General features: G+C 34.8%; 1 protein-coding gene, 1 long non-coding RNA gene and 1 pseudogene across 5 annotated transcripts; 1 reads left to right on the forward strand and 2 right to left on the reverse strand.

Moving 5' to 3' along the window:
* Positions 1 to 3,841: 3,841 nt before the first annotated feature.
* On the reverse strand, positions 3,842 to 7,358 carry LOC116668928. The gene is made up of 2 exons (XR_004326222.1): positions 5,035 to 7,358; positions 3,842 to 4,436 (listed from the first exon to the last, which is right to left on the reverse strand). It is a non-coding gene; the product is annotated as an uncharacterized LOC116668928 (long non-coding RNA).
* A 7,604-nt stretch (positions 7,359 to 14,962) lies between these two features.
* On the reverse strand, positions 14,963 to 120,104 carry MEMO1 (mediator of cell motility 1). Of its 4 annotated transcripts, XM_032497314.1 has the most exons (9): positions 119,662 to 120,104; positions 75,421 to 75,502; positions 64,874 to 64,942; positions 56,255 to 56,367; positions 53,661 to 53,772; positions 34,271 to 34,413; positions 26,112 to 26,188; positions 17,007 to 17,111; positions 14,963 to 15,639 (listed from the first exon to the last, which is right to left on the reverse strand). In XM_032497314.1, the coding sequence occupies exons 1-9, from the start codon at positions 119,720 to 119,722 to the stop codon at positions 15,508 to 15,510; spliced, it is 894 nt and encodes a 297-aa protein (XP_032353205.1). In that variant the 5' UTR covers positions 119,723 to 120,104; the 3' UTR covers positions 14,963 to 15,507. The 4 variants fall into 4 exon arrangements, with proteins under 4 accessions (XP_032353205.1, XP_032353207.1, XP_032353208.1 ...); XM_032497316.1 differs by lacking the exon at positions 34,271 to 34,413 and having other exon boundaries at positions 119,662 to 119,794; XM_032497317.1 differs by lacking the exons at positions 53,661 to 53,772; positions 56,255 to 56,367 and having other exon boundaries at positions 119,662 to 120,102.
* LOC102504666 lies at positions 110,553 to 112,135 on the forward strand (annotated as a pseudogene).
* Positions 120,105 to 121,896: the final 1,792 nt, after the last annotated feature.

The raw sequence follows: 121,896 nt of genomic DNA on the forward strand, positions 1-121,896 counted from the left end.
TAAATTTTAATGAGGTAAAAGTTAAGATTTTTCTATATCAAAATCACTAACTCAGATTTCCCCAAATTTCAAAGTGGTTCTAAGGGATTATGTTTAAGGAAAAAAACAAAACAAAAAACTTTAAACTTTTGCATTTTCAAAAACTGTATTTTTACATCACTTACCAATTTCCACTGAAATGTCTGGAGTTTCACACACATAATCTCTAGTATTTGAATAATTTGTATTACATTACATGGCCTAAAGGCCATCTGCCAAGTTAAAATCTATCCTGCTTATAGAAATGAACTTAAGGTAAAGCAATGGTTCAAAAACTCTTCTTTTGAGGTATATTCTTTCATGCTTTCCTCCCATTCCACACCCACAACATACACCACACTAAAGGGCTTGTGGTATTACCCTTAATAATGAATTCAACAATCTCACCGGGAGCTAATCTTTGAAACTCTTTGGGCAGAATCTTACCTAAACCATTCTTGATGAAGTTACATCCCCTCTTCTTCACCAAAACTTCCCGTGACTGTGTGCTCAGCTCCTAAAGCTGCACAAGTTAGATTTTCTTAATTCTTCCTCCAAATCCTATTTCCTCAAATCATCATTCATGTGTGCCGCTTACTCTTAATGTTTTTCTCCTTTTTTCATGTATGGAGTCTAAAATCAAGCACAAAACTCTTACAAACTTTTAAACAATATGGAAGGACTCTGCAAAACACTGTTAGGATGGACATTTTTCTCCCATTGTACATATGATGCTGTAAGTGGACGCTAATAAGCAGTTTCTATTTCCAAGAGTTACTTATTGCTCCTCTTTTTGAAAACTCAGTGGTTTTCATGAATGACAGTATATCACAGAGATGACCATGCCATCATTAGTTTGTCATTAGTTTAGTAAATGCTCTTGGTCAACCAGTCTAGAGAACCAATTCATCAAAAAATAATATTTAAAAATCAATGAGAGGTAATTCAAAATCCTGAACTCACCCCCTCCCATGAATACAATGAATCCATAGCTACATAAGGAACAATTTCCTCTGAAAAAGACCAAAAACAAACAAAAAACAACGAAAAAAACCCCCAAAACTAGCTAAGCAATTCCTTTACAACAGGTAAACAAGAAAAAGGCCACATGGACATGGGCAGGAGACACTGAGACCCAGTGTAACAATAAAACCCATCCCCAAAGCAGCAACCCACAACTAGGAAGGAATTCACAAGCCCAGAGCTTCTCCCTGAAGAGTGAAGGGTTCATATTCCACACAGGGAACCCAAACTTTTAAAACCTGTACCTGAGAGACAAACCCCCAGAACATCTAGCTTTGGGAATCAGTGGAGCTCCATTCACAAAACCAAAGGGCTATAGCAAACTGAGAAGTGGCTCTTACTTGGCCCACATGCAGACTCACTCACTCCTCCCAGGGCCTGGAGCAGAAACAGCCTTTTAAAAGGGCCAGCCTTCATGTGGTCATTTTAAAGCACTGGCTGTAGGGGAGGGGCCTGCTGGGAAACTCAGCTGGACGGAGGCTGGCAAGCACCACCTTCGTGCTCTCCCTCTGCCACGCTCCACAGCGCCAGCATCTCCAGAGGTACCCATCTAGTGCCCTAGTTTTCGTGGCTGCTGCCCAGGGAATACCCTCTGGTCACCTGGCTCTGGTGGACCCAAGGGCTTGTATTCCTAGGTCCCTTGGGACTGAAACAATCAGAGAGACAATTCTTAGTAGACTGCCACCCACAGGGCACTGAGAGGACAGCAGACTGAAAAACACACTCATCTTTCTGGGGAAGAGGCCTATTCGCTTGTCCTAGAACTTTAGCCTGAGGGGCAAGCTTCTGGTTTAGCACACATCTAGAGAATACAGAGGTGCTCTCAGGGAACAGAAGCCAGGGGATGCCATCTTTACACTCTCCCTCTGCCTTGCTACAGCTCACTGCTACCTCCCAGAAAGGAGCCACTTATACACTCATCTGCAGCACAGATTTGTGCAACTGTTGCCTAGAGGACACCTCCAGATTGCCTGGATCTGGTGGCCAACCAGGCTTATACTTGTGGTCCCACAGGACTTCATATGTTTACATATTTTAAAAGCTGCTGCATAAGGGTTTAGCTCCCAATCAGCCTGCATCTAGGTGTTAAATGAGATACTCCCCTTTGGGACACTGACTGGTCTTGGCATACCCTCATATACTGGGAGTTATTAAAAATAAAATAAGCTGCATGAACTGTCACAAAGACTTGAGAGACAAGCAAGAGCTAAGGCAGGGTTGAATGATAAGGTTTATCTCCTAAATGAGGTCACTCCTTTAAGACTGGAAGAGGGGGTTGTTTTACCCAATGCATAGAAGCCAGCACAGAAATGAAACTCCACCACTATCTTACACCATACACAAAATTTAACTCAAAATGGATTAAAACTTAACAGTAAGACCTGATACCATAAAACTCCTAGAAGAAAACACAGGTGTTCATTGACTTCAGTCTTAGCAATGACTTTTTGGATCTGACTCCAAAAGCAATGGCAACAAAAGCAAAAATAAATAAGGTGGGCTACAACAAACTAAAAAACTTCTGCACAGCAAAGGAAATCAACAAAATGAAAAGGCAACCTAGTAAGTGGGAAAAAAAATTTTCAAACCACATATCTAATAAAGCAGCTAATAATCAAAATATATAAGGAATGCATACAACTTAGTAGGAGAAAGACAATCCAATTTAAAAATGGAATCTGAATGGACATTCTTCCAAAGAAGACATACACATGGCCAAGAGGTAAGTGAAAAGATGTTCAACATCACTAATCATCAGGGAGATGTAAATCAAAACCACAATGAGGTATCACCTCACATTGGTTAGAATGGTTATTATCAAAAAGACAATAAAAGTGTTGGCGAAGACTTGGAGAGAAGGGAACCCCTGTGCATTATTGAAGGGAATATGAACTGATACAGCTATTATGTAAACCTGTATAGAGGTTCCTCAAAAAATTAAAAATAGAACTACCATTATGATCCAGCAATTTCACTTCTGGGTATTTATCTAAAGAAAATGAAAACTAACTCAAAAAGATATGTGTACCTCATGTTCAAAGCAGCATTATTTGCAATGACGAAGATATGGAAACAATTTAAGTGTCCATCAATGGATAAAGATACACATACACACACACAATATTATTCAGTCATTTTGAAAAGTATAAAATATTGCCATTTGCAGCAACATAGATAGACTTTGAGGACATTATGCTAAGTGAAATAAGTCAGAGAAAGACAAATACCATATGATCTCATTTATATGTGTAATCTAAAACAAAAAAACAAAACCAAGCTCACAGATAAAAGAGAACAGATTGATGGTTGTCAGAAGCAGGCAATGTTGGGTGGGGAAATGAGTCAAAAGGTACAAAATTCTGGATATAAAATACTAAATAGTAATACTTACTAAGTCATAGGGATGTAATATACAGCACAATGATTATAGTTAATAATACTGTATTGCAAAAAAAAAAACTACTGCATATTTAAAAGTTAAGAGAATAGATCTCAAATGACCTCATCACAAGGGAAAAAATTGTAATTGTATGGTGACATGTTAACTAGACTTATTGTGGTAATCATTTTGCAATATACACTAATATAATTTTATATGTCAATTATGCCTCAGTTTAAAAAAAAGAAAAATAATTACTCTTTCTTAGGTAAAGGGGGGAAAAGGCAATGGATGAAAAATGACAACAAAAAAGAAAAAGCTGTGTCCTTTCTGATGTCATGTGATATAAGAAACTCAGATTTAAGTGTTTTAGGCTTGCAGAATTTATCCTAATATACACAAAGTAACCCCATTCAAGAAGAAACTAAAAAGCCACTTTTATTAATGATTTTTGGAGGTAAAGAAAACAAGATATTTACATACATGTTTACAAACATTTGCATTAAATTTTTTCTTTCCTTTTAAAAGATTTTTTTCACTTGGAAAAGGATTAAAACATTATTTATCATAAGCAATGAAATCCAGCAACTTTACAAATGGTCATTTCTTCCCTTCACTCTTTTCCTTATATTCAGTACACTTAAGGGCTACCTAAATGAAGGACAACGAGCTCAAGCTGTATGACTAATGTTAAGACTGTTCTGTTAGGAGATAATACTAGTTATAAGAGCTAATTAAGAATATGAAACGCAGTAATTGCATACTTACAGGGTCCTATTTTCCTTGATGTATTTCAACGAAGGAAGAGGGAGAAACGGAAAAGGAGAGAGTGAGAGGGTAAAAGGTCAAGAAGGAGGTTGCTGCTGGTGGGGTGTTTTCTTTGGGGAGGAACATAAAAAAGCACCCAAACCACCACCTCCATGGGGGAACATAGCCAACACCATTCCTGCACGCACACATGGGGCTGATGGGTATTATTATCTCCGGAGCTCCAGTCTTCGTTAAAAAGTCACGGCTAGAGATATAAAAGAATGAACAGATTACCTACTACTAACAGCCGCAGTTTTTGAGCTACTTGAAAAAGTTTCTCCCGGGTAAAAGCAGCCTCTTCAGGACTATAAAAGTAGGCCGTTGTTGTTTTTAATATACAGGGGGAAATACAATAAAGAGGAAATGCGGATGGACACAGATCAGTATCTTTCATCTTCATATCAGCATCTTTTTATCTTAGAGGCAACAATGTCTTTTTAAATGTGAGGAAATAATAAGCATTCTAGAATTAGACCAGTAATACTACTGAATTACTTGTGTCAATTAACTACAAGGGGGTAGAGAAACAGATAAATCTTGGCATTTAATGCTTTAGCTCCCAAACACATAAAAAACAACTGAAACATACAGTACCCTCTTTTCTAGGAATAACCAATTTAGTTTGACTTCAATAGAGTTTAGATTCTTTTTAAAATATTTTGACTTTTCATATTACTTTTTGTCTTGTATTTTCCATTTATAAACCTCATTATCTTTATTTGAAAGACTATTATTCTTCAGTAAACATGACAAAATCCCCACGCTCAAAAATCTCAGTATTTCTATTTTGCTACACAACCCACCTGTTGCTTTCTTGAGGGTGTTCCTAGGCTGGTCTGCAAATGAGCATAAAACTTGATAAAGGTTTATTCTTTAAGAACATTAAGCGCTGCAAACTCTGTTACAAGAGAGGGAAGTAAAGTATATCCCCTTATCACAGTACTGTTCATCTTGAACAGAAAAGACTAAAATTCGGTGAAAATAACTCCACTTTCAAATATCTAGTTTTTCTAAAATTATAGAGAAGGTAGTGGCAATGTACACACTTAAAAAGGGGGGAGAGAGGAGATAACAGGTTAGAAACTAATAAGAAAAGTTAAAGATTCTCACCAGAAAGTGTTTTGTTATCATATAGCATTGCAGTTACTATAAAATTTCTGCTAAAATTTTTTTTCTAATTCATTTTATATCAAGAGTAACTCCAATTATATATAAGTTGGTCACAGAAACCTGAAGTTATTATGGACAGACATTACTTCAGTTAAAGAGGTAAAATTTCAAGGAAAAACAAGGGAACACGTAGTTATAATATAAAAGCTATTATCACACACTGAACTTTTTAAGTAATAAACTAGTAATGATTTAAATACTGCATATTTACCTAAATTTCTATTATCTAAAAAATGTTTAATCTCCATTTTAAAAATAAGCATAAATGAAAGAGGAAATTTAAAACAACACTTCCTAATAATGCAGAATCTCTAAATTATACTTAAAATGTAAATCACAATCAAGTAATTTTGAATCTAATATTAATTCTAATGTAAATACCTGAGTGGAAACTGATATCCTTTAGATAAATCAATCACAAACTCCAGGCAAAACACCAGACCTAAATTTCAGCCTGTTTTGGTACTAACAGTTCATTCAACTTTCCTCATTCAATAGCATAAACATTTAGTTAAAATTACTTTTGTTAACAGATAATAAACGTGAAGATTTTCAAACAGCAAGAAATGTAAATCAAGTACTGCAAGGTACAATATTTTCCTGACACAGAAACAATTACAAGAACCAGAAATTACAAAATTATCCCTGCCAACTACGGAGACAGTTTTAAAATAGAAATTTTAAAAATATTTTAACTGTTAAAGCATGCATCATTGTTTCATCCAAGTTAATTGTCTCTGACAACTGTACCAAATAGAACTTTCAGGAATAGACTAATCCTGTATGATTAATCAAATTAACAAACATCCAGAAATAGAACATTGCTAAATACAAGTACTCAACATTAATGTAGACAGGGAGCACTTTTTAAATCTTAAAAAGGCAAGGTTGTACTTCAATACTTAGTACAGAGGTACTGCATAAAGTGGCCTACTGGTGATGGTTAAATACGTAAACTTTTGAAAAGAGACAACTTTTCAAGCTTGTTTTACATCAGTTTATCATGAGATTATTCACACCTAGCATAAGGAATCAACTTCTAGCAAAGACTTTAAAAAGATATTCCATATTTTTAATGTAATATTCCTTATAGAAAGTATTTAGTGCTCAGGAAAATTGGACACCCTTCTTGACACATTTAAAAAATCATCTCTGATTCTTACTCCTGATTTTCAATCTACCATACAGAGATATTTGAAATACCAAAAGCCTTGATTGGATCTGATAATAAAATTAGGAAGCTGCTGGGATGTAACACATCTAAAAAGTAACAATATTAATTTTTTTGAAATAACAGAACTTATAGTTACAAATGAATAGTAATTTTAATAGACTATAAGCTTATTCCAATATACCACTGCAGAGATTCTGAGGAGAGGGCTTCCACTTTAGAGTAGTTTGATGTGTCCCAGGAGAAAGTCAGACTTATTCCTTTGTAATTAACATATTTCCCCCCAAGCCACATTATCCAATTTAACCACTCAGCTGACCTTTGAACATTTCTAACAGACAATTGCAGGCTCAAAGTTCAATAAATTCCCTGCCATATATTCAAAAGAACATGGTACCACAAGGCAACTACATTGAGGGAAAATATTCTGCATTCACTCTGGTATATATGCTTAAAAAACTACAGATGTTTAAAGCTGTTACTTTACAATAAGGATAACTAAGTAAAATATAATCTTTAAATGTTTTGTTTGTCCTATAAGAAGATATTTGTGCATGCTAATCTTAGGATGCCCTATAAACAGAACTATCAACTTGGTTAAATTCATGCATAAACCAAATCAACAGAGAATACATTTCAGACATGCAACACAATTTTTACATGGGAAAAAAAGACTGATAATTAACATGTTCCTAAAATGAATACAAATTTTCCACATCAATTTAAAAAAACACATACAAATCAGTACTAACTTTTTTAAAAAAGGTATCAAAGAACTATAAAAGATATACTTACAATACACTGAATTTAATGTAGAGCTTATTCAATTAGACAACTCCGTATTTCTTAATCCTTAATAAGAGCACAAAAAGTTTTGACTTAATAAAGATCACAGAACAATCTTTGGGGAAATTAGCCACGAACTAAATTTACCCTTATAATCAATGTTAGGCAAGGCTAATCCTGGTCCCCGATTGTGAATAAGCAGGTCCTGATAAGAGATGAGAAAGTTGGATCCAAGCAGAAAATAATCTATAATTTTGGTGTATCAAATTCCATGTTAATTCAATTTCTAACAAAATAGATAACCCATTGTGTCCTTCTAAAGCATTTGGATAATCAGGCTACAATTTTTTTTTAGAAGAAAAGGACAAACAGATCTGGTAGAAAGATTTCCATATAAGATATTTACCTTGAATTTTTACTTGATAGAAAGATTTCCACATAAAATATTTACCTTGAATTTTTACTTAAGTGTTTTTTACCTTGAATCTTTGTTATGAAATGAAAGTAAGGAAATTAAATTGAACATGGATGTGATTATGAGACTAAAAGAGTCAGTATATTAAAATACTTGTTTTAGATCTTGCCCCAAATAATTCTTAAAAAAAAAAAACTTTATATCTAACAAGAACACAGGTAATGACTTATTTCCTGAATCAAACATGTTTTAGTTTATCCCAGAAACACATTCTGCGACCAGATTCAAAGACAAGAATTTCCTTTAGGAGGTAATGCCAGGAAACGCTGATAAAGGAATGGGAAGTGAGACAGAGAAGAAGAGGGGAAAAAATGAAGAATATATATTTAACAGTTTCCTGTTGTAGGCAATGAGCAGTCCTACCGGAAACTCCAGGAAATAGTATGAAACATACCTCAGAGTATTACCAGAAGGGCAAGGAAACTGGAATAATTATCCCCAATTCCCATCTCACTGGTTGAGAGATGCTTCCAGGGCATTGTCTTCCTGGCATTTCCAATCTGCCCTGTGTGCAGGTGAGAAAATCCAAGGCAGAGTCACTGGTGCTTGCAGGACAATTTAATGCAAGTGGTGAGAGTCAAGTGTCTGCTATAAAGTCTCACCATCAGAAAGTCTCACATACAAGTAACTTAAATTTCATTTCTGTCACTGTCTCATTACAAAGAAGTAGTGCATTTTGATGATGCTAGCAATAGAACAGAACTGGGATGTCTAAAAGTAAACCTCTCAACAAAGCAATTAGAAGTCTGCTGAGTTATTAGAAGTATTTTAATCCACCAAAAGAAATTTATTTTTGCCTGATTAATCGAAATAGATGTTTACATGAACGATTCCCATTTTTACTGAAATTGCAAAACCCCATTACTATTTGAATATGGTACCTCAAAGAGCCAGCACCAAATACAAAATATAGAATAGTAACATGATATAGCCTTTATAACACACAGGACTGAAAACCAGAAGAACTGAGTTCTTGTCCTAGCTCTTGATACTAACTAGCCATGCAGACTTACATAGGTCATGTTATTTGCATGGGACTCGCATTCTCCATCAGTAAAAATACAGTAGTAATGTCTGGCCTACTTATTGTTGAGATTAAGAGGAAAGAAAAAGTTGTGAAATATATTTTTTAAATTGAAAGTACAATATATTAAGTAATAAGGTGTTTTCACTATTGTCATAAAAAGTCAAAGGTGGAAAGGCCCTTAGGGGTCATACTATACAATTCTAACACACGTAAATAAGAAATAAACTCCACTTGAGGAAAGGGCAATGATTTGTTCCAGCAAACCAGTAGCAAGTCACTGACGAAGCTGAAAACAGATTCCAGTGGAATGCGTCTAGCATCTCCACAGTATCTTTCTACTTTGTTGGCTGGACATGTCATTGGGCAAACAGCTAAATAATATTTTAATTAATTGCTTTAAAAACTCTGTAACACTTTAAAATAACAGTAAATACCATAGGATATTGCAAAATATGAGCTAAGAATTGTGGGCCAATTGTTTCAAATTTACCAGATCCCTTACATTACCATTTATGCCATTTGGCATTATACAGAGTCTAGGAATATTAAATTCTATAATCTTTTAAAATTAAATTGATTTCCATAATCAAAAACTGAAAATATAAAAAGCCAATTAAAATTTGTTTCCTACTGAAAGATTTATGCTTTCCTGTCCTTTAAAAAACACTTCATAATGAAGATTGCCTTTTGACCTTCTTGCTTTAAAATTCAATTTATCAAAGTTGAACAAACGCCAACTGAAGTCTATTATGTGCTAGATTCAAATGGATAAATTTTAAATGGAAATAAAAACTTCTTAGAAAAAAACTTCCATTTATAAAATTGTTAAGGTAAAATATTTTTATTAAATCTAGTTCAAGAGCCTAAGTATTTACTTTAAAAGCTCACAAAATTCAGTCTGTCATTTATGTCATTCACATATCATTCTAGTTTTGTCAGTTTTCATCTTGTTTGAATATTTTCTCCTTAAATGTATATAACATCACATTCAGTAAGTAATTCAGAGACTATCGTGGTCAGAAAAATTAAAATATTGTCCAAAGTTTACATTGGCAGATTTAAAGACCAGAACTCAGGTCTTACTCATAGCTGAATACACTTGGCCTTCAGTAGCTTCTTTGGTTTCCTTATTAGCATGACAGGAAAAAAATAGGACTACATCTAGCAAAGTTAGAAATCTCACTTTACAAAGTATGAAATATGCATTTGAATATAATTTACAATTTATAATGGAAAACCAATTGCATATTATGGCTTTCAAAATCAGGGGAACTGCCTTTAATTTTCTTCCATTATTTTTATAGTGTGATGGCCAAAACCTTGCATTAGAATTAAACACATATAAACACTGTAAACGTGATACACCCTAGGTACAAACCACTCTGGGACCACTGGAGAATCCTTGAACAAATAAATGACAATCAGAAACTCTAAGGTTCTTCGGAGTACCCACAGACAGAGCGTACCCAGCATTCACAATAGGCGAACAAATCCCATCCACAGCAGTGACTTTACAAAGGCAAAGGTCCCAGTTACTAGTAGTACTTCTACCAGACATACGGTCAGTGTGATAACTGTGCCATGCCACTCAGTTTTACGCGGCAGGAAAACAGGGAGAGGACAGAGGAAACTTATCTGTCAGCTGTTCTTGGCTCCCCTCCCAATGTTATTTTGACATTAACAGGTATAAATAGAGCAAGCTCCCTCAATATCCTTTCCTGCTATTGCTATGGCTGTTTTGGATCTAAGAAGCACCTCTGTTTAGAAAAGCTACGTCACTCCCACTAACAATTAGGTAACAATCATCAACTTATAATTTCTTTGTTGAAAGTTAGTGTTAAATGATCAAAATCGGTTTTCATTTTAAAAACGATTTCCCTTGGAGGGGAGGGTACAGCTCAGTGGTAGACTACTTAGTGTATACAAGGTCCTGGGTTCGATCCCCAGTACCTCCATTAAAAAATAAACCTAATTACCTCCCCCCCCAAAAAAGATGATTTCCCTTAACAGTTTTATACAAATGAAGTAATCTGTACTGATTCCATTAGCTTTTTTCAGCTTGCTGATCTATAATTTTAGGTCTACACAGGTAACATACCCAGGTGATGCTGTGCTGGTCTAGGGATCTGACTTTGAGAACCACTTTGAGGACAGAGTTGATTTTCATTTAGAAATTCTCATACAGAACATTAAATATGGAAGCAGAAACTTACATTTCTTACAATTAACTTTTCCATCCAGAATATAGAACAATTCTATTCCTTCTCACATGTGGCAGTCACTCAAATATCTGAAGAAAACTCCCTCTTTAAACTTATTTTCTCCAAAGTAACTATCACCAATTTCTTTGCATCCTACTCTCCGCAGCACTCAGGCCTTTCAGCATCCTAGCTGACTCCCTATGAACACTAATAGTTCATAATGTCCCTCTTGATATGTAGCACTTGCAATTTAACACAATAATATAAAGTTGTACTCTGAATATCAGAGTGCATGTGGTTTATTACATCCCCTAATGAATAATAATTTTTATAACATTAGGTCTGTCAGCAACTGTATCATGGCACTTCTCCAACTCTAGTCAGTCTATGGATCAATACTGCTCCTTAATGATGTTTTCAGTGATTCAAAGTAAATGAGAAAAAAAAATAGTGATTTTCACATCCAGTTTAAAGTTATTCAAATTAAAGAACTCTCTTTTATTCTGAGCTTTTGTCCTTCCTAAATATTGGGCCAGTTTGAGAGGGTCTTAAAGCAATGGTGATCGTAGATGGTAGTTTTTTTCCCCAAAAGTCTTTCTTTATATGGCAAAATAAAGTCTCACATTTCACAATCTTTCTTAAGTTTGGTCTAGCATCCTAGGGTACTCAGGTAAAAAGGCTTTCATCTGTTTCATCCTCTATTACCATCTAAGTAGCCAAGTGTTTAGAATAATTTATATAGTTTTTGGTAACCAATCACAAACTCCACTCATCACTTTTTCGATTAATTTCTGGCAGCAAAGCCAACCTCCTAATGGGCTCCAGCAAATAAAAGAGCTTCAGAGTGCCTTAACACTAGTTCCTAAGAGTTCCTAGTTTCCCTTACCCACTTCTTACTTACCTTTATAATCCTAAATAACACTCAAACCCAACTAACCAGACTGTATCAAATTAAGAGAGACCTGGAATGGCAGAAACTTACAACCATTTGTTGCAGTCACTAGCCAGTAATTTGAACTACAAGTGAACTATAGGACAAGGGACAACAAATAATGGCCTGTGGACCAAATCCAATTCACCATCATTTTGTGTAAATAAAGTCTGAGAGAAACACAGCCACACTCACTCATTTATACATTGTCTACGGCTGCTTTTATGTTACAATAGCAAAGGTGTATAGTTGGGAAGAGACCATATGGCCTGCAAAACCCAAAATATTTACTATGTGGCCCTTTACACAAAAACACTAATCTAGGGTAATGAACCAAAGAAAAATTTGAGATTTGCAACAATAACCATTAACTAACTCAGGACACCTACTGTCTCTATTGGAATAGCTAAATATAAACACTGGAATCTGAATGTCCTTTACCCTATTCTGTATAAAGATTTATTGCCCACCCAAGACAGAGAGCATTTACTTACCTGCTCACTGAGCTAACTTTTACATACATTTCCCAAGGACTCATTAGTAGAACAGTGAAGAATCCATGAATATACTGCTCTGCACACTCTAAGGCTTAAAAAAAGTGCTGTAAATAACTCAAAAGTATATAATAAAAAAGAAACTGTATAGAACTACACAAAAATTTCCTTTACATTTTATATTTCAAATAAAAACACTTTTAAAGGCACTTAAAGTAGGAAAGCTTAAGTTCAACAATTTAGGTAATATTAACTGCATTAAGTAACGCAAATTAACTTCCCTTTTGTGTTAAAAAAAAGTACGTTCATTTTCATGTATGTAGAGTCGAAATTAAAAGATAATACTTCTAATTCAATCACACAGTTTTCAAACATAAGTGACATCAGAATCTTTAAAGAGCAAAGTCACAACATTGAAGTTCTCTGAAACTGCAAAGTGCTTAAGAGATCACCTCCATATCTTACAGTTAAAAGTTTCAATACAACATGAAATGTGTGTGGTGAGACAGCTAATTAGTGGCAGAGGCAGAAACAGAACCCAACACCTAACTATCAGTTTGGAATTCTTTCTATTTTATGACTGAGTTTGAAAGATATGCTCAAACTCCAGGAAAGGGTGGAGTGATGTTGAAATATTTTAGTTTTAAATGTACAGTAAACATACTCAAAGGGCTACAGCCCTCCCTCAACCTAAGCAAACCTCTTGTATTTTTTATTAATCAATCAACTATAAAATTACAGAAGGGAAAAAATATATATATAATTGATTGTAAAGCCACTCTTATTAGAATGATCAAAAGAACAACCAATTATTTGCTTAACAAATTGTCAAAGATTAGAAAAAATGATACTCAGTGGTAGAGACGGGGCAGTATAATGAGTACTCATATATTGCTAATTTGGTACAATCTTTCTGAAGGGTAACTTGGTCATTTTGTAAGGAGCTTAAAAAGGTCTCTTCACCTAAACCAATTATCCCATTCCCATGAATATATCCTAAAGAACTAGTCTAATATAGAATTCAAATTTCACATACAAAGATGTCCATCCCACTATTACTTATAATTATGAAATATTAGAAACAATCTAATATCCGAAGAGAGAACTGGTTCAATTATAGTATATTCATACAATAGAATATTAGGCAGCCATTTTTTTAAAATCACATTTTCAAAGACATGGAGAAATACTTATGACGGTAAGTTATAAAAGTAGGGTATACAACTATAAGGTCAGTATAATCTCAACTTTGTCATTATGCACACACACAAACACATATACACATTCATACATATAAACAGCATAGACAAAAGTTGAAAGAAAATACAAAAAATATTAACAGTGTTATCTCTGGATAGTGAGATTGCAGATTTTTCTTTCTCTTCTTTATACTTTTCGGTATTCTCTAAATTTTCTATAGTAATCATGTATTAGTTTTCTATCCAGAAAACATTAAAAATTCACTCTGTAGTCAATTTTGAAATTTTTATAGTCTATATAATAAATAAGGAATAAATATTTACAGTACTCAAAAGTATATCTGAATTATGGGAAATAAATCACTAATACGTAAGAATATAATTTCCACACATGTATAGGTGGGTAATTCTGAATCCAAAAGATTACATTATTTTATCTCAATTCTTGAGTATAGAAAGTTGGTATTTAGTAAATAAGAAATGTAACTCTTTAAATAAATTTGGTGCAAGGCATCTAAAAATTGTGCTATTCTGGCATAACACTGAAGATATAAAAGCTCTCCAATGTAATATAAATACCCAGTGTTAGATTAAATAGGTATAATCTAGTACATACATGATGGCCAATAATCAGCTAACTGAATTACCTTTTGTTTTTGGTTTTTTTTTTTTTTTTACAAAAATGCCTAGAACTGATCCAAGCTAAAGAAAGAAATACAACACCATACCATTATTTTAGTTGGAAGAGCCGCACCAGAAATCATGACAAAAAAATTGTAGAACTATAAGAAAATCCAGTGGTTTTTTTTGTTGTTAATGATTTCTTGCTAAAAATTCAAGTAAGAGAGTCAAATTGCTTGAAGCACTAAAAAAGCATAGCAGCAGTGTATGGTCTGCAATGATTTGAAAAACACTAAGAATATTCTTTAATGTTTCCTCATTTGCAGACTACTGCCTATCAAACACAATCTCTGAATTATAGAAGTACATCTATGTTCTTTTACCAATCTTGAATTTATATTGTATTATAATGTAGTAATGACACAAAGTGATGTCACACACAAAAAGGCAAACTATGTAATATTATAAGCTAACTTTAAAATGAATCTAATAACTGTGATAAAAAAATCACATAAATATGTAAAATACAAAATACATCCTAACATATTTTTACATAAGAACTTAAGTTTACCACTTTTAACATAAAAATTCTGAAATGGAATTAATAAAAAACAATTTTCATATGTACCACAGAGCAATAAGTTTAAATCAGACTATTTTGAGTTGTGTAGCCCTTTATTAGCAACTAAAATAGAAGGTATCTGTTGTACAACACGGGTAGTAATTGACTATAACTGGAGATTTATTATATTCTAATACAGATCATTTATAAATGCAATTTCTTTATTAAAAAGCTTCCACCCTTTTTGTTTGTGTACAATTTGCAAAACTATTCTGAAAGCGGAATATATGTGCACAAGTCTGCAAAGAGTGCAAATTTAGAATATGGTAAATGCTTTACAAGTTACTTTCAAAAAACTGACTGCCACAACTGGGCGTTTACATTGCCTTTTTTTTGTTTTTTTTTGATCAAAATATTTTGATGCCAGCCTTCCTTCCACTGCTCTAAACTATAAAGCATTTTTTAATGAGTTGAAATTAAGGAAGGACTACACCTACTAGAAAAGAAGAGAAGAAAGTTCTATTAGTTTGAGGTTTCAGAATCCCTCCCAAACCAGGACCAGTGTCTTGGTAAGGGTTAGGCTGGGACCCTGGACAGAGTATGAGTATGTGCAGGTGGCATCCCTGAGGATTCAGAGCTTCAGTGAACCGTGAGTGCTCCAGCTGCATAACTCACTGAACTGTCTTGCCAGTTTCTACACTGGCTTGACTGGGCATAATTCAAAAAGGAAAAGCTCATATTCATTCCATTCTTCTGCAGCTCTGTGATAGCCTAAAAAAAGAAAAATTTGGTTATGACAGATAACATATAAAAAAGTGAGCACTCTTTGAATGTGTTGGTTGCTTAACTTTGTCCACTTCACAGATGAAGCCTAGATCTCTCACTCTCCTTTTGTTTCTTGAATTTCGTGTCACCTCATATAAAATAGGAAAAAGAGAGAATTTTTTATCTCATTCTCTCAAAGAACTTCTCCTACTCTAGCTTCTTGATAAATATGAGTCATCTTCCACTCTACCTTTCCCTGTAATTTAGTAAGGCTACTTTAATAAATCAACAAATAAAATTTAAAAATAAAAATATAGTATCTTTCTCTCTATTCTCTAAACCAAATCTTCTGTCTTAAGATGTTGGAGTCTTCTCTTTGCATGATTTTGACTAAATTTGAAACATATATAAATTAAGTTCCAAATCTAAGAGGTATATCAGGATTTTTACTTTATGAACTGGTTTATCACTTATTTTACAAAAATTTTATTTGATACAATTCAAACTTTAGTAAAGTTGTATAGCTTACTCTAAATTTCAGAAATAAGTTTGAGTCCTTAACAGGTTTTTCTTCCAATCAGTCAATACTGCTTAAGAGAAAATATTTCCTAAAAATCCACTATGTACTATATTTCAAATCACATTCAAGTAATACTGGACACTTTAGGTTCCTACCCTAGACTACCTTAGACTACATTACCATCTCCATTATTTCTCTGCCTCTCCAAACAATGAGCCCATTAATACTTCCTCCCCCTATTTCCCTGAATGTACACTTTCTTCTTTTTTAATGAGTCATACATTTTCTTTCAATTTTTGGGTTTTGTATTGGGGGGGGGAAATTAATGTTATCTCTTTCAAAAATCCACTTAACCAAAACTTCTGCCCCTTTACGGGTTTTTTAATAAAATATTATTGTTTTTGTTGTAAGGAGAAAAACATATACATGTCATCTGTCTTGCCTAAATTATGAATTTATAAAATTCAAGAGCAGAATCTTCCACTTATTTTTTAGAGTCTAGAACATTAAATAAAACCAAAAAACTAGTAAGACCATATCTCTTAAAAGGTTACTTTGGTTTATATCTGTAAAGAGCATACTGGAATTGGATGAGAGTCAAGAGAAAAAAACGGACTTCTAAATAACTTTCTTAATTTAAAAGAAAGTACTGGCTTGTTTTACAGTGATAAGTAACCGTATTTAAGTAACCAAGATAATAGAAATTTAAATTATCTTAAAGGTACTAGAAAGAAAACTGACCATATATACTTAAAACCAGTGCTAATAAGGTAACACAGATGATAACAATTATGATATTTTGAAACATCACAGGATCCAATGTTAAAAATTAAGGCTTCCTAAGGATACTTACATTTAACAACACCCCAATGGGATGTCTTCCACATATAGTATTATGGTATTTCTTCAAATAATTGCTAAAAGATACAGGGTCTAATTGTTCTATAATACTCATACCCTAAAAAAAAAAAAAGAGAGAGAGAGAGAGAGAAAAGAAAATGAAAGAAAAAGAAAAAAGGACAATTTATTATTTCCTAATTACATTTTAAAACTATTACTTACAGCTGATGATTTTCAATTAAGGAGAAGGAAAGAAAATACATTAAACTTTGTGAAATATCAAACTCATTAATCAAAAATAATCTCATTATAGTCAACTCTCAATAATATATATACTTTATAAACAGAAACGTTTAATCCCCAGTTTAGTTTCCTCTGACCTCCTGGTATGTTTCTGTACCACTTTCCACAGCTGTCACTTAGCTCACAATCCTCAAACATTTCAGGACTTTATACTTTTCTCACATGTATGCATGTGTGAGTGCATGTGTATGTCTGTGCGTGTATTTACAACAGTAAACTTGTGAAAATTTTCATACAAAATCTAAAATTAAGTTTGATATATGGCTGTTTTTCCCATATCCACTATATTTCTCCTACCAATGGCATAAATAATGAAGAGCTGATTACAATTTAACTATTTCCATAACATATACTTAAATAGCAACAGTTTGCAAGGCATTTTGAATTATCAGTAATTATTGAGGTATGTGATAAAAAGATATCACAAACTAAGAAAATAATGTATTTTTAATCAACCTTAAGCTCATAAAAGACTGATAAAGCTTAAGCAAAATAGGTCTTTACAAACAAGTTTAAAAAAGAAAGGCTTTTTATCCCTTTAAACTAGAATGCTTTATTTTCAAGATTTTAATTGACAATCAAAATTTTTAGAGTACTATTAAAACAACCACTATGACCTGGACACTTTTTACACTTAACTCTGTACTCCACAAATGCATTCGAATAATGTATTCATAACACATTAATATAGAGCAACTATAACTCATCCAAATCAAGCAAATAAATCAGTGATTCTAACTCATTCACCAACTATCTTACCTTGTTTTCTTATTCAGGTAAAATACCTTACAATTTGTGTTCAATAAACTGGATTAATATCCTTTGGGAGAAATGTAAATGGTAGTTTAACTACGGAATTAACTGATATATTTTGTGTGTATTTTTAAATTCTATTTCAACATGTTTTAACAAGCGTGGTACAAAAGCACCTACAGTTTTCAGATGAACACCCATCTGAAAAATAACAGCAATCAGTAGGTGACAGTACAAATAGTGCAGTTGCAGCATCAAAATTTAATTTTATAAAGAAACTTTTTTCAGAACACCCAAGTCCTTCATAAACATTATCATTTTTTTCTACAAAATATCTAAAAGATAAGCATATGTGTGTATAGTCAACTCGCAACTGCTTGCACATCAATTAGCTACTCTCATATTTATCCACAATCAAGTGTTTAAAGCTAAGTTGGTTTTCCCTTGCCAATTAGGAGGCTTCCAGGTCAACACTATATACTGATACTCAGTACAAATTCACAGAAATATGAACTAATTCAAAAGTTAAACCTAAGATAAACAATTAGTATCATAATTCTGATAAAAAGAAAATCACTCATTGTCTTACTCTGCTTCATATAGTGTAACAAGAGACATACTAAAAATTCTTAAATATTTTCAATAGCTACAATTAGTATACATAGTATAAGAGAAGTTTTAATGCTCCTAGATGAAGTCTAAGACAGCTTACCTTACATAGAATGCCACTCATTAATAAATTATGTAACAATGAGGTTCCAATGCATTTTTAATATTAAAATCTCAAAGCACATTGTGAATAAGCTTATCACATTTATATACTGACATGAGTAATTCAAAGAGAAGAAAACTAATGATCACATTTGTAGAAGACAAAAAATTCAAACTGGCCAAGAAATTTCATACAGAAAATATGTTAAAAATGTACAGAAGACACTACTAAATAAAGTGTTCCAAATGAAGATTTAATGGTTAAATTACAACATGAAAATTAAAACCTGAGGTGATGGAAGTTAAGGGATTAAATTAAAAATTTTAATTCCCTCAAGTGTGTTATGTACCTACCAGGGCAAGAATCAATTCCATTACACTCAATTCTCTGACAAATGTGATAGTTAAGAGATATGCCTTTTTATATAGGAGGGACTGAGAGGAAAAATTAAGGTGCTTCTCATGAGTGAAACTCTCCAACTGGAAAATTCATGAAGTATGCCAGTAACAGCAATAATGATCAGTAAAACTGGAAAATGAAACATTCATTAACTAATACAGAACACTAGCAAATATGCTTTTGTATATATTTATGTTTTCATGCTATTTTGAAATTATATTACCAAAATTCCAAGAAGATGAAAATGCTAGTTTTGTACTACTGCCAAAATTCTAAGAAGATGAAAAATAAAGTGCTTCCCAAATACATCTAAATAACTTTTCTATTCCTTAAAACACTGGAAGATATGATCAATAAATCTACAGTCCCAGTGACGGAAAGCTTGCCTAGGGCTTGGTATACAGAGAATTTGTTCACATCAACTTCATTTAATATGAAGCAGTGAAGTGGGTTAATCACTATCCATTCACCTCTAAGCTACAAAGCAGACATTATAAACACCAAAAGCCTATCCATCACAATCTGGGTTTCTGAAAAATTTAACAGCTTCAGCATGAAATCCGCAGACTGAAAGCTAACTCCCTACCTTGAGGAGAACAAGGGCGGAAGGAATCTATCTTTGTGCTGACTCTCCAAGTAATGCGTGAAAGCTCGTAATGTCAAATCCTAAGTGACAATCCTAAACTGAACAGGCAGTTTTAACTGGCAGAGCTGCAAATTCAGGACTCTAATAAGACAACAAAGGTCTTCTCTTTTTAAAAGTTTATAAACATATAATAAATTATTCATTTAAATTTTATTTAATTTTAAATACTATTACCTAGAAGTAATCTCCCTCTAAAGCAACAAACATAAAAAAATAGTGAAACATTTTTAGAAGCCTTTGAGAAATAAGAACTAGAATTATGTCTTTTAATTATGAACACATACATAATAGTATCAAATCATTAGGACTGTGGCCTCGTTTTCTAAAGTAAGGGTATACATTTATATTGGAGACACAGGTAGACAGTTAGGGAGATGAGGAAGGAAAAGGAAATACTCTAGTTTCTTTAAGAGGTATCAAGATAAAGTCTTACAATGAAAAAATTTTATAGGAAAAAAAGTCACCCTAGCAGTACTAAGAATCAATGTACTAATAAATAGCTATCTTAAAGATGATGTTGTGAAACCTACTGAAGACCACTAAAGAAACTACTGGCCTAAGTTCAAGAAAAAGAAGTACAAATGGACAAATACAAACAATTACATCCTTCAAAAGAATAAAAGAAAATTAGTTGAAGTTCAAGGTAAATGAAGTGGCTACTAATAAATCTGGAAGCAAAAGAAGTCATAAAGATGACTACAATGAAATTTTCAGATTCTGTCTGCCAAATCATACATAATATGCCAATGTCTACAAGGAAACACTGATCTATATTGAAAGTGGTACAGGAAAAATAACCTAAGATCATGTAATGTATATAAAATATGTTTAATATGGCTATTGTTTCCAGTATGTCATTTAAAAGGTTCACAGTAAGACTTTCAGAATCTACATCTCCTATAAGTAGTTACTTTTTCTAACCAACTACAATACTTGGAACACCTAGTTTCTTTTCCTATATATTTTTCTTTCTTTATGTGGTTTTTCACATAATTGATATTCAGGTGCTAGAGATATAAAAATTTTTCAAAAAAATAATTAGTCATTTTTCTTTTGCTTTTGGAACCTAAAAACATTTTTTTCTAGCATTTTAATAACTACATTTAATGAGACTTTTCTGCTATCAAAAAAGGATCAAAACTTAACACAATTGAAAAAATTAAATCTAAAATTTTATACTTAAAATTAATCTTTTCACTCTATAAAACTTTCCAAATGTGTAATTATTACAATTCAGAATTGCTAACATTTTTGCAATACTTGTACAGAAAAGCATCCTACTATATTTTGCTTTGAAAAGATTGCATATAGAAACTAAGATATTAATTCTGAAATGAAAGAAATTATTCACAACATAAAATGACATCTTAGAAAAGAAATATACAGTGGGTTATTCACCATTAGGTTATATAAACCAATCAAAAAAACACATTGTATAAGAGTCTGCCTAACAGTGAGCATACATACATAGATATATGTATAAAATCATACATACATGAGTATATGTACAGAGCTAACCATTCTTATTATTTTAATCCATTTATTCTAACTCCCAGAACTGACTTATAACTTGAATTAACAGCATGCTAATAAAAGGACAGAACACTTCGGAGTCATTTAAAAATTCTATATATATAAACAGAAATTTTTCAATAAATGGACCTCAAAAATCAAGTCTAAGTCAAATATTATACCAAATATTAAATTCAAGCATATTAATATGAAACAAATAGCAAATACTCAGTATTTATTCCAAAATTGAATTCCAAGCTTTTTAAATACAATTTTTAAAGTCAAGCTCTGGTATTTTTGGACATCTAAAGTGAGGTAAATCAGATGCAGATTTAGAAGCCAATCTAAAGCTTATTGGTTCTACTTAAGAGTTTTTGAACAAAAATTCTTACTTTCAAAGCCTTAGAATTGAGCAGAAAAGGCAAAAATTTCATAAAGTATGAGAACAATGCCAACGGGTAAATGTTAATTCTTTCTGCTCTCCCTCAAAGTAAAAACCAAAGTCTATCCTTCCAAGTGATCATATACCTCAAGAAAGACAAATAAAGGTTTAATAAAACCTAACAACATAGTTAGAAGAAAGGCTAAAGAATTATTTAAAGTATGATGTTTATACATAATACGCAGGATACCATATAATATTATTTAAATGTGTCCACAATTCTAGCGAGGTCCAAAGGATGCTAGTATGTTCAGTAACTTCAGAGTACCAGGTAAACCAAAGTTTCAGGGAAAACATTTCGTAATGTATTAAAAGCATCAATTCACTGACTTACAAATTCTTATATTTGCAAAATTAAATGTTGCCTGATTAAAGTTCACAAATGATTTAAAGAGCTGAAGAGAAAACAAAGGGAAAGAAGATTAACAGGAAATTTTGTTGTACTTCAACATATCAGGGGCCATAGTAGGCCAGTTCAAACTCAGCTATTTTAGGAATAAAATTGTTGGGACTCTTTCCATGTTACTGAAAGGGGAATCCTAGGGGTGTGTATGGGCAAGTCTATTTTGAAAAAGATCCACAGGTGCTTTCAGTTGTAAGGAGGGGGTTGAGGATTACTACAGTAGATAATCTCATCTCTGCCCTGCCTTTGATTACCATCTACGTGTTGAGAATTCCCAAACTTAACTCTCTGAACTCCAAACCCAGTATAGTCAACCCATTAGCAAAGTCCTGTTGACGACAGTATCTAAAATGTACGAACTTCTTCCCATCTCCACTATTACCACCCCAGTTCAAACTACTATCATCTCTCCCCCAAAGTCCTGCCAATGCCCACTGTTACTATTCCTGACCCTCTTTTAAAATCCATTCTGTACACAAATGCCAGAGTGACCTTTCAAATAATGTAAGTTACATCATTTCACTTCCCACTGTATTCAAATAAAGTTCTTACCCTGGAACATAAAGCCCTACATTATCTGATCCCTGCCTGCTTCTCTTACCACAGATGTATATCACTCTTACCCCTATCTACTATACTCCTACAACACTTGCATTTTTTTCTTTCTTCTAACACACTAGTCTCTTTCCCCTCATGGGGATTTTTGCAATGGCAGTTCTTTCTGTCTAGAATGCTCTTCCCTCTGATCTTTACTTGATTTGCTCCTCTTACATTTACATCTCAGTTTAATAATCTTCCTCAGAAAGTCTTTCTCCAATCACTCAGTCTAAAGCAGACTAGAATTATTTACTATTTCAAAAAACCCTTTTATTATTTTCTGCACAGCACACAACACTATTAGAAACTAACTTTTATACTATATTCTTCACTTAAAAAAAAAAGTGTATCTCCTGTTAGAACAAAATTTCTATGCAAGCAAGTCGGTTTATTTACTGCCATATCTCCACCAGTGCCTAGGACTATAACTGTATGTTTAAAAATAACTGGTGAAATGAAAATCCAAATGCCTACCTGGCTGACATTTCCACTTGAACACCTTTAAGGCAACAGCAAATATAATATATCCTTAATATGGTTTATGATCTCCCTACTTCCTAAAAATCTAGCCGTATCTTGTGCTTCCAATCTAAGTGAACACAACCAAGAACCAACCAGCAGCCTAAGCCAGATATTTAGAAACCGTCCTTGATACTTTCTCCCCGTTCAAGTTCAATCGATCACCAAGTCCTGTCATCAATTTGTCTCTAAAATATACTGGATACATCCACTCTGTTCCTCTCTTTGACCATCACCACCCCATCCATTGTCTAAATTACCATTTCTCATCTGGATCAGCAAACTGGTCTACTCATTTTTCCTCTGGCCTTCCTCCAACCTATTTGTTGCACTGCACCTCTATAATCTACTCAAACACAATCTGATTTTATCCTTTCCTATTTAATATCCTTTAACCAGCCTGTTCTAGATTCTCTAGCCTCATTTCTCACCACTCCCCCATCCATTCATCCACTGATTCAATAAATATGTACGCCGAGCACCGACAGGCTTATCATCTAGTCGGGGACGTTATCATCAACAAATCAACAAATAGTAAGTCACACGGTAGTAAGTACTAAGAAAAAAAAAATAAACTAGGGAAAGTCATAGAATAACTGTTCACCACAGGGGTGTAATGGAAAAAATTGTGGGCACATTTTTGAGTTGTCCCAATAGTCAGAAGATGCTGTTGAGGGATTTAGTGAGTGGGGTCCAGGGATAGTTCCACACAAAGAACTGTTCTCTTCCCATAACATTTCACATGTCCATGTATGTGAAAAACCTGCTTACAGTTACCTACACCCTAACTCCATTTTACATACAAACACAAAGAAGTTTTGCATGATTTTAATATACAGTAGATTTCCTGGGAAAAGAACTATCACATAAAGAAAGGGAAGACTGTACTTTGTTTAGTTTACAACTTTACTAATAAAATTGTTCACCATTTTGGAAAATCAAGTTACCCAGCAATGTAACTTAGTGATGTGAGTAATAAATGTTAAACAGCTGTTTAAGTTTGTATGCAGCTGTTATGTTAATGACACTATACGTAAGCATCAACTACTTCATTGTCTCTTCTAATACTTGGTGCCTAGGTATTTACACTATTAAACACATATTAATTTATTATAAATTATTTTCCTTTTGTTTCTTTCTCAGATTACAATTTGTGTATTCATTTAATTCAATTATGTATGTAGGAAGATTATATTCACTAGTTCATTAATTTGAAAAGTATTTTTTGAGCACCTACTTAGATTCCAATTGCTATTTTAAGCACTTTGGATATATTAGTGAACAAAACAAATATCCTTATGTAAAAAATAAAGTGGAACATCGTAAGGAGGATTGGGAATGCCGAAAGGGTGGAGTGTAGGATGTAAAATTAAATTGGGTCGTCAGTAGGTCTCACTGGGAAGATGAAAACTGAGCAAAGTCATAAAGTGAGACACTCAAAAATGTAAAAAAGGACAAAAGCCCTAAGCTAGGCACATCTACGCATTATTAGTAAGGATGCCAGTGTGTCCACAATGCCTCCTAAACCTCTGACATCTCTTGTATTTTAGTAGCTTCTTTCTAAGTCCGTTCGATAACTAGACTGTAAGATCCATTAAATCAGAGAGCATGTTTTCTCTTCTTAGCAGCTTCAACACTTCACATAGTGCCAGACACACAGTAGACATTCATTAACCATTTGCCATATGAAGAAAATAAATAATATAGAACCAGAAAAGTTTTCTGAGGCAACTGAGAACTAAACCTCAGAAAAATAAATTAGAAAGAGTAGCCAGAAAAGAATCACCTAAAATGACAACATAATAAAGCTTTAGGAAAAGTCAGTGAATTAAAATCCAAACAAAATTCCAAAGGTTAAAGTATTAGGCCATAATTGAATTTTAAGTAACAAGACAAATTTAAATATGATAAAATCTCTGAGGTAACTAAATTTGCATTTATTCCATTTGGCTTTTAATAAAATACATTGCTCAACATAATCTACCTATAGTTTCAAATCCAATTCCTTACTTACTAAAACATTGTATCTACTTTAGACTAAATATTCTTGTACTAAAAGATATACGTAAGACTTTTTACACACTAGTAAAGTTGATTTTAACAGATCACAGACTTAAAGGCTGATAGAGTTTAAAGACAATTTAGAGACCAAGTCTCTCATTTTAGAGATGGCAAACTGACTACAAAATGGAAATGATCTTTCGAAGGTGCTAGATCTAATACTCTGTTTATGAGTAGATGCCAAAATGATTTCTATGACTTAAATATTAAATATTACTTGGAACATTAAATAATAAATATTAAAACAAGTACTATGACTCCGATACTACCTGAAGGAAAATTCAACAAGGTCAATGGCTACTGTACTCCTGGGCTAGAAAAAAATATAATCATATTTTTAAATTCTGTATTTAAAACAAACTCAGGTTTCATTTAAGAAAAATCTAAATGGCCAAAAAATAGAATTAGATAATAAAATAAACTAAGAATTTGCTACAGTTGTTTCTGCTTAACAATAAATAACAGCACTAGTACCCTGCTATCCCTAAATTTGAGACACTCGCCCAAATAATACCTAAAAGCTATATCTAATTATTCAAAGTATAATTAATCAAATAAAATTAAGCTGAAGGAAGTTGCTACTAATCGAACAGGGATTATTTTTACACTCAATATTCACATGATTACAAAATTTATTTTGCACATTTAGTTAAAGATAGGGAAATAATTATTAGCCCATTGCATATTTCAACATATTAAGTCTTGAATCACTAATCTGAAGTTAAAGAAAAAAATCTTACAGCATTAAAACCCCACACCTGAAGGACTTACCATTTTATCTAGATGTTCAATGGATCTATAAATCTCCCCCTGGGATTCATCATAGTAACTGTAACGGAACCTTTGACCTTGAAACAAATATCATGTACAAAATAAAATAGGGAAAAATTAGAAGCTAAAAAGAAAGCAAGCGCTTACCAAATAATTTCAGTTCTCATCGAAGGCAAAGCCCAGCTTAAGCCTCTGAGAGAATCATTCCCAAGAGCCCTTGTACATAAAAATAAAAGGCATATTTGGGAAGGTAGTAAAGAAATGATACAGCACCAGTGTTTTATGATGTTAAAAACTATTTCAAACTGTAAAACCTTAAAGTCACGAGCAATACAAAACACTAAGGAAACAAAACAGCTTAAAAGTTAGAAGCATTGTTAAACATATTATATCAGTCTATAATGGAAAGTAAACCCAAAGAATATGATTCAAGAAAATTTGGCCCAAAGAAACTATCTCAATGTAACAAATCAATGAAAGCTTAGCTTTTGCTGCACAAATGCAACGATTTGATCTCTATTTCCGAAAAAAAGAACGTAGGTCAGAGATATATGCATATGTAGTTTGTGTGATGGTTATGACCTCGACAAAACAATTTCTGATTTTTGCAAAACTTTCTACTTGGAAAAGGATCAATGCAAGTTCCTTAAAGTGACGGATACACAAAATTGTAAATATAACAAATAGTCCTACTCTGATAACAAAATCTCAACAAGGAAGGGTATAAGCACATAACATTCAACGTTAGGTATTCTCCAAAGGACAGAAAGGGTTAAATAGAAAAAGTTTAAAAAGAAGGCAGAAAACCAAAGGCTCAGGTGATAAATTCTGCTATAGTCATATGAAAGCCAGAAGTGAAACATATTCATAATTAATTGCAGATTACTACTCAACTGATTGTTACATTTCAGATATATCTAAACCTATTTTCCATCATTACTTTAATGTTCCTTATTTTTAAAGATTCACCAAAATGCAACTGTAAAGGTATTAGAGTACCCTAACCATGTACACACACACTATGTGCCTTGTGCTTCAGTTTCAGAGCAAAGTTCACATATCCAATTATTATCCTTGCATCTGAGGAGATGGGTTTCTTTGGCTGGATAATTATGATTTTTAAGTTTTCTGTTTATCTTACTAAAAAAAGTCTTATAAATAATCAGCCATGCAAAATTATAAAACTCTTTTGATGTCATTTTTCAGAAAAACCACACATCGCAGTTCTTAACATTTCTTTAATTTGTTGACGTTGATCATCTTTGATGGTCACCTTTCTACAATATGCCATATTCCTTTAACTTTCACATATTAACTTTTCACATACATTAACATGTACAACTACTCAATGTGGCAGTTCTTATTTTCCCCTAAGAGCCATTTCTACATCAATATTGCATCTTACAATTCATGATATCCCAAAATCAAGCCATCAAGGGTTCTGAGACAATTATCTGCATTCTGAATATAACAATCTTTTTTTGTAAACACTGAAGATTACTGCATGTTGCCATAACTATATAATCCATTACAGTCGTTGCACTAAAAAAATTCTTAAAACACTGACAATTCATCACTCAAAGCCCCTACATTAAATAACTCATCAGACATTTCCTTCAAAATTTTGAGTTAGGTATAGCTTTGTTTTTCTTTAAAGAATGTATGTACTTTCTTCTATCTAACAATGAGAACTATATAATTCACCCTATTTTTCCTATTTGCCAGACGGCTGTCAGAAAGCTCAAAGCCAAATCTAAAGTTTGTCACAGTAACTTAGTGATTCAACTCAATGGCACTAGATTTCTACTTCTATTTCAAAGTTCCAAAATCTTTTGTTAAAATGAGTAAACAATTAAAAAACTAATCTTAGACCAGACAATTCTAACTCACTAACACTAGTGTAAGAGTAATACCCTTGGAAGAAATCAAGATGAATATTCTTTGAACCTAAACTGCTTCAAGTTTATATTAACACATTCTCTTTTTCTTGCTTCTGGTGATAACTGTTAGTTTTAGTTGTCAATAATCCCTGTGACCTGAACATGATTGTCTTATCTGAAGACTGCTACTCTCAAGTACAAAGAAAATTCATGTACTTTATGATAGACATTTGCTACTCAAAAGTCTTTTCTGCTTACTTCCAAGTTCAAAGCTGCTGCTTCAAATAGGTGAAGTTGGTCAAAACGGCCTTAATCATAAGTCAAAAGTATAATTATATTTTAAAATGCTGCCTTGTTCATATGAACCATTTTCAACATAACTTTCACTTAAAAACTACTTCTGAAGTAAGAGAGTACACAGAATGTTTAAAATACTAAATCAACATGATTTAATAATGATAAAGTACAGAGAATATCAATAAGCAAATGTTTAATACTTTACTATCTACTTTTTACTACTCTTTAGTTGTCACTTGGCATTTAGTAAGTGAAGAACTGAGCAGAAATATTTGATAAGCTCTGTAGAATTTATCAGTTAAGAAGCTAAATCCACACTCACGTAACTACTAAACTGAAAAAATATCTTACTTATAACAGTTCAAACTGTCTCATGATAATATTTTTAACTATTCGAATATTTCAAAATTACTTGAGTAATTCATTCTGGTCGATATACTTAAAGAAAGCATCTAATCTGAAGTAAAGAGCTGCCATCATCTAAGCCTAAAGGTATATATGTACATCTGAATGAACATATGTGTGTGCATGCACAAACACACAACTTCAGTTAAACAATACTTTGAATTTGTTTTCAAAATTTCTTTTCTTTGTCTCTAATTATTAAAAAATAAAGTTTATCAAGATTTTGTTTAATAAGAAATAAAAGAAATGACAACACTAGCACAATATATTGCTCAAAAATGCATCTTTAAATATTGTTGATTTAAAATATATATGGTTTCATGTACCTCATTAGCAGACATACATTGTTTTACATTATTTCTAACATTCAGTAAAGCTTATGCCTCTAAACTGACAAATACAGTTGCCTATGTACCTGGAGAACTGGACTTGCGAACTTTCATAAGTATGAATAAAGCATATCACATAGTAAGAGAAAATTACTTACCTGAAACTTATCCTTTCAGAAGGTACACTGGGAAAATGGATTCTTTGAGCCCCTGTTTCAACTCCAAGTATGAGCTTTCTAGCTTTAAGAGCCATTGACACTGCCCCTAGGGGCAGCACAAGCTTTGGAACTCCCCTATTGAGTATGTCAGTAGTTTCTTCAGGTGCCTTCCCTCAGTTCTTTTCAAATTCAAAAGATGAGAGGAAAAATAACCCAAGAAAAAAATCCTGTAAAGCAGAAACCTTACTCTTTGAGGGAAGGAAGGTAGCTCATTTGTGAATCCATTCCAGAGCACGCTTTCTGAGAAAAAGAAATACAGGTAAGTAATTTTCCCATCTCCAAAGGTGACTGGTGATTAATGAGTGGATTCACAGAGTGTGGAGAATAAGCTCCAGGGATGTCTGTTTAACACACAACAATCAACTAATGAGGACAAACATAACAATGAATGATACAAGAACCAAAGCTACTTTTGAAATACCTCAAAACAAAAGGTAAAAAAGTATTAAATACCTCAATGTTAAGCTATACACTAGATTGCAGAAATAAACAATGAGTTTAGAAAGTTGTTCTATAAAGTTCTCAAAAGATCAGTCAGTAAGACAGACTTTCAGACATATGTCCAGTAAAAACTATACTGTTACACATTTACTTAATCACTTTATATATTAAAACTTTTTCAAATAGTACAGTTAAACCTCACAACAACCTGTGAGATAAGATTATTAGGCCATTTTATACTAAGGACCTAAACTGGGGGCATTCATAATTAAAATCACTGCCAAAGAAAAACATGTATTTTATAAAGAAAATATTATCTAAGTAGCATCAAGTAAGGTAATTTTTATAAGCAAAATACTATAATCCTTTCATTCTGGATTCTTAGTTATAATGCAAAAGTACTGGCTTTCTCTCAAACTTGCAAAAGATCAAAGACCTAAATATGTGAAATCAGTATGTACAAATATTTGAGAAGACAAATATGAAAGCTTGAATAAGATACATCTCAGGAATTAGCTAACTTGCACTCAAACCAATTTAAATATTTAGAAAATAGTAATACCCTCACATCCAAGAGACTAACAGGAGGGAAGAAGCGTATGCATGAATAATCACCTGTTAATATACATAAAACCAGAAATCTGAATAAAGATATAAACTTCATAAATAGTGAAGGAGAATGCCATTTTTAATAAGTGGCACATATTTATAAAAAAGAAATTATATAAACCTAGACAAATGTAAGTTTATAGATAAAAGTACCAAATTACTGAAGTGACTGTAGAATAAACTTTATTCACATTTTAACAAAGTAATATAACTTATCACTAATATTTACCAAATAAATTTATTGAAATTGATTTGAACTTAAAACCACCATAAAAGGAAAATTAAATAGAAGCATAAATCTGCTTTTAAAGAATCAATTTCTGTTAGATCCAGTTTCATTTAGAAACTTCTTAGAAGTTAACTGAGAGTTATGTTAATGAAAGGTGTCAATAATTGGAATTTGGAAATATAAAGTTCAGGGAGATCAAGAAAACACAAATACTAACAGTCTACATGGAGAAGAGCAAAAATGAAACTTAGGAAAATAGAATAAAAATTCTACTAATTAAAAAAACTAAAAAAGGTCCAAACAAAAATTCTCTTTATGAAGCCATCCTATAGGATGTGGAACTTGGTAAGTACACAAATTATGGGGACATTACTTAACCATGGTAATAGTGAAATACTAAAAGCAAATGTCCTTTCACTTAATCCACTCTTCCTGATAGTAGCAGGAAAGGTGAAAAGAAGTATAATCAAATATTACCAGGGGAAACATCATCATATTGGGCTGACTAATTATAAAATAAAAGGTAGGAACTGAGATGCAGGAGATGGGGGCGGAGGGTAGGATTCAAATGAAGAGACAGAGAAGGCACAATAAAATCTAGGTTCCCAACTCTCCCTTTGCGTGTCTCACCCAAAAAGAAAACTTGAGAGTATTTTAATCTTTCTACTTTTTATCTAACATCTCTTTCAAGTCTAAGTAAGAGCTAAACGAGATCTTAAAGATAAACAGTCTTTAAAGCAAAACACCCTGTCAAGGAAAAAAAAAAAAAAAAGAAGTCGTCTGGTAATGGACATTGGCTAATAAATAAGGCTGACAAGGCAAACCCTTTTAATTATACACATGTGGGTCTCCCAACTGTCTCTATCACCAATTTTCTCACTTTATTTTTCACAGAAGCTGGACATTACATAAAAAGAAATGCCCACTAGAAATGAAAAATGTCACCATTACCAGTACTCTACCATATTATTCAATAAAAACAAGAACAAAAAACTCCACTACATATATGAGTAATATGTCAACCGTACCATAATCAATTAAGTTATTTTTCTTCAAAAATCAGCTATTTAGAAATTTGGAATGCGTTAAGAATCCTAACTCAATGAAACTTTTAAGATCTCTGAGTACTTGAGGAAATGAATCCTTCCTGTGAAATGATTTAGAGTTCAGTGTTATCATTACTTTGGTGTGGTAAAATCAACTTGTACAGCACCTTTGAAAAGAGAAGTATTATCTTTGTGAGAAAAAGCTAGATTTTTGAGATGGAAATACAGAACTCATTAATTTAGGAAAGATGACCAATGCCCTTACAGCATGAATTTGAAAAATATGAAACTTAATTTCTAAGTAAAGACAGTTTAACCCATAACTAGCCAATGATTCCTATTATTTCAATAGGCATGTAGAACAGAACATGAAGCTTACTTTACAAGAAAGACAGTTACTATTGTAGAAAGGAGTCTACCAAGTTTGGAATAGTGTCCACCTAACACTTTCCACCTACTCCCAAACCTCCATCAAATTTCCTAACAAGAATTATCACAGTGCTTTCTGTAAGTACAAACAAAGCACTTAATGAGTATTGTTAGTGATAGTGATACTAAAAAAAAAAAAAAAAACCTTGGAAAAGTTCTATTACTTAACCAGCAAATGTAAACACAAATATGTTTTAGTCTCTACATGATTCCCATAAGCTAACATTATCAACCTTTGGAAACTCTGAGTTCTATCTTGCAATTTAAATTCCAAGATTTTCAAGAAATAAGGAGATCAAACGGCCTAAATTACTTTTTTGAGGATTTAGGTAGAATATACAACAAAATTTTTTTTCTCTCTCAACATTGTACTTAAATATAGTAGTAGACTAGAATTTGTTTGCTTTCTCATCATCAGTGGGGTAAAAAGTCTACATAAAAGAGCAATATTAAAACATCTACTCATATTTTATATGGATTTATGTTATGGTTGCACATGATGCCAACCTAGAGGGAGAGCCTGGTCGCTGAAGAACAGTATCAGGGGAACAAACTATTTAAATCATAGACTGATTTAAAATGATTCATTAGAGCCTTAAAAATGAAGAAGGTACGGGCACATGCTTCAAGAATTTTTAACTTCTAAAACATATGGACATACTTCATTATCAGCACAAATTCATACCACTAAGAAAATGAGTCCTTTTTTCAATAACAATACTCTCTAGTTATATTACTAAACTTCAAAAATCCCAAGAAAAGAACTCTTTTCAAGTATCAACCTACTCAGGTCTAACTAATATACTTATAACCATAAAAACAAAACAAAACAAAACAAACAAACAAAAAAAAAACTTCTGCCAAAGGGAGCAAACAAAATAGGTAATAGAATTTGTTATTAAAGAACCCTGAGAGCCTTTTAAGGAGTTTGGCAAAGCAGCACAGGTACCTGCATACCCTGAACCAGGGCTTCCGAACCTAAGCACCACTGACATTCAGGGCAGGATAACTCTTTGATGTGGGGGACTGTCCTGTGCATTGCAGGATATTTATTTAACAGCTTTCCTGGACTCTACTCATTAGAAGCCAACAGCATCCCCACCTCAGCTGTAATGATCAAAAATGTCTCCAGGCATTTTCACATGTCTCCTGAGGGGGTAATCAGCCTCAGCTAAGAAATCAGTGCCTCAAACAGAAACACTTTTCTATACCATTAGGGAGACGTTCTCCTGAACTGAAATCTCAAAGCCACTCACAGCATAGCAAGAGGTAAGAGAAGAAACCAGCCTAACCAGGCCCATTAAATGTTGAATCGACTTTAGCAATTAATGGGTAAGACAGGTAAAAGCCAGGGCTCCCTGTATTTCCTGTATCTCATGAAGGATGTTTTCCTGGCCATTTTAGCACTGTATCTTGAAATTTATGGTCTTGAGCCTCATGTTTTCGCCAAAATCAAAGAAATAACTGAAGAATGAACAAATATTGGCACCCTTAAACCGTAAATAAATATATCAAAGAGTATTCCTAAAAGGAATAGGACTCAGAAATATTCTACAACAGTAATGGATAAATGAGAGTAAAATGTATGCAAAGAATTCAAAAAACAAAATTTCCTAAAAGAGGCATCCATAAACGTCTCACTTGATGATCGATTCACTGTGAAGCTTCCATATTCTTTTAATTCACAATAGTAACAACAATCTCTCAGGAGTCCCTACCCTTATGAACCATTACTAACGAAGACCAGAGCGCTGACAGCTAGCATGTTGCAATCTCTGGAGGGTAGCTCTAAACTCATGGCAACTATGGGCAAAAATTAAGCACCAAAGGGGAAAAGGAAAGGAAAAAAGACTAATTACAAAAAAGGAAATGTGGAAAAGGACTGGCATAGCACACAGTGCTCTTCTATATTCTACAGAACATTTGTTTTATCCACCAGAAAACTAACTTCAGAGAATCTACCACACAACTCTACCTGGAAATGGGGTTAAAAGAACTTAACTTCCACTAATCTAAGTGTCTAAGCAAGGATGCCCTCACAGTGTGAATCCAATTATACCAGTCGCCTTTGGAAATGTGTCCATAATTCCCTATTACAATCTCATCCTTTTTGAATGACCAAAAGACTTTTTTATTCACCTTTGAACATCGTTGCTAAAAGTAAAACTATTCAAGGAAAGTGATAAAGAACTGAAAATCAGAGTTTAGAAAGAAAAGATAAACTTTAACCTCAAGTATATAATAACTACCATGATATGTTAAAATCTAGAACTTACCCCAATGGCAGAAATCAGAAGAAACCACAAAGAGATTACTAGGATCCGCTAGATATTTACTGAAGAGTTTTCCGAATTCCTGTTCTTTTGACTCACTCAGAGCTCCAACCAGTACAGGAATAATGGTAAACTCATCCTTATGGCTTAAAGAAAACAGAAAAAAAAAAAAAAAAGTCATTTAAGAAGTCTAAGAATAAAAATAGTTTTCCAATGTGTTGGCACTAAAAAGTGGAACATTTATTAATAGTGGAAAGGATAATATACATAATAGCGTTGATCTCTTAAAATCTATAAATTGATGTTTAAAAGACCGTTTAAAAAGATGAGAGGTACAGAATACTAAACATATCTCTTTAAATTACAGAAATGTACAGTATGCTTTATTAGATAAACAAAGCTATTTTACTACGAGGTATAAAGATATCCTCACACGTAAGAATAAGTCCATCAGACCATCACCAAGTCAAGTCTTCTCAACTACCCATAAAAGCTACGATCATCTGCCCAATGCTTCCACAATTTTAAAAGAGAATAAAATTCTTCCTTACTTATTTTAACTCTATTCTAATATAAACACCACCATTTCTGGCACTTGTTCTATAAACCTGCTAAGTGACATCTACAAAATTTATCTGGGCTCCCGGAAGATTCACCAACTGCACTTTACACCTATACTAATAAACAGGTACAGCACAGTCTGAAGACACACTCGAATTTCACTGGCATCTAGGGTGGACACAGAATTCAAGGAAGCAGATACTAACTTCTAGCAGCAGGAAAAACACCACGCCCATCCACAATGTTTATGGCATATCCACAAGTCCCTTTTTCACTCTACAGATTGAAAGATTTATGGAAAAGGAACAGAGCAGATTAATTACAAATAACTGTGACGGGCTACAGAAACAGATCTTTTAAGTATTTCAATGTGCTGAAATTTTCCTTCCTTCCATATATTCAATATTATTTATATTCTATATGGTCCCAGATTTGGAATTTGAGGAGCATGGATCATATGTTTGTTGGACTTGTTCTGAAAAGGACTTTCTTTTAAAAAATCACCATTATAATAAAAGCTCTTAAATATGATAATCTGGCACTTAATTGATGTAGGACAAACAGAATTCATTAAAAGGGTCTTTAAAAATACTAAGTTTAAGTATTATTAAAATAAATGTTAGCCCAGCTTCATAAAGCTAAATTCAGGGCACCCAAGCGCCTCCCCCAAAAAGGCCCCCTTACCCTTGTCAATTGCGAAATAAACAGATCATACAGATCTCCAGTCCCTCTGCAATGCAGGGGCTTCTTGGGCAGAATCTGCATCTATGGAGTAAGAAAAAAAGAGGAAGCTGGCAGAGGAAGCTGCCATGGAATATCTCTTTCTCTGACTCTTACCAGTTTGCATAACAACTGCATGAATGAGTAGGGGCTCTTAAGTAACTTAAGAGTGATTATCATTTGGAAGAAAAGAATCTGAGCTCTAGTAAAAATTCAAGAAGAGGGTTATGAACTGTTCTTACTTCAAGTACTATGTACATAAATAAATACACTAAGATCACTGAAGAGTCTGTCAGTTGTTATGGCACAGTAGGGAAGCAGGTATATAGAATATAAAAAAACAAGAAGCCAGAAGAAAGGGGCTCAAGTACTGCCTCCATCACATACAAATAAACGGTGAGAGCACAGGTAAGTCACTAACCTAAAAAATCTACTTCCTTATTTATAAAATGATCGTAATTACAATACCTATTTCATAAAACTGCTACAAAGTTGAGGAATACTATGAGAAAAGTACTTTGTCAATATTATGTGGCTCACTTGGAAGAAATAACATGTCAACTCTCCACAAGAGCCACCACACCATTCAATTAACCTGAGTTTGAGCTACCTATACAGAGGTGAGTCTCATGCCACTTAGAAATCTAAGCTTTGAGTCAAGATTCAACCATCCACCCTTTGTCACTTCTCTTTTTTAAAAAATTACCTATTATTCTCTATCCCCACAGAACATGGATTAGAGAAAAGAGCATTTGACTTTGAAATGTAACATTCTTAGGTTTTAGAATACAAGTTGTGAAGCTGGTCTTTCCTGATGAAGGAGTATAAGATCTCACCCTCAAAAAATAATTACAAAATTGGATAAAACTACCACCAAAAAAAAAAAAAAAGGAGTGTTCTAGAAATCAACCAAAGGCCAAAATACAATGAGAAGAGTTGCCTCATGAAAGATAAATGGAACTTCATGGGAAGAACACTGGAAGTCTGGCATCTTACCAGGAACTGCCCCTAGCCCCTCCCCTGCTCCACCAACATTATGGTGCAAGCAAGGTTGAGGCTGGCTGTGAAAACCAGCAGCTGCACTGCTGAAGGGGGCTGACTGTGATTTGGAGAAGAGCACAGAGCACAATACCCATACACAGCAGGAAACAGACAAACCTGCAGCCATTTTGTAGCCTGAGATTACCGTACCAATTGAGGCAAGCCACAAACCTGAGGACTACCTAGAAATTTAACAGGGAGATTCCAGAAAAGAGAGAGTCACAGAGGGACTTGATAAATTCACATATTCTGAGGAGAGAACTGATGCCCTCCACACAACCTGGCTGACTAGGAGGTAACACACGTGTGTCAATACGGCCCTAAGCTCCTCCAAAATACCAAGTAATTGGGAAGGAGAAAGCATGCACAAGGGAAAGTGGAGACCCAAAAGAGACCAAGCACAAGACTCACACACCTCTGGCTGACCAGAAACCTGCACGCATGTGCAGGGAGACAAGAGAAGACCCAGCAGAAAGTAAAGAAGGCAAACTTGAAAAAAGCCTGAACTTCAAATGTGTTCCCCAAAACACACAAAACCCACAAAGGGTAAAAGCCATACTGGCTTATGGTGTTTAAGCACAATCTTCCAACAAGGACTAGCTAAGCACTAAGCAATGCAAACACAGGGGCTGAATTCTAGAAAGACAGGATGAAAAACATAAATAAGAATTTTTTAAAAGCTGAGGAGACACGTAAGTAGTCAAACCCTGTGGGAAAGACAGATTGTGCAGATAGAGTCCATGAAAGTTAACTTTAAAAAAATGAATTAACAAAACAACCACAACTACCACTACTACTGCCTGCAGAAAAAATAAAGTCAGAATAAAGTTGCTATTTTACTATGTAAAAAGTCCAGTTTCAAGAAAAAATTGTAAGCCAAAGAAAAAGGAAAGCCAATTTTCAGGAGAGGAAAAAAAAAAGAGAGAGAGAGAGAGCCAATAGCAGCTGTATCCAAGTGGGACCAGATATTAAACTTAGCAAAGATTTTAAAAGTTATTATAAATATGTTCAAAGAATCAAAGGAAACTACTATGCTTAAATAAGTTTAATGTATACATACATATATAATAACAATGACTAAATAAATAGCAAAATCAACAAAGAAATGCAAACAATTAAAAAGAATCACATGGAAATTTTAGAATTGAAAAGTATAACAAGTGAAATGAAAAATTCACTAGATGGTCTGAAGAGGAGATTTAATATTACAAAAAGAATCAGTAAAGTTAAACATAAAATAAATTATCCAATCTGAAGAAGAGAGAAAAAAAGATTGAAGAAAAATGTACAAAACATTGGAGACTTGTAGACAACATCAAACTTACAAGGATGCACCCAATGGGAGTCCCAGAAAAGGTACAGTAAAAATAGAGAAAAAATAATGGCTGAAAACTTTCCAAATTTTATGAAAAACATTAATCTACAGATAAAAAAAAAATCAATAACCCAAAGTAAGATAAGTGAAAAGAAATTCTCAACCTAGATAAACCTTAATGAAACTGATAAAAAACAAAGACAAAGAGAAAAATCTTAAAACCATCAAAAGGAAGATGAGTCATTACTTACAGGATAGCTTTTTCAACAAATGGTACTGGGACAATTGCATATGAAAAAAGTGAACTCAGACCTTTACCTCATACCATACACAAAAATTCACTCAAACTAGATCACAGACACAACCATAAACTAAAATTGTAACACTTCTAGAACAGGGCTCAGCAAACATCTTTTGAAATGGGCCATAAAGTAAATATTTCAGGTTTTCTGGGCCATACACTTCTGTAGCAACTACTCAACTGTCACTGTTAAGAGAAAGCAGCCACAGACAATAAGCAAATGAGTGGGTGTGGCTATATTCCCGTAAAACATTACAATAACAAGCTGTGGGACAGCCATGACCTCCAGGCTGTTGTCCTTTGCTGATCCTGTTCAAGAAGAGAAAAAGTTTGTGGCCTTGGGTTAGGCAAAGATCTTTTAAATATGATACCAAAAGCAGAAGCCATACAAGAAAAAAAAAGATAAACTTAAAATGTTTGCTCTTCACATATCTAGGGTCAATTAATCTTTGACAAACAAGGCAAGAATATACAATAGAGAAAAGACAGTCTCTTCAGTAAAGTGGTGCTGGAAAACATGGACAGTTACATGTAAATCAATGAAGATAGAACACTCCCTTACTCCATACACAAAAATAAACTGAAAATGGCTTAAAGACTTAAACATAAGACAGGACACCATAAATCTTCTAGAAGAGAACATAAGCAAAACATACTCTGACATAAATTGTAGCAATGTTTTCCTAGGTCAGTCTCCCAAGGCAATAGAAAGAAAAAATAAACATATGGGACCTAATCAAACTTATAAACCTTTGTGCAGCAAAGGAAATCATAAACAAAACAAAAAGACAACCGACGGACTGGGAGAAAATATTTGCAAACAATACAACTGACAAGAGCTTAACTTCCAGAATATTAAAACAGCTTATACAACGCAACAACAACAAAAACCAAACAACCCAGTCACAAAATGGGCAGAAGACCTAAACAGACATTTCTCCAATGAAGACACACAGCCAGCCAATAGGCACATGAAAAGATACTCAATATCGCTAATTATCAGAGAAATGCAAATCAAAACTACCATGAGGTATCACCTCAGACCAGTCAGAATGGTCAACATTAAAAAGTCCACAAACAATAAATGTTGGAAAGAGTGTGGAGAAGAGAGAACCCTCCTAGACTGTTGGTGGGAATGCAATCTGGTGCAGCCATCATGGTAAACAGTATGGAGATTCCCAAAAAACTATAAATAGACTTATCATATAATCCAGCAATCCCACTCCTGGCATATATCAGAGAAAACATAATTTGAAAAGATATACACACCCCAGTGTTCACAGCAGCACTATTTACAATAGCCTAGACATGGAAACAATCTAACTGTCCATCAACAGATGACTGGATAAAGATGTGCTGTACACACACACACAGAGGAATAGTACTCAGACATAAAAAAGAATGGAATGCCATTTACAGCAATATGGATGGACCTAGATATTATCATACTAAGTGAAGTAAGCCAGAAAGAGAAAGAAAACTACCATATGATATCACTTACACGTGGAATCTAAAAAAATGACACAAATGAACTTATTTATAAAATAGAAACAGACTCAAAAGACATAGAAAACAAACTTACAGTTACCAAAGGGGAAGTCGGGGGGGGGGATAAATTAGGAGTTTGGGATTAGCAGATACAAACCACTAGATATAAAATAAACAAGAAGGTCCTACAGGATAGCACAGGGAACTATAGTCAATATCTTGTAATAACCTATAATGAAAAAGAATGTTTGTGTGTGTGTATATATATGACTGAATCACTAAGCTGTACAGTAGACACTAACACAACATTGTAAATCAACTATACTTCAATTTAAAAAAAAGTTTCTTCTTCAACAGACACCATTAAAAAAATAAAAGACAAGTCATATACAATGGGAGAAAATCTTTGCAAATCATATATATGAACAAAGAACTTGTATCCAGAATACACAAAATCTTTTACAATTCAGTAAAAGGATAAATTATCAAATTAAAACTATGGCAAAACTAGGGCAAAATATATGAATAGGCATTTCACAAAAGAAGATACACAAATGACTAATATGAAAAATTGCTCAACTTCATGAGTCACTGGAGAGATGCAAATTTAACACCATAATGAGGTTACACTACACATCTGTCAGAATGGTTGTAATAAAAAAGAATGACAATAACAGGTACTGGCCAGAATGTGGAGAAACCCTAACACACTGCTCCTGTAATATAAAATGGTGCTGCCACTTTGAAAAATAGTTGGGCAGTTTCTAAGAGTTAAAACACAGACTTATCCTACAACCCAGCAATTCCATTCCCAAGTATCTATTCAAGAGAAATGAAAACATATGTTCACATGAAGACATGTACAAGAATGTTTATAACATTATTCCTAATAATCAAAAATGGAAATGATCCAAATATCTACCACCTGGTAAACGGCTAAACAAAATTGGTATATTCATATAACTGAATAGCTATTTGGCAATAATAAGGAATCTATTACTGATACATGCTACAACATGGATGATCTCGAAAACAGTACACTAAATGAAAAAAGCACAGACATGAAAGACTACGTTTTGTATGATTCTATTTAAATAAAATTTGCAAAAAATACAAATCTACAGATACATAAAGCAAATAAATGGTTACCTGAGGCTGAGAATGGGAGCAAAAGAACTGCTCTCAAATGGACACAAGGTTTCTTTTTCAGGTGATAAAAATGTTGTTTTTAAACTAGATTGCAAGAGTGTCTATACAACTCAATAAATTTACTAGAAATCATTGAGCTGTATTATTAAGTGCATGAATTTTACAGGATATAAATCATACTTCAAACTTTAATAAAACTGTTAAAAAAGAAGAAAATCTATCTTTGCCACTTGCAAACTGTGCTACCTGTAGCAAGGTACTTAAACTATCCTGAGCTTCAACTGTCAGAAAAAAAAAAGAATTACTAATACCTACCTTACAAAACTCTTGTGGGCACTTGAGTGATGCAGAGGAAAGTTTCAGCCCATCTGTTTCTGTTCTATACCCTAACCCATGCTTCAGAAAATTACTATATCCAAGATATGTAACAGACTAAAAAGAATTTAAGTCCCAGAACCAATAATGAAACACTCTCTTCAAAAACAGTATCACTGTATCACCAATGTTCTTAGTGGCACAGAGCACAAAAAGTCTAAATTCCAAGCAAAAATTCTAATATAAAAATATGAATTCTGTAGCTAATATTGTTCTATAGTTAATAATGCTGTATTGTATATTTGTAAGTTGCTAAGAGTAGATCTTAAAAGTCCTCATCACAAGAAATAAAAATGTGAATTCTAATATAAATGTTCTAATTGATAAGAAAACATAATTGGTGGTGTGGCAGTGGTATATAAATAACTGAAGCTTTAAAATTGATGAAATTTTAAACTAGAAGAAATACTGTATACAAATAGTTACTTGCTTATTCTGTGGCATTAGTTTGAATAATTTCTCCCCTGAATAACATTGATGAGAATTTTCTTTTCTATACAAATTCTTCCAATACCCCAACGATTTTAGAAGCCGTCCAGAGCTTCTCAGGTGAGAATTAAACAAATTATAAACAAGCCAGTCCAAAGAAAAATTATCCTTATCCCTGAGGTGCTGAAGCTATTGCCACAACAATATTAGTACATAATTTACTCTCCTCTCCTCTTTTTAGATAGAAAATATTTACAGGAAAAAAAAAGAGGACAAAACATGTGTAGATAAATATAAAAAAATCTTTACTCTGATAAAAATGAAATGCATCCCAATCTTCCCAAATGTCTTATGCTACCTCTTGCTCAACCGTTTCATGGTTATAGAAACTAAAATTGTTCCATTACAACCAACAAAGAACTTTTACTTATTATTACCGAAATACTCCATGTTCTGTAATTCTAAAAAATGCTCTCTTCCTGAAGTATAGGTAATACTCAGAAGGAATCAATGTTCATGGAAAAGGGAAACTCAAATATATAAAGAAAGACAATGTTTGCTCTAAAATCTCAATAAATGACAACAAAAAAGACAAGACATATGCAGGAATACACAAATAACCGGGAGTATAAAAGTCACACAATAAGAACACATTTGAAAATAGCACTGCTCTTATGGCTGTCACGTAAGCTGGACAGGGGTAGAAAATTTCAATTTTCTTTTTATCTCCACAGACAAGCCATTCCAATCTGTTAAAGAATAACTACACAAAAACATACCTTACTTTTCTGTGATCATTTCTAATATCTGAAGACCTGGACTGAAGCCACAATCAGAAAGAAAAGGAAAATTTTAAGATCTAGTACAAACCTAAGCTGTAACAAAGGTTAAGATGGCATTTAAAGCAAGTCCAAAAGTCAGAAAGTTCGAAATGGCAATATGGCACCCTGGAATTTGGAAAACAGAATGGGAATTTTGCAAGAGAGTTAACACAGAAGATCTGTTGCTGCAGTCTTTAGAATGGCCTGCTTGTAAGACTGGCCCTTCGCCTACACCTAGGAACTTGGCTTTTGCCAACATTCCTTATGTTGATTAACGTTGTTTTACCCTCTTGGGACACTGTACCAGCTTATCTAGACTATTTATAAATTATGTGATTATGGTAAACACCTGCTTTCCTTCCGGGAGTCTGGAATTTCAGTAGCTGTGACTAGTCACACAGGCAGAAAGTGCCTACATGACTTGCCCCCAGTAAAAATGCTGGCTTTTGAATATTAAAGCAGGATTCCCTGGCTAAACACTGTACATGTGTTAACAGTGCTGGAGGATCCACATTCTATTCAACACACCCCTATGGGAGGGAGAATGTTGGAAGCATGCACTTGGATTCTGCCAGATTCTGCCCGACACGTCTTTTTTCCCTTGCCAGTCCTGCTGTGCATCATATCTTTTCCACTAAACCACAGTCATGAATACAACTGTTGAGTCCTTCTAGTGAGTTTGCAAACATTAGGCTGCTTGTAGAACCTTTGAAACAGGCGTTAAAGGCATGGTGACATAAAGGAATCATAATTGCAGAGTTTTAGAGAGCCCTATAAGGAAGAATTTCTCTCATCTTTTCCTCTTAATCAGATCCACCTTCAACAACAGGGACATGCACATTTATATTTTATGCAGAATATTCTGACTGTGAGAAAGAATAAACGAAAAAGATCTAGAAAACATCAACTAGAGCCAAAGCACTGAGAAAGGGGAAGAAGAAAGGTCAAAGGAAGAAGGTAAACCAGATGTCAATGACAACTAAAATTAACACTTAAGTCATTATAAATCTTTACTGTTTGCTCAGTTAAGTGAATCTAATGAGATTATCAAAATTAATTTTTAAAGTTATACCTTTCTGAGTTTCTATGCTGGCAGGAATACTGATAAGAAAGGTTTTACAAAGGCAAGTATATTTCAGAAATTAGAGAGGCATACTAAATAAACTTTATTAAAGAAAACTCAACCATTTGAAGCAAAATAGTCCTATGATAAATTGACCACATTTGCTCTCAGAATTATAAAGAAATTCCAATTTTTTGATAGAAACAAGTTGACATTTCCATGCCCTATGTCTCCTAAAATTACACCTAGCTTACATCTAAAATTTACAGCTTTATCCTCTCTGATAATGGCATACTATTGTCAAAAATTTTGCACTGTCTTAAAATTACCTACTCTCCCACAAAGAAACATTTACCAAGTTCTATTTATTCTAACCTTTGAACGCCTCCTATAATCTGCTCAGTTTGGTACCCTATGCACCACTACCTTAGTTCAAATCACCCCATGATTTCTAAACTATTTCTATCAATCTCTTTCAACTCTAATCCATCCTTCACAGTACCATCATGCCATTAAGTGCAATATTCTTACAGTCAAGTTGTAATCATCTCCTCCTTTTGCTGAGGACCTCTCAGTAGCTCCATACCAATCATGGAATAAAATACAAATTCATACACTGACATTCAATGCCCTCCTTAATCTGGTCCCACACTACTGTTCCAACTTTCTAATCCTGGCCCTCTGACTATGCATCTACAAGGTCACCAATTTGAATGTCTCCAGTCCCAGGCTGATATCATACATGTGTGAAAAGCTGGATGAGGTAAAAGACAACAGGGAGTGGCAGAACCAATATCCAACTAAAAGTATTCATATATGTCAAAAAGCTTTTTATAACTATGCAGGCCAAACCAAAAACACCTACAGATAGGCCTCAGTTACTATCCCGGCCTTTTGCAACTCCCACAAGCTAAGTCAAACAGTCTTCTGCTCTTAATATAAGTCCCGGGCTTTCTTACTCCTATACTTTGTATTTACAGCACTACCTTTCCCACAAAAAAAAATTCTGCCCTTTCTGTGAAAATTACAGCCATCTTCATTCAGGGTCTACTCAAATACTATCTTCTCCATAAAGCTTTCTCTGTGTTCCCCTAACTCAGCTACTGTCTACAACCTCTTTTTCTGCTCCCATAAACTCAACTGCACTTACTGAACTAAATTATATTAATTTTATATAGTTCTTATCTCTCCTACTAGGCTATATGCTCAGGAAACACACAACCTTTGCCGATTTTTGTATTACTCATCATTTCTTGTACAATTACAATTAGGCAACTCTACTAACATTTGAAAAACTCAAATTAACCAAGATTTTTAAATTCTGAGAGTAAATGTCACCTTAAAAACAATAAATTTTTACATCAATTAACTGGTAAAACTGTGTGACTCCAACTAAAGACATTCTGGAAAAGGCAAAACTATGGAGGGAGTACAAAGATGGGTGGTTGCCAGGACCTAGGGGAGGGAGAAAATAACAGGTGGAACACAGAGGACTTCAGGGCAGTGAAATGCCTCCAAATGATCCCATACTGGTGGATGCATGTCATCATACACTTGTCAAGCCCACAGAACATCCAACAGCAAGAGTGATCCTCATGTAAACTGCAGGCTGTAGTTAATAATAATGTCTCAGTATTGGTCCATTTATTGTAGTAAGTGCAGACACAAACTTAGAATATTAGTAATAGAGAAAGTTCTGTGTGTTGGGGAGAGGGAGTACATGGAACTCTCTGTACTTTCTGTTCAGTTTTCCCATAAACCCAAAACTGCTTTAAGAAATAATATCTATTAATTCAAAACAAAAGATAACAACAACAACAACAAAAAAAAAACAATAAAGAGAAATAAGCTATCAAGCCATAAAAAGACATGGAGGAATCATGAAAATATATTATTGACTTAAAGAAGACAATCTGAAAAGGTTACATACTGCACAATTCCAACTATATGATATTTCACAAAGTATATAACTATAAAGGCATAAAAAGATCAGTAATTACCAAGGGCTGGATGGAGGTGGAGTGAGGGGAGAATATGATTAGGCAGAGCACAGGGCAGTGAAACTATTCCGTATGGTACTTTAATGGTAGATACATGACATGAGAAACCCATAAACTATATAACACAAAGAGTAAACCCTAATTAAACTCTGAACTTTAGTTAATAATAATGTATCAATATTGGTTCAACTGTAACAAATGTATTATACTAATATAATACAAACAGGAAAAACTGTTTAGTTAATAGTATTTAATAAAATTCCCTCACACAGGGAACTCAAAAATATAATCAATATGAATAAATATAAGAATTAAAAGAGTTACGGTTGGAGGGTAATAGCTCAGTGGCAGAGCTGCATACTTAGCATACATGAGGTCCTGCATTCATGCATGCTAAAAAAAAAAAGAATTACAAGAGTTAGGTTAAATTATCTGGATAAATGATACAAAATCAAGGTTATTTAATATATAACGGTCTAACTACTAAGAGTTATCAAATCTTAACCACGATGAATTTCTAAGATTGGCTAGAACCTAAAAGAGAAGACGGAACAGATTTGAATATACTGTACTGTGCTTTCAAGGTGTCCCTATTCCAAAATATTAGCAGTAACAAAAAGTATTATATGGCTAAAAAGATAATAATGACATTTTTACAGTGAAGATGAACATTTTTACAGGGCCATATTTCTCGAACACTTCGAAAATTACTAAAGCATTCTATTTACTCTGCACATTTTTCCTGAACAAAAAGCATTGAAAATGGGGCAAAGCAACTGTTCCATATCTTGACTATGGTGGATATTTACAACTCTGCATTTATCAATACTTATAGCATAGGATTCTATGCCATGAAGAGCACATTTTACAGTATGTAAATTACCCCCAAAATCAATTAAAATTTTAAACTGCAAGCAAAGAGTAAATGGGGATGATATAGAGAAAGGAATAAGGGGCAGGGGAGAAGGGTTATATAACTGAACAGAGCAAAACACAAAGAAAAGGAAGAAGTGAAATCCAATGCTGTTAATTTTAAGAGTAAATCGTTTTTTCAAGATTGACAATTTCTATATATCCTAACTTAACTCTCAAATGCAATTATATGCAACAGTAAAAATCATGAATTCTGACAAAGATAAAGTATGGGAAAAGATCAGAATAAAGTACTTAAGATATAATCTTGTGTATGTATTTTTTAATTTACACAAAGAAACGTGTATGTATAAATCATATATATACATAGACATATGCACACATACATGTTAGCAGATGCATAATTTTTACTTTCAATAAACACTGGTTGAGGGGAAGCAGAGAAGCTTTCATTGTTCACTCTGTACTTCTCAATACTGTTTACATTTGTAAACCATGTGCATCCATAGTTTGTTTTTTTTTTCTGGCTGTGGAGGCATGGCAGGACCCAGGTGGCCCACTGGGTGAGTGGTGGTGTCCGGGCCCACCTCACCTCCTCAGCCAAGGCACTGGCCGGCCATTGGCTGGCGTGGGGACAACCCACGTATATCCATTTTTTAAATGTCAACAGAGTTAACTGAGCAAGGGGATTATGGGTCATTTCATGTTTTCTCCTTTAAATTACTCATCATTTTTTAAAAAGCTCTAATGAATATTTTAAAATCTGTTTAAAATACACAGAAAATTACAAATAATAACTTAGCTATTTAGTTTTTTTAAACCTGCAATAATTATTTATAATAGTTAAAATGAGGGAAAAGTTTAAAAATTATATGGTCAATTAACTGAAGTATTACATAGACATATACTAGAAAGTCCTATGTATGACCAATGAAAAGAAGTTTTAAAATGACATAAAAATACATTCATAACATGAAAAGCAGTTAATAAAAAATTTTGATCTAATTTTTGGAAAAATATTTAACAAAAGTATTGAAAATAGACTGTTATTAATTTATTCAACAATTAATTACTGAGATCCTTTTGTGTACCAGGTACTGAGCTGGGTACAGAAGATACAGAGTAGACTAGCTGTCCTTGAGCAGGGAACAAATTAGGAAAGCACCAGAGAAAGGAAACACAGGTGGTACTGTGGTAGGCTGCCCACAACTATAATCACTAAATCCCTCCCACCTCTGAACACTCGTGCCACTCCTCTCATTAGGTGTACAATTTCTCCCTCCCCTTGAACCAGACTTCTGACTTGCTTTGACCAGTAGAATGTAGCATAAGTGATACTGTGCCAGTTTCAAGCCTAGATATTAAGAGGACTGGAAGTTTCTACTTGCTTTCTTGCTACTCTGAACTGCCATGTACTGCACGACAGCCCGACAGGAAAGGAAAATCATGTGCAGAGAAAGGCCCTGAAGGAAGAGTGACAACAGTGGAGATAGCACCAAGATGAGAACTAAGGTGCTTCAGTAGACAACCTGCATCACAGTCCCAGACAGGAAGTAAGAGCATTTTAGAGCCCTCAGCCTAAGTCAATCTGTCTCAACTGGCAACAGATGAAACAGAGATGAGTGGTTGCCACTAAACCCTGAACAAAATTCTAGACCAAAAAATTATAAGCAAAAAGAAAGGCACCATAAGGTGATACAACAATAGATAACTGAGACAAAAAAAAAATGGTACTACTACAGCAGAAACATAAAATATAATACGGACTTCGGTGACACAGAGACAGAGGGAAGCTGAAAGGGCAACAAGTAGACTAGAAATGGACGAGCAGTAAGGAAACTGCTATAGGAGGTGAAAAGGGTGACCCATATTACTTACTGGCAGAATAACTAGTGTAACTGTCACATGAAGTAACTTAGAAGATGGAAAACATACCTAGTGAACCCAAAGATCTAGCTAAGAAGATTTCCAGGCAAAATATTCAAAATGTCAGTGGCTTTCTTACAGCCAAGTAAGAGGAGATACAAGAAGAAAAGCACGAGCTAAAGAATTATAAGCATATGTATGTGTATGCATGACTGGGACACTGTGCTGTACACCAGAAATTGACACATTGTAAGCGATTGTATTTCAATAAATTTTTTGTTTACTTTAAAGAATTATAAGCAGAATTTAAAAGAAGTATTTCTTTAAAAAAATTTTTTACTGACGTACAGTCAATTACAATGTGTCTGTCTCTGGTGTACAGCACAATATCCCAGTCGTGCATATACATACGTATATTCATTTTCATATTTTTTCCATTAAAGGTTATTACAAGATATTGAACATAGTTCCCTGTGCTGTACAAAGGAAATTTTTTTTTAATCTGTTCTTATATACAGTGGCTAACATTTGTAAATCTCAAACTAAAAGAAGTATTTCTAACCAGGAGTTGCTTGGTTGGAAAACAATTGTTTCTCACTGCTAGCTTCTACAGATAGTCAAAGAAACAGCGTAAGGAGAAAGTTCAAGTCCAGGGTGCTACCAAGAACATGGGCTCACAATTATCAAAACAAAACTACATCTGCATCTATGACAAAGGAGGCAAGAATATACAATGGAGAAAAGATAGTCTTTTCAATAAGTAGTGTTAGGAAAACTAGACAGCTACCTGTAAAAGACTGAAATTAGAACATTCTCTAACACCATATACAAAAATAAACTCAAAATGGATTAATGACTTAAATGTGAGATCTGACACTATAAAACTCCTAGAGGAAAACATAGGCAGAACACTTGGACATAAATCACAGCAATATATATTTTTGAACCAGCTCCTGCAGTAGTGGAAATAAAAGCAAAAATAAACAAATGGGATCAATTAAACTTAAAAGCTTTTTCACAGCTAAGGATACCATCAACAAAACAAAAAGACAACCTACATAATGGGAGGAAATATTTGCAAATGATGTGACCAACAAGGGACTAATTTCCAAAATATACAAACAGCTTATATATCCTAGTATCAAAAAAAAAGCAACCCAATCAAAAAATGGGCAGAAGACCTAAATAGGCATCTCTCCAAAGAAGACATACAGATGCCAACAGGCACATGAAAAGATGCTCAAAATCGCTAATTGTTAGAGAAATGCAAATAAAAACTACAATGAGGTCATCTCACACCTTTCAGAATGACTATCATCAAAAAGAACACAAACAGGGGGAGGTACATATACATACACAGACACACACAGACAGACACACATACACACACACATACACACACACACACACACACACACACACACACACACACACACACACACACACACACACACAATGGAATACTACTCAGCCATTAAAAAGAACAAAATTTTGCCATTTGCAGCAACATGGATGGACTTGGAGGGCGTTATATGCTAAGTGAAATAAGTCAGACAGAGAAAGACAAATACTGTATGATATCACTTATATGTGGCATCTAAAAACTACAACAAACTAGTAAATATAACAAAACAGAAGCAGACTCACAGATAGAACAAACTAGTGGTTATCAGCGGGGAGGGGGAGGAGGAGTAATATAGAACTGGTAGGTACAAATTACTGGGTGCAAGATAGGCTCAAGGATATATTGTATAACATGGGGAATATAGCCAATATTTTGCAATCAACTGTAAATAGAAAGTAACCTTTAAAATTGTATAAAAAATAAAAATTTTAAACTTTAAATGTTAAAATAAAATAATACCACATCTGTAAAACCCTTCACTAAGACCTCAGGAAGACTTAAGACAGTACTTGTATACTCTTTCAGGCAGGTAAAAGGACTTCTAAGACTTAACAGGCCCCTAACTTGGGATCTAGAGTAAAGAGAATCCTGTCTCAGAAAGAAGTGATGTGAAACTCTTGTCTAATGGACTGCACTTACAATCTGATATACAGAAAACTCAAGTGTTTACGGAGTTTTATCAGTTTGAATTTAAAACACTGTTCCAAATGAAAAGAGGCCTTTAGGCTCTTAAAACTGTCACATACATGAAACAGACTAAAGCTACTCAGATGCAAACAAGGCCCTTTTCTTACAGAAAAGTAAAAATGACTAGGAAAGCAGAGCCAAGAGCCCAAAGGACCCAGCCAAGAGCTAAGAAAAATACAGATCTTCCTTGACTTACAATGCGGTTAAGTATCAATAAACCCATCATACGTTGAAAATATATTTAATACACCTAACCTACTAAACATCATAGCTTAGCCTACCCTACCTTAAATGTGCTAGGAACATTTACATTAGTCTACAGTGGGGTAAAATCATCTAACTCCTATTTCATAAAAAAGTGTTGAATCCCTCATGTAATTTACTGAATACTGTACTGAAAGTGAAAAACAGAATGGCTGTGTGAGTACAAAATGGTTATAAGTGTTATTGGCTGTTCACCTCTGTGATCATGTGGCTGACTGGAAGCTGTGGCTCACTGCCGCTGCCCAGAAACATGAAAGATTATCATACTACATATTGCTAATCTGGGAAAAGATCGAAATTAAAAACCAAAGTACAGTTTCTACTGAATGTGTATCACTGCCACATCATCATAAAGCCAAAAAGTTGTAAGTGGAAACATTACAAATCACGGACCATCTGTAATGAATTATGAAGACAGAACCAAACCATAATCAATGACATTTTCTGTTTCCTGGTTAGATTTCAGAATTGCTTTGGACCAGAGACTACTATACGCTTCCCATTCTTTCACTCTTCAAGGGAAGTAATTATTGTGGTTGACTGTCCCTGTCTCAAAATTATATACAGACTGTATTTGGGGGGCACGGGAGGGTGTCTTCTGAGTTCATAGGTATCCAAATCAAAAAGACCTGCACCCAAGGAGCCTTATCCACATCCCAGCCTAATGCAGATCACAAGACAATGCACTTTGAACCTGAGGTCATAACTGGATGAGACTTCTGGGCACCTTAGGAGAGCTAGGTGTGACCCCCACATTGGAGAAATGTGAATTGTCCACCAGAGGAAGAATTATGGTAGTCCCTCTGCAAAGATGGCTGCCAACAATTCCTCCTATTCCTGTACACATATGGTAGTCCTCTCATCAAGAGGTGGAAAACAAAATGCAGTGGAAATGGTGCTTTGTAATTTCAGGCTTAGGCCTAAATGGGCCAAGAAACTTATGTTTTTGTTCTCTTGCTATCCAGAATTACCATGATGATAGAACAGCCCAGGCTGATTAACAAACAGGCCACCTAGAGAATAAATGAGGTGTCTCAACTAAAAGCCAGCATTAAGGCCATCTTGGATCCTCAAGGCCCATTTTAGTCATCTCAGTCAATATCTGATGGACCACAACAAGGCTGTTCCCTGCCCAAACTCCTGATCCAAAAATTGTCAGCAATAAAACAGTTATGATTTTAAGTCACTAAATTTTGAGATAATTTATTACTCAGTAATGGATAACTGATACAGGTAGTGAGTGCAGCAAAGGTTACAAAGGGAAGTACTGGGTACTTTCTATGAGATACTATTAAGAATCCTATTGTAATCTGAGAGATAGGGAAGGTTTTCTTGAGAAGTGATACATTTAAAAGTGGTCATTTAACACTATTTAATAAGGGGGAATTATGAACAAACATTTTGTTCATTGGTTTCAAGTCCCCATTTTCCTAAATAAGTTTTTTCCACATTGCACCTGTTTTACTTGCGAAATAACAAAATGTTTTTTTTAACATTTTTTATTGAGTTATAATCATTTTACAATGTTGTGTCAAAAGTGTTATTCTTTTAAAAAAACCTCCTTAAGTATATTATTGGTAGCTTATTAGTTCTATTATATTGAAATTTATTAAGCCTAAACTAAATTTTCCTGTGACAAAATATACAAACATTTAAGCAAACAACAGAAGTTTTCTATTGTCCTATGTAGTTGAAGAATGAGATGTTCTGATTACATTAATATTCCAAAAAATACACAGCTGAAATTGATTTAATAATTTCTAGAGAATTATATTGTATTAAAACACAGTTAACTGAAAATTATACTCCTTTTTTTTTAACATCACACTGACTTTCAGAAACTTCTTCAAATTTATGTAATTCTTCATAGTTACCATTGTGGACAGATGTGGATAATGTAAGACTGAGAGAAGTAAATAATACTTTGATAACAGAATTAACAGTAAAAATGATCCCCAAAACTGCAATAATGGAATAAAACCAACATGAAAAAATTATAACGAAGTAATTGAAAAGACATACACATTTAGGGTTAAAGAGAACTCAACCACAGAAGTACAAGAGGAGAAAATAATCCAGCTTAGCAGAATGAAAAAGCCTTGGGGTTTTAGCTGACCACAAGACATTAGACAATAGTAAGTAAGCCATATCACAAAAAAAATTGTTCATGTAATTTCAGGCTTCATTAACGCATTTAATTAACAAATATTTACTGAGAACCTAAAATGTGCCATGTACTTTACTGAAGAACACAGTAACAAGAACCAGAGAACGAGTAATCTCACCATATTTGGGACTAAAACTATATATGGACTAGTAAATCTATACAAAGGAAGTAGTTGAAAAAATCAGAGAAGTATGACGTACAAAGGAAGACTTTCTAATATGAATATTGCCCTAAAAGAAGAAGAAAGTTCTTAAAACAATTCTTTCATTTTACCAAAGTAAATGACTACTATGTGACAGGCACTGTGCTAGATACTGAGGGATAAGTGAAGAACAAAATACTGTCCCTGTCCTCACTCTACTTGTAGTCTAATAAGCACCCTTTCATGTAAAGACTTTTCAGCAGCTATCAAATAATAATCTGTCAAGCATATTATACAAGAGATTCACGTACTTTGATTAAGGCTCAAATACATGACCTCCAATGTTACTTTCAAATCTACAATTTTATGATTATTTACTTATAGCACTGTACCGTGAAAGAATGTAATTATTATTCTGAGATAAATACATGTGTTATGAATAAGATAACAGGCAAGCCAATACACACAAACACACACACAGATTTTTTTTAATATTTCCACCTAATAAAACACTATGTCAATTTTTACATTTAGCCTGCGTAGGCAAACTACTCAAAACCAACTCAAATCCACATTCAAAAAAATCCAAATCTCAAATTTCTATTTCATTTCAATGAAAAATTTTAAAATCTCTTTACCCTAATGATTATCTTATCCTAGTTAAAAGAATTCCAAAGAAATTAATATCCATGATTTCTCTGGGATTTCTTATATTAATTAATATACCTTTCCATGGCTTTAGCTGTATAAGGCAAATGCATTTCAATACTGTGTTCATCTTCATCTGTCTGCAGAGACATGCGTTCAAACATTCCTGTCTTCCACAGTTCTCCGTAAACTAGAGATTTCAAAATATAGTAAAACAAATATATTAATGTATATCCTTCTCCTGTGAGACTCCACCCAGTAACACAAAACCACATGCTTTGGCAAGAGACAGAAACACCACAGAATATTCTCCTTCATTTTTATTTTTAAAAAAGGAGAAAACACTAGCTTCTAACATACCAGACAAAACAATAATACATATAATGACTGACTCTGCATTTTTGTATGTCACAAAGTTACACAAAAAATAGTAATTTAAATTTTTCATCAGTTCCTTTCATTGTATCTAAAGTCACCTCTGGGTCTAAGCTTTTCCTTGATCTTAATCAATCAGTAGATACTAACAAGAACATAGGTGGTTAGAACTGAAACATGGAAAAACCCTTGGTGTACTTACTCATGAGGTTAATAACACAGTTTTTGAGTTTTCCTTTGTTTTTTAATAAAAAGTATAGGATTATTGTTTTACATCTCAGTTTCGTGTTATACTAAGAACAAAAAAATCCTACCAAGGATGCTATTTTCCTCAAAATTTAAAATTAAGCTTGTGGGATAGATTGAAATGTAAATTTACCACAGTACCATGCCATAAATGTTCTTAAAATGATTTAGTAATTCAGACCCTCCTGATGAATTATACTTAAAACTAGATTATTATATAGCAAGAAAATGATGAAATTTAATATGTAAAAAAAATAAGAATATTTTTGTGTTATCACTGAACAGAATCAGCATTTTTATCTTATTTTTTTAATGGAGATACTGGGAATTGAACTCAGGACCTCGAGAATGCTAAGCACGCACTTTATCATTGAGCTATACTGTCCCCCCAGAATCAGCATTTTTATAACTATATCCTTAGACAGGTTTACCAATATCAAAGAAAGGAACAAATAATGGTATGACTTTTTTTCCTATAAAATTAAACTGATTAAAAATCTTCCATTCCTTCATTGGCAGGCTATCCAAAACCAAAATCTTCTAAATGCCCAAACAAGGTTTTAAAAATAAAGTGTGTCCCAGAGGGGAAGAGGAATTGGATGAAGGTAGTAAAAAGGTAAAACTTCCAGTAGTAAGATAAGTAAGTGCTAGGGATGTAATGTGCAACACGATAAATATTGTACATGCTCAGCGGCATACATTAGATATCAAAGTTGAGAGTAAATCCTAAGAGTTCTCATTGCAAGGCAAAAAAATTTTTTCCATTTTTTAACTTTCTTTAATTTTTATCTATATGATGGATGTTCACTAAACTTACTAAGTTTATGTGTATATGAATATGTAAGTCAAATATATGATATATATTAAGTCAAATCACTATTTGATATGTCAAATCACTATTCAGTGCACCTTAATCTTATACAGTGCTGTATGTCAATTACATCTCAATAAAACTAGAAGGAAAAAAATTTTTTAATTTAATAAAATTCATATAAAAAGCAGATTAAAAATTTAAAAAAGTATATCCCCTAAAACCATTCCAGAGCATAAGGCTAGTAATATTCCAGCTTCATTCATACGATATATCCTAACAACAAATTGCTAATACTCTATAATGCTTAAAACCCCAAATTATGAAAATTTAGGCCTAAAAATTAAAGAAAAAGAGGGGGTCATTTCCTTTCAAATGGATTCTTTCATTCTACAGAAGAACTTGTTGCAAAATTTCTTGAAACAATAAATACCCAACATACTTAAAATATAATTTCATGAAATGAAAGGATATACACCAAGTTCATGAATGTGGTTATTCTGGGGAATATAAATGGAGTTCAGATGAGGGAAAATTCTGAGTCAACTGTGGATAATAAATTGGTACATGAGTATTTGTTATAATAGTCTCTGTATTATTCTGTATTTTTAAAATTTATGTTCACCCACTGCTCCAAGAATACTATTATAAAGTCAAAAGGTTTTACTTTGCACATTCAGTGTACAAAATGAGCTTCAACTTAATAAAAAAGGGAGTTTCTAGAATCCTATTATAAAATCAAAATAGATGTTTTAAAAATAAAATATACTTAAGATCTATGTAGCACTTTTCTTGCAGAGTTTCATAGTCCCTTTTTTTCCCTATAAAAAAATCATTTATGAGGAAGTAAAGTCATTATCACTATTATCCATTTACACTGAGAGAGAACTGTTATACACTAACATGCCCAGAATCTTTCATCAAGTTGTTGTGGGTATCAATTTCTTGTCTCATGGTACAATGAGTACATGGTACCTCCCTGATTATAAATGCAAAGCATTACAGCCTGGAGACTAGTGAATATGACAGATTTTTGTAGCTGGAAGAAAAACTGTAGTTGTCTTTCAGGCATATGGAACACTTTCTTTGTTTTTATTTTTTGCAGATTAGTCACAACAAATTTTATTTTTTTAATTAAAATATTACTTATGATACTCATATTTTTATTTTAAATTAACGTATAATTCCTATTTTTAAAAACTTTAGCTGTTTATAAGCTGTAAGATCTCTATATACTTACTCTTTTGGTCAATACGAAGGTCATACAGAGGTGTCCTATATATATCCACACTGGAAAGTGCACATCGAGAAAGGGGCACATGATGAGAAGGCCCAAGGATGAAAATTCTCCGGCTAGGAGATATACAACAAAAAACACAGAACAATTGCACTTCTACACAAACCTTATTAAATAAAAAGGTTGAAAATAAGTAATTTTTAAAAATTACACGTAACACTGTTTTCCTTGATTGACTTCATTACCTACTATTATGTGCTAAATTGTGTTCCCTTGAAATTCATATGTTGAAATCCCACCCTCCGCACCTCAAAATGTGGCCTCTTTGGAGATAAAGTCTTTAAAGACATGACTAAGTTAAAATGCGGCCCTGAGGGTAAGGCCTGAATCCAGAATGACTGGTGCAAGCAGAGGAGGAGACACCAGGGGTGCACGTGCACAGAGAGGTGAGCGTGTGCAAAGGCAGCAAGAGGACAGCCATCCACAAGCCGAGGAAAGAGGCCTCAGAAGAAACCAACCCTGCAAACACCTTCATCTTGGACTTTTCCAGCATCCAGAACTGTGAGAAAATAAATTTCTGTTGTTTTAGTCAGCTAGTCTGTGGTATTTTGTTATGGCAGCACTTAGCAAGCTAATGTACCTACTAATGACTTGCTCTTCAGTTAATTAAGCCTTAACTCTGTCTTTTTGTTAGAAGGCCTTTAAAAGTACCATGTTCAACACCTGGAAATACCAGTTACTGATTATATACTGTAAACCCACTGACTATGCTTAAAATGACCTCTGTATTCACAATGGCAAGGATACAGGTTTCCAATAGCTATATTAACTGAATTTTAAACATTTTGGTTACTAAATAAAATCTCAAAAGTATAACACATTCTAAACTTGCCTACAACGTTAATAAAAATACCTAACAGTATAAATTCTAAAAATACATAGTATCATTACAAAGAAACATTCTGATAAAGCTACTTCCAAATTTCTTTCCATGGCAGGGGAAAAAAAGGCATCTTGTTGAGAAGAATTCTGTGTAATAAGCTTTCTCTGTTCCCGTTCAAGTAGAAGTCATTCTCAAAAACAAAGAAACTTAATTATGTGTTATTTGCCCTGTAGGCTAAAGAAAAGAACTGGGCTAAACTGTAGCTTAAATCTTCACAACCCCTTTATCTTGACATCAAAAGTAAAATTAACTTCTTCTCATTTTATCTTAAACAGCTCTACAATCTACATTCCAAAACTATCTAATTTCTCTATTCTTCTAGATTCATAAGAACAAAACCTTCCCCACCACACACACACACACACACACACAGATCCAAAAGAACCAAAAGTATAAGAAAAAAAGGAGTATACGTAGGCTACATACCTAGAAAATTAAGTGCTACTCATTGCTCAATTAATGGACAAAGACACAAAGACTGAGACCCAGAGTTATATTCCTTTCACATCAAAAACTTCCAGGCTATGACTGAAACATTATGCTATACACCAGAAACTGACACAACATGGTAAACTAACAACACTTCAATTAAAAAAAAAATCTTTGAAATAGGAAAAAAACAAACAAAAAAACTTGCAGGCCAAGGAATGTGTGCTTTATCAATATATTTATTTCGATAAAATCCTGTTACAGCTAAGAAAATTAGCCTATTATCTGCTATATATTACTTGCTATATAGGGGGTGGGAAGGCGGTGAATAAGAAAGATGTGAAAAGCAATTCTCAGTTTAGTCCCAAAATCTCCTCAAGATGTCACACAGAGCACACATGTAAGACCACTCACAGGCCATTTCCAGTCAGAAACATAATCTCTTTACCTTCTCCCCTATTAATACTCACTTCTTGTCATCATCTCCATAATCAACTCAATAACCATTTAAGAAAAAAAGATCAAATCTATAGATTCCTAAATGAACAAAAGAGATACCACTATGTTCTCCTATCTTAACAGCACATAAACATCACCACAATTTTTTAAAGTCTAATGTGGGACTTACATAATGGTAACTCTGAGTGTTTGGAAGACTTGCCTGAGGACAGGTGTTATATGAACCAAGAATCAAGTAAGAAAAAAAAGCATCTTTTATGATTGAGGAATGTATTTCTATGAAAAGAGACAGGTATAGTATTATTTAAAATCAGAACACTCCTGGGAAACCCAGGATATATAATTAAAATACGCAGTGACTTCAAAAACATCAATCTAGGCATAGATTTATTTCATAGGTAAGTGTAACAAGGTTCCTCTCACAGTGACTATAAAATGAGCACTACTCCAGAAATAAAGACCTGAGGTCGGCTTCACAAGCCTAACGCCTCCTCTGATACCCAACTATTTACCTTGCTTGTCTTTTCATCAGACCCGCCCTAAACGAAAGGATGAAGACTAGTGGGGAAAAGGGCTTTCGCCAGTCTGAACTGCCCAAAGGATTCTTTTCAGTTTGGCAGAAACTCACCCAAAAGCAACACAGTGAAGTTCCACATACGGTGAAGAGAGTGAACAGGAAAAGACATTTAGGTCCCATCAATATAAAACCCTTAAAAGTGATATACTCAAAAACTAACCAAAAAAGGCTAGGTATCACTGAAAAGAAGAAAAAAGAAAGTGTGTAATAAACCAGTAGTACTCTCAGAATGGGCCTCTGTGTTAGCTATACTCTAACCAAAAGAGAAAATTAATCATGTAAATAAAAGATAATGCAGTTTCTTTTTTATCCCCCCGCTAGATTGCTAGATCCATAAAGACCATGGCCACAGAAACATTCTGGAGAGAAATGAGTAGGCACTAGAAGTAAGACCACTTTATCTCCCTTTAATTAATTAATTACGAGGTTCTTTCTCTTAAAGGAGTTCCTTTAAATATCAGCATATAATCAATGTTGCCATATATGTTAAAGAAATCTTTAGTATGAAAAAACTGGAAAAAAAAAGCAGTAGCCATTCTTTTAGAAATAAATGTAGCTCGTGTGTAATACCTCCAGAGAATTCACGTGGAGCTACTTACTATGAGGGGTACAGTCTGTGCACTCAGTATGTGAGCTACCTGAGTGTGTGCTCATAAATACTCACTTACTGATACTGAATAATGGAACACAGGTAAGTTTTTAAAGTGTTTCACGGCAAGTGGAGATATTTTAAATAAAGAATAAAATGTCATGTGGCCCCAAAGAAGATTCCTTTTTGTTCTCTTTTTCCGCCCTGCAAAGTTTTCTGAAAGATATGAGTCAGAAATCAAGTTACTATCTAAATAACATCCTGAGTTCCGGTTTTTAACTAAAGTAATAGGAAAAGACTCTGCAACTACAAATATGGGGAAAAATTAATTAAATGTATCATTTTTTAAATTCCTTAAACAGCCAGAGTACTCTTTCTGAAACATGAATCAGATCATATCACTCTCCTGGCTTAAAAAGTTTTTCAACGGCTTTTCATGGTCAGAGGACAAATTTCAAAATCCTTAAAATGTGTTCTAAAGTCTCAAATGAACTGGCCCCTTCTTGTGATCACGATACTTTATGTATACTGGTCTCCTTGCAGCTCCTTGATGACAGGAACATCTTTGCCTACTTCAAAGTTTTTACACATGCTATGGCTCCTTCTGCTTAAAAACCACATTCTCAGAGATGCTTTCTCCAATACCTTATCCACAATCTAAATCCAATCACCCTATGTCACAGCAGTTGTTAAAGTGTGAACTGTAGACTCCTCAAGATCCTTTCAAGGAGAACACAAAATCAAAACTATTTTCATAATAATACAAAGAAGTTATTTGCCTTTTCACTGTGTTGACATTTGCACTCACAGTACAAAAGTGAGGCTGGCTAAACTGCTGGCACATTAGAACTACGATCAAGGTAATAGAATCAAAATGTACTAGCAGTCATGTACTCTTAACCTTCACCCACACCAAGTTTTTTTTAAAAGCCAGTTTCACTTAATTTCATTAAATCCTGAATTTTGAGTACAGTTTTATAGAAACATTCTGTATGACAAAATGCATTCAGTTTGTGGTGATAAATGCATAAAGTATTTCTGCTGCATAGAGTAGTACGTCTCAAGGAAAAATCCTCTGTGACTTTGATCTGTGAGCTAAACTAGACATTTGTTCCATGGAACATAATTTTTACTTCAAAAATATGACCGTATGCAAATTGTGGTTATTCCAATTAAAGTATTTGCCAGAAAATTTCCAGAAAAATGAACAAAATGAGCCTGACACTTCAAAGAAAACATCTGAAGTATTTGTTGCCAATGATAAAACTGAAACTTTTAAGGGAAAACAAGACTTCTGCAAAACTTCTATCACTGTAAGACTGACAGCTTTCCAATAGTTAAACATTTTTTTGATAAAACTGATGAAATTGATGGTAATATTAACAAATGTGATTTCTGACATCCTATGATGAAATGTCAACATTTGAAAGAAATACATAACTACTGAACAAATATTTTCCAAATATTCCCTGAGATGTTACAAAATCATGCAAAGGTAAAATATTCATTCAAAGTACAATAGAGTACAAAAGATGATCCTGGTTAACATGTGGAGAATGGGAAAGTAAAACTGGATGCTAGTGGTGTAGAATTTAATGTTCTCTCTTGGACTGTTATTTTTTCTCCATACTTGCCATTCTCAAAAAGATATTGTCTCTATTTTCTCAAACAACTCTATAGACACTGAAAATCTCAGAGAGGGCCACATTCAAGAGACTACAACTATGACTGTCAATGATTATTTTTAACACTGAGACCTTGAAATTTATCTATTCAGAATTCAATTATTATATATTCTTATTACAAAAATAAGGTGACCACATCAGCACCCATCATTTGCCTTTCTTTTTACTGATCTCCGTTATAATCACCTTCTTAGTCCTTGACTCTCTTCCCTTTTTATTATTTCATTCACACTGTCCATCAACTTTTTAAACACACAAGTTCCAATACAGGCTCTTTATCTCTATATATATATATATCCCTATGCTAAATTTAATTTGTGGGTACCCTTTCAGCACATAACATCATCAATAAAAATTCTCCAAAATATTGGGAAAACTGGACAGCTGCATATAAATCAATGAAGTTAGAATACTCCCTCACACTATACACAAAAATAAACTCAAAATGGCTTAAATACTTAAACCTAAGACAAGACACTATAAACCTCTTAGAAGAAAATATAAGCAAAACAATATCCGGCATAAATCTCAGCAATGTTCTCCTAGGTAGTCTACCCAGGCAATAGAAATAAAAGCAAAAATAAACAAATGGGACCTAATTAAACTCACAAGCTTTTGCACAACAAAGGAAACTATAAGCAAAACAAAAAGACAACCTACAGAATGGGAGAAAATATTTGCAAAAGATGAGACTGACAAGGGCTTAATCTCCAGAATATATAAACAGCTCATATAACTTAATAAGAAAGAAACAAACAACCCAATCCAAAAATGGGCAGAAGACCTAAACAAGCAATTCTCCAGTGAAGACACACAGACAGCCAACAGGCACATGAAAAAATGCTCAATATCACTAATTATCAGAAAAATGCAAATCAAAACTACAATGAGGTACCACCTCACACCAGTTAGAATGGCCATCATTCAAAAGTCCACGAATGATAAATGCTGGAGAGGGTGTGGAGAGAAAGGAACCCTTCTACACTGCTGGTGGGAATATAGTTTGGTGCAGCCATAATGGAAAACAGCTTGGAGATTCCTCAAAAATCTAAAAATAGACTTACCATATTCCAGCAATCCCACTCCTGAGCATGTATCCAGAGGGAACCTTAATTCAAGAAGACACATGCACCCCAATGTTCATAGCAGCACTATTTACAATAGCCAAGACATGGAAACAAGCTAAATGTCCACTGACAGATGACTGGATAAAGAAACTGTGATACATTTATACAATAGAATACTACTCAGCCATAAAAAAATAATAAAATAATGCCATTTGCAGCAACATGGATGGACTTGGAGACTGTCATTCTAAGTGAAGTAAGCCAGAAAGAGAAAGAAAAATACCATATAATACCACTTATATTAGGGATCTAAAAAAAAAGAAAAACTTATTTATAAAACAGAAACAGACCCACAGATATAGAAAACAAACTTATGGTTACCAGAGCGGGGTGGGGAGATGGATAAATTGGGAGTTCAAGATTTGTAGATACTAACTAATACACATAAAATAGATAAACAACAAGCTTCTACTGTAGAGCACAGGGAACTATATTCAGTATCTTATAGTAACTTATGGTGAAAAAGAATACAAAAACAAATTTATGTATGTTCCTATATGACTGAAGTATTGTGCTGTACATCAGAAATTGACACACTGTAAACTGACTATACTTCAATAAAAATACATTTTTAAAAATTATGCAAAATAGAAAAAGGCTTGGAAAAGACTGTCATATCAACTAGCCTAGACTATAGCCGGTTTTATAGGTCCAGGATCAAATAAGGGAAGATTCTGAAAACCTTTACAATCTAATTTCTGTTTGCTGTGATTGATAAAATAAGTTCAAATTATACATTAAATACGTACAAAGAAATATTTGTTAAAGATGCTCCTCAAAACACCATAAAGGAAGCAGGGCTAACCAAAACCTCATTGATCTGGCAACATTATCATTTTGTTTATTATTACAAAACTTACTAAAAATAATTTCAACAAAGGTATGATAAAAAGTACAAAGCACACTTCATAAAAACAAAAGAGAGCAGATTTTTAGTTTTAACAATTTGAACTAATTAATTGCTCAAAGGCAAAGGAGTAGGCTGTGAGTGAGATTTTATTTATAAACTCATGGCTGTCATGAGTTACTTCTGAAATGATTATGCTTTATCTCTACTAGTACAGGTCTAACCTAACAATCAACATTTGACAGAATTTAAATAATCAACTACACCTATTCACACAGTGTATATACAACTGGCAACACAAAGTAGAACCTGAGACTGGTTAACATATAGTGAATTAACAATTTAAATAAAATGCTGGTTATCACATTAAGAAATTTGAGTGGCCATTTCCAGCAGAAGCTTCTGAAAATTCCTGTTTCTTATTTTACAGTGGTATACTAAGCTTTTTAAAGTTCACAAGTTTTTCTTTTTAAAGAGTAGTATACAATTCAGTCTCAATTTGCCAGAAAGATTTTTTAAAGCTAATTTCAGAGCTGTCATTAAATTATTAAGAGCTAATATACTTCAAACATCATATGAAATTCACTGTCAGATTCTAAAATAATTCATGTACCTTATCCTGTCAATGAGAAATTATTCTTAATTCATTAACCACAACTTAACAAGTACAATAAAGAATTTTCAGTTACAAAGTGATTAAAATAGAACAAAGAGCTTTGTTTTTTTCTTAAAAATGCTCATCTCCAGGTTTTCAAAGAAAATTTTAAAAACCAAAATATTAGTGTTCCTGGACCCAGTTCCACTGTGTGGTTCACACGGGTTGGGGGCCCACACCTCCAACAAGCGATTCTCGTACACCAGGAGGGTGACCAAGAATTCTACTAAATTCTGACACTTATCTACCTGGAGATAGCATCCAATACCACAGGTTAAGGGTTCAATCTTCGCCCATCCCCCACTTCAGATGCCAGTCCCAAGCCCAGGCTGTCACCTGTACTTCTGACCAACCAGTTACAGATTGGAGATCCATCAATCTCCTCTTTGATCTCAATTCAGATGCCAATCGCAAAGTCCAAGTTGTTACTCGTACTTCTAACAGACCGGTTTCGATGATCCCCTCCTTGGGTTCAATTAATTTGACAGAAATTTGCTAATTTTGGCTCACAAAACTCAGAAAAACATTTTACTTACTAGATCACCATTTTATTATAAAAAGATGTAACTCAGCAACAACTAGATGGAAGAGATGCAGGTAGGGCAAGTTAAGGGGAAAGGACCAGGGCCTTCCATGCCCTCTCCAGGTGGGCCACTCTCCCCAAATCTTCACATATTCACCAACCCAGATGCTCCCCAAATGCTATCCTTTTGAGGTTTTATTGGGGTTTCATTACATAGTACTCATGGCACTGATTCAACTTTCAGGTCCTCTCCCCTCCCCCTGAGGAGGTTGGGGAGTGGGAATAAATTCCAACCCTCTAATCACAAACTTAGTTATCCTGGCAACCAGCCCCCATCCTTAGGTGGAGTCCAAAAGTCACTCAGTAACATAAGAGACACCTTTGTCAATCTCACCACTCAGGAAATTCCAAGAGTTTGGGGAGCTGTGAGCCAGGAACTGTGGAAGAAGCTCAAATATGTATGTGAAATATATTTTGGTCATCTAAATGACCAAAAAATATTTCTTATAAATGACAATACTGCATTAACCTCCTAACAATTCCAGAACTAAACATTTTAGCAAAAAGGGGGAAGATAAAAACTAATTGTTCCAACAATGAAAAATAGCATTAAAGCTTCTCATAATCCATGTAAGGTAAAATCAAATTTATAAAAAGTCAATTCATAATGAAATTGAGTATATAACAGTAAGTATGTAAAAACAAACTGCTTGAGTGGCAAAGCAATGATGATATAACTCCCAACCTTCTCCCACCTGGTCAAAATGATATCTGACTATATTACTTACGTAATAGATGGATCCACTTGTTTGTAAGCATGAGCAGCACAAGACCCACAGTATGTATATCCTGCATGGCTACAAAACAAAACAAAATGTGTCACTTAATCATCAGACTCAAAATCAAGTTATTCTGGGGAAAAAAATCTCTTGAAAGAAATACAATAATTATGGTTAACATAACAAAGTGTGTGTATAGATTAAAAAGCAATCTAGCTAATGATGCAACTTTCTAGAAGATAACAGGGAACATGTTATTCTTCTGTGTTCCAGTTTTAAATGTTAAAATGTATTTTGTGATTTTTTTTTGGTCTAAAGGATAATTAGATTTGTTGGAGATATTCAAGGCTTACTTGAAGCTGCTAATGTAACACTAATAACTTGTGAGTTTTTAACCTTCCTCTTCAATACCACTAACGAACTATCACCTACACAAAATGGTAAGATTAGAGCACGTCATAGCAAAACAAATATCCTACAACTAACAACTCACTTCTCTTTGTGTCTTCAGTGGGAAGAGAACTGTCTTGGCCTTCTGTGTATTATTATGCCTTTCATTTGATCTCCCTACTATTCATCCTATCCTTCTCATCCTCTGGTTTCAGCATTAAATTGGTTCTCTGATCACCCACACTGTGACTTTGTTTCAGAGCCTCATTTTTCTTTCTTAACTCAAGTTACATGAATCTAGAAACATTTACCTTCACCATTTACAATTTATTTAGCTTATGGCCAGTAGTAGACTGGTAACTGTTTAACAAATAGCTTTGCAGGAAAAAAATGTATATGTACACGTATGTACATAAGCTTATTTTAAATTTTACTAAAATAAAAAGATATGTATCATACATTTACAAACAATGAAAAAATATAAACTCTTCTTCGCAAATTCTACATAGGCAACCAATTGTCCCAGAATGATTTCACTGATTTTAGCTGAACTCTTTTACCCATAGCCATGCGATAGTTGCAAATGACAAGAGTGAAACAATTTCACTCATTCAACAACTTGAATGACTTCTTTGCTTGTTAGACAATAGTTCTTCCAATACTGGAAAGTATATTTCCTTCCTCACTTTTTTGTGCTATTCACAATATAAAGGCTACAGACACAACACAATTTTAAGTTTAATCTGCATTATTAACTTTTCCCCATTACTTTTCTTAAGCACTGACAATCAACAAAAAATAAAGCCCTGATTTGTAGCAATCTGCCTGTTAATATGGAGTAAATCATTCCCATCATGGCCAATTTCAAGATGCACAGTAAACTGAAAAAGACAAAACACGACTGGGAGAAAATATTTGTAAAGCATCTATGTGATAAAGGATTTATATTTGAATATATAAAGAAAAAGCATATATCTGATAAAAGATTCATAGCTGAATATGTAACGAAATTTCAAAACAACCTAATACTTCTTTAAAAAAATAGGTAACTATTTTACAAGACAAATAGTTCTGAAGGTTGGTTGCACAACAATGTGAATGCACTTAACACTATTATATAAATGGTTAAAAATGGTTAAGATGGTAAATTTTATGTTACATGTCTCTTACCAGAATTTTTTAAAAAGTTTTAAATAGGAAAAGATGTTTAACAGATATTTTCATCAAAGAATGCACTGGAATGGCAAAAGCACACAGAAGGCTCTACATCTGTTAGTCATTAAAGAAGACAGGCAAATTAAAACTACAATGAGCTACCACTAAACACTCACTAGAATAAGCTAAAATTAAAATGAGTGACCATACCAAGTGCAGTAAGGATATAGAACTGAAACTCAATCTGTACTTGCGGAAATGTGAAACAGTACAACTACTCTGGAAAACAGTTTGGCAATTTCTTAAAAAGCTAAACATACTTCTGCCATATAACTCCTGCCAGCTATCCTACTCCTGGAAAAAAAAAATTAAGCATTATGTCCACACAAAGATTTGTACACAAATATTCACCCCAGTTTTGTCTGCAATATACACAAAAACTAAAAACAGCTAAATATCCCTCAGAAGGTCAATGGATAAACAAACTGAGGTATATCCATACAAAAGAAAATTCTTCAGCAATAGAAAGGAATAAACTACTGACACACTCAAAATAACTTTGCTTAAAAAGTGATAAAAATAAAGAATAAATATGCTGAGTGAGAGAAGCCAGACAAAAAGGGTTCATACTGTGTGACTCCATTTTAAAAACTCTAGAAAATAAAAACTACTCTAGTGACAGAAAGTAAATCAATGGACCTGAGAGGGTGGAGGAGGGGCAGAGAGGAACACAGGGAAGAATTACAAAAGGGCACAAGGAAACTTCTGAAGATGATAAATATGTTCATTATCTTAATTGTAGTAATGATTTAACAGGTATATACATATTTCAAATTTATCAAATTGTACACTTTATACACAGCTGAATGTTAATCATAGCACAATAAAGCTCTATTTTTAAAATGGTACTCATCTGAACTAACTTAAGATATGAATACAGAAAAAGAGATTCACATAAGTCAGTCACAGCCATACAAGATAGTGGTGTGCTTAATCAGGAGTAAAGCAATATGGGTCATACACTAAGTACACTGAAATCACCAAAGGCTTTACTGGTCAGATCAATGGTGGTCCCTCCATCCTTACACCTCTGGCAAGGTAGCCTATCAAGTTGCCTCAATACAGCAATATTCACACAATCCAGTTCTAATCTTAATCATAAGGAAATTTAAGTTGTTCTATGGCTCAGTACACTCAATTTTGCTGTCATCCTGTACAGATCTTGATACTCTAGCCTAACCAGGGGCTCTATTTTATCCAGTTATGTCCCCAGTCTTCCAATGCCCAAGACTCCATTTGACTGCTTCAGATTCCTAAAACCTATTTTTTACATATGATCTTAATATTACTTGGCTCCCCTATCTCAATTCAGAAATACATTATCTTGCCTGGCCATGTGGACCTTAAAAACCATCTGATCCATCTGGATCTTCTCTGGTCTGTCTCAAACCTGAATGACACCTCAGATTTTCGATACCATTTTGCTCTCAGTTGTCATTCATTTCACATCCCTCCCACTTTTCAATCTTTACCTTAAAACTGGTCCTTCATCTTAGATCTGCTTTTCAGACCGTAGTTCATATTTGCCCTTCTTCAATTTAATGGTCCTGAACCCCAGTATATACTCTGATCTGTAAATCAACCTGAGTCTCTCTCAGTTTTACCAATGCTCTTCCTACCCAAGCTCAGTTCTTACATGCCATAGAGACTTCTTAGAAACACTGGATTCTTGAAGTATGGATACAACAGAAATATAAAAAGTAGAAGGGTAAAGGCAGAAAGGAAGGGCATAAAGGTTGAAAGAAGAATATGAGCAAATGTCCAAGTATATGACATAGATGAGAAAATACGACACTAGCCTGAGTGGAATAAGAGAGTAATGCTAATTAAGCCAGGGTCGGACAGAGGAATTTGGGCTTGATAAAACAATTGAAAATCTGCTGTATGCTCTTGAGCAAGGGAGTGACAGTATGAAACTGGAATTAGTCTAGTACTGAAAAACACAAGCACAAAGGATGTATTAGAGGCAGCAGGTGTTAAGTGAAAGTCTCTAGCAAATTGTGGCATGAGGTAGTAACATCACAGTCTAGAACAGTGTCAGTGCCAGTGGAAAAAGAGAAATCAGTGGTCTAGAGTCTAAAAAGAAAAACTGACATATCTTAGTGACCAAGCATTAAGAAGAGGAAGAGGACAGTTATGATAGTGGTGACAACTAACATTTCTGAGTGCTTACTGCATGTCAGGCACTCTTCCACGAAAACTCAAAGCATTACTCACTGACAACTCTATGAGATAGGAATTATTATTTTTCTCATTTTATAGATGAAAAAACTAAAGGAGAAAGGTTAACACACTTGCTCAAGGTCAAATAGTGGCACTCCAGGACTTAAAAGCCAGGCAGCAGAGCTCCAGGACCCACTCTTAACCACCGTTAGAGACCTTCACATATCTGAAGGAAGAACAGAAGGAGTCAAGAGTCCACAAAGCAGGAAAAGCAACAAGCCTGACAATTGGAAGACTACTTAAGAATCATGTATCCTACTGGTAAGACTATAAGGAAGGACGATAATTTTTAAAACACGATTAACTAGGGTGGGCAGGGTATATAGCTCAAGTAGTAGAGCACGAGTTTAGCATACGTGTGAGGTTCTGGGTTCAATCCCCAGTACCTTCCCTAAGCATGAATGAATGAATGACTGAATGAATAAATAAATAAATAAATAAACAAACCTAATTCCCTCCCCACCAAAACAAACAAACAAAAACAAAAACAATACCCCACAATCAACTGAGGTAAACTTGTTTTCTAATAGAACCCAGATTTCTTGGTTTCAGTCCTTTCTGAAGCTGAAGGCTTAAAAGTCTACTTGAAGTAAAGACAAAATAGTTGTAATAAGAGATGAACAGTCTTCACTTGGATAGAGGATATAGCACAGAGTATCTTTTTTTTTAAATCATTAAGTATACCATCCCTCTTAACTCCCATCATGAAGAACTCCACTTAATGAAAGGACCAAGATAATAGTCAAAGAAGAGAATTTCTAATACTTTCTTTTATCCTGGCCCATATATACAGTAATGACAAAGTCATAGTAATTATCATCAAATCTCACCAATGATCCTCTGTTCCTATACTCTTTTCTTGCTAAGAAAATATATGATTCTACATGTATGTGGAAACAGCTTCCATTAAGGAGTCATTCATAATAAAAGAGGCTTCATTAAGGGAACAAATAAGTTTTCTTTTGTGCATAAGTCAGAAAAGCAATGAAACTTCGAGCTCTACAGATATCTGAAAATGCCTTATAAAAGTGTGTCTAAATCAATCTTTTAAAAGTTCTTAAAATACTTAATAAAGTCATCCTTGCTAGCTGTTCCAGGTCACTCTGGTTCCCAATATAACTTCTCATGAAAACAAAATAAAATTATACTTTAATATCTATAATTTTTCATTAGGTTAAAACCATGCCTCTAAAGGCTGATACTTCTTTTAACATGGAGTACTTTTGCTTCAGCCCTTACTCCTACACAGCAGACCCTTTACATCAGCAAGTCCAGCTCCTAACCTACCAGAATTTCTGCGTCCCTCAAGAGCTGCAATTAAATGAGGATACAAGGCCACTGTCCAAAGTCACTCACTGGTTAAGTGACAGTTTCCCATACAGTAGTGTGGTATAATTTAAATTCCTATGTCAGGAAAAACACCAATCACTATGTGACACGGACTTTCACTTGTTCATTCTGAGACCTTCAAGGCTGCAGGTAAATAGTATCAACTGTGAATGCCAAGAATCTACCACACATTCTACAAAAGGCTTTTCATCAGAGGATACAGGGACTAATAAAAGAACACTTAACTTGAATTCAACAAAGTCAGGTTCTCAAAGTCCTAGTTCTACTTAATAGCAGCAAAAATGCAAAATAAAAAGACTGGACTAGATAAAATGAGAAGATTAGATGAAATGAGATCTCCTTCAACAATAAGAAAAGTTTGTAACCTAAAGTTGATACGATCTACAAAGCTAGAAACTAACTTTAAAAACAACTGTGAATATACGGGACCAACCTGAATGACAACTGCCCCCTACTGTTTGCAGAAGCAGCAATCTCCATATAGACTCTGTCAATTTTATTTTGCTGCACCTACCCTTTTAAACTTTTCTTTGAACAATACTGTTCGATGCCCCTCAAGATTCCTACTTCAATAAAAAATATTAGCAGATGATTATATCAAAAAGTCCAGGTTTATTTTTACAAAACGGAATCTCACAAATAAAGTCAACAATATTATGAGCTAAAAAGTTAAATAAAAGAAAATAACTGCATTTATAAATTGCTAAATTTTATTCAATGATTTCCAACTTCAGAATCATACATTTTAAATTCTAAATATTGAGTTAATAAAATGAAAAATAAAAGTAGTAGAAAGTGAGCCATTAAGTACTTTGATTCTGCCTTCTATAAAATTATAGTTAAATCATAATCCGCAAGTTTCAACAGTGCTCAATAAAGAACGTTTAGTGAAAAAAAAAGTCAAGTAAGAATAAACTAACCACACTGTTGCATATCAAGTTTTTTTTTTTTACTGCTAGAATATACAGGATTTGAGATATTGCCGTGAATAACCTACTGCTTAATATAAACAAGGATGAGAAATAAGTAGCACATCTCCAGTAACTTAAATTAACTACATAATTTATGAAGATTCATTGTCTTGTGATATGCACTGGTAGAGCTCTGCAGGAATGCTTCACTATATACAAACTGACTTTCTATATAAATGTTTCTTAGCTTTTATTTTTTTAACTAGTTTTTGTATTAAAAGTAACACATGCACACAGTAAAAAAGTCAAACAATAAAAAAGGATACACAATAAAAAGTGAAAGTATCCTTATTCCATACTATGTCTACTAGATTAACCACTAACAAATCAGACTCTATTTTAAATGTATGAATGGGGGGAGGGGGTTGCTTCAGTATTCATAGTCTGTGCTTTATAATAAAAAAGTAACTTTGGGAGTACATATAGCTCAGTGACAGAGCGCATACTTAGCCTGCACAAGGTCCTGGGTTTAATCCCCAGTACCTCCATTAAAACAAAAACAAAAAACCAAAAACAAAACAAAAACAAAAACAAAAACAAAAACAAGAACAAAAACAAAACAAAAAAACTTTGTCATGTAAATTAAGCCCCCTCCACAATTAACTGTTTATATTTTTATATTTAATAAGAGGTTTCTTAAGTGATGCACACCTGTACAGCTCCATTCTAAGGTTTGCTGAGAAATTCCTGAATACTGCAAGGTAAACAACAATTTTGGCATCAAGGTGTCTGGCAATCATGGTAGGAAGGCTTTTGGAACTCCTAGTTCATAAGATCATTTCAATTTGTATCCCTGGGCCACACACTGTCTCCTGTGCCTCAAGGTAAGTAAGGTAATTTTAAATTCAACCAAAGGATATGTTTTAGTCAAGTTAAATTCTTTTCAACCCCTCCCCCAAATGTGACTGTTTAGAATTTAGATTGATCAAACAGTTGGTTTATGGGTCAATATTTATTCTTTAATGAAATTACTCTATTTAATCTACATCAGTATTAAAAAAAAAAAAAGAGCAATCTGTTTAAGCATTTTCAAAAGTATGCTATCTAGGTTCTCATTTTTTTTTTTAAGTTTCCCTTATATGCTTTATTCCTATGAAGGCAGAATCTAAGAAAAGGTGGTCCCAATGAGCTAGAATTTATAAAACTTAAAGTATATTTTTTATTTGAAATATAAATAGAAGTCTTAAAATTTTAAGATTTATATAAGTATGTCCTTACAAAGACCCTTTTGTGCTTACATAACAATAAAATATTTGCTGTTGCTCTTCTACCTCAAAAAAAAAAAAAAGTAACTCTGGAAAAGAAAATACTTATCTCTGGAAACCATATAAAAAGATGAACTTGACTATACTTAAAGTTTTCATATATTATCAAAGTAGAAATTGCCTATATATGCATAAAAATAACTACAAAGTCACTAAACAGCAGAAACATGCATATCAAAGCCAAATTATTTTCAAAAATCATTTTAAAACCTAAGGTAACTGGAAATATTTACAAATCAATATATCTATAACTTAGGCTTAAACATTTCATTCACCAGGTCATTTCCAATGCTTTCAGTTTAAAACTAACTACAAGAAGGAAACAAGTCTAGCTACTTTCTTATGAATAACTAACTTCAATTTAATTATATGTTGATTCAGCTCAGCTCCCACATTTAGAACAAGTTTTAACTAGCAAGGTAGTACTCCATAATAGTCAAATACTAGCAAAGTAATGGGAATGACAATAGAATTACCTCATGAGATACTATAAAGAGATGATTATTACTCCATTGTTTCTCACCCAATCGATCTCACTTATACAAACTTTCTATCTTATCCCTGCATCAGTTTTTCTTTCTCTACTGAATCATGTCATCAACATTATAAACACTTCAGTATCTCCCACCCCAAATTAAAATTCTCACCTGAATCCATATTCCCATTGACCTATTTCCTTGATTTATATCAAAGTTCTTAAAAAAAAACTATGCCTTCATTTCCTTCCTTGATTCTTTCTTGAACCCACTCCAGTTATGCTTTCATCACCATCACTCCACAGAAATTGTTCTTATTAAAATAACCAGTAATCTCCACAGTATCCTGTTATCAGTCCTCAACTGATTTGACCTATTGACAGGTTCTAACACAAGTGATGATCATTTTCTCCTCCCTGACATGTTTTCATGCTTTTGCCTCCCAGAGACATCACTCACTCTTGGTTTTCCTCCTTCCTCACTGGTCTTTCTTCAGAATCTCCTTTACAAATACTCATCTTCACCCGGACCTCTAAACAAAGTTGGCTTTCCTAAACACTTAGTTTCTGAATTTCTTCTCTATTTTACTCCCTAGGCAACCAGTCTTTTTAGACTTCATGTGTGATAAGTTACACACTTACCTGTGTAAGGGTGATACACCAAAAGAGCCTGGCCCTTCATCCCTGTACTCCAGATTCATATATCTAGCCGCCCATTAGAAATCCCCACTTAGATACCTAATAGGCATCTCAACATTAACAAAATAAAACCTTAGGTTCTATATACACACTTAAAATCCACTCCCCACATCCACTCTTGCTTTTTCCTTTAACTAGTATAAAAGCAATTTCATCCTTACAGTTCCACAAGCTAAAACTTAAAAAAGTCATCCTGGACTCTTCTTCCATTTTATCAGTCCTACCTTCGAAATATATCTAGTACACTGCTTCTTATCACCTCTACCACTAGCCCCCAGACAAAGCCATTATGTCACTCTCTTTTCTTTACTACTATAATAAGCCTCCAAATTGGACTCCTTGCTCCCACAAAACAGAAAGTCCATACAGCAAGAGTAATCCTTGTCAAACCTAAGTTAGATTGTGTCACTTTTCTGCTCAAAACTTCTCACTACTCATCACATCCCTTGGAATAAAAAACAAAGTTTGTCAGATCTCCTACAAAGCCTCTGTGTGATCTAGCCCCTGCTGCCTATCTCATCCACTACTCTTCCCCACACAGGCACCCCAGCTACACTGGCCTCCTTGCTTTTCCTCAGACACACTGAGCATACCCTGCCCCAGGGCCTTTGTCCTTGTTGTTCCTCAGCCTGAAACCCTCTTTCCCCGGGTATCTGCATAACTTCTCTCATCATTTAGGCTCAAATGTTACCTTATCAGGGAGACCTTTCTTACTATCCTACACAAACTACCAACTCCCAACCCATCCTGTAACTCTCAGTCCTCTTTATCTGCTTTATTTTTCTTAGCACCCATCAGCACCTGACACAGAATAGAATTATTTGTTTATGGTCTGTCTTCCCCAAGTACTGAAATGCAACCATGAGAGTAAAATGTACTATGAGAGAAGCAATTTTGATTTACTCAAAAAGCAGCACAAAGAAGAGTATCTGGCATTTAAACTGGAAGATGTTTGCTGAATGACTAAATAAACAGCAAGTCATTATGCTAAAAGTTTTATACAGATCAGCTCATTTAATCATCAAAAAAACTATATGGAGGTACTATTATTATTCCAATTTTATCAATGAGACAAAGGCACAAGAGATTAAATAATTTGTATGTCACATAGTTTTTAAGTAGTTTGGTCAGCATCCTGTGTCTATTACATGAGATCAAGTTAGATCATAGAGAATATTTAACAAAATGTTTGGCACATGAAATACCTAACATTTAGGGAATACTTACCATGTGCCAAACATTAATGTAAGCTCTTTATATTTACTCATTTAATTCTCATATTGTTGAATAAGTGGTTGCTATTATTATATTCACTGTTTACTATTTATCAGAGTACCAATTTTAACTCAACAGAAGTCACATAAAATATGTTGCTGTGAGAGAAATAGCACAAACTCCAACATTTACCAGGTCAAAATTAACTAAATTCATATCATATACAGAAACATAATTAACTGTATGTTTGCTAGCTTGCAGTTTAAAAAAGCCTTCTGTACAGAAAGACAAAATAGTCAGATTTTCTTCATAAAAAAACAGAAACTACCCCTCCCCCCAAAAATCTGGTTGCTACTCCATTTTGCACCATATTATGCTTAATGCATCTTTTTTATTATAAGTTAAAAATTATGTGATTAAAGTATATCTTTTTAATGTTTAAAATAGAACTTATTCACTTGTACCAAATACCACTGAAATCACAAAGCTTACCTAACGTAAATAGCTCTCTGCTTTAAAAATCAGTTTTATTACCAAAAATAAATTTTGAAATTACTACATCTGAGAAAATGAAGTGGCCGATTCCTTTATCCCTGAGTTAAAGTGAAGACCACAGGAATGACATTTAATGAATATGATTTCTTCAGTTCAACAAAGCATGTGATTTTTAATTTTTAGCTCAATCTATACATATTCATTCTTTATTAATAATTAACATACAAAAGATCATGTGCAAAGACCCTTAAAACTTACGGTGCAATAATGGCTCTAGCAGGTCTTTTTGTAGATTGTACTTGTGAAAGCCAACCTTCAAGCTGTGCATTCAGCTGCGGTCCTATAAAAAGAGAAGGAGGAAAACTGGAGTTGGCAAAGCAATGTAGTACAGTTAACCATTCATGCCATGAAGTCCTCATTGAAAGTATTTGTGACCAAAATAGCTTAATGGAAAGTGGACCATCATTTTGGATGTTAATGTTTAAAACTTAACCAACTACAAAGTTTCTACTAGTATGCTATATGATAAGGACAAGTAATGATGAAACAAAATCTCCTTTTGTCCATTTACTTTTATATTTACAACTGTCTTCATTTGAGAACGATACAATCTACAATTTGAGGCAATGATTAAACAAAATAAGAAACAGTAAACTATTAGCATATGAAAAGAAAATAACTGAGTGACTATTATTTAGAGCACCAAAATCTGCCTTAATCATTAAAATCACATCCATGGAGTGATCATTCACACGCCAATGACCTTTTCTTCCATTCATTCCAGCCCCCTATTCCCATCATCAAATCAATAATCAGTAATGACGCCACCTTAAAAATCTCAATTTCAAGCATCCCACCATCTTCACTTTCTATCATTCCAGTTCACTTCAAGAAATTTGTTGGAGTCATTTTTCCAACTGTCCTTAATCCTCTCTTCTTCACTTCTTATCCCCATCCTAAGATGCGACAGTCTATCACTATAATCATTCCCTTGTCTATGGCCTCCCTCCATTGCTCCTCTTCCTCAGTCACAGTCCAATCATTGTTAAAACCAACCTTCCACTTAATAGAGCACCTCCACCTGAACAGCTGAATGAGACTGTAAAGAAACATAGACATATGAACTTTGAAATTATACCCATAAAATTTCAGTAGACCCTTAACAAACAAAGCTCAAAAATCATACCACAACAACCTAGTGAATTTGGTCCCCTATCTTTAAGACAGAGAACTACTTCATATAGCTTGTCCTTTTACCTTAAACCATATCCCCTTCCTACCCCAGGAGAAGATCATGTTTTTCACTTCATCAAGGAAAAACAAGCAGAAGTAGAATGGCCAACCATCCTGGTTTGCTCAGGACATTCCCAGTTTTAGCACTGAAAGTCCTGCATCCTGAAAAACCTCAGTTCCAGGCAAACCTGAACGTTAGTCACCGTAAATTCAGAAGAGAACTACTTCCCCTTCCTACCACTTATTCCGCTTTCCCTCCTGTTTCAACAAATTGTCATTGCTCCTATCAAAAGCCAAACAAATTGATTCTGTACTGGATCCCACTTTGTTTTTCTTACTAAAGGACTCTGGTCTTACAACTGTCCCAGTCTCCTGCACTAACTTGGCCCTTTTTAGTAGGTCATTACCATTAGCCTGCAAATATGCAATACTAGCAAACTGATATCCCCCCAGCTATCACCCATTTCTCTGGCCCCCTTTTCTCTGGCTCTCTCTCTTTTTAAACTTTTAATCATAAAATATTTAAACATTATAAAAGAATCTAGATAATAATATAGCAAACACCCATGGATTGACTGCCCAAATAAATTATCTTAACATTCTTATTTACTTAAGATCTTCCTATATTAAGAAATAAATTATTAAAGATACGGTTGAATCCCTTCCTGATTATGCACCTCCCACCTAAGGTAACCAAGGTAACCATTTTCTGATTCTGGTGCTCATCGCTGCATTGTTCATTTACTAATATATATAATCACAGATAAAATTATTTTGTTCTGTATGTTTTTACATGTTATATAAATATACTATACATGTTCTTCTGCAACTTGCTTTAGTCACATTATTTTTAAAAACTCATCTTGATAGATGTAGCTCTAATTTACTCATTATCAATGCTGTATAGTACTGTAATGTATGAGTATACCCAAATTTATCCACTCATTCTCTGGTTTACAGACATTATGGTTGTTTCCAATGCTTCACTGTTATTATACAATGCCACAAGTCTCTCATGAACATGTGTTAAAGAGCTTCTCCGGAATCTATCTAAAAGTAAAAGTGCTGGATCATAGATTATGCACATCTTCAATTTTACTAGAACACTGATAAAATGCCCACTGAAGCAGCTGGATCAAGTTACTCATCAGTTTAAGGGCAAATAAAAATAAGAGATTTAATTCTCCCTATAAACAATAAGAGAGGAGACATCCTACACACACTTTTCTTAGCATTTTCTTTACAAAATTTTTAATTGTAAATTCTTTCTCTTTGAAATGTATGTAAATCTTTTTAAAAGCTAAAAAAAAAAAAAAAAAAAGCCTCTAACCAGTAACCCGGGACCACCTTTCTCAAAGACCCACAGCCATCTCTGAAATGTGGATCAACAAGGGAGACAGCACTCCTTCATGCCAGTTTCTGTGGGAGGTTAGGAGCCTAACTTCAGAGGGCCAGCCGTAAGTTGCAAAACTGCCACCTGTCATAAAAATATAAGTTTATTTTTCCTTTGGATAAACCAATTAACTAATACATATGATCACCTCAATTACCAAGGGAATTTAGGATGAACTGTGTGTGACAAATGTTGCTATTAAGTCCTCTTACTTGAACACTACTTATAATTTATGTTTATTGCAGGTGGCGTGCATCATATTCTAACTTAATGCTTATTCAAAAATAAAATTGTTTTTTTTCTTAGTAGATGCTAATTATGATCCTGGAGGTCTGGAGTAGGGCCTGAGGTCCTGCATTTCTAATATGCTCCCCAGGTGACAGCAACATTTGCTGGCCTACAAACCACACTCAAGTTATCAAGTCCAGATCAATGGTTGCCAAGCAAAAAAGGGCCTTAGACCCCAAGGACTCCACAAATTTATATGCATACTAAACTTTATCTAGAGATAAAATAAATGTCTAGAAAAACATAAGATTAATTACAGACTAAGAAATTCATATTCATTTAAAAGAACTGATGAAATTTCCTTCACCTTTTTTTAATCATATATTTTATCAATCAACATGTTATAAAGAACAACTACGGTCTTGCACAATATTCTGTACTTTCTGACATGAAGTAGGTTCATTAAAAAGGGGAAAGAATACTCTTCAAAAAGTCTGAAAATCATTCTCCATCCTAGTTCTATCACTTACCTTTCCTAGAATTTTATCTTGAGCTGTGTTTCAATTACCATACAGCTTCATTTTCTACTAGTTATTTTATAAGCTATGATATCATAAGGTTAACTATGACCAATCATGTTTTAATTTCCTTTCATTTGTTAACTGAATAAATATTTATGGGACAGCTACTTATTTGCCAGGAAATGGGAGGGATGCTGGAGTTACAGCAATACAAAAGAGTGATACCTGATATCATGGCACTTAAAACTGTCAACACCCTAAATCCAAAGAATGGCTAAAAGATGAAAATTTCAGACACCAGGACAACCCAGTAGGAAAGACATTTTTGGTTGGAGAAGCCTTCCAGTGTTGGTCAAACTATTTCATATAGGTAAGGTAAAGAATAACCAACTGCTACAACTGTTTTAATATTCTTCTTTAAGTGATACCTTCATTGTACCTTAATTCTATTGCCTTGGGTCTCTCCAAGCAACTGACACATAATGCCCAAGTCTTGATGCCATACCTTTCCTGATCTTATGAAAAGATATCACCAGAAGATGCAACTTACAGGTTTCAGAAGACAACCCAGGCATGGTCACCTCTTCCATAAATGGCCCTTAAATGGTATGTTAACTGAAACATCAATGGGTTGCTACTGTCTAACTATACTAGCAGGATTAATTATTGAGTTCAAGTATGTAAAGGCAGTTACAATTATTTCACAACTGACAATGATTTTAAGATGCCACTGATTGTAAAAACACATCTCAATTTCAGAAATGTTCAAATGTGGGGAAATGTACATTTTAAAATTGAAGAAATATAGCAGTACTATGAAACCACGCTCATCACAATGTTCTGACATTTATTTCAAAGCAGAACAGTGAAAAATTTTGTTGAAGACCAGCTTTTGGGAACCACATCTCACTGCAATGAACAGTGTTTCTCAGAAGGCTTACCAACTATAATAATCTCACTTAATCTAAAAAAATAACATTTCAGTTCTCCATAAATCCTTTCTCTCATTATTGATGCCGTACTGTGACTACATACTTGGAATTTATTGCTATGCTATTTATAAAACTAAGTGCCTTATTTTAAATACATCTCAAGGGATGCTGTTTGTTCTTATGTATCTATGACAAGACTCCTTACACAGAAAATAATATGCCCTTGGGAACACAAGAACACAAGAATTGTCACACTGAATATGACCCAAAACCCATCCAGAGCAATACTGCATCAAACTAAACAAACAAAAAACCTTGCTGTGAAGAACACTGTTGTTCTCCTTGATATAAACCTCAAAGTGTTAGGCCAAATCCAAATATCTTGACTTCCTTATTACCCACTGATTTATTTAAACATTATAAGAACTTATTTATATTTCTGACTAAATTCTGTAGTTCTGAATACCAAATCATAGGGGCAACTAACTATCCAAATGAACAGTCGTTAGTGCGTACCAACCAACTCATACTGACCAACTGGAAATCACTGCTACTTTTCCATCCACTTTGTATACAAGTCTCTCAAAATTTTCAAATAATTAATACCAACTCCATTGGCATTTCAAAACTAAAAAGGCTGCAGATTTGGAGGATCACAGTCTATTTCTCCCTCCAGGTCATTTACAAAACTGTAATCTGAAAACAGGTTTAGTACTGATCCCTTAAACAGTCTATTAATTTGGAGTCTCTATTCCTACTCCTATTCTTTGTTTATGAACATATTCTCTATCCCTATTAACTAATGCCACTAAATCCCTTGAGAGTGCCTGGCTATAGTATCTTACCTAAACTCTTTTTTAAGATCAAGACATTGATTTTGGCTTGCTACTTTTTCATTATTAAAAAAATACGCTCAGTACAGAAAATTGGGGGAATGCACATTAAGGGGGAAAAACAATTCCACAATTACAAAAATGACCAAAATTAGTATTTTCCAAATTTCATTCTCCTAAAAATGATACACAATTCTGTAACCTGCTCTTATTTACATAACATTATAGCATTCCCCTTTATCATAAATTTTTAAAGATATTTTATGACTACATAATATTTATTTGTGTAAATGGATCACTGCTTCCTTAAACATTAATATAAGATGTTTAGGCTCTTTCCAATTTTTTGTGATATTATAAAATAATTCTGTAATATGTACCTCTATCCCCATAGTTTAAGTTATCTCCTTTTGAGATTCTCAAAAATGGAATTACTATGTAAATCAATATAAATCTTTTCAAGATTTCAATACATATATTCAAAATGTTATCCAAAATTGCACCATGCATGAACAATGCCTATTTCACCACAATCTTACCACTCTCGAAATAATATTTTAAAAGGTTAAGTAGTTTAATTCATCCTTTGTTTGATAAAAATGAAAATTTAATGCCTGATCTCAATTATATTTGGCATTTCAAAATATTCTATTTCTTCAATCAAAGCAATTTTAATGTCTAAGAGAAATGTATTTTGACTTTTAAGATACGTATTTTCTATTTAGACCATGGAATAGCAACATGATGAGTATTAGTGCCAGTCATAAGTTATCCATTACTAATGTTTAGCAAACAACTACTATCTATTGGCCTTTACAGTAGACAAGTCAATTTCAAAACCAACTCTATTACGCTATATTATGCTACTATTTTAAATTACTCACAATTCTGAAGAATCTTATATGCTCCTGCCACTAAATCTTTTTAACTAATGGGGTATGATTTTTCAACCTTTCAGCAATCATAATCTTTTTCCTATAATAGTCAAAAAGTAGTCTACAGACCAGAATTATCTGATGTGTTTATTTTAAAAAGAGATTGTTAGGTCATCACAATCTCTGGGGATGGCAATCTGGAGTTTTTAACAAGCGTTTAACAAGCTCTCCAGGTGACTGTGATACACACTAAAACATGAGGCCACTGCCATAAAGGAGTTCATGGGCACATGTTACATGAATGAATATATGGATCAATGCAGCTAATAGACTTTTGGATGGATTATAAGTAAAGATTTTCAATACATAAACAAATCACATCATCTTTAAGTCAGCAATATGTAAATGCAGAATTTTTACCTCCCAACTACTCTGAAGCCATAAGTGATCCACTGGTTCTTAAAATTTACATAAGTTTATTTTTAAGTCTTTTGAGCCTCTCACTTCAACCAGTGCCTCTTCAGCTTTTCCTCTCAAATAACCCTAATGACAAAGGAAAAGGAACTCAGATTCAAAGAAAATGGGTGAGGAGGGGATAGATTTGCAAATACTATTATATATAAAATAGATAAACAAGTTTCTTCTGTATAGCACAAGGAACTATATTCAGTATCTTGTAGTAACCTATAATGAAAAAGAATATGAAAACAAATATATGTAGGTTTATGTATGACTGAAACATTATGCTGTACATCAGAAATTGACATTGTAAACTGACCATATTTCAATTTTAAAAAATTATTTTGCAAGAAAGAAAAGAAAAGAGGGAAGGAAGAAACTGGGTGATAAACAAACTCAGTTCTTTTAAATCTTCTGTTTCAGTACAAAAATTCATAGGAATGCAATAGACTAAATGACAATACAGTATCCGTAGTAATTTCAAAACTCCCATGCTCCTATTTGCAGTTTAAATGGAGGCTTCAAGAAGATACACCATATTTATCCTCTAATACAGGGTTCAAGTACTCTAGTGGGGAGAGATGAATCTGGGGCACAAAAAGCAACAACCTAAAGTGGCCCAAACTTAAAGTTGGGTCCACAATACTTATCTAACCAGGAATCATTATTTTCTTCCAATTGCAGCTAACTTTTTTTTTAATGTTTCTTTGGGTTACAACCAGTCAGTTGATACTAGCGAATCTGGATAATTTGGTACCAAATCCAAAAACATAATTTGTGGAAAAATAAAACAAGTTTGCCTTATTGGAAAGAATCAGGAATAGGATAACACTTCTCACCCAAGGAAATACTTCTCAGGCAATTGCTAAAAAATGAAGGTTTAATACATGTATGACTGAAGCATTATGCTGTACACCAGAAATTGACACAACATGGTAAACTGACTATACTTCAATTGAAAAACAAAACAAAATAAAAAATAAACATTTAGGATAAAAAATTAGAATTTTCACTTTTCATATATTTTTACCACAAAACAGATTTGTAGACATTACCACATTTTCACCCTATTCTATGTAATACAGATAATACAGATTTTTTTTCTTCTCTAAGAGTTTTCACTTGCAGAGTTTGATCAAATAGTGGATCAGGCCCAGTGGACTACATCAAATGTAACGTGTAATATGAGTACATATATGTAAACTGATATAACCAAAGATTTGAAACAATCTAAGCATCCACCAAAGAAGAAATTAGTTAAACAAATTATGGTAGATCCATAAAATAGAATTTCAGCAACTAGAAAACAATGAGGCAAAATTTTATGGACACTCTATGGAAGAATTCTTAATTGAGGGGAAAAAGTAAGCATGGTACAGAAGATACAGTTTGTTGCCATTTTGGGGTATGCATATATATTATATATGACTACATGCTGATTTGTATTTATGTAGAATTCCTCTGGACAAACACAAAAGAAATAAATAATAGTCCCATCCTGACAAGGAAACTAAGAGTAGAGGGAAACTTTACTTTTCACTGTATACCGTTGGTATCTTTTGTATTTTGCACCATGCACATGTACTACCTATCCAAGCACTTAAAGTGTAAAAAAAGATAGTGCAGTCCTATAATACCATGATGCTGCAGATACAGGTTTATTGATATTAGTGACATGGAAAGAAAGCCTATAAAAACTAAACCCAACAAACAACAAATCACCATTAAACCTAAGACAATACCTACGTCAATAATCTAGGTTAAAACAAATAAAACCAAGCTGCTGAGAACTGCTATTTGATTAATAAAATATATATTAGAGTACTGGGATACATATGGAACAATCTAACAAGACTTCCCTGTTACCAGGAAGGGATTTCTCCCTTTTACTTCCCTTCCATAAAGGTGTAATATCCATCACTGAATTTCTGGCAGATAGAATCAGAGAATACAGAAACATTCTAGAAAAGAATGATCCAGAAAAGAGGACATTAAATTCTTTATTAATATCTTTCTTTATAATTCTTCCCCATTGAACAAAATATAATCCTTTCAATAGTTTTTTTTTGGGGGGGGTTCTATCAAGGACTCGAGGTATTCTTCACTGACTTCTTCAGCAATCATGTAACAGACAACCTAGAGAAATCAGATTGCTTTATGAAGTAATTAACTATAATCTAATGCAATTTTCATTTTTGTACTTTTGTTGTGGCATGTTTGAGGCCTGTTTCCTTCTTTCACTAAGCGTTGGTACTGCATGTGCCAGCTCATCCATCTAAAGAATTATGTTTTTGATTTTGCAACCATAAGATGCAAACAAAAGAATCTCAGCAAGTTCTTCCTTGATAACTAGCCAAGAAAACACACCTAATGTAGACTGAGAGATGGGCATGCCAGGTATCAGACATGCAGAAAAGAAAAAGTCGATTCTAACAGCTGTCAAGATAAAAGGCTTTCCAAGGAGTTCTGAGATTGATAATTTAGGGGAAAATCTAAGTTTGGAAACTAAGGGACATGGTTAAACATGGAAGCTGAGGTATATTGTGTACTTCCACTCTGCCAAACCCTTTCCATATCCCTTTGAACTGTTTTCGCTAAACTGCCAAACACTGAAACAAATGTGTTAGTGTAAAAACTGCCCAGATTGAAGAATACTTGGGTTTAAACCCAAGGAGAACCTCTCCCATTCCCAGGAGATCATACTAGAAAAATTCTGAGAGCCTCAGCCATGCTCAGGCACTAGCACCTTTAAGAGACCTTAGAAAATGCCACTGGCACTTTCTTTTAAACCACAGTCACCACACACACACACACACACACACACAAACAATTAAAGAAATAAAAATTCCCTCCCAAAAACCTCTACACTTAGGCCAGTTCAATGGATAGACAGATAACCACTCAGCCAACTTTAATTTTACAAGCCAGCATTTCCCAAATTGTGTTCAGCAAAATTAGAATACAGAACTCTGTGCCTAAATAAACTGGAGGGGTGTGAATGAAAGAATGTTGACTAAACTTCAGAGCTAGACAAGTGATAGTACCACTACCAGTGACAGAATTAAGGCTCATGAAGTTTGTTCCAAGATGAAGACTTTGACTTGAACACACTGAAAGTAACAGAAGATAATTAAGCAACTAGGTACAGATATCCAACTGGTAAAGAATAAGAGTCTAAAGTGCAGACAAAATAGGATTAAGGACAGAAACAGATTTCAGAGTCACTTAATTAAGGTGGCAAAAGACAAGAGAATGGATAGGAACCATCTGAGTATGCACAGACAGATGATGACAACACTAACGTTAAAAATTTGAGTCTTAACGAATACAGACACTGGGGTATATAAGTAAGAAGTCGAGACAATGAGGGAGGGAAAAGAGGTGCAGCCCAAGAGATAGAGGGGAAAATACAGTACAAGGAAGGCAAAGGGGTAAGATCTTCAAGATTAGCAGAATCCAATGATCTACAATGAATGAGCATGATGAGAATAGAAAAAATACCAATCAATGTATTTGGTGATTATGAGAAATCAGTAACATTAGAGCAATTAGTTTTCAGTGGTTGGGGGTAAAATTTGCATTTACAGTAATTATAAACAAGATGAGTTACAAGAAAACGGAGACATCAAATAAAAACCACTCCAAGAATAACTGAAAGCAGCTATTACTGCCTCCTTTTTAATCATCTCTAGGCCTCCCAATTCGGAGTCTCCAATACCTCATATACATCAATGCACTCACTTTATGAAATATAACCTTAGGCAATAGCAATCATATTTTTATACTTCCCAACAAAGAAAACCTTCTACTAATGTCATGGGAAAGTCAACACTCAGGTATGCTTTTGGAATTTTACCCAAATAGATAGCAAACAGCGTGAATCTGAGAGTGCATTATTTGGAAGATAAACAGTTTCTAAGATTTTCTCTACACATTCACATTAAACATGTATTACAAGTTAACAATCCTATAGCTAGTTCTATAGAACTCAAGCCAATATTTCAAGTTAAAAAGGAGAGTGATAGTTAAATATACTAGCATTTCTTAATGGTAGCATAGCTTTCATTTAAGGACATAAAAGCAACTTTTAAACATCTATTAATTATAGCCTTTCTAACAATCTTGTTTGCTGCAGCAGCATACAAGCATGAACATGATTATATTCTACCCTGATGACAAATAAAATAAAATTTAAAACATGTGTGGTTAATAATCAATAATTATAATAAATGGGGATATAACAACCAAAGTTACTTTGGTTTAAAGTAATTCAGAATGAAAAGTAAACCTCAATTTGAACATCAGTAACTGTCATCTGTAAGTTCAGAAAAAGACCAGACCAAATTTTTTTATTTCAAAAAGAAAAAATATGTTAAGCAAATACCATGAAGAAGGTAACAAAAGCACAGTTTTCAGCTACTTTAGATATACTTGATGTTCAATTTAAAAGGAGGCAATAATATGGAAGAAAGAAGTGCAAACAAGGACAGAAAAACCAGAATTTACAGCGTACCTACAATGTGACAGGCACAGCACTGAGTTCCTTAAAAATGTTCTTCTTGGTTAACTGTCATAGTAATCATGTGATACAATTATTATCTCTAGCTTACAAAGAAATTTAAAAAACAAAGTCTCCTCAAGTTCATACAGCTAATAAATGGCAATGCTGGTCTGCCTCTGAACTGCAGGGATGTTCTACTCCATGCGCAGTTAGCTCCTCTTCTAATATCATCCCTTCATTGCCAGTTTATACATTATATTTCCAGTTTATAAAAAGTACACTCCTGTGTCTTGCTTAAGTGGAGACTTACTTTAATAAACTTACCAATCACCAAGCCATGTTAGTTACTACTACTGGTTATTTGGTGATTTATCATTACAGTTCCAAACAGACACCCTTCTTTCGAGTAACGTACGGTACTTACAATCTTTTTCTCTCATACTTGTTCACCATTAAAACTAACACAGTACTGTAAATCAACTATACTTCAATTTAAAAAAAAAAAAAAAAACCAAAGCAACAACAACAAGAGTAACTCGGCCTGATACTCCTATCCCAAAGAAAGCTAAGCCACTTGCTGCTAGCTGCACATGCACTTCAGGGATCTCACTTACACTGTTTTAGTTAAAATTCATTAAAAATTTAAGTTAAAAATCTTTGGAAAGAATATTATATTTAGGCAAAACAACCTAACTTAGTCAACAATATAAAACCAATGTTTTTGTCAGCAGTTATTTCTGGTTGTCAAATTATGGCTACTTGTTTCTTATTTTGGTCATCTCTATACATTCTAATCCTTTTTTTAGTAACTAAGTATTTTTACAATGGGAAGAAAGGTGTGTATAAACATAGGACAACGCAGGACTTCATTCTATAAAGGAAGACAGAAACAATAATGAATACTAAATTGTTCTGTAGTTATCAGCACAATTTCACTAAATTAAACTGCCATGTAAAGAGATGTTAATATTAATAGATCCCAGTCATCTGGCAATCAATAGTAACTACTTTTAATAGAAATATAATTCCTTACTAAAACTTGATTTTTTAATGTGTGTTAGTTTTTAGCAGAAGGTTTTAAAATTCCGGTTTGCTGTTTATGTATGTTCCCAAAGTAGTTATTATGAAATTACTGTTCTGACCTCTATTCTCAAATATTATCTTGGAGAGTCATCTGAAGCCTCAGAAGAATGAGGGATTGACCAGGATGATTAGATAACAGGAACCAAACTCATAATTACCAACCAAGATTCAAGAGTCTTGCCTGTGTGCCTCAATCTCTGGTTCAAAAGCCACATTCAAGAGCATCACTGATGTGCTTAATAAAACTTCAGAACTGACCCCTCTACCCCCACGAAAGCTTAACTAAAAAAGCCTAAATCAGAGTATACAAGAAAGTATCAAGCTTAAACCCGACAAATAAAAGCACTTCATTGACAATTATTTTATTTCTTCCTATAAACCCTAAATAGCTTCCCCCCAGCCAACCCATGAAACCACCTCACCTCATTTAAACAGTTCCAGGTATCTCGTCTTGTCAAGTATCTGATTCTGCCCCACTTGGCAATAGGATGCATCTGTAGACTTGAGTCGTCTGGCTTCAATTAACAAGAAGGGGCCCAGGGCTGCCTATACCCTGGCAGGGCTAACTGCAAACAGCTTTTACCCTGGGATCACCAACTCTGCTCAGAACTCTCATGCTGATCCCCTGACATGCAAGTCTCTTCATCTTACACTGCCTGCTACCCTAACAATATCAGCAGATTTCCATCTCCTGGAAGCAAACCTTGTGGTCATTGGTTTCTGTTCTGTTAGTGACCAAACTATAGCACCATAAATCCTCCAAGTGCCTCAGATTAATTACAAAGGAGGCTTCCTTCTCTTTCACTTCTTATCTCCTTGATTACAAAACTACCCTTTACTTCATATTCTTACATTCCAAACGCTATGCTTCCTCCAAAATTCCTAACATATAAACTGAGTGTTTTATTTCACAATTTAATCTCTATTTGTGTTTTTTTTTTGTTTTCAACCTAATTTTATTGTCAATGTTGTCCATACTAGATAGAATTTTAGATAGTAAATACATTTTCTCTCTAAACAGGATATTTCCATTCCATTTTCAACTCTCTCTCATAATCTAGAATATACTAGAGTCCTCCTGGTTCATTCATAGTAACATTTTAAATTTTGAACTAAAAAAAGTTGGAGAAATACTGGTTGATAAACTACTAAAAATGTAAAAATAATCTGATTTGATCAGACATGCATGACATTTTTATTAATATTTACTAATGTTTACTTTAGATAAATGCTATAAAAATTCAATACCATCTATCTCATATAGGAAAAGCTAATCAGTACATCCAGTTAGCCATTTAAGACTATTAATTACACAGGAAATATTCCAGCAGGATTCCTAATCCCCAGCATTTCAACCGAAAGTTGTACTTGTTAGAAGATTTATGGTTAAGGGAATACAACAGGCTACAAAGCGCGCGCTCTCTCTGTCTCTTTATACACGCGCGTGCGCGCGCTCGCGCACACACACACACACACACACACACACACACACACACACACACACATATAACGACCCCATTTTTATACACAGGCATAGACAAAAAGCTAAGAAAAGTTATTTTAGGATCACAGATGCTTTATTTCAGCTTCATATTTATATTTTCTTAATTTCCTATAATGCACCTGAATTACCTTTGTAATAAACACAGGTTTTTCTTTTTCACAATTTTCAACAGCTCTCTCTCCAAGAAGAGGAATAATTCTCTTCCTGGCCCTCGCAACACTTTTACATTCAGTATAGTAGTCCTATTACTATATTTGAAAATGTAGCTTGTTTTAAAGAGCTAACATTAGCTTAGTTAATCTCAGCCTCTTTCATATTTTAGTTCTATAGTTGAGTTTGTTTTTACTGATCCATCCATTTAACCAAACATTTATTAAATACTCATTCAATGTTAGACACTGTCACACAGCCCAGTTTCCTAATGAGTCTTGAGGCAACTATCTCTTAACATCTTTCCTGACCAAATAACATAGTTCTCAGTCACACTCAAAATACACTATCATTCTCACTGGGATCAAGTAAAAAACACTGCAGATGCACACGCAAAATACCTCCTATTAGCACTGCTGACCACTTTGTCCCATTTTTTCTGAAACAACACTAAAGGATAAGAGTTATTTCATATAGTCACTCACTAACTAAACCAGAAGAGTTTAACTCCCTCCAAATCCACATTAAAATTCTGACTTTCCCACATTTCCAGATTCTTAATTTACACATTGATATGTTCATATGGCTGCCAATAATATATCCTGCAAAGGGTGAGAATACTCTTAAATTAGCAAGATTGTAGACCCTTCTTTCTTGGGTATAAACATAACTCAGGTATATTAATGCAGGAAAATGTATGAAAGTATAAATTTTTATTTTGAAGGACAGCTAAAAGCAAGCACGGGGAAGATTCAAAAATATAAAATTACATCAAATAAACCTTACACCACAAGATTCAGAAAGGCACAAGCTAGTTTAGCACTACACAAAATTAGACCAGTGATACATTTTCTTGTTAGTAATCATTCACTCAAATGTTTCTCTAACTGATATAGCGGGGATGTGGTCTGGGAGTCTGATGAACCCAACTCTATTGGAATTGATGTATAAGTGAAGACAATACCCAGACACTTTTGGATGCTGTACTTCTCACTTGTTTCCTAGTCCTCTACCTTTTGAAGCATGTTGTATAAACAGAGGTATGTTAACATACCAAGGCAAGAAAAAATGTAAAGCTCTATTTAAAAACCAGTTTACAAGAATATGAAAATCAATATATGTATATGCATGACATTGTGCTGTACACCAGAAATTGACACATTGTAACTGTACTTCAATTTTTTAAAAAAAAATTAAAAAAAGACAGTAATAATGACCTTTAAAAAATGAAAAGGATTATAAGAATACTGTGAGCAACTGCATGCCAACAAATTAGATAAACTAGATGAAATGGATAAATACCTAGAAACACAAACTATCAGAACTGACTCAAGAATACAAAATCTGAACATACGTATAACAAGAAACCAAGACAACAATCAAAACCTGCCAACAAAGAAAAGCCTACTCATGGCTTCACTGGTGAGTTCTATCAAACACTTCAAGTATAATTAATGCCAACCCTTCTCAAACTCATCCAAGAAACAGAGGAGTAGATTACACTGTCTAACTCATTTTATAAGGCAGCACTACTCTGGTAACAAAGTCAGACAAAGATATCACAAGAAAAGAAAACCATAAACCAATATCCCTTCTGAATATAGATGTCAAAATACTAGCAAACCAAATCCAAAAACATGGATTAGACACCACAACCAAGTGGGATTTATCCCAGGAAGGCAAGGGTAGTTCACTATATGAAAATATAAGTGTAATAGGCCAGATTAATAAAAGAAAAGAAAAACACATGATCATCTCAATTGATGCAGAAAAAGCATTTCACAAAATCCAACAACCTTTTGTGATAAAACAGATTCAGAATAGAAGAAAACTTCCTTGACCTAATGAAAGGGCATTTATGAGAAAACCCACAACTAACATCATACTCAATGGTAAAAAACTGAAAGCATCCCCCCTAAAATTAGGAACATGACAAGAATGCCAACTTCTGCCACTTCTAATCAATATTGTACTGTAAGTTCTAACCAGAGAAACTGGGAAGGAAGGAAGGAAGGAAGGGAAAGAAAGAAAGAAAAAGAAAGAAAGGAAGGAAGAAAGGAAGAAAGAAAGAGAAAGAAGAAAGAAAGAAAGAAAGAAAGAAAGAAAGAAAGAAAGAAAGAAAGGGCATCCAAATGGAAAAGGAAGACATAAAACTATCACTATCCACAGATGACATGATCTTATATATTAAAAAAATCCTAGGATAGCTATTTGCAATGTAGTAGTTGAGGTCATAATGTCTGAATGAGGCAAACATGGCAGCAAAGTTCAGGCCCAGGCCAAAATCCACTCTCCTTGGGCAGGATTCCAGTTACCCATGGGCCATATACCGTGCCTTCTCCACAAGGGTATGCAGAGTGGGCTGAGGTGGTAGGCAGGTGCCCCCAGCAGCAATGCTGGAGTACCTGATGGCCAAGATCCTGGAGCTGGCAGGCAACAAGGCCCCGCAACAAGGAGATACGCATCATCCTGCATCACCTGCCAATGGCTATCCTCAATGACCAGGAACTGAACAAGCTCCTGGGCAAAGTTACCATCGCTCAGGGCAGTGTCCTGCCAAAGAGCCAGGCCATGCTGCTCTCAGAAAGTCAGAGAGCCACCATAAGCTAAGGGAAAGTAGTGGCCTACATTAGTTTAAGGAACTTGAAGAAGTCAAGTCCAAACCAAAGGCTCTTTTCAGGGCTACCCATATCTCCTGGATAAGAACTTAATAGTTGTTTTATGTTGGATGATAAAAAGGGAAAGTGAGATTTTTTAAAATCCTTAAGAATCCACATTAAAACCAACTGAGCTAATAAGGGATACAAGATCAAAAAACAAAAAGCAGTTGTATTTCTACTCACTAGCAATGAACAATCCAAAAAGGAAATTAAGAAAACAATCTCATTTATGACAGAATCAAAACAAATACTGAGCAATAATTTTAACCAAGGATGTGAAAGACATATACACTAAAAACTATAAACATTGCTGAAATAACAAAGATCTAAATAAGTGAAAAGATAATCTGTGTACATGCATTGAAAGATTTAATATTGTTAAAATGGCAATACTCTCAAAGCGATCTACAGATTCAATGTAATCTCTATTAAAATCTCAACCACTATTTTTTGTATAAATGGAAAAGCTGATCCTCAAATTCATATGGAGGTTCAGAGGGCCCTGAATGGCAAAAATAACCTTGAAAAAGAACAAAGATGGAGGATTCACATTTCCTAATATCAAAACTTAACTACAAAGCTACTGTGATCAAAACGGTGTGGTACTGGTTTTACGACAGACATGCAGACCAACTGAATAGAATTGACAGTCCATGCAGCAATATTTTTTTTGGATTCATCTCCTAGAGAAAAGGAAAAGCAAAAATAAACAAATGGGACCCAATCAAACTTACATGCTTTTGCCTAGCAAAGGAAACCATAAACAAAAAGACAACCCACAGACAGGGAGAAATTATTTGCAAACAATGCAACCAACAAGGGATTAACCTTCAAAATATACAAATAGACCATACATGTCAATATTAAAAAAAAAAAAAAAATACAAACAACCCAGTCAAAAAACAGGCAGAAGACCAAAACAGACATTTATCCAAAGACACAGAGTTAGCCAACAAGCACATGAAAAGATACTCAACATCGCTACATTAGACAAATGCAAATCAAAACTACAATGAGATATCACCTCACATCAGTCAGAATGGTCATCATTAAAAAGTCTACAAATAACAAATGCTGGAAGAGGATGTGAAGAAAAGGGAGCCCTCCTGCACAGTTGGTGGGAATATAAATTGGTGCAGTCACTATGGAGAACAATAGGAAGGTTCCTTAAAAAACTAAAAATAGAGTTACCATATGATCCAGCAATCTCACTCCCAGGCATATATACAGAGAAAACTCTAATTTGAAAAGATACATGTACCCCAATGTTCACAGCAGCACTATTTACAATAGCCAAGATATAGAAGCAACCTAAATGTTCATCAATGAATGAAAGAATAAAGAAGATGTGGTGTGTATATATATATATATATATATATATGGTGTGCGCGCGCGCACACACACACACACACACACACACACACACACACACACAGTGGAATATTACTCAGCCATAAAAAAGAATAAAATATTATTTGCAACAACATGCATGGACCTAAAGATTACCATATTAAGTGAAGTAAATCAGACAGAGAAAGAAAACTATCATATGATATCACTTATATGTGGAATCTTTAAAAAATGATAAAAATGAACTTATTTACAAACCAAAAAGACTCACAGACATTAAAAAATAAATTTATGGTTACCAAAGGGGAAAGGGGGGAGAAGGGAGAGGGAAAAATAAAGAGTATGAGACTAACATATACACCCTACTATATACAAAAATAGATAAACAACAAGGACCTACTGTATAGCACAGAGAATTATATTCAATATCTTGTAATAACCTATAACAGAAAAGAATCTGAAAAAGAATATATATATGTATAACAATCACTTTGTTGTATACCTGAAACACTGTAAATCAACTATACTTCAATTTTTTAAATCTAATTTAAAAAAAAAAGAATTGACAGTCCAGATACAGATTCAAATATCTATGCCACTTCAATGAGAGAACAGCATCTTCAACAAACAGTGCTATGACAACTGGAAATGTACATGCAAAATGATGAAGCTGGACGCTTACCTCATCCCACAGTCGAAAATTAACTCAAAACAGATCAATAACCTAAATGTAAAAGCTGAAAACTATAAAACTTTCAGAAGAAAATACAGAGGCAAATCATAACCTCAGATTTGTCAATGATACCTTAACACCAAAAGTATGAGCAACAAAAGAAAAAACAGATAAAACTGTACTTTATCAAAATTTAAAACTTTTATACATGAAAAGATATTGTCAAGAAAGTGAAAAGACAACCTACAAAATGGGAGAAAATACTTGCAAATCATACATCTGATAAAGAATTAATAGTGAGAATACATAAAGAACACTTACAAGTCAACAAAAAGGCAAACCCAATTTAAAAATGTGCAAAAAACCTCCATAAGCAGTTCTCCAAAGATACATACAAATGGCCAACGAGCACATGAAAAAATGTTCAACTGACACCGTTAGCAATTAGGAAATGCAAATCAAACTACAGTAAGATACCAATTCACACTCATTAAGAGGACTAAAACAAAGAAGAAGGTAACAAGTGATCAAAGAAGATGTGGAGAAACTAGAATCTTCATGTATTGTTACTGGGGCTGTTAAATGGTGCAGCCACTTTGGAAAACACTTCGGTATTTTCTAAAGAAATTAAACATAGATCTACCATATGATCCAGCAATTCCACTCCTAGGTAAATACCCAAAAGAACTGAAAACAGGTATTCAAACAAATACTTGTGTACAAGTGGACAAATATTCATAGCAGCACCATTCACAAATGCCAAAAAATGGAAACAACTCAAATATCTACCAACATATGAAAAGACAACAAAATGTGCTATATACATAAAATAGAACACTATTTTGCCATAAAAAAGAATAGTACTGATAAATGCTACAAACCGGATTAACCTTGAAAATATCATCCTAAGTGAAAGAAGCCAGACACAAAAGGTCACATATTGTATGGTTCTATTTATATGAAATATCCTGAAGGGATAAATCCACAGAGACAGAAGGCAGATTCATGGCCAACAGTGGCTAACAATAGGCGGAAAGGGGGAGTAATTGCTAAATAGGTACAGGGTTTTCTTTGGGGATTATAAGGATGTTTTGGGACTTGATATAGGTGGTGGTTGCACCACACTGTGAATGTATTAAATGCCAATGAAATATACAGTTTAAAATGGCTAATTTTATATTATCTGAATTTTGCCTCAATAAAACAAAGACAATCTAGACAAATCTTCAGTTTATGGAAATTCATAGGATAATAAAAATGAAAAATCAATAAATTAGAAAGTGCTGATTATTCTCTCTCTCCCTCTACCTCCAATCTTTTATACCTGCTTAATATCATGGACATCCACAAAATATACCACCTTATTCTGTATACTAAGGGCACTTTATTTACTCATTAGATTTCTGCCTGATACTCAACAAAGACACAAGGTCAGTGTATCACATCATTTCCAGTTAACAATTTAAATATGTGAAAATTTATGTCAATTAACATAATAATGGTTGGAAAACCATACTTTCTGCTTCCAAATTCAAAACATTACACATATCTAAAAAAATTACATGTATGTATTTAAGACAATTTATGTAATGGATACTTGCAAAGTGTTAATGTACTTTTCTAACAACTCAAACTGCTTTCTAAGTAAAAATTAAAATATATGCACAGGCATACACGTTTGTTTTCTCATGGCTTCAACATCTCTAGAAATCCAGCATTTCAAACTACAAAACACCAATAAACTTATAAAACATCTATGGACAGAAACTAAAATCTAAATCAACTCAATCTTCTTTTTATAACTACATGGCACACAGAAAAATAAACAGTGGTCACGAGTACTGTTTTATGATATAAGTTCTAAGAATACACTGATTTTTGTTAATCCAGAACAGTAACACACAAAAAATTAGGTTTCTCTCCCAATTCAACAGTCTGCAGTAGGAAAGTAAAACTAATCTAAAAAAATAAACACCAAGCATACTTGGCAAGTATGACACCTAAATTATGCATTCTCCTGGGACAAAGCTCCTCCAGCTAGACAAAGCTGGGGTTTGAGGAAAATTCTCATCTCCAGATCTGTGTGACAGAGAGAGGAGTCAGCAGGCAATGCATATACAACAGGGGCTCACTGGGCCCAGTTAGGGGAAAAGCTAATTACCAAAACCCATGCCCTACCACCTAGACATGCAGGCAATGCCACCCAAATATGAAGAACACTTAGATTACACATTCTTTAGTGATTATCTAGAAAAAGGCACTAGCATCCTAGTTACATTTCTTTCCCACCCCCTATGTGGGCCAAGTACTAAAAAACAAAGTGTCTTTGCCTAGGAACAAACTGTCTAGAGAGACAAAGGAAAGGAAAGGAAGCTCATGCAACAATGAGCTAAAAAAGAAGTCTAGACTCTAAACGGTAGTTAAAATGCGGCAAGAAACTTTAAATGCTGAAAATGCCAATATACATTATCATGACCTAGCATCAATAGTCACATTTCTAAAAACTACTAAAAGTATACATAAATATATTAAAAATATGAAGAGACAAAAAAAAAAAAAAAACCACATCCAGAAAGTTGGATTGCACATGCAAACCAAATTCTCTTTAGCCCATAATTAAGAACAAGGCAAGTTTAACTTCCATCTAGACTGTTAGCATAATTTCAATTACTTTTAATAAATAATTCTCCTAAAATCAGTGCTCCTCGACTTAATACTAAATAGGGGAACGATAAAGTGGCAACTGAGGAAGGAAATTTTCACAGACAGTTTAAAATTTTTAAATAAGAGTTCAAGGTAGAAAAACACTAATAAACAGTACAAACAAGCTGAAGTTAAAAGCTTTCCCCATGTACATTCCAAACTTAGAAAGGAAGTATAAGTCAAATCTATAAAGAATAAATTTTTAAAACCAATATAAGGTATTCAAGAAACCTGATTTGAAGTATGAATAATTAAATATATCAAATGTCAAGGGAATAGCAATTTCTAAATATTCACAATATAAATTACTATGATCCTATTCTTGCTATTTATACAGATCAATACAAAATACACTTTCTCCTTTCAGAGTTCCAACCTTTCACTTCATGGTGAAATTAAATACCAAAAGTTTCTACAAGGATATAAATTATCAGATTATAAACTTAAGATTTATGAGACAAGATGAACAAAATGAAAATGTTTATTAAAAAACATTACTGATACTGTTATATAGCTTTTTATTCTTTTTTCACTAACAAGTAATTATTCGAGCTCCTTGTGTATATAACACACTAAAAAAGGTATCAGTGACAGCCATTTTCATCAAGAGCCTTATCTATATTGGGGAAACAGTTAAACAAAACAAGGTGAGATAAACACAATGCCTAAGGAGGGATTTCAGAGTTCTGAAGAAGGAAAAATGCTGGGAAGAAAAATAGACTTAAGTCTTAATGTAGAACCAGAGAAGAAGAAGGCAGGGCATTTCCAAACAGAAGGAAGCTATGAACAAAAACATAGAAGTAGAAATGACAATTCCAGTTGCATGAAACAAACAACTGCATAGTAGAGAAGGGGAGTAGAATAAGTGACCCCTTGACTCCTACATTAAGGAGTTCCCTTACTTTCCATATAGACAGAAATGGGGAGCTACTGAAAGTTCTTATGCTTGAAGATGTGTTTTAATTACAAGAGCTACATACTGAAACGTGCACTGTATAATTTATGCAACACACATGGCTAACAACTATAACTTCACATATTTACAATTTTTTAATGATTATTTTGCCTTTATTGGTCTTACACTGTCAAACTCCATGAAATGAATTTGTTTTAAAAGTTAAATTATTTCCTAACATTTTATTTTCAAATGAACATATATGTTTAATAATCTAGGATATTCATTTATTTAAAACTTTGTATGGGAAGCAATATGGATGGAACAGTGGTTAAAAGCTCCAACTGTGGAGCCAACTGGTGGAAACACAAGCACAAACTTCGTGACCTCAAACAACCTAAGCCTCAGCTTTTTCATGTGGTTGTTGTATTAAAAGAGAAATCCAAGAGCAAATGCCTGACGTATAGTAAAGGCTTCATAAATGCTGGCTATAATCATTAAGCTGAATCCAGAAGCCCCGTTAGATGTTGGCTCATCCGAACTTTGGTGAGAGTTTATTTGCACTTATTTTTTATTCCCCAAAATTCTTAGTGAAATGCTACCATGTATTTCATAAATACATCCAGATTAACTTCTATGTAGAAACCAACCATTTATTACTATGCCAAATGACAGACAAACTGACAGACTATCCAATTCCATAACATAAAATACCTTAATTCAGTTGTTTAAAAACAACACTTGAAATTTTGAAAGAATTGAAAATTGAACTGAGATTTGAAAAAATTACCAAATTCAACACTAGCAATGTAATTTTGAAATATTTTAAGGACCTTTTTATCTTTAAATCACTGCTCTTCATTCAATGTTTATTTTATTATGAACATTTTAATACCCAATCAGATTTTTTGAGTTCTCTCTGCCATTTCACATGGATTGCCAATACAGTTAGAATAAAACCCAAACTATTTTACCAGCCCCATAAGATTGTATGATGTAGTCCTAGCCTCCACCAACGGTCTTCACTATATTTTAACCATATATTCCCTCTAACTGGAAATGTCTCTCCCAAACAACTTCACAGCATTTGGGATTTCCACTTAGTTTTTATCTCACAGAAAAGCCTCTTCTAATCCTTACCCATAGGTATTTCTCCACTACCCACTTCTGTACTACCTCCTCACCACAGTCAAATGCTGAGACAAGTATTACCAAGTATGGTAGTATAAGACATAATGCCAAATAACCCTTTCAATCTGGTCACAGCTGACTAGAATAGGAATGGGGGTCTGAACCCAAGAAGAACTCATTTATGGGCTGGCCAATAGCTGATACAGTAGCCTTAGGAGTCAAAGAATTCTATACAAAGCAGAGATGGAAACTAGATAATTGAATAGACAGCTCCCTGCCTTCTACTTTTCAGTTTATTGTTAATTGAAGTATACAGTTTATTTACTATATTGTGTTAGTTTCAGGTATATAGCAAAGTGATTCAGTTATATATTTCTTCAGATTATTTTCCATTATAGGTTATTACAAGATTTTGAATACTGTTCCCTGTGTTTTACAATAATCCTTGGTGCTTATCTATTTAATGTATAGTAGTTTGTATCTGTTAATCTCATACTCCCTCCCCAACCCCCTGCTTTCCCCTTTGGTAACAGTAAGTGTGCTCTCTATGTCTGTGAGTCTGTTTCTATTTTGTATATAGATTCAACTGTGTTACTTTTTAGATTCCACATGTAAGTGATATCATATGAATTTGTCTTTGTCTGACTTACTTCACTTAGATATTCTCTAAGGGCATCCATGTTGTTGCAAATGGCAATATTTCATTCTTTTTATGGCTGAATAATATTCCATTGTGTACCACACACCACCTTCTTAAACCAATCGTCTCATCTGTTGATGGGCATTTTGGTTGTTTCCATGTCTTGGCTATTGCAAATAGTGCTGCTATAAACATTGGGATGCATGTAATTTTTCAAGCTAGAGTTGACATCATAAAACTAGAAGAGAACACAGGCAAAACATTCTTGGACATAAATCGTAGCAATATATTCTTAGAGCAGTCTCCCAGGGCAAAAGAAATAAAAGCAAAAATAAATAAATGGGATCTAATTAAACTTAAAAGCTTTTGCACAGCAAAGGAAGCCATAAACAAATCAACAAGACAACCTACACAAAGGGAGAAATTATTTGCAAACGATGCAACCAAAAAGAGATTAATTTCTAAAATATACAATTCAGTATCAAAAGCAAAAACTCAATCAAGAGATGGGCAGAAGACCTAAATAGACATTTCTCCAAAGATATACAGATGGCCAACAGGTACATGAAAAGATGCTCAACATCACTGATTATTAGAGAAATACAGATCAAAAGCACAATGAGGTATCACCTTACACCACTCAGAATGACCATCACCAAAAAGTGTACAAATAAAAATGATGGAGATAATGTGAAGAAAAGACAACTCTCCTACACTGTTGGTGGGAATGTAAACTGGTGCCGCCACTATAGAGAACAGTATGGAAGTTGTTTAAAAAACTAAAAATAGAGCTACCATACCATCCAGCAATCCCACTCCTGGGCATATCACAAGAAAAGATGAAAACTCTAACTTGAAAAGATGCATGCAACCTAGTATTCTCACAGTTTAAATTAGTCAATAGCATTAATTCAGAAGAAGCAGACCCTGAATCTAGCAAAACACTAGAGCAGAAGTATTCATCAGAATCACCTGTAGAGCTTTAAAAAATAATAATAAGGCCAGAATCTCCATACCTAGAAGAGTGTAACTAGCTCAACATTTCTGGCATAGGGTCCCACAGACGATTCTTATATATAGCCTCCGGTTGAGGACCTCTGCAGTAGGGACTGAGCCAAGGACACCTGCTGCTAAGACTGCAACAAGATAACCCAGAGCTCCCTGGTTCCCTAAATGACTACTCATTCCCTCAGCCACTCTCTGTGTTACTTACACCTTGCCGTGTAGCAGTTGAGATTTCTGTGTCCCTTATTTTCCCATAATAAACTTTGATTACTTAAGGTAATTGAAAACCGTTTCTCTGGCTTATAACCTAAATAACACAGCATCCCACTTGTCCTATGAAAATGAAATAATCCACATGCTAAGAGTAATCATCAGCTAGATGTTCTTCCTTGACACACTTGGTCTAGTGTTCCAAAGCACAGTGATTATGAATCTTGTACTCAAACTTCAAATATTTTTACCAACTAAACCGCAAACAGTAACCAAAGGAAAAAGTATCTACATTGGCAAAACCGGTATCAAAACCTACATATGAAATTCATGTACTTTACTCCTAGGAAAGTTCCCTAGAATTCGACACTTAACTTCACTCAATTCTAATAAACATATGTTAATACCAAACACCCAATAGATGAGAAGCAACAACTCAGACAGGGAAAAGAGACTGCTACAAATTTGGCATAAAGACATCTACAAGAAATGACATACACAAAAACACTTTTTTTAAAAAAAAAACTAAACAGATTTTAGGCATTCGTCAAACCCACAGAACTAAAATCATAATGAATGAACTTGATTATATGCAAGTTAAACTTTGTTTAACAAACAAACAAATGTACCAGTTATGACAGGATATCCCAGGATGAAAAGAGAAATGATGACAAATAAATCTAACTATATTACAAATTAATGATACCACCTCACCCAAGCAGGTAAGGAGAATGGCAGGTGTAAAAATTTAGTAACTTTCCAAAATCACCCAACTTTGGAAAATGATATTTTGATTAGAAATTTTAAGACTAAAAGGAACTATAGTCGGTAAATGTGTTTCACACAGAGGTATGGGCTAACAATTCTAAGCCTGCTTTACATATATACTGGGGTTGAACAAATGAGTAAATGGATGGTGGATGCTGAGTGGGAGACAGGTTTCTCACTATTGAAGAGGGAAGTTACAGATAAGCAAGAGGAAAAGTGTAAAAATGATGAATTAGAGTCGGAGAAATGAGTGTGAACTCTAGCTTAATAGAGATGGAGAGATATAAATAGATACTGTATGATCTCACTTATATGTGAAATCTAAAGAATTGAATTCATAGTAACAGAGTAGACTAGACACAACATTGTAAACTGACTATACCTCAATTAAAAAAAAACAGAGTAGACTAATGGTGGGGGGGGTAATTTGAGAGAGGTCAGTGAAAGGATACAAACTTTCAGTTAAAAGATAAATAAGTTCTGAGGATCTAATGTACAACTATAGTTAACAATAGTGTATTATATACTTGAAAACTGCTGAGAGAGTAGACCTTAAATGTTCTCACCACAAAAAGGAAACAGCAATTATGTGAGATGAGGGAGGCATTAAACTAATCCTTCTGTGGTAATCATTTCACAATATATAAGGATATCAAACCATCATGTTGTATGCCTTAAATTTACATGATGTTATATGTCAATTGTATCTCAATAAAGCTGGGGAAAAAGAGAAATATGTCACGTATTTTTGAAAATAGAAGATATGTCATCATTTTCAAATTCCTAAAATAAAAGCTACAATGCTGAAAGTGGTAACTTACTAAAATACTTAATCGCAAATGACTTCTTCTTGGATGGTTATAAATGGTAAAGGCTTTATCTTATTTATATACTTATTTTCCAGGAGAAGTTATTGTTGCTCCCTCTTATATAAGTTCTAACAACTATTTAGAATCACACATTCATTTATAAAGAAAAATGTCTACTCTACAGGCAATTTTATAAACCAGAAACCATAATCTGTGATATTTAACTTAATAAACTAGTAGAACAAAGTTATTCATGTAGTGTCCTTAATTATTAATATAACCATTACTTTCACTCATTAAGTTAAAGATATTTGTTGTGTAATCAAATAATTTTCTTCCATATATTCTTCTCACTCATTCATTCACTTGTTTATTTAATAATCTTACAAAACGCCTATTACATGCCAAGACTGTTTTTGGCACTGGGGAGACAACAATACACAAGATAGGCAGGTCTACGTTCTCATGGAGCATATATTCTACAGGAGGCAGGCAGATAGGAAATAAGTAACTTCAGATTGTGATAAATGCTATGAAAGAAAGAAAGAGACTATTTCATTGCCACTTTACATGCAGTAGAGGAAGAGGGAGTAAAAACAAAGACAGGAAAGGTACCGCAAGCATGTGACAACAGAATTGAGATCTGAATAAGAAAGAGACAAGGAAAAAGCTGGGGGAGATATTTCTAGGAAGAAAGAACAGCAAGTACAATGGCTCTAAGGTAAGGAGCTTAACATATTAAACGAACCAGGAGGAAAAATGATCAGTTTCATGAATTCTAAAATATAGTGAACAAGGGAGAGAATGACAAAAGATGAGGCAGGAAGGACAGGCATAAACCATATTAAGCAGGCTATCTAAAATCAGAAGCTTAAATACAAGAGGAAACCATTGAAGCAGTAATCAGTAAGTAGCACAGCCATATCGTCTGATTTAAATATTTTTAAGATCTAAAATGTACTTGTAAAGTAAGCACACTACAAAATATAATGAAATACACAATTTAAGGCTAACTTTGTCATCACTTATTTGGCAAGCCGGTGTCAGACAAATAACAAAATAATCTGAGTCATTCAGTCAACCACTCATAAAGCATTTAGTAAGCTCCTGCTCTGTGCCAGATATTTCTCTGGGTGCTGGGAATACGAAGATGACGGTGGTGATGTCACCTTCCACTCTGAGCAGTAAATACAAAACTAATAATGGTGATATCATCTTCTAACTGAGTAACTCAGTTTTTTCCTAAAGACTCAGAACAGTGGTTCTCTATGCTGTGTATTAAAACCACTTTTGGAGTGTGATAAAAATGCAGACATCTGAGTCCCACTTATTAGCAATTCTAATTCAAAAGGTTTCTGATAGTCCCTCACCACACTTCGAGAAACAGAGGTAAGGGAGGAAGTTTAGCAAAATCACTTATGATTTACAAATTACATCTCCCCAATTTCCTCCAGCCATTGTAATTAATGGAAGGAGTATGTAATATGACACAGGGTATGCTGGGGGAATGAGGGTCTGAGTGGGTGCGTGTGTGCAGAGACATTAAGATTGATAACCACTACAATGAAGAGTTCTTGAAGTGGGGAGGAAGGGTTAATTATAATTGCCAAGGAAGAAGTAAGAATTTCTACAAACCAGTGGTTTTCCAAGTAATATCTGCAGATTCCTGGGGATCCCCAAGACCCTTTCAAGACAGTCCACCAGTTCAAAACCATTCTCAAAATACTAAAAACATTATTTGCTTCTTTCACTGTACTGGCATTGCCTTGACGGCTCAAAAGTAATGGCAGATAAAACTGCTGATGTCTTAGCAACAGCAGCACCAAACTAGACTAGCAGTCATTATACTCTTTGCCACCACAACTCACCACACTCCATTTAAAAAGAAAAAAAAACTTTCATTCAAGTATATCTTTGATGTAGCTGTAGCTATAAATATTACACATATTATAAAATCTCAAGCCTGAGTACACTTGTTAATATTCTGTGTGCCAAAATGGGAAGTGTAACGGTTGTCTCTGGGCACTTATGCCCTCAGCAGCGCAAGCTGAACTAGCCACTTTTTTTATAAAACACCATTTTTCTTGAAATAACAACTGACAAGTGATGGTTACTTAATCTTGGGTATTTAGCAGATACTTCCTTGAAAATCAACGGTGAACCTGTAACATCAAGGAAAACAACTGTCAATATCTACTGCTAACTATAAAATTCAAGCTTTAAGGAAATCAGAATTTTGCAAACTCATTTCTACCACTGTGGACTTACAAGCTTCCTAAGTCAAAAAGACTTTTCTGATGAGAATGGTGATGTTAACAAACGCTAATATTCTGTTTGATTCTTTGACAATGAATAATGAGATGTGTAAATATTTGGAAGATCTGCATAACTCAAGGAACAAATATCTTCCAAATGATTAATGCATGGTGTTAAAAAATCCTGCTTGGATGAAAAGATCCTCAAAGTGGAGGATAGACCAACTGATCTTAATGAAAACAGAGCATGAAAACTTTATTGCTACGATTTCAAATTCCACATTGCAATTAAATCTTTCCAAAACTGCCCTTCTTGATTTTGTTGAAGGCTTCACATATTTAATATATGTTTAACTTATTGTGTATCAACTATATATCAGTAAAAGTTTAAAAAATAAGAAAATGCCACTCGAGTTTTAGTATAGCATCAAAGAAGAATATCCACAATTACCTAAAGTCTATTAAAACACTCTGCCCTTTTCTAACCACATATCTGTATAAGGCCAGAATTTCTTCATATGCTTCAAGTAAAATAACAGATCACAACAGAAGGTCTGCAGTAACAAATATGAGAATCCAGCTGTTTTCTATTAAGCTAGACATTAAATATATTTGCAAAAATGTAATAAATGCTTTCCCTTATTTGGAAGATAAAGTTATTTTCATTAAAAATGCTACTTATGTTAACATGGAATGGGTTTGTTATTGTTATTTTTAAATAAATTCAAAGTAAATATTTCTAAAGTTTCTGTTTTAGTTTCTACTTTGATAGGTATTAACAGACACAATCCACATACAAAAGTTCTTTGAGGTTATCAATAATTTTGAAAAATGTAAAGGGATTCTGGGACTTTAAAGTTTGAAAACAACTGCTGGAGATCTAATGATACTTTATTTAGCTATTCACCTCTGGATAACCTTACCAAATGCATCATAACTATCTTCCTTTGAAGAACCAGAATAAGAACTGACCAAAAAAGGAGGTAGGATAGGTAGCACAATGACTCTGTTATAATATGGAAAGATCTTCAATTATTAAATTTAAGTACGAAAAGGCAAAGTATACAACAAAATATGAGAGTGGCACTTATTACATTACAGCTTCCATTCGCTGAAAAGGAGGAAATGATGACATATTCAGATGTGCTTTTATATGCATAAACACTGGGCACTCAAGAAACTGATAAAGACAACTACCTACAAGGGAAGGGAAATATAAAATACACAGAATGGCATAGGAATGAGACTTCTCAACGAGTATCTTTAATTTTTAGAACACACAAATGTATTCAAATTTATAATTTAATTTAAAAGAAAATAATCCTAAACCAATATTAAACCATAATACAAATGTATTTTCAATTTCTAGGTAGCTCTGATCTCAGAAAAACAAAAAGTTTTACTCTTTTTTCCAGCTCTGAGACAAAATAGCATTGCTAGCAACTAAATACTTACGCCAGAAAAATAAGCATAGGTCAATCTGATTTCTAGGCTACAATACAGTAACTTTTTTTAAACCTATAAATAAACCAATCATCTGAAAAAATAAAAATAAAACAAAGCAGTAATGAATAAAGTAATTAACAAGAAAACATTCAGGTGAAACCATGATCAGCAGTTAGTTTAACTCTTTCATACTTAAAAGATGTCACTGATGACTAAAAGCAAAATTAGTTATTGCTCAAGAAAAAAAAATCACTGAACTTGAAGACAAAGCAAAAAAAATTATCCAAAAGGAAGCCAAAAAAAGGAAAAAGGAAAAAATAATTCTCAGTGAACAGTGGGACAGTATTAAGCTATTTAACATACTTTTATTTGGAGTCTACAAAACAAAGGAAGTGAAAAAGAAAAATATGAGATGATAACAATGACTGTTTTTCCAAATTTGCTGCAAACTACAACCCACAGATCCAAGAAACTTGACAAATCTCAAAGAGGATTAAATTCAAAGAAAATTATTCAAAGGCACATGGTAATACAATAGCAGGAAAATGGTAATAATTTTTTAAACTCTTAAGGCAACCAGAGGAAAAAAGATATCCTGTATTTAGAGGAACAAATATTTTAAAATCTCAGAATACTCAGAAGCTGTGCAAGCCAAAATACAACAGAACACTTATAAAACACTATAAGTAATGTCAATATACTCACTGAATTCAACACCTACCAAACTACCTTTAAAAAATGGGGCATAAAAGCTACAGAAATCAAGACAGTATGCTAGTGACATAGGCTAGACAGACATATAGACCAATGGAATAGAACTGAGTCCAGAAACAAACCCAGACATCTATGGCCCAGTGATTTGAACATTCAATGAGGAAAGAACAGTCTCTTCAACAAACAGTGCTGAGACAACTGGAAATGCACATGCAAAATAGTGAAGTGGAACTCCTACTTCATCCCATAGTTAAAACCTAACTCTTAAAATAGATCATCCCATAGTCAAAACCTAACTCTAAATGTTAAGAGCTGAAAACTATAAAATTCTCAGAAGAAAATACAGAGGAAAATCTTCATTTGCCAGTCATTTCTCAGATATACCACCAAACTATGAGTAACAAAATAAAAAACAGATAATGTTAAATTTCATCAAAATTAAAAACATCTGTGCATGAAACAATATTACAAAGAAAGTAAAAAGACAATCTACAGGATGGGAGAAAATACTTGCAAATCATGTATTTGATAAAAGATTTCTTTCCAGAAGATATGTAAAGAACTCTTACAATTCCAATAACAAAAAAACAAACAAACAATTCAAAAATGAGCAAAGGACCTGAATAAACATTTCTCCAAAGATGATATACAAATGGCCAATAAGGACATGAAAAGGTGTTCAACACAGTCATTAGAGAAATACAAATCATAACCATAGTGACACAAATTCACACTTGTTAGGATGGCTATTATCTAAAAAAGGGGAAAACAACAAGTGTCGTCAAGGATGAGAAAAAAGGAGAACCCCCCTGCACTGCTGGTAGGAATCTAAAATCGTGTGACTGCTGTGGAAATGTTTGGTAGTTTCTCAAAAAGTTAAACATAGAATTACCATATGACCCAGCAATTCTACTCCTAGATAGGTATCCAAAAGAACTGAAAGCAGATACTTGTACACCAACATTCATGGCATTTTTACTCACAAAAGCCAAAAGGTAGAAACAACTGAAATGTCTATCAACAGATAAATGAATAAATATGGTACATGAATATTCAGCCTTAAAAAGGGATGAAATTCTGATATATGCTACAACACGGATAAACTGTGAAAACATGCTAAGTGAAATAAGCCAGACATGAAAGGACAAATATTTTATGAGTCCACTTAAATGAGGCACCTAGGATAGGCAAAATCATAGACACAGAAAGTGGAATAGTGATTGCCAGGACCGCAGGGAGGAGTCAACGGGCAGTTAAGTGCTTAATGGGTATAGACTTTCAGTTGGAAAAGATAAAAACATTCTAGAGATGGATGCTGGTGATGGTGTAAATAATACGAATGCACTTATGTCAGATATGTGTACACTGAGAAACTGGTAAAATTGTAAATTTTATGTTATGTATATTTCACCACAATTTTTTTTAAGTGTCTTCATATACCTGGGGCCTTGCCAGACAGTTTATGCTAACGATGTGATTTATGGTGAACTGCTATTTTTGTTCTCCTGGTACCCTGGGCCACAATGCACCAGCGTGACCTATGCAGGAGAGAGGAGGGCTAGAGACTAAGTACCTAAAGTCAGTCACAAGGGTGCTCTATGCCTACATTACTGACCCCCAATTAAAACCCTGGGTACCAAGGCCTCGCTGAGCTTCCCTGGTTGGCAAATGTGAAGTCACACTTGCTGTCACACATCACTGATGGGAGAATTAAAGACTGTCCAAGCAACTCCACAGAGAGGACAGCTGGATACTCACACGTGCTTTCTCCTGGACTCCACCGTATGCACCTTTTCCTCATTTTAATCTGTATTCTTTCTTCTTAATAAATCACATCTGTAAGTATAGCAGCTTTTCTGAGTTTTGTGATGCTTCTAACAAATCATCAAACCTGAAGGTGGTCTTGTTGACCCCCAACACAGATGGAAAAATAGATACCATGTAAGTATTAACCATGAGAAAACTGGACTGGCTTTACTAAAAAAAAACAAGAAACACTTCAGAGCAAGAAATACTACCAGATATAAAGAGAGACATACATGATAGCCAAGTAATCAAAAGAATATAACCTCAAACATGTACATCAAATAACAGAGATTCAAAATACCTGAAACAACAAATCAACAAAACTAAAAGAAAAAATAGACAAATCCAGAATTATGGTTGGAAATTCCAACAATGCTCTCAGGAACTGACAGAAAGAAAAGGAAAATCAACAGAAATGTAGAAGATTTAACTACAATAACCCAACTTAATCTAATTAACATTTAGAGAGCATTCTACCCCACAACTATAGAAAACATAGATTATTTTCAAATGAACACAGAACACTCACCAAGACAGACCATGTAATGAGCCATAAAACAAGTCTATTGTTAGTTGTCTGGGCCTGAGGGAGAAAAATAGATGCAACACTTCCTAAACTTTTTTGACCATAAACCCCTTCTGCAAAGGCATCTCCAGGAACTACTGTTTCTCAGAACACTTTAGGAAAAGTTACCTCATTCATTTTCAACATCTCTTCCTATTTCGCCTCCTACTGGTGACTAACAAAATAAGGGAGTCAATAAATATATCCTTCCCTTGACTACCAAGCCAGGGTTAGTCAATGTTATGAAGTCCATGCAGAAGTCCTAAGGCAGGAACAAACTTGACATATCTGGACAACAGCAGGAGGGCCAGAATGGCTGCAGCAGTATAAGGTAAAGGACAAGTGGTAGGAGATGAAATGAGAAAGTTAAACAGAGGTCAAAGCATGTAAAATCTTCTAAGCCTTGACAAGGATTTTAAATGTGATTTTAAGTATGATAGGAGGATTTGAGAAAAGAATATTACCTTACTTACATTTTCAAAAGATCTCTTAGGCTGCTGTGTAAAGAACAGAATAGAAATTAGGCAACCTGTTAGGAAGCTCTGGCAGCAGCTTAAGAGATGGCTAAAACCAGAGTGGCTTAAGCCAGATTATATGTGTCTGTCAAGAAAAAAACGCTCAGAAAAATCCATATAAATTGTGTTGAGATGCCTTAAAGCATTTCCTCTACTTGGCTCCCAGGACATCTCATTCTCCTCCTCATGAGATACTTTATCTTCTTTACACTATCTCCCTCACCTCCTCAACCTCTTCAAGTTGAAAATGTTCTCAGGCTCATTCAGAAACCTCTTTTTTCTGGCTACTCTTATTCCTATGGTGATTCATCCAGATACTTGGCTTTAAATATTATACACATAACGATAATTTCCAATTTTATATCTCCACTCTAGGCCTCTCCCCTAAACTCCACACTCATGTATCCACTTAACTATATAGTAAACATCTCAAACCTAACAAACCAAAATTGAGCTCCTAACCTTCCCCCTCCAAACCTGTTTGTCTTAAGTCTTTCCTATCTAGGATGAAAGTAACTCCATTATTGCAATTGCTCAAGGATAAACCTTAAGAGATATCCGTGACTCCTCTCTCTCACACCCCACTTTAAGCATGTCATGACATCTTTTTGGCTCTACCTTCAAAATATATCCAGTAATCAACCACTTCTTACCCACCTCCACTGTCATTACTCAGTCCAAGCCATCACCATCTCTCACTTGGACTGCTGCTTTCTTCTTAACTAGTCTCCCTGTTTCTGCCCTTGCCAATGCCTTCACCACTCCCCAACTGTAGTCTACTCTGAACATGGCAGTTAAGTGGTTCTAGCAAATTTAAATTAGACCATGTCATCAACTGCTCAAAACCTTCCAACAGCTATCTCATTCAAGTAAGTTTTTACAGTGGTCTTCCAGACCTAATGTCATCTGACCACAGCACCTTTGTGCTCTGCTCTAGCCTTTAATTTACCTCTTAACCTCAAATCAGACTAGCTCACATCATTCTAGTTGCAATGGCCTCCTTGCATTTCTCAAATCCTCCAGGCCTGCTCTAGCCACAGGACCTTTGAACATGCTGTACCCTCAGCCAAAAATTATCCAGCCCTTAAGATTATCTGGAATACAAGGCTTGTTCTTTTACCCACTTCAAGTCTTCACTCAAATGCCATCTCAGTGAAGTCTACCCTTTCCTTGCTATCTAAAATTGCAAGCTTTTCTCCCATTTTTTAACATGCCTTATGTGCCAGCTCTCCTTTTATTTTCTTTATAATTCTCCATAGCACTTTCCTCTAACATACTGTATGTTCTACTTACTTACCTTATTGTCTGTCTCCCTCAACTAAAATATAAAAACTCTACAGATATTTTGTCTGTTTCATCTCCTGCTATGCACCTAGTCCCTAGACCAGTACCTTTCAATGCAGAACTGAGTTTGATCAATACTGAATCACTGAATGTTAAACAAAGCCTCAGGTTCTCTTACATCAACCGCTTAAGAGTCGCGCTGTAAGAAGCAACAACCTCTCCTCCTCCTCTCCTCCATCTCCTCGGCAGCCACAAAACAGCAACTATGTGTGAGTGCATCTCCATCCATGTTGGCCAGGCTGGTGCCCAGACTGGCAATGCCTGCTGGGAGCTCTATGGCCTGGAACACGGCATCCAGCCCGATGGCCAGATGCCAAGTGACTAGACCATTGAGGGAGGAGACGACTCCTTCAACACCTTCTTCAGTGAGGCAGGCACTGGCAAGCATGTGCCCAGGGCAGTGTTCGTAGACCTGGAACCCACAGTCATTGATGAAGTTCGCACTGGCACTTACCGTCAGCTCTTCCACCCTGAGCAGCGTATCAAAGGCAAAGAAGATGCTGCCAATAACTATGCCCGCGGTCATTACACCATTGGCAAGGAGATCACTGACCTCGTCTCGGACCAAATTCGGAAACTGGCTGACCAGTGCACAGGTCTTCAGGGCTTCTTGGTTTTCCACAGCTTCGGTGGGGGAACTGGTTCTGGGTTCACCTCCCTGCTGATGGAACATCTCTCTGTCGATTATGGCAAGAAGTCCAAGCTTGAGTTCTCCATTTACCCAGCCCCCCAGGTTTCCACAGCTGTAGTTGAGCCCTACAACTCTATCCTGACCACCCATACCATCCTGGAGCACTCTGATTGTGCCTTCATGGTAGACAACGAGGCTATCTATGACATCTGTCATAGAAACCTCGATATTGAGCACCCAACCTACACAAACCTGAATAGGTTGATAGGTCAAATTGTATCCTCCATCACCATTTCCCTGAGGCTTGATGGAGCCCTGAATGTCGATCTGGCAGAATTCCAAACCAACCTGGTGCCCTATCCTCGCATCCACTTCCCTCTGGCCACATATGCCCCTGTCATCTCTGCTGAGAAAACCTACCAGGAACAGCTTTCTGTAGCAGAGATCACCAATGCTTGCTTTGAGCCAGCCAACGAGATGGTGAAATGTGACCCTCACCATGGTAAATACATAGCTTGCTGCCTGTTGTACCGTGGTGATGTGGTCCCCAAAGATGTCAATGCTGCCATTGCCACCATCAAGACCAAGTGCAGCATCCAGTTTGTGGACTGGTGCCCCACTGGCTTCAAAGTTGGCATTAATTACCAGCCTCCCACGGTGGTACCTGGTGGAGACCTGGCCAAAGCACAGGAAGCTGTGTGCATGCTGAGGAACACCACAGCCACTGCTGAGGCCTGGGCTCACCTGGACCACAAGTCTGAACTGATGTGTGCCAAGCATGCCTTTGTTCACTGTTATGTGGGTGAGGGCATGGAGGAAGGAGAGTTTGCTGAGGCCCGTAAGGACATGGCTGCCCTTGAGAAGGATTATGAGGAGGTTGGTGTAGATTCTGTTGAAGGAGAGGGAGAGGAAGAAGGAGAGGAATACTCAAGTCAAAATGTCACAAAGGTGCTGCTTTTACAGGGAAGTTTATTCTGTTTGCAACATTGAAAAGTTGTGGTCTGATCAGTTAATTTGTATGTAGCAGTGTATACTCTCATACACAATTACTGACCTATGCTTTAAAACACAACGCTTTGTTACAGGCCCAAGCTATCCATTTCTCTGATGGATTTGAATAAAGTATTCCCTGTCTTAAAAATAAATAAATAAATAAATAAATAATAAAGCCTCTGCAGAAGTGTCAAGTTTTGTTAGGCCCAATTCAAACCCTACGACTATCCTAATTAAAATATATCAATTCCCTTGCCAGTATTTATACTGTATAAGTAATATTCAATATTCGTAAGTGGTTTTAATTATGCTTTTATTATTTTATAATATATTTACCTGACAATTACAGAGATGCTTACTGATTCCAAATAGCTCAACTTCTCACTTACTCTGGCATTACTATAAATAGAACAGTAGGCTCCAGCTAGAAGTCCTAAGTTCAAATTCTAGCTCTAGCTTTTACTAGTAGTATGACTCAGGCTATTTAGCCTCCTCCAAGTCTTAGTTTCTCATCAATAAAACAGCAAGGTGGAGGTGAATTAAAGACCTCCCCATCTTACCTATCCTATACCTAATCATAAGACTTGTGAAAGTCAAAAATGTATGAGAAAATGCTTTATAAACCAAAAACAATGTATTAATGCGAGTTAAATGTCCATACTGTAATTTGGTAAAAACCCAAATGAAACAGAAAAGTCCAGTGTTTGGAGCAACATATCTCACCATACCTCCCTGCCCCTAACATTAAACTAGTTTTGGAGTCAGACTGGCTCTTCCACTTACTTACTATACTTGAAACAAGTTACTCAACCTTTCTGAGTCACTGTATCCACATCCATAAATACCCACCTTGTAGAAGCCTTTTGAAGATTAGAGATTATATACACATATATGTAACACAATTGTGGAACATACTGAAGCAACAACATTTTTATTTGTTGCTTTGATCTTCTTTCAAATGGACAAAAACCCAAAAGTAGATAATATAAACTACACTACGGAGGTAGGAAAAGAGATGATTTTTGACTTGGAAATTGCACATTAGAGGACAAGAAAGAAACTGAGAAAGGGCTAATCAAGCAATAATCTGAACAGTTTACCTATTAAATTTGTTCTTTGCTTCTTTTTCTTGAAGATAATAGGATGAGACACACACAAAAAAAATCATCATACAAAAAACCATATTCAGTAACCTAAGAAAGTTCATTTTGAAATTAGAAATTAAAGTCTTTCTCTCTTCAAAAGATAATATTTTTGACACTCTAGAACTCGATACATGACAAAAAATAAGTTAAGGTTTTCCAACTATAGAACCTTGATATAATTTTATTATATTTAGAAATACAACAGAATTAAAACAACATAAAAGGTAAGACTGCTATTAAGAACTATACCATAAAAACACTTTACGAATGCTTTATGAAATCATTAGACTTTGATATATTTCCACAATTCTATGACACAGTAATTATAAGATGTACCATCAATATAACAACCATTTTCCGGGGGGGAACCCTCCCACATTAAATACACACTTAAGATATAAAATACACCTATTTCAGAAAACAGTAAAATGTAATACAGCCTTCCTGGATGTTGAAAGTGTCCTATTTCTTGATCTAGAGGATAGTTACATAGAATATGTTAAATTTGTGAATATCAAAGTGTTTTGTATACTTTTTCTACAGTTATATTTACTTCAACTTTTTCTATATGTACATTTATGTCCAAAAAAATTTATGTAACATAAAACTACTTCATATGGACACAGTTATCAACCTGATGAATTACTGATCTTAATATGGAAGGTGAAAAGATAAAGCTTTCAAAGAAAACAAGAAAGTTAACTTCACGGCACTGAGCTAGGTAGAGATTTCATACATGGAAACAAAAGAACACTAATCAATTGATAAACTGGACTTCTTTAACATTAAGGACTCTGATTCACCAAGACACCAAGATCTTGAAAAAGCTACAGAGTAGAAGATAACTGCAATACATGTTATCTAGAAAGACTATAAAGACTATATCCAGAATATATAAAGAAGTACAAACCAATATAAAAAAGTAAATACTGTAGTAGAAAAAGGGCAAAAGACTTAACAGACACTTCACAAAAGAATAAGTCCAAATGGCTAATAAAACTTGGGGCCCCTAATACGAAAAGGTGCTCAACTTCATTAGTCATCAGGAAAATCAAATCAAAACTACAATGTGATAGCACTATACACCCTTCCAGAATAACTAAAAATAAAAAGAATGACAATACCAAGTGTTGGCAAAGATATGGAACACTGGAATTCTCTTAGGCACTGTTGGCGGGAGTATAAATTTGTAAAACGTTTTTGCAAAACTTTAGCATAATCTGCTAAAACTGAACATACCATAGCCATTAGCATGACCTAATAATTCCACTTAAGGTACAAACCCAACAAAAATGCATATATATGTTCATCAGGAAAAAGAACACAAAAATGTTCAAAGCAGCAAAACTGTAAACAACCCAAATGTTCATCAAAAGTAGAATGCATAAACTGTGTTTTATTCACAGAATAGAATACAAGAATAAACAAACTACAATACAACATGGACTAATCTCATAAATGTAATGTTGAGCAAAAGAAGCTCAAACAAGTTACACTATATAATTCCGCTTACATAGAGTTCAAAAACAGACAAAACTTTTCTACAGTTAGAATACAAGGAACATCGTACTTGCAAATTCCTGAACTGATGTTTATTGAGCTGATGCTGATTACATTGATATGCTTATTTTGTGTAAATTCATCTAGCTGTACACTTTTCTATAAGTATGGCACACTTCTTTAAGAATCTTATATTAAATAAGGCCACCAGCTAGTGAATCAGGATTTCTAATCCTTTCCTACCACCAAGATTCTTCACCTATACTACACTCAGAGACTTGATTAACAATGGTCCCATATCACCCACAATGCTCTTCAGGATTTAAACATCAATATCTCTGTCCATACCTACATATCTACATGCCAAACATTTTAACATTCACTTATTCAGGGGAGAGGGTATAGCTCAAGTGGTAAAGCGCATGCTTAGTGTGCAAAAGGTCCTGGGTTCAAACCCCAGTAACTCCTCTAAAAATAAATAAGTTAATAAACCTTGTTACCTCCCCCAAAATAAATAAATAAAAATAAATTGTACAAAAAAATTTTTTTTAAAACTGGCTTATTCAGATACTTATTGAGTATCTATTATGTACAAAACTTGTACTAAGAACTTAGGGTATAAAAAATGAGTAAGACATAGTCCCCGGCTTCCAGGAGTTCATAATCTTATAGAAGACCACATAAAACAAATAAGAAGGTAAACGTATAGAGATACACACAGGGTATTACAGGAACACCAAGGAACATCAAGAACAGCCAGGGGGGGGTAAAGCGCCAGGGAAGGCTTCTAGGAGGTATCAACAACTGAGTGCTTAAAAGATGAGAAGGGGTTATTCTGGCAAAGTACATTCCAACAGAGGAGACAGACTGCATAAAGACACAGTGATAAGAAACTGCAGTGTATTTAAAGAAACAATGAACAGTTGCTAGACGTTGCTTAAGGGTAGTAAAAACAAGAACTGGGATGGGGTTGGGGGAAGTGGCCAAAGAGACAGGAAGATGCCAAGTCATGAAGGGACTTATACCTTATCTAACAGTCAAGATGGGTCAGTGAGGTTTCTGCAAAGAAGTTATGTAGTTAGATAGATTATTCCGAGAGCAATGTAGAGAATGAACTTAAGGGGGATAAGGATGACAGAAAGAAGGGCGTTTAGGAGGCAGTTATAACTGTCCAGACGGAATATGATAAGGTCTGAAATAATGAAGTGAAAGATACAACACATACAGAAAAACAACAGAGTATAGATAGACACATTATGCCACTGGCCCAGCGATTACATTTTGCAAACCACTAATCTACACTACAGGTTGACAAATTTTTTTCTGTAAAGGGCTAAATAGTAAGTATTTTAGGCTTTACAGGCCACAGTCTCTATTGCACTTCTTGGTATTTGTTCTTAAACCCTTTAAAAATTAAAAACCATTCTTTGCTAGTGAACTTTACAAAAAAAAAAAGGCCACAGGCTTGATTTGGGCCACAGGCACAGTGAGTTTGCTGATCCCTGCTATACACCCATAAAGAAGCAAGGATTAATCTTCCTATGAGATTAATTTTCCTAAAATGCTATTCGCATATTAGTCCCCTACTCAGAAACTTCTCCACTGGACCTGACTGCCTACTGATTAAGTCAAATCCCTACGATGCGTAGCATTGATGGGCATCTATCTATACTCTGGTTCCAACCAGGCTCATGAACTACACCCCTCTATGAACCTTCCATTTCTATTAAAGTAACCTACTTACATTTACCTGCCTCTGTATCTCTGTACTATTCTCCAAAATACTTTCCCCCTTTCCAAACCTACCCAAATACCTTTCCTTCAAAGCATACCTTTTCTTCAAATCCTTTGAAATTATTCCACCCTCCTCCAAACTCCAAAAAGCATTGCCTCAACTCATCTGACATTAATTTGCAGTCCTGAGTTATTACTTACTTCAAATAAACTTCTTTGAGGACACTAATGAACTCATCTACAAAACAGAAAGACTTACAGACATAGTAAACAATCTTATGGTTACCAGGGGAAAGAGGGTGGAAAGGGATAAATCTGGGAGCTTGATTTGCAAATATTAACCACTATATACAAAAATAGATAAACAAATTTCTTCTGTATAGTACAGGGAACTATATTCAATATCTTGTAATAACCTCTAGTGAAAAAGAATATGAAAATGAATACATGTATATATATATATGTATGACTATATGTATTATGCTGTACACAAGAATTTGACACATTGTAACTGACTATACTTCAATAAAAATAAATAAATAGCAAATAAACTTTACAGGCAGGGAATACTTTATACACCTATCAACAGATATAGCATATAACAAGGGGTAAATAAAAAATGATGATGTGTCTGTATATGTGTAACATACGTATGTATACACAACTTTTTTTTAGAACTAACTATATAACTGAAGCAAATGTGATTTTATCCTTATATCAGTAATTGAACACTTTAATTCTATGGACACAATCTAAATGCTACAGGAACTACAGAACGACAATCCATAAGCACATTTGTCTCTCTCCTATTATATGTTTTTAGGACAAGTTTAAGGGAACAATAATAATATAAGTAGAATTTTTCCATTCGTCAGTGTTACCAATATAGGTATATTGCAGTCTAGAATTTACTATAACAAGTCAAAGTTTACTTACATATAATTTTTACTCATGTTTAAAATACAAAATAAGCTTTTATAACTAAGTGCTTTACATTCACCCTTAATTATTACTCAAACTTAAAGTCACACATATACACACACACACGCACCATGCACAGTCTGAATTTTTTTAACAATAAGATTCTCCATGACAACTCACATTACCAAAATGGAATTATTGACTTCATAAGAATCTAAGGAAATAAGAATATATTTTAAAACTTTAAGAAAATTGTCCATTTTAGTTCACTTGATAATCACAGAATGAGCTGAATTAAAGGATTCTTCATATATGAGATTACTTAAGAAGTCTTTTCAAAGTTCAAAGTGTAAACTATACCTTATTTCACTATACAAAGAATGTTCAAGAGTCTATAAAAAAAATTCCTCCAGAATCATTTGCCCACATTTCAATGCAAACCACAAAAAAAAATGTTTAAAATACTTTTGAAAGGTATAGAAAACAAAAGCAAAAGCAAAAAAAAAAAAAGCAAAAACAAATTGACCCAAAGATGGCCATGAGAGTGAAAACTGAGACTTTTTAACTCTCCAAAACACATCGAAGAAAAAAGCTTAGTGATTTACAAAGACTGAAAAGACTACTATTCACTGATAAATTTAATATTAATAATGCACTAGGAGAGGGTACAGCTTAGTGGTAGAGCTGCATGCCTAGTATCATGTACAAAGTCCTGGGTTCAAACCCCAGTACCTCCATTTAAAAAATAAATAAACCTAATTACCCACCCACAAGAGAAAGTAAAAACAAAAAACAAAAAAATGGGCTGACTGAAGGACAAACCAAGGAACAGGGACTCCGTTCTGCCACTGGCTTGTACAGAGTCTTGCACACATCTCCACAAGCTGAACAAGAACAGCTTAACTGATCTTTAAGGTTGTGAGAACCGATTAAATGTTTATGAAGTACTTTAGGGCTATGAGGGAAGCCACTGTAAACATTAAAAGTCACTTGCTTAATATGAAACTACAGCTACCTGTTAGGCTTGCAAGTCCAATCATCATCATTCTTTTGAGTCTGAATACAGCAAACCTTCAGTGAGTCAGTAAAGAGCATGTATTTAAGAGTTTAGCAACCTCAGAGAAATGAATTGTCTTCCAAATCTTTGTTTTCTCACAATCATGTCAACTATCCAACCCAATTATTTGCAAAAGGAAACATGATCCGATTTCCGTTAAAGAGTTGGTTCCAGTCATTGATAAGCCAGTACCAAATGACTGAAAACTCTAGGAATCAGTGGAACTTTGTCAATTTACCAGAAATGTGACTCCTGAAAGTAATCCCAGAAAACAGTCGTTCTAACAAGAGCTTTATTAAAGGGAAAGTCCCTACACCCTCGTACAAAAAGAGCTCTAAAATGTTTTTGGACAGTGTCGACAGAAGACAACTCGCTCAAAACCTGAATCAACGCATTAGACACTTCAGCACCTGCTTAGCGTTGAGCGACTGGAGACTGGGGAGGCTGCTCAGGAAAAGTGCTGATGCCATCTCCAGCTGCCCCTTTCGTGAATGACAGTAACAATGAAAACACTGACAAAAGAGCTGGGAGGCCACCCCAAGCCTCTGCTTAGCAATACTCCTACCCTACCCCCAACAGACAGAGCTGCAAATCCCAGAAAAGGGCCTCCTCTCATAGATCTCGCATGCCGAGACCTTGTCTCCGTCCTGGCAACGCGGAAAAGTACTACCCTTCACTCCTCTTAAGACAACTGAGCACCTGAAAGGTGAGGGGGAAATGCAGCCTCTCTTTCTAAACTGCCAGGGAAAGAGGGAGAAGACAGAGAGGGCGGGCAGGGCCGCGTGTGCACCCCGGGAGGCTGAGAACTCCCCGGTCGCGGGCGCCTGCGGGTTAGAGGAGAAGAGGGGAGGAAGGCGCGTCCCTCCCGCGGGCAGAGGGTCGCTCGGCTCCTCGTGGGGGAAGCTGGGCTCGGGTGCCTGGCAAACCGGGCTCCCGGGGGTGGCAGCGGCCGGCCGCCCTTCTCCCGGGAGCCAAAGGCGCCGACAAGTAGGCTGGGTCCGGGAGCACATTCTTTCCTCGAGCCTGGTCCCGAGGGAGGGCGCAGGCGGCCGAGGCGGCAACTCTCCCTCTCGCCCAACTCCGGCCAGAGCGCGAGGGCGGCCGGCCAGGGGCTGCCCCGCGAGATGCCGCCCGGGTGGGGGAGGCGGCGAGGCCGGCCTCGGCCCGCTCCCTCCCTACGCGGTCCGCGGTCGGCGGCCGTCCGCGCCCTCGTCCCTCCCGCCGCCGCGCGGGGCCGGGCCGCCGACCTCGGCCGGCCGGGCGCGGGGCCAGGCGGCGGCGGCGGCGGCGGGCGGGCCGGCCGGCCTGGGGCCCTACCTGAGGCTGTGTACCAGCTCCCGGCGTGACTGGCTTCCCGGCAGACCACTCGGTTGGACATCTTGGTGCCTGTGCCGCCTATGGTGCACGAGGATGAATGAGGAGGCGGCGGCGGCGGCGGCAGGAGCGGCTCCGCGAGGGGACGAGACACCGCGGGCCCAGCCCAGGAGGAGGCGGCAGCGGGGAGGGGATCAGCCAGGCCCAGGAGGAGGAGGAAGAGGAGGAGGCGGCGGCCCGGGAGGAGGAGGAGATGGCAGCCGGGGCGGTGGTGGCGGCGGCAACAATCACCACAAACTCGGGCGACCGCCGGAAGATGGGGCCCGCAGCGGCTTCACCGAAGCCCGGAAAGCCCTGGCCCCGGCCCCCGGAGTCGCCGCTGCTCCCCAGCCGGGGCTGGTTCCGCCGAGCCGCCCCCACGGCCCCCTCCCCTCCCGGTCGGCCTCCCCGAGCCACCGCCGGTGACCCCACCCCCGTGACTCCACGCCCGCCCCCTCCCCCCACCCCCCGCGGGACTCCCCGCACCCACCCCCACCCCCGGCGGGGCCCTCCTGCTTGCCCGGCCGCCGGCCCGCCGGCCCCGCCCCGCCCAGCTCCTCCTCCGGCCGCGCGGCGAGGTTAACGGCGGACACCGGACAGGCCAGACGGCATCTGGGGTCGGGCGGCCCCGCGAGGAGGCAGCGACGGCTGCAGCCCCGTGCACACAAAAGCCCAGGGCCGGGGCCTGAACCGGGGAAGGCAGACCCGGAGAAGAGCCAACGCTTCCTTACTCGCCACTCTAACGGGTCCTGCCCACTGAGCATGCCCAGCAGCCGCTGCCAGGCCCGCCGAGGAATCTCAACGTGCGTGCTCCGCTCTCCGGGGTTTAGAGGCAGCAGAGGCTGGGAGGGGGAGGGCGAGCGGAGCAGGACGCAGCCGCAGGGTAAGCCCCCTCCCCCAGCAAACTTCCTTAAATGAAGAGCACTGACGGCACGCAAATGCGGCTTTCCACCAGGAAAGTCCTGTCATCTTCCACACCATACCTAGGAGTCCTTAGTGGATGCTCATCCCCAAGGTTTTCACTCCTAGGGACCCAAGACTGTGGCCACGTTGGGAAGTTCATTTGTAGAAGCTGGCACGTGGTAGTGTGTCTGTGGTCCTGCAAATGCTAGTGTTTGCTTCACAGGGCCACTCTTACCACCTAATCGTAGCTTTGACACTGTAAACAGTTACCTTGTTTCAAGTTATATTTATGTAAGTGCCTGTCTTAACTCTGTAACTAAACTAGTGTGATATGTCTAGCCTCAGTTATTCTCATCTATAAAATGGGCATAACAATACTCAAGGTGTGTTCGTAGGATTATGAGTTAATAAATGTAAAGAGCCTGATAGAGTAGGCATACAACAAACATTATTTCCAACCTTCCATTATCTTTTAAATCCCAGTATTCCACATAAGGTCAGGAAGAAAGAATTACTTTAATATTATACAAGAATCACAGCAAAGTAGAGTATGTTGGACCTCCAAGGAAATGTTGTTATAAAGTAGACCATATCAAAACTGGGAAGAGAGAAAGTTGCCCAGCTTCAATGAAAGCCGGGGGCGGGGGCAGGTTATTAAAACCAAAATATTGTTATGACCGAATTTCACACTAAACAGATCTCTGGTAGAATCCAAAGGAAACAACTGGCTGCTTAATTTCAAGTTTTCCTAGTGTCATAATAGATTTTTAAGGTACTATCCTGTTTCTACCCCTCCCGCCGACCTTTTTCAACTTTAAGGCCCAAGGATCTTGTGTGAGATCCTAGTCCTTCACCTGGGCAATAACTGGAACACTTCTGACTTTTCACACCTTTTTCTTCACGGTTTTTAAACTGAAAGAAAAAAGAAAAGAAGAAAAGGGCTCTCCACTCTATATATTTCTTTACTCAATTTTTAACTCTCTCACTTCACCACTAACCTGCCAAAATATTAAGATATTATGCAGCCAGGAAAAGAAGAAAAAGGACACTCCAGGTAGTCAATTTAGGGACAACAGAAAAAGAGGGCAGGAGTTGATTCCATGGTACTCTTCCTGGAGTACCAAAACTCAGCGATAACTGATGAAATGGTAAATTTTTCATTGTAAATTTCAAGAAAAGGTAATGGTTCATATGGTGTGACAGCATTGACAGCTTCGTCACTCATCAGCTGTGTGATCATGGATATGTAGTAATTTCAATTTTTAAGCCTCAGTTTTCTTATCTGTCAAACACAAA

Source organism: Camelus ferus, chromosome 15 (genome assembly GCF_009834535.1).
Source record: "Camelus ferus isolate YT-003-E chromosome 15, BCGSAC_Cfer_1.0, whole genome shotgun sequence".
Taxonomy (NCBI): domain Eukaryota; kingdom Metazoa; phylum Chordata; class Mammalia; order Artiodactyla; family Camelidae; genus Camelus; species Camelus ferus.

Excerpts from the sequence above, each read along its gene's own strand:
- MEMO1 (XM_032497314.1), bottom strand. The coding sequence starts at position 119,722 with ATGTCCAACCGAGTGGTCTGCCGGGAAGCCAGTCACGCCGGGAGCTGG. Across the intron at positions 56,368-64,873 it reads CAAGTGGATCCATCTATTAC|CCGGAGAATTTTCATCCTTG; the intron begins GTAAGTAATATA and ends TATATCTCCTAG. Across the intron at positions 17,112-26,111 it reads TTGAACATCTAGATAAAATG|GGTATGAGTATTATAGAACA; the intron begins GTAAGTCCTTCA and ends TTTTTTTTTTAG.